Source organism: Gossypium hirsutum, chromosome D04 (genome assembly GCF_007990345.1).
Source record: "Gossypium hirsutum isolate 1008001.06 chromosome D04, Gossypium_hirsutum_v2.1, whole genome shotgun sequence".
Taxonomy (NCBI): Eukaryota; Viridiplantae; Streptophyta; class Magnoliopsida; order Malvales; family Malvaceae; genus Gossypium; species Gossypium hirsutum.
This window is the reverse complement of record NC_053440.1, coordinates 57,323,893-57,445,469: the sequence shown is the minus strand read 5'-3', so window position 1 is coordinate 57,445,469 and position 121,577 is coordinate 57,323,893. Positions and strand designations below refer to the sequence as shown.

Sequence of the window (121,577 nt, the reverse complement as noted above, 5' to 3'; positions counted from 1 at the left end):
TAGGGATACACCACAACAGAATGGAGTGGCAGAGCGTATGAATCGAACATTGCTGGAGAAAGTTCGATGTATGTTGTCCAATGCTGGGTTGGGCAAGCAATTTTGGGCTGAGGCTGTGACATACGCTGGCCATCTTGTTAATCGTTTGCCATCATCTGCATTAGAAAGAAAAACTCCTATGGAGGTATGGTCTGGAAAACCGGCTACAGATTATGATTCCTTACATGTGTTTGGAACCACTGCATATTGCCATGTGAAGGAGTCAAAGTTAGATCCGAGGGCAAAGAAAGCTCTCTTTATGGGAATCACTTCTGGAGTGAAGGGATTTCGTCTTTAGTGCTTAAGCACAAAGAAAATGATCTGTAGCAGAGATGTTACCTTTGATGAATCTGCCACATTGAAAAATGTAGCAGATAAAGATATTCAGACGAGCAATACTCCACAGCAGGTGGAGTGTACTCCAAAACAGGTGGAGTTTGAGCAGATGGGGATTTGCCCAGTTAATAAGTCTAATTCTCCAGCCACAATGGAGGAATTAGAGGTTGAAGAGGTTCTGACCCAAGAACCACTAAGTACACCAGAACCAGTTGCAGTTGCAAGGCCACGGAGAGAAATTCGTAAACCTGCTCGATTTACTGATATGGTGGCCTACGCCCTTCCCGTTGTTGATGATATTCCTATCACTTATCAAGAAGCAATGCAAAGCTTAGAAAGTGATAAATGGAAAAGCGCCATGGATGAAGAAATGCAGTCTCTCCGGAAGAACAATACTTGGGAGTTGGCGCAATTACCGAAAGGTAAAAGGGCAATCGGATGCAAGTGGGTATTCGCAAAGAAAGATGGATCTCCTAGCAAGAAGGATATTCGCTACAAGGTAAGATTGGTAGCTAAAGGCTACGCTCAGAAGGAGGGAATTGACTACAATGATGTATTTTCCCCTGTTGTGAAGCATTCCTCCATTAGAATTTTGTTGGCCTTGGTAGCACAGTTGAATATGGAGCTAGCTCAACTTGATGTTAAGACGGCTTTCTTGCATGGTGAGTTAGAAGAGGAGATCTATATGACTCAGCCAGAAGGATACACAGATGCTGGTGGTAGAAATTGGGTTTGTAAGCTTAACAAATCGCTATATGGATTGAAGCAATCCCTGAGGCAGTGGTACAAGCGATTTGATAGCTTTATGAGAAGGCAGAAGTACACAAGAAGCAAATATGACAATTGTGTATATTTGCAGAAGCTGCATGACGGATCTTTCATTTATCTACTCTTGTATGTTGATGATATGTTAATCGCTTCGAAGAGCCAAAATGAGATAGATAAGCTGAAGGCTCAGTTGAATCAAGAGTTCGAGATGAAAGATCTAGGTGAGGCCAAGAAGATTCTCGGCATGGAGATAAGTAGAGATGGACCGAGAGGCAAGCTCTGTTTAAATCAGAAGCAATATCTGAAAAAGGTATTACAATGTTTTGGTGTAAATGAAAACACAAAACATGTAAGTACCCCACTTGCTTCTCATTTGAAACTTAGTGCTCAATTATCTCCGAAGACTGAAGATGAAAGAGAATATATGGCGAAAGTCCCATATGCTAATGCAGTTGGGAGTTTGATGTATGCGATGGTGTGTACGAGGCCTGACATTTCACAAGCTGTTGGAGTTGTGAGCAGGTATATGCATGATCCTGGAAAAGGACATTGGCAAGCTGTGAAATGGATTCTACGGTATCTTCGAAAAATCGTAGATGTTGGTTTAATTTTTGAACAGGATGAAGCACTTGGTCAGTTTGTAGTTGGATATGTTGATTCCGACTTTACTGGTGATTTAGATAAACGTCGTTCAACTACGGGGTATCTGTTTACTCTTGCGAAAGCCCCAGTGAGTTGGAAGTCTACCTTACAGTCTACAGTAGCTGTGTCTACTATAGAGGCAGAATATATGGCAGTTACAGAAGCTGTTAAGGAGGCTATTTGGCTTAATGGATTGTTGAAAGACTTAGGAGTTGTTCAAAGTCACATAAGTTTATATTGTGACAGTCAGAGCGCTATTCATTTAGCAAAAAATCAAGTCTATCATTCAAGAACCAAGCATATCGACGTAAGATATCACTTTGTGCGGGAAGTCTTTGAAAAAGGAAAAATTCTACTTCAGAAGATTCCGACAGCAGATAATCCCGCAGATATGATGACCAAGGTGGTAACAACAATCAAGTTTAATCATTGTTTGAACTTGATTAACATCCTAAGAATTTGAGCACCTTCAGGTGTATGGCGCTCGAGAGTGCATTTGTAGGCACTACAAAAGATAGCTTTATCGAATTTGGGGAGTTGAAGGAAGTGTGTGAAGATGTGATTATCCTAATCAAATCTTCAAGGTGGAGATTGTTAACATTAATGGGAGACAACATTAATGGCAAACAATACAAAGTGGTGCAAGTTTAGCACCCTAAAGTTGCTTTGAAAAAGTGGCATGGGATAATTTTTTTTTGGTCCTTGAGATAATGGGCTATTTATTGTTTGGTCCTTAAACCTCAACTATAAATAGGCCTTCTCATTTCTCATTTCAATTCATCCCAACCAATCTTTCTCTCTTAGTTTTCTCTCTTCTCCCATTTGAGAATTCTTAAGGAATTCTATTTGTTTGTAATACTTTGGAGATAGTAAAGTTATCATCTGGTGTTAGTGCCCGAGGACGTAGGTATAATTTACCGAACCTCGTTAAATCTCTTGTGTTCTTTCTTGTCCTATTTTTCTTTCAATATTTGAGGGTATAATAGTAGTATTTAATTGTGCTATTAAATTACTATAGAAGGGATATTCTGTCTAAGGAAAGACTTGGTATTTAAGAGATCCATGTGATCCACCTCTCTTCCCTGGGAATTGAACTTTATGTGATTTTTTAGTACAATAATTTACACGCTTCCGACCCTATTGGAACAACAGCCTTCTGCTGCTGCCTTATAGAGCGAAGCATCCATGTGACTGATGTTCTCTTCAGGCTCCTGAGGTCCCATTTTTGTTGATCTATTTCTACCTGGATATAACACCAAACAAAATTTAATTAATTATCTTGAAACATCCCAAGCTCAAGAAAAAAAAAACTGCAAATTAAGAAATTTACCAAATGCCATACCTATTTGTTTGTTGCTTGCATATCCTCCATTCAAGTCACCTACAACTATATATATATAGTTTCATACTTGAACACTTTAGTAATAGTAATATACAGGGTTAGAGGTCAGGTCAATAAAGTAGGAGGTTTTATGGTGAAATTTGGGTTTAAGGAAACTGTAAAGAAAACACTTGGCAAAGAAGAAGAATTGAAGAAAAAGAAGGGAAGAAAATGGGGTGAACAGCTATTTGTGGTCAAGGCGATGCTGCCCTAAGTACTATTCTTGCTTTGTGCTTTATTAACTTTATAATTTTACTTTAAACAAAACGAAAATCTCTGGTTAGAGGTCAGGTCAATAAAGGAGGAGTTTTTTACGGTGAAATTTGGGTTTAAGGAAACTGTAAAGAAAATACTTGGCAAAGAAGGAGAAGAATTGAACAAAAAAGGCAGGGCAGATGAAACAATATGCAAGTCTATGAGAAGGTTTTAAAATCACATAACCACCTATGTGGAAAGCAGTCACCAAGGACATTAGACATGAACTGGGTTTAATATAAAATTATATTAATATCTCAATAATTTATTTTTGATAAAAGAGGATCCAAAATTCCAAAGTGGATGGAGAGGGCAAAAACAAAGAGAATAAAGGCCAATGCATAACAAATGCTTTAAAGGCTGCCTCGTAAATTAGAAAAGGAGTTCCCCGCTCTGACATTTTTTCACCCTTGAAATCACTTGGAACAGTTATGGTTGCTACGAATGCCACAGTGGCTATAAATGCCGCCACTACTAAATGAATATCTCCTGTCTTCTCCAAGCTTTCTGCTGAGACAGTTAATAAGGGAATGTGAAAAAATGGTAACTTGGCTACTTCTTCAAGTGCAATATCTTTCAACAATTCTTCAATTTGCTTATGGCATGCCACCCACATTAGCCGATTGTATTGTAATGTAGGTCTATTATATATATATATGTTAATAAAACCATAGCTCTTGGTCATAGAAATACACACACCTTTTCACACTGATATTTCTCGTGATGACTCATATCGAAGTGCATCATAAACTGTTGAGGTGTCATCTCTTTCCTTTGTCAAATTCCCTACTTCAACATTTTAGCATACCATAATCTCCAACAATGTTATCCTTGCTATGTGTTTTACTAATTTTATACTTCAAACAAAACAACATTAATCTTGCATCTTGTTGTAACCTCTTCAACTCAGCCTATACATTAGATCTAAATTTGAGAGATTATATCGGCCACTGAAATAGCCCAATAGCGATCAAAGTTTAAAAAATGACCAATTTAAAATATGGAAAACTTAGCTTATTTTCAGTATAACACATGAGATTGAAAATTAGTTAAATTTTCTGATTTATTTACAACTCAATACTAAACTATAATTTAGCAATGGAAAAATGATTTTCAACTTAATTTTATTAAAATCATATTTCATGCTTAATTAATTAAAAATAATATATTAAATTATATTATATGTCATACATGATAAATTAAACAAAAACCTAAGTCTCATGCCATGATTTAAATAAGATATTATAGTTCCTGAATAACGAAAAATTTTGAATAATAAATCCAAAATATTTTAATAAATAAAACCCGAGTCGAGTCCTCTGTATGCCGAGTCTGCATCCTAACTTGGTGGATTATCTGTAAAGATGGAAATAAAAGAGAAGTGAACTATGAAACTCAATGCGAGTTCAATCATAAGAAAACCACTGCATCCTAACCTGGCATCCTGCTGGGATATAGCAGTATGAAGAAAGGCTACAGAATCCTAGATCCTTCATGCAACAAAGTGCTTGTGGGCAAAGATGTAGTCTTTGATGAGAATTCAAGTTGGAATTGAGAGAAGAATGAACCAGAGGCAGACTTTAAAGATTTACTGACAGATCAGACTAAAGCTGATCAAAATGGCCTTGAAATGGACATTGATAATGAACCAGTCAGGGGCACTAGACCATTAGCTGCGATTTATGAAATAGCTCAAGTGGCAACAGTTGAACCAAGCTGCTTCGAAGAAGTTGAAGCTCAACAAGGCTGGAAATAGGCAATGGCTGATGAAATCAGAATGACTGAAAATAATCAGACTTGGCTGCTAGTTGAGAGACCAGCAAATAGAAAGGTTATTAGGGTGAAATGGGTGTTTCGAGCCAAGCACAATGCTGATGGAAGCTTGAGCAAACTAAAAGCAAGGCTGGTTGTAAAAAGGTTCAGCCAAAAGTACGGCATTGACTACTTTGAAACCTTTGCACCAGTAGCTAGGCTTGACACCATAAGGCTGCTAGTTGCCTTAGCAGCACAAATGCAGTGGAAAATTCATCAGCTTGATGTAAAATTAGCATTCCTCAATGGGTTTCTTGATGAAAAAATCTATGTTGAGCAACCTGAAGGTTTTAAAGTGGCAGGTGAAGAGGACAAGGTGTACAAACTGAAGAAAGCCTTGTATTGTTTGAAACAAGCACCAAGAGTTTGGTATAGCAGGATCGATGGCTACCTAGCTAGCCTTGGATTTGAAAGAAGCATCAGTGAACCTACCTTGTATGTGAAGAAGCAAGGTAGTGAAACTCAACTAATAGTGTTCCTATACGTTGATAACCTGCTAGTAACTGGAGGAGATCATGAAATGCTAGCTGATTTCAAAGCCAAGATGGAACACATGTTCGAGATGTCAGATTTGGGGCAAATGTCTTACTTCCTTGGTATGGAAGCGACTCAAACACAACATGGAATCTTCCTAAGTCAGAAGGCTTTTGTCTCCAAGATTCTGAACAAATTCTCCATGCAAAATTGTAAGGCATCAAACACACAAGTTGCCATTAGAGAGAAACTATCGAGCCAAGGTGACTTTGAGCAGGTTAGTGAATCTGTCTATAGGAGCTTGGTAGGTTGTTTGCGATATCTTACTGCCACTAGACCAGACATCATGTTTATTGTGAGTCTGCTATCTAGATTCATGCATTGCTGCAATGAAAATCACTTTCAACCTACCAAAAGAGTTCTCAGGTACATCAAAGGTACATTGAGCTATGGAATGCTATTTAGCAAAGCTAAAAATACGAAAGTGGTTGGTTATGCTGATAATGATTGGGTTGGATCGATAGATAACATGAAGAGTACATCAAGGTATGTTTTTACTTTTGGATAAGCCATTTTTTGCTGGAATTCGAAGAAGCAAAATGTTGTTGCTCAATCAACTACTGAAGCAGAATATGTAGCAGCTGCTATTGCTGTCAATCAAGCCATTTGGATAAGAAAAATCATGGCTGACTTGAATCTACACCAAGGGAAGCGACAGAGATCAATTGTGACAACCAATCTGCTGTTGCAATTGCAAAGAATTCAGTATTCCATGGAAGAATGAAACACTTCAAGATCAAATTTCACTTTGTTAGAGAGATGGAGCAAGCTCAAGAAGTGAAGCTAATTCATTGCAGTTCTAAAGAACAACTTGCTGATATCTTAACAAAGCCCATTAGTGCTCAAGGTTCGTGCATTTGAGAGCTAAAATGGGAGTATGCAGCATGCAAGCCAAGGAGGAGTGTTGAAGTTGGCCTGGATACCGCATTTACAGCACATAAAGTATGAACAAGCAGATCAAGCCGCACTTACAACACATGAAGTATGCATGCAGCTGCTGAAGCACATTACTGCTATTGTATTTCATTTCGTTTTGTTACCTTAAATATCGCTTTGTAATTTAGTCAGATTTGAACTAAATTGATATTGTTTTGATGTAATTAGGTACTGATAGATTGATAAATCAGTATACCTATGTGTGCAAGCAATGTTTTCATAAGTTCCAATGTTACTTAGTGATAGTAGGTAATGTTAGGTGACAATTTGTTTTGATTTGACCGGCTAAATGTCTGGTTTATGTATTGGCTTTGTGCCTTCAATCAATGTTAATGAAATCATTTTCAAAATTTCATCCAAAACTCTCTTTTCTTGTTTTTCATTTTCTTTGTTCCCAAGCCCGATTCTGTTTATTTCACCAGCAAACATACAGCATTGTTGCTCAAGCTCTGTTAACCTTCATCTATCATTCTCCAAATCCCAACAGGCAGAAACAGAGAAAATAAAGGCCAATTTACAACAAATGCTTTAAAGGCTGCCTCATGAATCAAAAAGGGATTACCTTGCTTTGACCCCTTTTCACTCTCCAAACCACCAGGAACAGTTATTACCGCTGCGAAGGTGATGGTGGCTATAAGTGCTGCCACTATTAAATGAGTATTTCTTATAGCCTCCAATCTTTTTATAGAAACATTTGGTAAGTGAAAGTGACGAACTGGTTCCTATGCCACTTGATCATTCTTGTTAAGAAATGGCTTAAAATTGGTAGTGGATTGTTGTTGTTGGTAGTGGGTTGTTGGTGGTAGTGGATTAGTGGATGGTTGTTGGTGTCCATTTTCAACCACAAATCTTTGCCAAAGTTTTGGACAATTATGTCCTTGAACTCTCTTATAAATAGAGAGGTTCATTAGCCATATTGATCATCCCAAACCAAGAGAGAGCAAAGCTTGTTCTTTGAAAGCTAGGATTTTAGCTTTCGGGTTTTCTATAGGGGTTGAGAGTTGTGAGGTTCTCGGGTTGTGTCTTGAGTGTAAAACACTTGTAATCTTCATCTTGTTATAGTGAAATTTCTTTTCGCCTCTGCCCGTGGACGTAGGCATTAAAGCCGAACCACGTAAATCCTTGTGTTCACTTTATTTTTCGTTCCGGTCAATTTACTTGTAGTCATATCGGAGTTCTCGAATCGATCCTTTCCGCAACAAATTGGTATCAGAGCGTAGTTGAAGGAGTGATAATATTTTCTGAATTGCCCTGTGACTGCAGCTTTGTCTGATCTTTCACATCAGGAAGAAAATATTATCATTCATTCAAAGGTTCCAAATTATGGCTACAAGTGTTTCATCGACTAAGTATGATGTCGAGAAATTTACCGGGAAAAATAGTTTCAGTTTATGGCGCATCAAGATGCGGGCAGTGCTGGTTCAACAAGGATTGCTAAAAGCATTGTCTGGTAAAGATAAATTACCAAGCACGCTTTCGGAAGAGCAAAAGGATGACATGCTAGAAAGAGCACATAGTGCTATTCTGCTATGTCTAGGAGATGAAGTGCTACGAGAAGTAGCGGATGAGAAAACCGCGTCCGGTTTGTGGCTCCGGTTAGAGAGCAAGTACATGACGAAGTCATTGACGAACCGGCTCTACCTCAAGCAAAGACTCTATGCCCTGAAGATGGAAGAAGGTACACCTGTTTCCCAGCACCTGGATAAATTCAATTCCATTATCATGGATTTGAATAATATCGATAACAAAATCGATGATGAGGACCAAGCAATAATTGTTTTGTGTTCTTTGCCTCCCTCGTATGAGAATTTTGTTGATACAATGATGTACGGTCGTGATGACCTGACTCTAGAGGAGGTGAAAAATGCCTTAAGTTCCAGTGAGTTGAGGAAGAAAATCACTGGTAAGGTGGTCGAAAACAATGAAGGCGAAGGCTTGGTTGCTCGAGGAAGATCCAAGGCAAAGGGTGGAAGTTCAAGTAAAAGCCATCCTAGATCGCAGTCCAAGAAGAGAATACAGTGCTACTACTGTAAGAAGTACGGGCACATGAAGGTAGATTGTCCGAAAAGGAAGGAGAAATCAGAATCACAGGAGCAACAAAATGATCGTGCGAATGTAGCTGATGCAGATTCTTCAAGTGATGCCGAGATCGTTCTTGCAGTATCCGACTCTTACGCTGGTGGGAGATGGATTCTTGATACGGGAGCTACATTTCATATAAGTACTTCGAAAGATGCATTCTCAACATACGAGAAGCATTCTGGTTCAGTACTAATGGGAAATGACCACGCATGTCAAGTCATGGGGATTGGCACAGTTCGTATAAAGATGTTTGACGGTATTGTTAGAACTCTAACTGATGTTCGGCACATTCCAGAAATGAAGAAAAATTTGATCTCTTTGAGTACGTTGGACAAGAAAGGCTTTCGGTACTCTGCTGAAGGTGGAGTTCTCAAGGTATTCTCGGGTGCTTTGACTGTGATACGTGGTAATTTGGAGCGGGGCCTTTACTTCCTCGATGGTTCCTCGGTTACAGGTGTTGCGGGAGTGTCATCATCAGATGATCTAGATTCTGACACCATGAAGTTATGGCATATGCGGCTCGGGCATATGAGCGAGAGAGGCTTATCGGTGCTAAGCAAACGAGGATTATTGTCTGGGCAGTGTACAGGAAAGTTGAATTTCTGTGAGCACTGCGTCTTCGGTAAGCAGACTCGGGTAAAGTTCAGCACTGGGATTCACAAGACAAAAGGCACAGTGGATTACTTCCATTCTGACCTTTGGGGGCCTTCTCCGACAATTTCTAAAGGTGGTTACAGATATCTGCTTACCTTTATCGATGATTACTCGAGAAAGGTTTGGGTGTATTTTCTGAAGAGCAAGTATGAGGTTCTCATCAACTTCAAGCAATTTAAAGCTTTGATCGAAAATCAAACAGGAAAGAAGATCAAGCGATTCCGGACGGATAATGGCTTGGAGTTTTGCTCAGGTGAATTCAATGAGTTCTGCAAAAATGAAGGAATAGTGAGACACCGCACTGTTCGTCGAACACCACAACAAAATGGAGTTGCAGAACGCATGAATAGAACTCTCTTGGAGCGAGCTCGTTGCATGCGATCAAATGCTGGGCTCGGTGAAGAATTTTGGGCTGAAGCTGTTAATACTGCTTGTTATTTGGTTAACAGATCTCCGTCAACAGCTATTGAGCTGAAGACTCCTGAGGAAGTATGGTCTGGTTCTCCTGCTAATTACTCTGGTTTAAGAGTGTTTGGCTGCCCTGCGTATGCTCATGTAAATGAGGGAAAACTCAAACCGAGGGCGAAGAAATGCATATTTCTTGGATACGGCCAAGGGGTGAAAGGATACAGGTTGTGGTGTCCTGATCCGGTTTCGTCCAAGTTCATCATCAGCAGAGATGTGACTTTTGATGAGTCATCCATGCTTCGATCCACCACAAATTCCCGGGAAAAGGAGGAGTCAGATAGAATGGGAGATCACGGTGTTGAGAAGCAGGTGGAGTGTCAGGTGGACGCTCCAATTCCTACGGAAGGTACTTCAGTCCAGGATGATCAAGTTGAGGTGCAAGATTCCGATGAAGATGAGTCACCTCAAGAAAAACCATATAGCATTGCCACTGGAAGAACGAAGAGACAAATCAAACCAAATCCGCGTTACGCTAATCTGGTGTCTTTCGCGCTCAGTGTGGCGGAGTCCATTGGTATAGAACCTTCCAGTTATAATGAGGCTGTCACGTGTGATGAGTCGGCACAGTGGGCAATTGCTATGAGTGAGGAGATAGAATCTCTTCACAAGAACCATACTTGGGAGTTGGTTAAGCCGCCAAGTAACCAGAAGATAGTTGGTTGCAAATGGGTCTTCAAGAAAAAGGAAGGCATCCTAGGGGTTGAAGCAACTAGATTCAAGGCACGATTGGTTGCTAAAGGCTTCACTCAGAAAGAGGGGATTGACTACAATGAAGTTTTCTCCCCAGTCGTAAAGCATTCTTCCATTCGTGTATTACTTGCCATGGTGGCCAAGTCTGATCTAGAACTTGAGCAGCTTGACGTAAAAACGGCGTTCTTGCATGGTGAGCTCGAGGAAACAATCTACATGCGTCAACCAGAGGGTTTTACAGTTCCTGGTAAAGAAGACCATGTCTGTCTATTAAAGAAGTCTTTATATGGATTGAAACAATCCCCAAGGCAGTGGTACAAGCGGTTTGATAGCTTCATGATTCAGCATGGTTACACAAGATGTGACTATGATGCTTGTGTCTATCATCGGAAGCTCTCAGATGGTTCGCACATTTATTTGTTGCTGTATGTTGATGACATGTTAATTGCTTCCAAAAACATGTCGGAAATCAACAAGTTAAAGTCGCAGTTGAGTGGTGAGTTCGAGATGAAGGATCTGGGTGCTGCCAAGAAAATTTTGGGCATGGATATTCACAGAGATCGCAAGGCGGGCAAGCTTCGTGTGTCGCAGAAGAACTACATTGAAAAGGTTCTTCAACGCTTCGGCATGGATAAAGCGAAAACTGTGAGTACTCCGTTGGCACCACATTTCAAACTCTCTGCAGAGTTGTCACCACAATCTGATGAAGAAAAGCAGCAAATGTCTCACATTCCATACTCGAGTGCAGTTGGAAGCGTGATGTATGCAATGGTTTGCACTCGTCCAGACATTTCACATGCAGTTAGTGTGGTCAGCAGATACATGAGTTGTCCTGGCAAGGAACACTGGCAGGCCGTGAAATGGATTCTCAGGTACTTGAGAGGTTCTGCAGATTTATGCTTGGTATATGATCAGAGTGACTGCACTAGCAGTGTCACGGGCTATGTGGACTCTGATTATGCTGGAGATCTGGACAAAAGAAGATCTCTGACGGGTTATGTTTTCACTTATTCTGGAGGAGCCATTAGTTGGAAAGCTGTGTTACAGTCTACCGTAGCCTTATCTACGACTGAGGCGGAATATATGGCGTTAGCAGAAGCAGTGAAAGAAGCATTGTGGATGAAAGGTCTAGTAAGCAGTTTGGGTTTACAACAGGATTTCACTGTTGTATTTTGCGATAGCCAGAGTGCCATACATCTGACTAAAAATCAGATGTTTCATGAACGGACCAAACACATTGATGTCAGATATCATTTTGTTCGGGAACATGTTACGCAAGGTGACATTGTTATCAGCAAGGTTGCTACCGAGAAGAATCCTGCAGATATGTTAACTAAGGTGATCCCTGCATATAAGTTCAAGCATTGCTTGGACTTGATAGGTATTCGGGATTGATTAGCGCCAGAGAGGCGTTTGGAAGAGGTGATCCAGTTCGAGGAATTCACTATGATGTTCAGCTTGGTAAATTTCAAGCCAAGGTGGAGATTTGTTAAGAAATGGCTTAAAATTGGTAGTGGATTGTTGTTGTTGGTAGTGGGTTGTTGGTGGTAGTGGATTAGTGGATGGTTGTTGGTGTCCATTTTCAACCACAAATCTTTGCCAAAGTTTTGGACAATTATGTCCTTGAACTCTCTTATAAATAGAGAGGTTCATTAGCCATATTGATCATCCCAAACCAAGAGAGAGCAAAGCTTGTTCTTTGAAAGCTAGGATTTTAGCTTTCGGGTTTTCTATAGGGGTTGAGAGTTGTGAGGTTCTCGGGTTGTGTCTTGAGTGTAAAACACTTGTAATCTTCATCTTGTTATAGTGAAATTTCTTTTCGCCTCTGCCCGTGGACGTAGGCATTAAAGCCGAACCACGTAAATCCTTGTGTTCACTTTATTTTTCGTTCCGGTCAATTTACTTGTAGTCATATCGGAGTTCTCGAATCGATCCTTTCCGCAACAATTCTCAATTTCTTCCAACAAATCTTTGATTTGCTTCTGTCATGCCACCCACATTAACCGATTGTATTATAGGTTTATTAAATATGTTAACTCAAAACTTAAATATTAATAAAACAGTAGCCATGGAAATGCAAAACCATTAGATTTTACAGGCACCTTCCAACTCCGTTAGATTTCTAACTGATCCATATACAATCTCAACACCACCACGCTTAAAAACAGAACTCCCTGATGGGAAGACAGTCTTTAAAAGCCGTATAATGAAGTAAATTCAAACCTTTATTGTCCACTTTTTCGCAACAATCTGGACATAAAGAGAGAATCTTTGCCCTTGTTCCACCATTACCTTCCCTGGCTGCCATAAGAAGGGGTGTCATCCCCCTCTTTTTATCACCTATATAGGCAGCTGACACATCCCTTTTTAACAGTTCTTCCACAACTGATAATCTAGAACCCAAGTGTGCAGCATAATGAAGAGGGGTGTGTCCATCTTCATCTCTTTCCTTTGTCAAATTCCCCTTCTTCTCTAATATTATCCTTATTGCCTCTAAATCCAAGCAAAAAAAAAATGTCAATAGACCTGTTCTTTATTTATTTCAAATTAAAAAAAAATGGAACTAACTCAACAACATACCTGCATCTCCAGCCATAGCTGCTGCATGCAAAGCTGTTCTACCGTGGGGGCCGCCATGAGCTGCTGATTTTGATTTATCTAATATTACACTCAGCACGCCGCCGTCTCCTCTCTTAGCTGCAATATAAAGTGGAGTCTCCTGTTTTTTATTGGCAGAATACGGAAAATCAGGGACTTCAAACTCCAACAATGCTTTCACCACTTCAACATTGCCACACCCTGCTGCTTCATGTAAAGCCGTGTTGGATTCCTGATCCGCAATCCTCAGCATCTCCCTGACTGCACTTACTTGATCCATTCCCAGCTCTAAATCTCCATCTATAGCTTTTGCGCAGGACTTGATTAGAAGTTTCACAATAGCAGAATGTCCATACCTTGCTGCAACGTGCAAAGGAGTTTGACCTTTAGCATTCGTTTGGAATAGCAGTGACGGACACTTGCTGAGAATTTGTTCGATAAAATCTGATTTTTTTTCTCTTTTTATCATAGTAACGAATAAATTCAAAAACGGATAGGCTGGTACAAATCCTACGGAGAAGATTTTGATTATTGAGAATTTGACAGTCTCCTCGGTTGCCAAGTTAACATGGAGCACGTTGTCTTGGTTTGGGGTCTTTAGCTACTCAAGTTGAAGCCCCTGTTTATTATTGAATACTTCAATGTTTCCTTCTGCTGCTGCATTATATAGCGAAGCCTCCATGTGAGTGATGTTCTGTTCAGGCTCCCGAGGTTCCTTTTTTCTGGATCTATTTCTTCCTTGATAACACTAAACAGAATTTAATTAATTAGCTTGAAGCATTCCAAGCTCAAGAAAAAAAATCCTGCAAATCAGAAATTTACCAAATTCCTTTCCAGTTAGTTACTTGCTTGCATATGCCTGCATTCAAGTCACCTACGAATGAAAACTTTATATAGTTGAACACTTTAGTAAAAGTGGCATATTGGGTTGGAAGTGAGGTCAATAAAGTAGGAGTTTTTTATGGTGAGATTTGGTTTTAAGGAAACTGCAAAGAAGGAGAAGAATTAAAGAATAGAATGGAAGAAAATGGGGTCTACAGCTCTTCGTGGTCAAGTTAATGCTGCTCTATGTTCTTTTTTTATTCTAAGACTGTGTTTGGTAGCTCAGAAAACTGTTACACACTAAATTTTGGTCATGTTAGTTAATATTGACTCATTCAGACTAAACCCTATATTTTCTTTGAAGAAAAAAAATAGTATTCATTTATTTATAAATATTTTTATATTTTTATGTATTTTATAATTTTGTATATGTATTTTATAGAAAAAAAAATTAAATATATATTTTTAGTTTTTAAGTTTTTAAAAAAAAAATTAAGAATGAAGATTAAGTTAACATAATGTGTAAATCAAATTACTGGAATTTATAGAGATTGAAAGGCTAAATTTATTAATATGCCAATAAAAAAAGGTTGCATCAGCATTCTATTAATGATTGAATGAGGAATGACAAAAATATCAATTGTCCATAACGTTAGTGACTAAATTAGACTTTTTTTAAACATGAGTGACCAAACTAATAATGTGCTAATAATTAAATGACTATTTGTATAACTTACATTAAATGTTATTATCATATGATGACTTAATTGTAACGAAAAGAAAAGCAAATGGCCCTAAAACAAAGTTGCTAAAGATGATTAAAATACTAAAAATTGTTGAAAAGTAGACGCACCAAATCCATCATTTTTAGGAGTTTTTGATGGTGAAATTTGGGTTTAAGGAAACTGCAAAGAAGAAGAATGGAAGAAAATGCGGTGTACAGCTCTTTGCGGTGAAGTCAATGCTGCCCTATGTTGTTTATTAGGCCATAATCAAATTTAAGAGCAGGTGCTTAGCAGCTATAAGCCTTTGTGTTGTGGACAAGGCAGCCTTGAATTCCTTGCAGTGCGACATATATATTTTGATTACTTCCTATGCTGCTCAACACTTGGAACCACATTCCACTTTGGCTAGATATTGTTGTAAGTAATAATAATAATAATAAGCAGAGCAGATCAAACATAAAACGATGGCAACGTCCATGGGAATTTGACAAAGTTGGAAGGGCAGATGAAATACACTTCATCTCTTTTCGTTGTCAAATTCCATTATCGACGTCAATAATGATAGTAGAATAATTGCAAATCGATAAGAAAAGAAAAAAAATATAAATTTTATGTGAAAATCTTTTTGGAAATAATCATGGGGCAGGAGAAATTCACTAATATTGAAAAATGAATAAAACAAGAAGAGTTTCGACTACATCTATTTAAAGCTTGAAAAATCCTTCGTCCCCATAGATCTCCTTATATTGACTTTGTATTTTATTTAAAGTGACGAGATTTGGGTCATACAATCTCTAACAGTATAAACATCAAAATTATCATTTTTAAATTTATATATCACTAAATTATGACACACTTATGACGGTATACTAAATTTTAATTATAAAAAATTTGTCATATATGGATTTATCTATATGTAGTTTATCAATCTAATTCAAAGGTTAGGTAAGTATGGGTCAATCTGAATTTTTAATTTTAATTTTAATAATAAAAAATAATTAAAATTAGCAAATGGGGCCAAAACAAAGTTGTTAAAGATGATTAAAATACTAAATTGTTGGCCCGCCGCCAAGGCTATCGGAAGGTTATCATTGAATCGGAAAATGTGAGGGGCGATGGATATTTTAAAGAGGCGACTAATGACCAAGCTATTGGCAGATGGATTCCAATTTATGCATAAGAGACGGGAAGCTACTAAGATTGCAGACTTTATGGCGCCGCTGGGTCCTGATTTGGGAATTACTCTGCATTTTTTTGAAGAGCCATCACCTGGTGTTTTGGACCTGCTTACTTACCATGGAAACTAGTTTAGTCTTTGATTTGGTTTGTTTTGAAGCTTTTTGCTGCTACTTTTTTACTATCAAAAGAGAAAAATAAGACTAAATTGTTAGTATAATCATAAAGAGTTAATAGTGTTGTGTGAACCGGATACAAGTGAGTAAATTATTGTCGTAAAAAATACTTGTTCAATTCTCAATAAAGATTGAAAGGGTCACATATAATCCTGCTTAAAGCCCAATATATCACTACAAATATACTCTACAAAATATTGAGAAAAAAATAATAATAAAAACACCAAAATTTTGATGAGATTCAGCAAATTATGCCTACGTCCTTGAATATTACCAAATATATTATACTGCAAAAGATAAAATAGAAAATTACAAAAAAAAACAACAAATTTCGGGATAATCTAAAAGTGGAGAAACCACCTCTATTTATAATAGTACAAGCATTCCACAACCTTATATGTTTTAGACGTGTGATTGTTTTATTTCATCAAATAGACACTTTAGCAAATTTGGTAATTAATGTCCATTAACCTAATCATAAACTAGTATGAATCTCATGCTTCGCAAAGGGTTCATTATTTATTTGTATTAAATTATGCAGTACAATTTAAAGGACAATATACTTTAAGCATACTTTTATTTTTAGAACTTTAGACCCTCTATTTTTTTTAGATTTAAAATTTTAGGTCCAATCATTACTACTACTAAAATTCTTCTATTAAATTTGTTAGTGTGATATTTTGAAAATTAAAAAAAAATTACTTGGTAGTCATATAAAAATAAAAATAACATTGAAAATGTTTATATAGATTTTTCCTTTAGAACATTCATTCGAACTCGTCATGAATATTTTTTTCTTGGAATAGGATTCCTAAAAATATTGATGCCAACATTGTGTAAGGGCTAACTAATGACATTGTAAAAGAAGAATGATCAAATTATGTAAAAAATAATGTATATAAATTAAATCCCAAATTTTCACATTGTGTAAGGGCTAAAATTAAAATTTGATCATTTTCTTATAATATAAAAAAAAGTAAGGCAAACCTAAAAGAAATAATGAGTCACGTATTCATCTCTAAAACCCTTAAAACATTCAAATTATATATAATCATGAAATTTTTTAATCAAAAAATTAATTGTATTAACAATTTTGATTAATTAATAACGTTATAAAACTGTAGAATCAAATTAGATTAGGAATTAATGAAAATAACAACAAACAAAACGGAGGCTTAAACTCTTGTCGAGCTTCCTAACTTCTGGTCTTCATTAAACAAAACAAGAAACAATAACATTAATTGGATAAAATTCTCACTTTCTTAAAGAGTCTACGAAGAGTATACGGAGAAACATGAAAATTCTTATAAATAGGAATGAGATTTTATTTGAAAATTATATTAACAAATTCTACTTTCCTTCCTCCATCTTCAAATATTATTAGATTATTCTATAAAGTATTACCGTAAATTTTTTTTTTTAAATTGAGTTTCTTGTTATATATTGCTCAGTGCTTAGCGATTTATTTTCGTCAATGCAAAACACAAATAGTCATCGGCTTCATTGTATCCTTGAGATTAATTTACTCGAAACTCTTTTGCACACTAAACATAGGTGGAGGCGAATATAACCTTAAAAATAGCGACTTGATACACACTTTGAAGCCTTGTCTTATTTCTTTATTTGCTGTTCAAGTTTCGTTCGTGTGTTCGAAATTTTCCTCATCGAAAATTTGTACTAACAAAAACAACTTCTATCAATTTGTAATTTAAATGTATAGTTCATAATCCATGAAATCATGATGTAAGCTCTTCCTGTTAATTCTGATGCTGGAAAGTTTTCTAAGCTTCAGGTTGCATTTTAACAAATTGCAGACATTTTATCAAAATTATTAATATCAACAGCATACCTGCATCTCCAGCCATAGCTGCTATATAAAGTGGAGTCCAGGGATTCAAATAACGGAACGTTTTTAGAATAACAGCCGTTATATAGCGGTAGCGCCGCCGACCGAAACCGCTATTGCTGAAAATAACGGAGGGAAGCGGATTCACACCGATAACGGTGGATAGCGGCCGCAATTTAACGGATAACGGACAATTGCGGCAATAACGGGCCGCTATTCCCGTTATTTTCCGTTTCCGTAAATTAAAAAAAAATCAAGTGCTGTAGATGGACATGGATGATGATTCTGGTGAATGAAATATTGAAGTGAATAGTGAAAAGTGAGAAGAAAGACTGAATAATTGTACTTCATAATAAAACAAAAGACAAGGAATATATTCCCTCCCAACCTGCAATCAAAACAAAGTAAAGTAAAAGACTGAATCTGAAAGTCGATTAAAAAAATCAAAACTCACTCACACAACACAATACAAGGCAGTACTCAGTAAGTCAGACTCACAAACTCACATTTCACAGAATCACAAGCAAACGAAAAGGCAAAATATATTTCTTCATTCTCCATATTTCGGCAAGGCAAAAAACACAGCCACAGGGCACAAGCAGCAAGCAAAGCAATAGATCAAGTAAGTAGAGAAAACTAACCCAGTAAAGTACTTGCATGTCTTGAATCTGCAACATAGAGTGATTTTTGATATTTTTATCCCTAGATCTATATTCTACACAAAAAAGGGGGGGTTAAAATGTTTTCGGCGATTTCCGACCACCGTGCACGGCGGCACCGTCGCCGGTGATCGGCGGCTGCCACAGTGGCCGATGGCCGGATTCTGGGCAACGGCAGAGAAGAAAAATAATTGAGAGAAAAAGGCAAAAAAATTATTTGAAGAATGGCTGAAATGAAGATTCTGAAAATTTTTTCATTTAAATAGGCCTTCAAAACGACGCCGTTTTGGGCAGGCCACTCTGGCACCAAAACGACGCCGTTTCGGCCTAACCCGCGCACTTACCCGACCCGTTTCCTAGGATCCGCGTGTTTTTAACAGAAGGGTTAATTGCGCTTTTAGCCCTTCCTATTTTTTATTATTTACAATCAAGCTTATTTCTTTTTTAATTTTGTCCTATAATTTATTTCGTATTTCAATTTGGTCCACCTTGAAGCTGTGCGTTTTGAAGGATGGGGATTATTTCCCATTTGATCCATTTTTGTTATTTGTGCATTCAATTTGGTCCTTTTTCTTTTTATTTATTTCAGATTTGCCGCAAATTTATGTTTTAAGTTCGATTTAGTCCCTTTTTGTTATTTTTGCTATTTTATTATTAAATTAATTAATTTAATATTACTATTACTATTATTATTTTCCTTTTTTATTTTATTATTTATTTACTTGTTATTATTACCATATTATTAAAATTTAATTAGTTTTGCATTATTATTTCAATTATATTTCTTTTCATATTTATTTACCTAAATATTTTAAATACATTTATTTTATTATATCATTTTATTTATCTATATAGTATATCCTTTCATATAATTTTTAATTTTAAGATTTTTATTATTGTTATTATTATTATTAATACCATCATCATCATCATCATCATCATGATTATTATTATTATTATTATTTATTACCATTATTATTATTATTATTAAATTTTTTTACACAATATTTATTTATTTCTATAATATTAGGTCTTTACTTTAGCTTTAAATTTTGTTTACTTTTTTTGGTATTATATTGTTGATAATATAACTATATAAGTAATGAGTTGCTTATATTTCTAAATATAATTTTATTTTTCTTATATAAATAAAAATAAAGCATGCCACCACGTGAAGAGTTCCCGACTAAAGGATTGGAGGGTGCACCAAGTAATGATATAGGTTGGCACTTTGGAACTCTAGTGCCAAATGCGAGAGGAAGTATCGTATGTAAACTTTGTGGTAAAGTTGTGAAAGGAGGAATAACACGATTTAAAGAGCACATTGCTCATAAAACCGGCAATGTTGCACCATGCCCTAATGTTACTGGTATGTGATACTTTATTATTATTATTAAATGTTATTGTAAATTTATCAATAAAGATTATATATAATTGATAATAATATAAAGTGTGAATTATTTTTATTTTATTAACAGGTGTCATTAGAGAAAGTATGATGAATGTACTAAAAGAAAGCAACACAAAGAAAATAGACAAAAAGAGGAGAAAAGATGAATTCTTATCTCAATTAACAGAAGAGGAGGATGAGCATGAGGGATTCATTGATGAGATTTCTGCTATAAGGCAAGCAACTCGAGAAAGTATCCAATCACAACACGAGTGGCATAGAAGGGAAGAATTCAGACGAAGTACTGGTGGTTGGGATAACATTTATGAAGAAGGGCGATCTTCTCATGGATCAGCTAGAGAACATAATAGAGAAAGAACAAGTAAATCTATTCCAGGTGAGTCTGAGTTTACCTTAAGGGGAGCTATACCTGAATTGGTTAGAAGCAAAAGTTCAAAGCAACCAAAGGTCAATGACTCTTTTTTAAAGAGTTTTCGAAGGAAGATAGGTGAAGCGGTATCTAAATTTATAATATATGAAAGACTTCCTTTTCAATTAGCAAGCTCTCCATGGTTGTATAACTTAATTCAAGTGGCAACAGAAGTTGGACAAGGTGTAAAGCTCCCAACACCTTATGAGGTTTCAGATGTGTATTTGGAGTCAGAGTATCAACGAGTTCATGATTGGGTAAATGTACTAAAGACTCATTGGAAAGAATTGGGTGCAACTCTAATGTGTGATGGTTGGACCAACAGTTTGAATCAAATGCACATCATTAATTTCCTTGTTTATTGCAGTAAAGGAACCATTTTTTGGAAATCGGTAGATGTCTCAAGTGTCCGTAGTAGAGATGCTGAATTCTACTACCGTTTGTTAGATTCAGTTGTAGAAGAAATTGGAGAAAATTACATTGTCCAAATAGTGACTGATAATGAGGCAGCAATGAAAGCTGCTGGAAAAAAGTTAATGTTGAAAAGACAACATCTATATTGGACCTCATGTGCAGCTCACTGTTTAGATTTATGCCTTGAAGATATTGGGAAAAAGCCCAGTGTAGCAAAAGTGTTAGATGAGGCAAAGAAAGTGACTTGCTTTATATACAATTACATTTGGACTGTTGATTTGATGAAGAAGTATACACAAGGGAAACAAATACTTCGACCCGCTCTTACTCGATTTGCAACTCATTTCATTCAACTTGAAGAGATAACAAGACAAAAGCAAGGTTTGAGAGAAATGTTTAATTCAAAGGTCAGTATTTTATAATTAGTTAATATAATTACTTAAATATAGTAACCTTTAGTGATTTTATTAGTTCCAAATAATTTAAATTATATTATTTTAAAATTTTTCTTATGAATATATAGGAATTTAAAGAATCAAAATGGGGAAAGCAAAAGTCAGGGCCTGCTTATGAAGCCAAAAAAATTGTTTTGGGAAAAGATTTTTGGAAAAAAGCCAATGACCTCATAAAAGTTTATGAGCCCTTAGTAAGAGTATTGAGACTTGTGGATAGCGATGAAAAACCAATGATGGGCTTTATTTATGAGGCTATTGATAGGGCTAAACGAGCAATTCAACAAAATTGTCGATATTTCACAGAGTATGAAAAGATTATTGACAATAGATGGAATTTTATGCATTCCGACTTGCATTCAGCTGGTAAGATAAAATATTTCATATAATTAAGAACTATTTTTATATTTTATTATTTTAAGCTTTAGATTATTATTATTTGATGATATTATTATAAATTATACTTAGGTTATTTTCTCAACCCTCAATTTCAATTTGGGGTGGAGCATTCTGAGAATGTATTAATAGAAACATTAGAAGGTACACGATCAGTAATTGAAAGATTAGAACCTTCTATGGATACTCAAGTCAAAATGGTTAATCAGGTTAGATTCAACTACTATTATTTGTAACTTAGTTAAATAATTTGAAATAGAATTTTTATTTTTATTTTTACTCTATCTTTTATTTATGCAGTTGTTATTATTTAGAGATAAACATGAGACATTCGGTACTCCACAAGCACAAAGAGCTTGGAAGCAAATGAATCCGGGTAAACAGTTAATTAAATTATTTAATTTAATTTATATTATTTAATTATATTGTACATTTTAAAGTTATTTTGAAATTTAAATAATATTATGCAGCTGAGTGGTGGATGATATATGGCACATGTGTTCCCGAATTACAAAAATTAGCAATTAAAGTGCTTAGTCAAACAACTTCAGCATCAAATTGCGAACGAAATTGGAGCACATTTAGTTATATTCACACCAAGGCAAGAAATAGGTTAAAGTATAAAAAACTTGAAAAACTAGTGTTTACCTATTATAATATGAGGCTTAAGATGAGGCATCAACAAAGAATGAGCACTGATGATATAAATGTTAGTTTTAATCCTATCAGCCTTGATTATATCTTTGAAGATGTTGATCCGCTATCAGAATGGCTTCATGAGAAAGAGAATCCATTGTTAGATGGTGAAAATGCCGGTGTGTTGCCTGTGGATACCTCTGATGATGAAATGGATGTTGATCAATCGCAACAACAAATTTTGTCTCATTCAAGTTCTAGTTCAACTCCAAGTCAGAGTGGCGATGGACCCGATGGTGGTGGTTTAAGTCCAATTGATGAGGATGACGGATATAGTGGTGATAGAGGTGAAATTAGGTCTTCTAGTCAGTATGGAGGAGAATATGAGGGTGGTACCACTGGTGGACATTTTCGTGACAGATCAGAGTTTGATGGAAATATGTTTCCTGAACCTAGGAGAGATAGAAGTGAACCTAGAGCTCCATCAACGGGAAAAGGCAAGAAGCATACTTCTATAGGCTCTTCATCTGGTAGTGGTAGAGATCGAGTTCTAGTAACCTTGGGTATAGTGATTCATCTACTAGCACTCAAGGTTTTTATCCACCAGAACAACCTTCACATGGTTATCCACAACCATATGGTTATTATCCACCATTTCCTAATTATGGTGTGCCATACCAGCCTCAAATGTATCCTCCTCCACCAATGTATCACCCACCTCCACCTTTCATGTATCATCCTCCTCAAATATATCCTCCATATCAATTGAATGAAAACCAAGGTGAAAATGTTGCTTTTTTTGGATATATTTTTGGACAAAGGCCAAGAGAATCAAGTCAAGAACGCTCCCAAAGTGAAGGTGAAGGATTTGATCTTCCTCGTCATTCCACTAATTGGTGAAAACTAAATCGTGCCACTATCATTATTTGTAAGGTATGTTTTTTTTAAAGAAATCCTTTGTTATTGTTCTTAATTTTGATGATATTAAAACATTTAAAATAATATATATCTTTAGATAAATGAATGAAGTATATTTTATGAAAAGATAATGAAGAATCGAAGCATGTTAAATTATATATGAAAGTAGAATGAGATGAGAATAAGTGGTAGGAAATAGGAATAATTAATGAGAATCTATTCATTAATTTATCTATTCCTTTTTTCCTTTTGCAGCGTATTTATATCTTCACTATCTTCAAAGCTGTCAAGAAATATTGAAGACATCTCTCATGTATGAATTCTCAATTCTTTTATTTATAAAAACTTTCAAACTTATTAAATATGATAAATGTTTAATATTTCTTTTTTTTTACTTTGTTATTAGTTAATATAACATTCTTAGAAAATTCGTAAATAAATATAAGAATAATTAATGATTATAAAAGTTGTGTTCTCATGTCATATTAATAAAGGTTCATAAGTGTTAGAAAACACTCTAAAAATCATTAAAAGTGACTTTTTATAATTATAATTATAATTACTATGTTTTACAGTAAGTTGTGCGAATTTGAAAAAAATTCACGACCGCGATACCCGCAGTGACCGCAATAGCGTCCGTTATGTCCGCGACCGCGACAAACGCGACGCGACCGAAAACGCGACCGCGACCGCAATTTAAATCCCTGGTGGAGTCTCCTGTTTTTTGTTGGCAGAATACGGAAAATCAGGGTCTTCAAACTCCAACAATGCTTTCACCACTTCGACAATGCCACAGTACCAGGGATTTAAATAACGGTCCGTTACCGAAATAGCGGCCGTTATATAGTGGTAGCGGCGCCGTCCGAAACCGCAATTGCTGAAAATAGCGGTGAGAAGCGGAGTCACACCGATAACGGTGGATCACGGCCGCAATTTAACGGGTAACGGCCAATTGCGGCAATAACGGGCCGCTATTCCCGTTATTTTCCGTTAACAGCAAATTAAAAAAAATCATCCCCTCTAAACAAAAATCAACAGAAACACTGAAACACAGTTCAATCAAAAAAAGGAAAAAGAACAAAGAACAAAGAAGACAACAGGAAAAAGAACAAAAAACAAAAAAGAGGAGGTATGCCTGGAAATGGAGCTCCCTGAGGGCCTGAGTATGCTGGAGAACAAAGAAGATACGATTGGCTATGTGAACTAGACTAGAAAGCACCAGGAGAGGAAGAACGGAAGGAAGAAAGCTTCAAAACAATAAGAAAATGGAACGGTTCGGAAGGAAAAGTTTTGAAAAAGGAAATGGTCAAATTGAAAATGAAATGATGGATTATGGGAAGAAGAGAGGGCAGATTTCAGCTGATTGGGCAAGGAATCGGTGCCTTTTTTTAGGATTATATCTAGATTTTTTTACTTTAAAAATATCTAGATTTTTTTACTTTTGGCCATCTGCTTTGGGCCTTTTTAGAATTATAAGTGTGCAGTTTTTATAATTTTGTTTTATTAATAAAAGCCTAATATAATGTTATTAAAAAAAAAGAAGTCCAAATAAATAGCAAAAAGCAATCAAAGTCTAAATATTTAAAACTCTAAAAATCATAAAAAATGACTTTTTATAATTATAATTATAATTCCTATATTTTATAATAAGTTGTACGAATTTTAAAAAAATTCACGACCGTGATACCCGCAGTAATCGCAATAGCGTCCGTTATGTCTGCAACCGCGACAAACGCGACGCGACCGAAAATACGACCGCGACCGCAATTTAAATCCCTGTGCCACACCGTGCTGCTTCATGTAAAGCGGTGTTGGATTCCTGATCCCTAATCCTCAGCATCTCCCTCGCTGCATTTACTCAATCCATTCCCAGCTTCTCTAAATCTCCATCTCTAGCTTTTGCGCAAGACTTATTAGAAGTTTCACAATAGCAGAATGCCCATACCTTGCTGCAAGGTGCGAAGGAGTTTGACCTTTAGCATTCGTTTGGAGTAGCAGTGACGGACACTTGCTGAGAATTTGTTCCATAAAATCTGATCTCGTTTCTCTTTTTATCATAGGAATGGAAAAACTCGTAAACGGTGAGATAACACTATTTATCCGGCACGTCAAGAAATAATTTAAAAATTATAAAAAATTTAAAAGTTGAAAAAGTTAACATGAAGTTCATGCCAACTTTCACGCGAACTACTATATTTAAAATTTTAATATTTTAGTGTAAAAACGATAATTAAATAGTTTTTAAAAGTAAATGATCAAATTTGACTCTTTTTAAAAAATTAAACGCTAAATTTAATTACGAAAAATGTCAAATTAGTAAATTTATTATTATGTATAAAATTCTTATTACTTCCTATATATTTCAACACTTCCCATGGTGCTTAACAGTTGGAATCACATGGACTTTCGGTTTAATACAGAGATATTTTTTTGGGGGGGGGGGGGAATGAAGTTGTTAATAAATATATTTGCATATGTAATTGCCTGGCATCTACAGCCATAACTGCTGCATGCAAAATTGTTCTATCATGAGGGCCTCCATGAGCTCTTCGTTTTATTGTCTCACACAATATGAGTACTTTTTAGTACAACATCTTCACGAGAGCTAGGTATTGTTGTATGTAATATAAACAAAGAAGGCAGGGCAAATGAAACATGAATCGGTACCAAGTCTATGGGAAGGTTTTAAAACCACATAACAACTTGTGCTAAAAGCAATCACCATCACAACCACTGCACAATCAAGGAGATTAGAAACATAAAAGAAGATCCAGGATCCCAAACTGGATGGAGAGGGCAGAAACAGAGAATAAAGGCCAATGCATTTGTTGAAGGCTGCCTCATCAATCAGAAAAGGATTGCCCTGCTCTGATCCTTTTTCACTATTCAAACCACCAGGTAGAGTTATTGCTGCTGTAAATCCAAAGTCACCTTTCAACTTCATTAGATTTCTTATTGATCCATATGCAGCCATAGTACCACCAGTCATGAAAAGAGAATGACTTAATTGTAGGAACGGTCTCTAAAAGCCAAATAATGAAGTAAATTCAAACCTCTTTTTTCCAATTTTTCACAACAATCTGGACATCTTTCATATATTTATTTTTAATTTATCAAAATTTTGGATTTTAATTAAATACCGAGATATAAATTTTAATTGACGAATATATTTAACAAACTATCAATTTTAGGCATGGGTGCTAAAACCTTCTTTTCACGTAATCAACTCTTGAACTTAAATATTTATTTTCTGAATTTCTATCGTACCCAAAATTAATTTTTTTTTAAATCAAAATTTTCTTTTTAAAGAGTGATTTTATAGGTGTTTGATCACACCTAGCCAACAAAAATTGGTGGTGAACTTAAAAATCTCATATTTTTCAATGATTCCTCAAACTAATTTTTAATTATAACGGAAAATTAGTTACAACATATTTATTATTTTTTTATATTTAATAAATTTTACTTTACATAAATTATGAATTTTTTTAATTTTTTTTTGAAAATGTGTATTTATCAACTAATAACATTGATTTCAATTAAATGGAGATTGTTAATACTGATGAGTTAGATATATCTAAAAAAAACTTAAAAGTAATATTTCTTCAAAGAGAACATTGACACTAGGAATTGGAAGAATAGTAATCCGTGATAAAGTAATATTCTCATATTTATATGTTACATATATGATGTAAGATTCAAAATTAGCAACATAAAGACAAAAAAGGCAGGGTAGATGAGATATGAAACAATGGCAAGTCCGTGGGAAGGTTTTAAGACCACATAACAGCCTGTGCTGAAAGCAATCAACATTGCAAACGTTGCATAGAAAAAGGATCCCAGAAACAGACAGAGTTCGATATAAAACTGTCCGATGCCCAAACTTAAATCCTGATAACATATTACCCAGAACCCCGGAGTGGATGAAGATGGCAGAAACAGAGAGAATAAAGGCCAATGCATTTGTTACAACAAATGCTTTAAAGGCTGCCGCCTCATCAATCAAAAGGGGAGCGCCTTGCTCTGACCCTTTTTCGCTATTCAAACCACCGGGATTACCGCTGCAAATGCGATGGTGGCTATAAGTGCTGCCACTACTAAATGAGCATCTCTTGTCTTCTCCAAGCTTTCTGCAGAGATAGTTGGCAAGAGATTGAGTTGAACTGGGTCCTCCGCCACTTGATCAGTCTCAATTTCTTCCAACAAATCATTGATTTGTTTCTGCCATGCCACCCACATTAGCTGATTGCATTGAAGATTTATTAAATATGTTAATTCAAAACTTAAATATTAATAAAACCATAGCCATGGAAATACAATATATACACACACTTGTTTCTGATCTTGTTTCTTAGATCGAAGTGCATAATAAACTTCTTGAGTGTCATTTCAAAGGAGAAACTCTTAATGGAGAGAAAGCGCCTCTAAAAACCAGGTAATGAAGTAAATTCAAACCTTTGTTGTCCACTTTTTCACAACAATCTGGACATAAAGAGAGAATCTTTGAAACTGTTCCAAGATAGCTTTACCTGGCTGCCATAAGCAGGGGTGTCATCCCCCTCTTTTTATCACTTATATAGGCAGCTGATACATCCCTTTTTAACACTTCTTCCACAACTGATAATCTATAACCCAAGTGTGCAGCATTGCTTTCACCACTTCAACATTGTAAAGTGGAGTCTCCTGTTTTTTGTTGGCGGAATACGGAAAATCAGGGTCTTCAAACTCCAACATAATGCTTTCACCACTTCAACATTGTAACGCCGTGCTGCTTCGTGTAAAGCCGTGTTGGATTCCTGATCTGTAATCCTCAGCATCTCCCCCACTGCATTTACTTGATCCATTCCCAGCTTCTCTAAATCTCCATCTCTAGCTTTTGCACAAGACTTGATTAGAAGTTTCACAATAGTAGAATTTCCATACCTTGCTGCAACGTGCAAAGGAGTTTGACCTTTAGCATTCGTCTGGAGTAGCAGTGATGGACATTTGCTGAGAATTTGTTGAAATTGGCCAACCATGCTGCTGATACATGTTTTGGTTGAAGTGCATGCAGCTTGATGACATGCTGCAGCACATATACTTGCTGTAACAGCAAGTTTTCTTTTTAGTTTCTTTGTTGATTAAACTACTTGGAAATGAACAAGCTGATGATAGCTTGATATGTTTAGGTGTTGAATGACTAGTTTAGGTGGCTTGTTTGTGTACAAGCAATGTTTTTAAAGTTACTAGGCTACTTAGTGGTATTAGGTAGTAATAACTGATGTAGTTGGCTATAAATGTATTATTTTTCTTATTGAAAAATCAAGCATATCAGTTGTGAAACTCAGATTGCTTCCTTGTTGCACGTTTGTGAGCAAGTAAATTATTTTTGTTTCTTCCTCCTTTGTTCTCTGTCTTGTTCTTTTTCTTTTTGCTGCTGCCATTGTTCCAACAAATGGTATCAGAGCCTAAGTCTTAAGGGACCATTGATTTTGCTTCCCCTGCTCAACATCGGCTCAAACTTATAAGACCCCCAAACAAGCTTGAATAAGCTGGAGGAGGAGTTTCAAGGAAAGGTGTGAGCTTTCCAAATGTGCAAGCTTAGCAAAGTGCGAGCCTGTTGAAGACACCTGTTGAAGACAATATGCAAAGATGTGAGTCTGTCAAAGGTGTGAGCTCAGCAACATGTGGAAGCTCAATGCGTGTTGTATAGTTGCAAGCCTGTTGAAGACAGTTTGTGCAAGCAAACTATACTCACGAACTGTTTGTGCAAGAAGAAACAGGATTGTTATGAACAAAGAAACAAGGCAAGATGTGTTGTCAACCAAGGCTGTGAAGGAGGAGAAGACTCCATTTGGTGAACAAATCTTTGGCACAAAAGACTGGGATAGTCAAGTGTGTAAGTCAGATTTGTTTGTGAATGAGGCCAAGGTTGAAAATGAATTGGTCAGCTTGAAACAAAGCATCTAAGGGCTGCCAAGTTCAAAAAACTTGATGAATGATTGGTATTTGCAGCATGGAGTCCAAGGAGGAGTGTTGAAATTGGCCAACCATGCTGCTGATACATGTTTTGGTTGAAGTGCATGCAGCTTGATGACATGCTGCAGCACATATACTTGCTGTAACAACAAGTTTTTCTTTTTAGTTTCTTTGTTGATTAAACTACTTGGAAATGAACAAGTTGATGACAGCTTGATATGTTTAGGTGTTGAATGACTAATTTAGGTGGCTTGTTTGTGTACAAGCAATGTTTTTAAAGTTACTAGGCTACTTAGTGGTATTAGGTAATAATAACTGATGTAGTTGGCTATAAATGTTTTGTTTTTCTTATTGAAAAATCAAGCATATCAGTTGTGAAACTCAGATTGCTTCCTTGTTGCACGTTTGTGAGCAAGTAAATTGTTTTTGTTTCTTCCTCCTTTGTTCTCTGTCTTGTTCTTTTCTTTTTGCTGCTGCCATTGTCCCAACAGAATTTGTCTGATAAAATCAGATATTTTGTCTCTTCTTATCACAGTTACGAAAATATTGAAACCCGGATCGTGTGATACAAAATCTATCAGGGAGAATACATATTGTGCGGGGACGATTTGAATATTGAGTGAACGCTGTTAAAAAGCCAGACAGCATTCTCCTGGGTTGCCAAGCTAACATGGAGCAGGTTGTCATGGTTTGGGGTCTTTAGCGGCTCAAGTTGAAGCCGCTGGTTATTATTGAATACTTCAATGTTGCCTTCTGCTGCTGCCTTATAAAGCCAAGCATCCATGTGAGTGATGTTCTCTTCAGGCTCCTCAGCTACCATTTTTGTTGATCTATTTCTTCCTGGATAACACCATACAAAATTGAATTAATTAGCTTGAAGAAAAAAATACTGCAAATCCAGAAATTTACCAAATGCCTTCCCTGTTTGTTAGATCTAAAAAAAATATATGTAAATGTTTATAAAAAGAAATAAATAATGTTCTGATAACAAGAATAAGATCGTTGAAGTCATAGTAACTTAAGTTCAAATCCTATTATGCTTATATAGTTTATAAATTTTTTATAAAATATCAAAATATTAATATTTATTACTTCCAAGGACCTCATTATTTTTCTAGCATTTTCTACCCTTAAGTCCCATATCCGAATCCCCCCCCATATATTATTTTTTTTTTCCTAATGAATATTTCTTCAAGCTTTTTTTTCTTAATTTTTAATTAATAAGCATGCTATTTTCAAGTCTTCAATTAACTTTTTATTTTTATTTTAATTAATCACTTCTTTATTTATACACACAAAATAATAAATATGTAATTATATAATGAAAATAATTTATATATAATTATGTTAATATATTTTATTTTTTAAAAACATCAACTAATTTTTTGATATATTTTTCTTTATATATTTTTTATGTCAAATATTTTTTTACGTACATTGTGGGTATCGTAAATTCTAACATATAAAATTAATTATTTCAAATCTCTTTATTTTTTCACTTACATTATTGATATGATGAATATATATTCATATGTATCATTATGTTAAAATTATATGTATTTTTAAAAACATCAACTAATTTTTTGATATATTTTTCTTTATAAATAATTCTTTATATAAAAAAAATGTTTTTACGTACATTGTGGGTAACATAAATTTTAATATTATAAAAATAATTATTTCAAATATCATTATTTTTTTTCACTTGCATTGTGGATATAGTGAAAATATATTCATAAGTATCATTGTGTTATTTATTTTTTATTTTTTAAAAAACATCAACTAATTTTTTTATATTTTTCTATATATATAATTTTTATACATCAAATATTTTTTTATATGCATTGTAAGTACGATAAATTCTACTATAAAAAAATCAATTAACCATTTCAAATATCATTATTTTTAGTAAATAGTAAATATAATTTTTTATATGTGAAATATTTTTTTTCACCTACATTGTGGATATTGTAGATTCTAATATTATAAAATCAAATAATTATTTCAAATATCACTATTGATTTTATATGTAAATTATTTCAAAAAATTATTTCAAATATATGTGAAATATTTCAAATAACTATTACAAATATCAATATATTTTCACCTATATTGCAAGTATGGTAAATTCTAATATTATAAAAATAATTATTTCAAATATCATTGTTTTTATATGTAAAATATTTCAAATAATTATCTAAAATACACATAAAAAATATATAATACTAAAATTTGTCAGACCCATTATATGGATGGAAAAAAATAAATATTTCACATATAAAATTTATTTTTACTAAAAATAATTATATTTAAAATAATTAATTGATTTGATTTGTGTATAAGTGTGTGATTGTGGATTTATTGATTGGTTCTAAATGTTAGAATTGGACTAAATTGAAAATATATATTTATATGTGTAAGAGATGCTCATGTGAACTTAGTAAATGTTAGGATAAAATTGGCATGTAAATAAGGTCTTGTGCGCACTTGTATGAGATTGATTACAAATGTTACTGAGATCCAACATTTGTTGTGAATTCTCAAATATAATGATTTGATATACTGAGATGATAGAGATACTTAAGATTTAAACCATTTAAAATTTAAATAGCCTACCCATTTCATTGCCCACTAGTAAACCCCTTTGAGCCTAATCCCTTTTTGTTTGTTTATCACCCCCTCCATTTTAACCCTTAAACCCCAATAATTTCGTGAATTACCTTTTTTATTGCTTCCCTTAAATTGAGATTAGATTTTTGGTAAATTTCCTAGATATGTTCGATCATTCTAAAAATTCTTTAGGCTATCTTGTTCAATTGAGAGGTCAATATTCATGTTATAAGCATCATTATCTTTTTTTTTTTGAGCTTAAATCATCATCATCACCATATATAAAAGCTCACTTCAATTCTTTGTTTCACTTTAATGTTAAATTTTTGCAATTCAGCATCTTATTCTTTTAGTTTGGTAACTTATCATTTCAACTCTCAACTATATTCACCTTTTATACCTTCTATACTCTTAACCTAATCCCCGTTACAACCCTTGTAAAAACCTCTTGATCTTTGTGTCATCTCATATTTGTAGTGGTGGAGATTTGATTCTTAAGCAAGCTTATGGTAATAACATTCCTTGTTTGACTATTGAGTGCATATTAATTAACCTTTAAACACTTTGAGTGTTTTGAGTGAAACTTAGTAAGGATGTTAAATCTGGTTGGGTTTGAATTTCAAGTCATTATAAGGTAGGGGAGAATCCTATGTTTTGAAATTAAAATTTTTTCTTGGATTACTCATGCTCTTTATTGTCATTTTAGTTTAATTTTCGAATTATATATAGACTATCCTAAGCCATGACTAGTGAAAATAATGGGTGAAGGAAAGTTAATTTGAATGTGAGCCGAGACCTATGCTTGAGGACAAATAAATGCTTAAGTATAGGGATATTTGATAAGTGTCAAAAGTAACATATTCTAGCCTCATTCTTAGTGCATTTTTGGGTAATAAAGTGGTGTTAATTGTGAATTATATACTTATAATCCTTTAAATTCATGTTTTGAAGCTTAATAGAGAACTTGGGAACAAATAGAGCGAAAAACAAGTGAAAATCATAACATTGAAGCAGTCTGGAAGCTGTACACGAGTAACAGATTTTCACACAGCCAGACCACAAAGCTATGTGAACCACAAGGGTGTGTGGCAAGGGTGTGTAACTTTTGGGAACCGTGTACAATGATAGTCGGAAGTTTAAATTTTTAAGTTTTTGGTACTTTAAGAAGGCATATATAAGGAAATAAAAAAGGGAAAACAACATCCGTCTTGGTTTAGCACGAAAATTACCCAAAAGAACACCATTGAAGTTGATTTCAAAGCAGTTCTCCATCAAAATTAAAGATTCCAAATTGATTTCTGAGGAAGTTATCATAGGTTTCTTTTATTTTAATGGTTATATTGTATTATCGGTGTTTATTCTTGCAAGTATGAACTAATTTTCTAAATCCCTAGAGGAGACGAGCCTTACGATGGATGATATTATTTGATTTATAGTTTTATGCAATAAAATCTTAGCTTCTTTATTTTCAATTATGAATTCTAAATTTTTTCTTGGGTTAATATTTCTAGGGTCTTAATCCATGTTTGATGGGCATGAGTTTGAGGTTGAATAGACCCTTCTTGTAATTAGATTTTGCATAGTCGAATGGAGTTGCATATAATCCTAGAAATAGGTCGATACAAATCTACCAAATTAGAATCAAATCTAATAAGAGAATCCATAGAGTGAATTAATGAGATAATAAGGGTTTTAATTAGAAGGAAATTTCAATTAATCAACCTAGAGTTAGTTGCTTTTATGCTCGAAAGAGATATTAGCATAAGTTAGGGATTTCTATGGATCAAGGAAACTAAGGAAATAAATTGCATAAATTAAATTGAGAATTTTAGATGAATTCTAAGTGGATTCGTACGTGGGTATCGTTTAGTAAATCGGATGATGTTAGATTATTTTCGTGTTTTGCTATTTGACACATTCGTTAGTTATTTTAGTTAGTCAATTTTAGTTTTAAGCAATCCTTTGAATTATTAGGTTAAGTAACCGAAAGGCGATAATGTAACATCCCTAACTCGTATCTGTCGTTGGAACAGGGTTTAACCATATCGTCCCTTTTATAGGCCTTCGTGGCCCAAATCATACATTAGAAATGAGTCGAGACTGAATCGGGAACTTAGAGAATTTTTACAAAATTTCAAAATTTTTCCTAGGTTCAGGGGTCACACGCTTGTGTGGTCAAGCAATGTGGCTCACACGGCCAAGTGACATGCCCATGTCTTAGGCCGTGTGGTATATGAGGTAGGGCACACGCCCGTGTCTCTAACCCGTGTAACTCTCTGACTTGCAACTTAATTAAGTGCAGGGGTCACACGGCCAAGTCACATGCCCGTGTGCCAGACCGTGTGATCAATTTCAAGTGCTCTATTTTAAAATTTTAAAATGCAAGGGACACATGGCTAGAACACATGCCCATGTGCTAGGCCGTGTGTCACACACGACTAAGACACACACTCGTGCCTCTGCCCGTGTGGACAAAATAATGTCATTTCCAAGCCTTATTTCTCACCCATTTGATCACTCACCTATACAAACATTTTAACACATCCAAAAGTCAATCTAAAACATTTAAAAACATGCAAAACTCAAGTCTCATACTTACCATATCACTTCATAATCCATGTTTGTGAATTTATATATTTGACCACATTTACTTAATATCATACTAATATTCATAAACCAAATTAAGCACTTATACCAAACATGAAATTAACTCATATGTTAATATGCCAAAACACATTCATCACAAGCCATTCCAATGGCTATTTACAACCAAAATATTTGTATGCCAACTTTGGCTAACCAAACCTACACATGCCATTATATCCAAAAATAGTGTCATAAATATACCAAAGTGAGCCAATGGATAGTGTGAGTGATCTCCGCCAAGCTTCCAACCCAACGAGCTTCCGAGTACTATAAAACAGAGTAAGCACTTAGTGCTTAGTAAGTTCGTATAACGGGAAGTAAACTTACCATTCATTTGTACACTAAGTAAACATACTCATGCATTCCAAACAACTTGGCCATAGCCTAAGTACATAATCTCATCAAATATGTTAGTTATTCATTTCATGTAAATATCAACACCAAAGATGAGCTCATCAAATACCAAGTTCCATGCATTTCATGTATTTTTCATATATTGATTTCATTTTAATTTTCACTTGTCTTCATGTCGAATTTCACCTGTTGAATCATTTGAAATCTCAATGGATACGAGGGTAGTACATATTGTAACACCCCTAACCCGTATCCGTCATCGAATTAGGGTTACAAGGCATTACCGAACAAGACACAGTTCAGCACAGTCATTTACCTCCTTTCATACACCAAAGAATAACGATTCATTTATAACATTATCAAACTTGAATATCCTCATTTTACTTATTTTAAATTCAAATATGTATAAAATGATAATTACAATTCAAATCAATCATACCTTACTAAGCATGTATCACAAATAAACACATTTCAAAATTTAAACTAATTCAATTTAAACATACATCAAAGCTCAATGAACATATTCTATAATTAACAAATTTGAACCAAACTTGTATACATCAGAGTCATGTTAAATTAAAATACTTTCAATATTCGATTTCCCTAAATCCATCGTATTAATGACATTTTCATAATTAAATCATATTCAAGCATATATCTTCACTTTTCATATATAGAAAATACTTCCGTACATAATTTTACTATCTAAATATCAAACATTGCATTTCATAACTTCTGTATATGTACATAATGAAACCAATATGTATACAACTTAATGTCCAATCACATATACAACATTAGTAACATTATATTATGGTCGTGCATACCTTTTATGCCATTATATTATACACATATGACCATTTCAGTGAAATCATTCAATCATAAATTATATACGCTCAATACAAATCAACTTATCCTTTAATTGACTAATCCAATAAATTTATAAAAGCTAAATTCAAACTTGTTTTACTCACTTAACTATCATTACCCGAATTTGTTTGTATCTTATTCATAAATTTTAAACCTACCTTAAAATCATTTATATATATATCATTCAAAAGACCAAAACATTCATATTTATCTATTACAAGTTTGCGCATATGAATACACCATTTTAGCCATATCCAAAAATCTATACAATTCATATCATTTTACAAATATAAAATCGAATATTAAGTCCACTTGCATGAGCAAATCGTACCTTTATTAAATACTCGACATTCCTAATTTATTTCATAACAAATTGGCATCCATAAATAACCTCATAAATTGTACAAGATTTAGTCATTAAATCATAAGTCAAAATATGCCATTTACTAATCAAACCATATCGATTCAAATAGTAAAATCATACATATCAATTCACATTTTCCAAACCTATATCCATACACCAATTTATAGCATAAAACACACTTCCAAAACAGGTCTAGATCATGACCAAATATACACATATTCTTCCATACCTTATAATCGTACATACCTATGCACATTACTAGTTTCTTTCAAATCAATTTATTAATGCAAATATACTCTTACAAACCAAATTTAACTGTCATTTCATCTATGATTTACTTAGCATTTCACCTATATGCCATAACCGAGTTCACTTAATTACTAAATTACATAACAATACCTTAACAAAGCATATCAAACAAGATTCACATATATTTACTTATAAATAAACCATAGCCGAAACACCAAGACCACAACCAAACATATCACACATATCATATATATATATAACACATAACCAAGATTAATTAAGCTTGAATATCATTTACCTCATTACCGAAGCACATGACTAAAACACCATAATATATATACCATGGCCGATTCAGAGATTAACATATTATACGAAACTCACTTCAATTATATGCTTTAACTAAGCTCACCTATGCCGAATTATTTACCACCTTATTAACAAAATATATCAAACATAATTCACATAAATAAATATGCCATAGCCGAAATACCAAAATCAACATATCTATCACTTGATCGAAAGCATAAAAACCATGCTTAACAAAATAAATAAGCCATTTTCGCATGGCTCATATTTACATCCCCAAAAATCAAACATATTAACTAGACTATACATGCCATAAGTTTAAATTCAAACTTAGTAAAATACCGAAAATAGTCGATAGTGTGATAGACTTCTCTGACGATCCCCGCTCTTAACCAACTTCCAAATCTATAAAGTTGAAAGCAATTACACACAGTAAGCTATTAAAGCTTAGTATTCATAAGCAAATAAACATTTAATCATTTACATAAATTGAGCTAGACAATTAGTAATAAACCATTATAATTTCACATATAGTTCAATTTATCAACTTATATATCAAAACTTATATAATTTGTAATAACTTCCCTCTTTACTGAATAATCCATTGAACATTAATATAACCAATCATCACTTTCCTCAACGCACATATACATCAAGGTCGAATACATATATATTCAAATATGCAATAACATAATCCATATTTCACATAACTTCATATCATCAATTCAAGTATACAACTTGCCTTATTTTCAAATAGGTAATTAACTATCACATACCTGGTCACTTAGCCCGATTTATACATTCGTACACAACTTATCTTTTCCCGTTGAACCATTCGGAATTAAAAAGGATACTCGGATAGTCGGAAGACTCGTACAATGCCAACGTCCCAGACGTGGTCTTACATGTAATCACATATCGATGCCATTGTCCCAGACAGGGTCTTACACGTAAACACAAGTCGATGCCAACGTCCCAGACGTGGTCTTACACGATAACACATATCGAAAATCCTATGCCATGACATATGTATCCTATCTATTCCTAGGGTTCGTACGGGACTTTCGGATAACGTATCTCGATCGAATCGAACTCGAATATAGCTCATTTGCTCAATATACATTCGGCCATACACAAATATATTCACAAAAATTCCATCCAACATGTAACATATATATTATCAAATTTAACGACATTTATATGCCTATAGACTTACCTCGGATGTCGTCGACTGTTAAATCGGCTACTCCACCACTTTTGTCTTTCCTCGATCCAAATTCGATTTCTTTAATTCTTAATCTAAGCATATTCAAATTAAGCTTAGTTAAACACCATTCTATTCAATTTAGCCTAAAAACACATAAATGGGAAATTACAATTTTGCCCCTAACATTTCACACTTTTTATAATTTAGTCCTTTTTGCTCAAAACACAAAATACACAAAATTTGACTACACTCCTTAAGGGCCAAATATTCCTAGTGTCCATACAAGACCACACATTTCATTTATTTCACATTTTAGTCCCTCAAAAATTTATTTTTACAATTTAACCCTAATTACTCAAATTCATAAAAAATTCAAAGACAAACATGTTAATCTTTCACATATCTTTCATATTTCATCATCAACTATCACAAAGCTCAAGCATTCATCAATGGCATTTCTCAAAATCATCAACAATTCACAAAATTAAGACATGGGTTTTGAAGTATTCAAAGCAACGATCTCAAAAACGTAAAAATTATCAAAAACCGAACAAAAACCAACCTTGAATTAAGCTTCAAAATGGCCGAATGTTTCAAGCTTTCAAACCTTGTTTTTCTTTTCTCCATTCGGTGAAGAAAGATGAACATAAAAAAATAGTGGCTTTTAATGTTTTGTTTTATTATAACATATATTATTATATTAATATTATTTTAACTTTTATTTTATATATATATAAATCACATATCATCATTATGCCATCCACTACCTATTATTATTGGCTAAATTACAACATAAGGCCTCCAACTTATAAAGACAACAACAATTAGGCACTTTCTTAATTAGCCATCAAATTTTCATTTTACGCGATTAAGCCTCTTTTTTTCAAATTAAGCACACAAACAATAAAATTAATTTACGAAACTTTCACACATGTAAATTCACACATAATTAACACAGAAAATAATATTAAAATATTTTTTTAGACTCGAATTTGTAGTCCCAAAACTACTGTTCCGATTAGGGTCAAGATCGGGCTGTTACACACATAAAGTGTATAAATCAGAAATCTGTCAATTCATGTCGAGTACTCATTAGAGCACTTAAACAGAAAGCTCTCTCTCAAGCACTATAACGGAAAGCTTTTCTGGGCTTAACAACAGGAAGCTCACAAAGAGCCTATATCGGGTAGCTCCAAATAGCACTTTAACAGAGAGCACCGGATAGTCATATAACGGGAAGTTCAAGCGAGCACTAACGGGAAGCTCCGAAGAGCACTTTAACAGGAGGTTCACAAAGAACCTATAAACAGAACACCCATAAGAGCGTGGGTGTGTCTACAACATATGCAGAACACAACCAGTCGAGATACTCAGAAGAGCATTTAACGGGAAGTTCGCAAGAACACTATAACGGGAAGCTTGAGAGGGCTTGTAACGGGACGCTCTTTCGAGATACGGATGTTTGCAACATATGCAGGAACATTACCATTTTGGGAAACAGAACCCTGTATCCAATCGAGTTTCATTCATTTTATGGGACTTATTCATTTATCAGGAATTATCGGGTATGAGGTAAATTATATACACATACATGACATTTATACAATTTACATATTCAATATTCAAATTTAAGCATATAAATATACACAATTTAGTTACACGAACTTACCTCGACAAGTGTTTGTGAATTGATATCTACTAATCCGTCACTTTTTCTTTACCTCGATCTAGCTTCGTATTTGATCTATCCGGATCTATATGAGTAAATTTAACATCAACTTAATAAAATTTACATTCAATTCTATCCAAGTCACATCTTAGGCAAAATTATTATTTTGCCCCTATACTTTTACTAAATGACGATTTCATCCCTAGGCTCGAAAATTGAAATTTAAGTAATTTATTCCTTATTCCAAGCCTAAATACTTTCACATATATCAATAGCATCCCATAAATTCGATGAAATTTTAGAATTTCACATAAATTCAACAACTTTACTAATTAATCCCTAAAACATGATTTCATCCAAAATTCCTTAATAAAATACCTTTAAACACCCATCAACATCTCAATTTCATCATCAAGCTTATGTTTGTATTGCCAGTCATGGGACACAACCTCTATCTCGTTGACAGCTGGTTGTGATCTCTTCATGTTGTATGTAACAAGAACATCAGCTTTAGAGTATGAGGACTTTAATTCAGCTAAGTCTCGCCTGATCGAACGTGCAGAGAAGTTTGGGGAAATATCTTGTAAGGTATTTCAGATAAATTGTGGCTTTTCTAGTAAATTACTTCTCTACTGTTTCATTTCATTTTAATTATACTTGAAGCATTCCTGTTGTTGAAAGACATTATTGCCAAACATTGTAGGCTCGCAGGATTATTGCAATGCTAAGTCAAGATTTTATTTTTGATGGTTGTACCATTTTGGTACATGGTTTCTCTAGAGTTGTTCTCGAAGTATTGAAGACAGCAGCTGAAAACAAGAAACACTTTTAGAGTTCTCTGCACAGGTTTTACTTTCTGTGTACCTTGTCATGTGCATGCAACTAATTCTTAACAGGATTAAACCAAATGTGCTGTCACCAAAAAAGAAGTCTAGTCATTTTATCTTCTTTTTTTTTGCATATGTTCTACTAAGTCATATCAGATGGCGGTGTTTATGAAAGAGTTCACATTGTTTTAAAACAGAAGGAAGGCCAGATAGAACTGGATTACGATTTTCTAATGAGCTGGCCAACCTTGATGTTCCCGTAAAGCTTTTAATAGACTCTGCTGTGGCATACACTATGGATGAGGTGGACATGGTACTCTTTGGAGCTGATGGAGTGGTTGAAAGTGAAGGTATCATTAACATGATGGCGCCATTCCGGATTGCATTTGTGGCACATAGCATGAACAAGCCTGTTTATGTGGCTGCAGAATGCTACAAGGTAACTAAAAAGCTTCATTTCTTGCTCTTAAGTATTTGAATCCGAGCAAAGAAATAGGCTACATACAACGAACCTAGAAAGAAGGGTTCAGACTACCGGCTAGCATAACTCAGTTGTGAATTTCTTCTCCCTTGTAGTTTGCTCGACATTATCCTTAGGACCAAAAAGATATGAGTCCTGCGCGACACCCCATTGATTTTGGGGTACTAATCCCATCCAAGGTTGAGGTAGAAAGATCGGCTCGAGATTACACTCCTCCTCAATATCTTACTCTACTCTATACAGACTTGGGTGTGCTGACTCCTTCCGTGATTAGTGATGAGCTCATTCAACTATATTTATAGTGACGCTTCAATGTAACTTCTTATTCTCAATGTGAATGTTTGTATTCAATGCTTTAGAATTCATTTTGGGGCTTTCATTTTTTAAGTATTTGTCGATTGTATTTTGAGCAAAACAGTAAAAATTTTGTTTAATCCTTATAATGTTGACAATTTTATTTTGGTTTTCTATGAAAATTAGTTTTGTACGTGTTAAGTGAAAAAAAAAAAAAGAGTCTAGGTTCATCTCAGTGGTTTTTAATATCTTTTATAAGTTTTTAATAATTTTAATAACTTATAATTATTAAAAAGTTTCTTTTATATTCTTTTTTTTAATTTTTAGTAATTATCAAAGGAATCAAGTTCAAGATGAGTCTGGATAAATAGTTATCTAGATTCAAATGAATGTGGATAGTTGTTTATTTAGGTTTATTCTAGATATATTATTTTAAATAATTATTTTTAAAAAAATGTATCTATTTGTTAACGATTTTTTAAATATTTGCTTAATGCGTAAAAAAATGCCATGTCAATATGCAGTCCATATGATATGTTATGTATTATTACTATTTTAGTCAAGTCAATAAAAATGTCACGATCAATGTTAGTTTAAGGTTTCGTTGATTAATTTTTTCAGCTACAAGAGTTGAATTGAAAGTTTAATTGATATTTTTATTTCTTATTGATGGGTTTCTTTCTTTCTTTCTTTTTTACGATTACCCCATAAACTATCTTTGAGGGGTGATTAGACCAGAAGAAATAGTAAAGGTGGTATATATTTTAAAATGATGCTCTAAAGCTGCCGGGATTGATAGCATGTTCTGGGATATTGTAGGTCCTCTCATAACTCAAGCATGTTTTGGTTTTTTATTGAAAGAATTTAAGACCATAGATCACTCGTATCTTGAGGATAAAGGTAATGTCCAATTAGCCTGTATAATGTGGTTTATAAAATTTGAACAAAAGTTTCTGTGAGTAGATTGAAGGGGCTAGTCAAGATTGATTACACCATAAGGGAGACGTATTATTGATAATATTTTCTTAGGGGTTGAACTTATGCATGCAATTAGGAATACATGTTAACATTAATGGGAGACAACATTAATGGCAAACAATACAAAGTGGTGCAAGTTTAGCACCCTAAAGTTGACTTTGAAAAAGTGGCATGGGATAATTTTTTTTTGGTCCTTGAGATAATGGGCTATTTATTGTTTGGTCCTTGAACCTCAACTATAAATAGGCCTTCTCATTTCTCATTTCAATCATCCCAACCAATCTTTCTCTCTTAGTTTTCTCTCTTCTCCCATTTGAGAATTCTTAAGGAATTCTATTTGTTTGTAATACTTTAGAGATAGTAAAGTTATCATCTGGTGTTAGTGCCCGAGGACGTAGGTATAATTTACCGAACCTCGTTAAATCTCTTGTGTTCTTTCTTGTCCTATTTTTCTTTCAATATTTGAGGGTATAATAGTAGTATTTAATTGTGCTATTAAATTACTATAGAAGGGATATTATGTCTAAGGAAAGACTTGGTATTTAAGAGATCCATGTGATCCACCTCTCTTCCCTGGGAATTGAACTTTGTGTGATTTTTTAGTACAATAATTTACACGCTTCCGACCCTATTGGAACAACAAGTGGTATCAGAGCCGAAGGTTAATCGTAGTATGCTCTGTGGTTGCAGTTTGAACTGATCTTCCACATCAGAAAAGATTTCCTTAGGTATATTGAAAGATTATGGAGAAAACGGTCGGTGTAGGAGCTTCAACATCGTCCATGTGGACAAGACCGACAATTGCAAATGCAAGATTGGCCGTGGAGATCTTTGATGGCACGGGCCATTTTGGTATGTGGCAAAGTGAGGTTCTAGATGCCCTTTTTCAGCAGGGTCTAGACATTGCCATTGATGAAGAGAAACCAGATGATGTACAGGAGAAAGATTGGAAGGCGATCAATTGGTTGGCATGTGGCACAATTCGATCATGCCTTTCTCGAGAGCAGAGGTATGCTTTTTCAAAGGAGACTTCTGCAAATAAGTTGTGGGTGGCACTTGAAGAAAATTTTTTGAAGAAAAACAGTCAAAATAAGCTCCACTTGAAGAAACGACTGTTTCGCTTCACATACGTCCCAAGTACCACAATGAATGATCACATCACCAAATTTAATCAGTTAGTCACTGATTTGCTGAATATGGATGAGACATTCAAAGATGAAGATTTGGCTTTGATGCTATTGGGGTCACTTCCTGAGGAGTTTGAGTTCCTAGAAACTACTCTACTTCATGGCAGGAGTGATATATCTCTGAGCGAAGTCTGTGCGGCCTTATACAGTTATGAACAGAGAAAGAAGGACAAACAGAAAAACTCAATCAGAGATACAGAAGCTTTAGTAGTCCGAGGTCGTTCATACACTCGGAAGAAAACTCAAAAGGGGAGATCAAAGTCAAAGTCTAGACTTGGGAAAGATGAATGTGCTTTTTGTCATGAGAAAGGCCACTGGAAGAAAAATTGTCCAAAGCTGAAGAATAAGGGAAAAGCTGCTGTAGATGCTTGTGTTGCTAAGCATGATACTAGTGACTCTGAACTATCACTAGTTGCATCATCATCGTCGTTCCATTCAGATGAGTGGATATTGGATTCAGGTTGTACCTATCATATGTCCCCTAACCGGGAGTGGTTCTCTGATTTAGTAGAACTAAATGGAGGAGTTGTTTATATGGGCAATGACAATGCCTGTAAAACTATTGGGATAGGTTCAATCCAATTAAAGAATAAAGATGGATCAACCAGAGTTCTGACTGATGTTCGGTACGTGCCCAGTTTGAAGAAAAATCTCATCTCATTGGGAGCCTTGGAATCCAATGGTTCAGTTGTTACTATGAGAGATAGGGTTTTGAAAGTGACATCTGGCGCACTTGTGATATTGAAGGGCATCAGGAAAAATAACTTGTATTACTACCAAGGTAGTACAGTTATTGGAGCAGTCGCTGCAGCTTCCGGTAACAAAGACTTGGACTCAATGCAGTTGTGGCATATGAAGTTGGGACATGCCAGCGAAAAATCCTTGCAAATTCTGGCAAAGCAAGGATTGTTGAAAGGTGCAAAGGCTTGCAAATTAAAATTTTGTGAGCACTGTGTTCTGGGAAAGCAAAAGAGAGTGAAATTCGGCACTGCTATCCATAATACAAAAGGTATTTTGGAATATATTCACTCAGATGTGTGGGGGCCTTCCAAAACACCTTCGTTGGGAGGAAAACACTACTTTGTTACTTTTGTTGATGACTTTTCCAGAAGAGTTTGGGTGTATACCATGAAAACTAAAGATGAAGTGCTTGGAGTTTTTCTTAAATGGAAAACTATGATCGAAAACCAGACTGGCAAGAAAATCAAGCGGCTTAGGACGGACAATGGAGGGGAATATAAAAGTGATCCGTTCTTCGATGTGTGCCAAGAGTATGGTATTGTTCGACACTTCACAGTTAGGGATACACCACAACAGAATGGAGTGGCAGAGCGTATGAATCGAACATTGCTGGAGAAAGTTCGATGTATGTTGTCCAATGCTGGGTTGGGCAAGCAATTTTGGGCTGAGGCTGTGACATACGCTGGCCATCTTGTTAATCGTTTGCCATCATCTGCATTAGAAAGAAAAACTCCTATGGAGGTATGGTCTGGAAAACCGACTACAGATTATGATTCCTTACATGTGTTTGGAACCACTGCATATTACCATATGAAGGAGTCAAAGTTAGATCCGAGGGCAAATAAAGCTCTCTTTATGGGAATCACTTCTGGAGTGAAAGGATTTCGTCTTTGGTGCTTAAGCACAAAGAAAATGATCTGTAGCAGAGATGTTACCTTTGATGAATCTGCCACATTGAAAAATGTAGCAGATAAAGATATTCAGACGAGCAATACTCCACAGCAGGTGGAGTGTACTCCAAAACAGGTGGAGTTTGAGCAGATGGGGATTTGCCCAGTTAATAAGTCTAATTCTCCAGCCACAATGGAGGAATTAGAGGTTGAAGAGGTTCTGACCCAAGAACCACTAAGTACACCAGAACCAGTTGCAGTTGCAAGGCCACGGAGAGAAATTCGTAAACCTGCTCGATTTACTGATATGGTGGCCTACGCCCTTCCCGTTGTTGATGATATTCCTATCACTTATCAAGAAGTAGAAAGTGATAAATGGAAAAGCGCCATGGATGAAGAAATGCAGTCCCTCCGGAAGAACAATACTTGGGAGTTGGCGCAATTACCGAAAGGTAAAAGGGCAATCGGATGCAAGTGGGTATTCGCAAAGAAAGATGGATCTCCTAGCAAGAAGGATATTCGCTACAAGGCAAGATTGGTAGCTAAAGGCTACGCTCAGAAGGAGGGAATTGACTACAATGATGTATTTTCCCCTGTTGTGAAGCATTCCTCCATTAGAATTTTGTTGGCCTTGGTAGCACAGTTGAATTTGGAGCTAGCTCAAATTGATGTTAAGACGGCTTTCTTACATGGTGAGTTAGAAGAGGAGATCTATATGACTCAGCCAGAAGGATACACAGATGCTGGTGGTAGAAATTGGGTTTGTAAGCTTAACAAATCGCTATATGGATTGAAGCAATCCCCGAGGCAGTGGTACAAGCGATTTGATAACTTTATGAGAAGGCAGAAGTACACAAGAAGCAAATATGACAATTGTGTATATTTGCAGAAGCTGCATGACGGATCTTTCATTTATCTACTCTTGTATGTTGATGATATATTAATCGCTTCGAAGAGCCAAAATGAGATAGATAAGCTGAAGGCTCAGTTGAATCAAGAGTTCGAGATGAAAGATCTAGGTGAGGCCAAGAAGATTCTCGGCATGGAGATAAGTAGAGATAGACCGAGAGGCAAGCTCTGTTTAAATCAGAAGCAATATCTGAGAAAGGTATTACAATGTTTTGGTGTAAATGAAAACACAAAACATGTAAGTACCCCACTTGCTTCTCATTTGAAACTTAGTGCTCAATTATCTCCGAAGACTGAAGATGAAAGAGAATATATGGCGAAAGTCCCATATGCTAATGCAGTTGGGAGTTTGATGTATGCGATGGTGTGTACGAGGCCTGACATTTCACAAGCTGTTGGAGTTGTGAGCAGGTATATGCATGATCCTGGAAAAGGACATTGGCAAGCTGTGAAATGGATTCTACGGTATCTTCGAAAAACCGTAGATGTTGGTTTAATTTTTGAACAGGATGAAGCACTTGGTCAGTTTGTAGTTGGATATGTTGATTCCGACTTTGCTGGTGATTTAGATAAACGTCGTTCAACTAGGGGGTATCTGTTTACTCTTGCGAAAGCCCCAGTAAGTTGGAAGTCTACCTTACAGTCTACAGTAGCTGTGTCTACTATAGAGGCAGAATATATGGCAGTTACAGAAGCTGTTAAGGAGGCTATTTGGCTTAATAGATTGTTGAAAGACTTAGGAGTTGTTCAAAGTCACATAAGTTTATATTGTGACAGTCAGAGCGCTATTCATTTAGCGAAAAATCAAGTCTATCATTCAAGAACCAAGCATATCGACGTAAGATATCACTTTGTGCGGGACGTCTTTGAAAAAGGAAAAATTCTACTTCAGAAGATTCCGACAGCAGATAATCCCGCAGATATGATGACCAAGGTGGTAACAACAATCAAGTTTAATCATTGTTTGAACTTGATTAACATCTTGAGAATTTGAGCACCTTCAGGTGTATGGCGCTCGAGAGTGCATTTGTAGGCACTACAAAAGATAACTTTATCGAATTTGGGGAGTTGAAGGAAGTGTGTGAAGATGTGATTATCCTAATCAAATCTTCAATGTGGAGATTGTTAACATTAATGGGAGACAACATTAATGGCAAACAATACAAAGTGGTGCAAGTTTAGCACCCTAAAGTTGACTTTGAAAAAGTGGCATGGGATAATTTTTTTTGGTCCTTGAGATAATGGGCTATTTATTGTTTGGTCCTTGAACCTCAACTATAAATAGGCCTTCTCATTTCTCATTTCAATCATCCCAACCAATCTTTCTCTCTTAGTTTTCTCTCTTCTCCCATTTGAGAATTCTTAAGGAATTCTATTTGTTTGTAATACTTTGGAGATAGTAAAGTTATCATCTGGTGTTAGTGCCCGAGGACGTAGGTATAATTTACTGAACCTCGTTAAATCTCTTGTGTTCTTTCTTGTCCTATTTTTCTTTCAATATTTGAGGGTATAATAGTAGTATTTAATTGTGCTATTAAATTACTATAGAAGGGATATTCTGTCTAAGGAAAGACTTGGTATTTAAGAGATCCATGTGATCCACCTCTCTTCCCTGGGAATTGAACTTTGTGTGATTTTTTAGTACAATAATTTACACGCTTCCGACCCTATTGGAACAACAATACAAAATAAGGGAAGGGAATTTTGGAGGAATATCAAGTTTGTCCATCAATTATAGAAAATCTTTATTTATATCTTAGTCTATCAAGTAGGAGTCAATAAAAGTGGTGGTTTTCGAATATGTAGGAATCAAACGAGTAGAGCGACCCCAAAACTCTTGGAATCTAGTTGGGTTACCTTTGTAACAAGAAAGTTTTTCCAACCCCTATTGATATATTGCAAAAATAAATGAGCACATTGGAAGCCTTTATGTTTAAGGCAATGGTTGTAAGACCTTGCACACGACCCGGTCGTTCGGTCCGAAACATGAAATGTCACATTTGTGGTAGAAGCAATTATGATTTTGTTTTAATACCTACTCGACGATTCATACAAGCAAATAGGTTTCCAAAACTTAATTAAAATACATTAATTAAAACTCTTTTCAAATTAATGGTTAAATAACCATTTGGTCCTTTGACTAATTGTTAATTTGGTCTTCAAGCATTTTCAATTTAAAATTCAATAGCGATTGCAATTTAACACCTGAGCTTTAATTAATGAGTTTCTCGGTTAAATTACTTAACCGATCTTTAATATATTTTCTATAAACTCCATAAATATTCTTATTTTGTCTTTTTGGACTCAGTTTACGGAAATAGAGTTTTGAAACCGTATTTTCTGACTTTGACTAATGTCAGGTTGTTACAATGGTATACTCCCAATTTGCATCTCTACATTTGTATTGATTGTCTTATGTTAAAGTCCCAAAGTGTATCAATCAAAGTGCTTAGAATGGTTAGGGTAAGGAACTAAGTACTCTCCTAGTGAAGGGAAAGATGAATTCATTTGAACGCATTCATTGATATTCCTTATGAATTCATATGAAGTCAGCGTATACAAGCTTAGACAACTTCCTTAAACCCTAAATTCCTTATGAATTCATATGAAGGCATAGAAACTATACTTAACTTTGATTGGAAGTGGTTGTGGAATCGTGATATTCCTTATGAATTCATATGAAGGCATAGAAACTACACTTCACTTTGATTGGAAGTGGTTGTGGAATCGTGATATTCCTTATGAAATTGTGATTTTTCTTTAGCACCTCTTACAAAATGTAAAACTTATTTGTCAACTATGTAAGCAGGACGAGGATGTGAATCACTTATTCATTAAAGGTTTGTTCGCACGCTGTATAGTTTGGACTGGGTTTAGGCATTAGAATGGGAAGTATAAACGTAGGCAATGTAAAGAATTGGATGTTAAGCTGAAAACAATGGAAAGGGGTAGACGATGCAACTTGTATATATAGTATCGGTGCGAAGACTATGTGGTTGATATGGAAATGCGGAATGAGTGATATTTAAAGGTGCGAAACTTGATCTTTATAAACAAGGAATGAGGTTCAAAAATTGTCTACAACAACTATAGAGGTATTTCAAAATAGAAGTAGTAGAAAAAAGAAGGTAGTTTGGTTATAAAAAGATAATCTAGTCATAGCAACTCCAGTATAGATTGGCCAGGAATGAGTAGTAGTGATATTTGTTTGGTTGGCAAGAATAAGATGGTACTACGGTAGGGATATATAGTAATTGCTCTTAGAGATTTTTTGGATCATGTAATAGTTTGTCGATCTTTTACTAGTATAAATCCAATTCATAGTCCCCTACTTGTTTTTTGAGAGCTATTAATTAATAATCGAAAACTTAACGTTGAAGGCCGTGTTTGTTATGATTTTCACAATTGATGGAGGAGGGTTTTATTGGGCAAGTGTCAAGGTACATTGGAAGTTAGAGCGGATTAGCTTGGATGTTTGCCGACTTAGTCAACAATTAAGGTTTGTGATATAATAAAGACAACATCCATTATCGGAGTCTATGTACGGTTTAAACTCTTTCACAATCGATAAAAAATATGTTTTTTAATCCACCTACGTAATAGAGTGCTATATATTACTATCTATTGCATGCTTCTGTCTTTTTTATAAAAAGAAAATCAAAATTATAACTAATTGTGGAATTTAAATGTTAGATCAAGGAATTCCATCTCCCTGATGCCATTGAAATATGGAACATTTGACCTTTTTAGTTGTTAATTAAGTTGGAAAATGGTGAATTATAAATGAATCCTGTTATTCCGTTAATAGTGAGGAATAGGCGACAATAATTGAAGGATAGATTACTATATGACAGCTTTTGTCTCTTCAATGTTCAGACAATCTAAAAATAGCACTTGTCATTTCAAAAGGTGTAGCTCTAGGGATAAGGCCATGACCATGCAAATAATACAAATTTAAAAGCAAGATTTGTCTTAATCATAAGCTTATGAAATGCTTTTAGGTTGCTTTAATTTAGATTCATAACAAAACCCCTTTTTGACTTTAGGCCCATAGCCCACATTCGTCCCCCTTTTTTATACTAATATGTTGAAGTTAATAATAATAATTGCATTTGCATGTGACGTTTACCAAACCCCACTTCTCTCAACCTTGTTTCAAATTGTTTTTAGCATTCCATTGGGGCCTCAATGTCTCTCATTTATCCCTTGTTTATGGCAATTAAGATGCACGTAGCCGACATGCTTTATCCAAAATCAATAACACTACTCAGCTCATGGTCTGGGTAAACACCCACATCCTTAGTAATTAAAAGACTAAACCTAAGGTGTTATATAGAGTAAGTGAACACGTGGAACGCCACTTTAGGGAAAGAGAGAGGGCATATAAAAATAGAAAAAGTGGTGATTATAAGAGTGAGGCAACATTATTTAAACAGCAAACTAAATGAAAATGATTAGCAGACAGCAATTCAATTTTCCCATCGGATTTCGTATTGTAACATGGAAACCAACCGTAATGTGGTATTAACTGGGACAATTTCAACATTTTACTATTTAGTTTCCACATCCCAATAAGCTGAACTCCACATCCCAAGTTCATACACATTAGCTTGTGGACATTTTAATTGTAAAAAAGCTGATGCCATTAAAATGCTTTGCTTCTTTGATTACCATGACATTAAAATTCTCCAAAACATAGTGAGTTAGCATATAACATGTATCTAACACAAATTCAATGGCATACAATAACTCATAACTACAAGTATTGGCAACAGATGTGTGCAAAGCTTCCTCATAGATAACTAAAATCATATGAACTTATCAATGATATCTTCCAAAACTTTCAACAAAATCAAAAACTAATGAAATAGTAAGTTAGACCTAGTTGTAAAAGTCCAAAAACATAAAAATTTTAAGGAAAAAGTAAGAATTAAACTTACATTAAGCTAAAATATGAAAAATCAGCTTATGGCTGTTTTTGAGCTGAAAATGATGATGAATTTGTCAAGATTTTTCAATTTCGCATTTATTTCTCTTTAATTTGGTGAAATTTACAATTTTGCCCTTATTTCACATAAAATCCTTGATTTTTTTCATGCCATTCATATGGGTCTATTTGCCCTTTTAGTCTTCCTTTATTTATTATTTAGACTATTTAATCACTTGAGCAAATTTTGCACCTTTTTCAATTTAGTTCTTTTTAATTAATTGACTACCAAAACGTTAAAATTTTCTAATGAAACTTTAATACTACCTTATTGACACTCCGTAAATATTTATAAAAATATTTACGGCTCAATTTATAATACCGAGGTCTCGATACCTCTTTTTCTAAATTAATTAATCTAATAAATCCTTATAACCACAAACTTATTAATTCAAAAATCTTTTAAATACCTCATTTGGCTCGTAAATATTAAATAATAAAATTTTTGAGCTCATTTGCCAGATTTGGACTGTTTCCGACATCACTGACAATCGGGCTATTACAGATAATTATTACTAATTGTAATCCTCGAGGGAACGATATGTGTGGTCGCCATAACTATACTATTAATTGATAGGTGCATTTAACTTAGTCAATTTATTAATTAATTTAGTGGACATCACATATATACATGCATAGATTTAGCCTAACCATGAACACCTCTACTAATGATGCATTTACTTCAATTGAACAACTTTGTATCTTTATTTCCATTTTCTTGGCCAAAGGGTGGAATTAATCAAACCATAAATGGAGGCTAGGTTTTCTTGAAATTCATGTCGATTAACGATGGTTACATTCTTGTTTTACTCAAGGCTTTCACTTAATAACACCAAACCAAATTTTGTTAATTAGCTGACATTTAATCATTTTCATGAACTTCACAATAAAAGCGATTTTATAAGTGTCTGATCACACCTAATTAAAAAGATTGGTGACAAATTTCCATTTTTTAATAGAACCTTAAGTTTTTCCTTAAACTTAAAATTCTCATATTTTTCAATGATTCGTCAAATTGGATTTTAATCATAACGGAAAATTAGTTACAACATATTTATTACTCTTTGATATTTAATAATTCTTACTTTAAACAAATTGTGATTTTTCTTTTACCTTTTCTGAAATTGTATGTTTATCAATTAATAGCTTTATATTAATTTCAATTAAATAGAGATGATTAACATGGATAAGTTAGACATATCTCAAAAAAAATATTTGAAGTAATCTTTCTTCAAAGAGATAATATTGATACTAAAAATTGGAAGAAGATTACAATAGATGATAAAGTAATATTATTGTATGTATATAGTAAATATGAAAACAAAGAAAAAAACAGCAGGGCTAATGAGAAAAAGAACATCGGGAAGTCCGTAGGTTGGTTTTAAGATCACAAAACTGCCTGTAATGAAAGCAACCACCATCGCCAATGTTGCATAGCCAAGGATCAAAGAAACAAACTCAGTTCGAATAAATCCTGTTTGATGCCAAAAACTAAATCCTGAAAATAAAATATCCAGAATCCCGAAGTGGATGGTGAGGGTAAAAACAGAGAGAATAAAGGCCGATAAATTTGTTCCAAAAAATACTTTAAAGGCAGCCTTATCAATCAAAAGGGGAGTGCCTTGCTCTGACCCTTTTTCACTATTCAAACCACCAGGAACAGTTATTGCTGCTGCGAATGCGACGGTATATATAAGTGCTGCCACTATTAAATGAGCATTTATTGTCATCTCCGAGCTTTCTGTAGAAACATTTCGTGAAAGAAAGCGATGAACTGGTTCCTCCGCCACTTGATCATTCTCAATTACTTCCAACAATTTTTTGATTTGCTTCTGCAATGCCACCCACATTAGCAGGTCTTATTGTAAGTTTATTAAATATGTTAATTCAAAACTTAAATATTAATAAAACCATAGCCATGGAAATGCAATATATATGGGCAAACACATGACCTGTTTATGATGATGTTTCTCATCTTGAAGTGCATTATAAACTTCTTGAGGTGTCATCCCAAAGTCACCTTCCAACTCCATCAGATTTCTGAGTGATCCATATGCAATCTTAATACCACCAAGCTTGAAAAAAGAACGCCCAAATAGAGTGGAAGAGCCTCTAAATGCCAGATAAAGAAGTAAATTCAAACATTTATTGTCCACTTCTTCACAACAATCTGGACATAAAGAGAGAATCTTCGAAATTATTCCAGCATTACCTTGCCTGGCTGCCATAAGAAGGGGTGTCATCCCCCTCTTTTTATCACCTATATAGGCAGCTGATACATCCCTTTTTAACAGTTCTTCCACAACTGATAATCTAGAACCAAAGTGTGCAGCATAATGAAGAGGGGTGCGTCCATCTTCATCTCTTTCCTTTGTCAAATTCCCCTTCTTCTTTAATATTACCTTTACTGCCTCTAAATCCAAGCAAAAAAAAAATGTCAATAGACCTGCTGTTTATTTATTTCAAAATTAAAAAAAAAAAAAAGGAACTAACTCAACAACATACCTGCATCTCCAGCCATAGCTGCTGCATGCAAAGCTGTTCTACCCTGGGGGCCGCCATGAGCTGCTGCTGATCTGAATTTATCTAATAATAGAGTCAACAAGCGCCCAGATCCTCGCCTCCTAGCTGCTATGTAAAGTGGAGTCTCCTGTTTTTTGTTGGCAGAATACGGAAAATCAGGGTCTTCAAACTCCAACAATGCTTTCACCACTTTGACATTGCCACACCCTGCTGCTTCATGTAAAGCCGTGTTGGATTCCTGATCCGTAATCCTCAGCATCTCCCTCACTGCATTTACCTGATCCGTTCCCAGCTTCTCTAAATCTCCATCTCTGGCTTTTGCACAAGACTTGATTAGAAGTTTCACAATAGCAGAATGTCCATACCTTGCTGCAACGTGCAAAGGAGTTTGACCTTTAGCATTCGTTTGTTGTAGCAGTGACGGACACTTGCTGAGAATTTGTCCGATAAAATCTGATCTCTTTTCTCTTTTTATCATAGTTGTTAAGAAATGGCTTAAAATTGGTAGTGGATTGTTGTTGTTGGTAGTGGGTTGTTGGTGGTAGTGGATTAGTGGATGGTTGTTGGTGTCCATTTTCAACCACAAATCTTTGCCAAAGTTTTGGACAATTATGTCCTTGAACTCTCTTATAAATAGAGAGGTTCATTAGCCATATTCATCATCCCAAACCAAGAGAGAGCAAAGCTTGTTCTTTGAAAGCTAGGATTTTAGCTTTCGGGTTTTCTATAGGGGTTGAGAGTTGTGATGTTCTCGGGTTGTGTCTTGAGTGTAAAACACTTGTAATCTTCATCTTGTTATAGTGAAATTTCTTTTCGCCTCTGCCCGTGGACGTAGGCATTAAAGCCGAACCACGTAAATCCTTGTGTTCACTTTATTTTTCGTTCCGGTCAATTTACTTGTAGTCATATCGGAGTTCTCGAATCGATCCTTTCCGCAACAAATTGGTACCAGAGCGTAGTTGAAGGAGTGATAATATTTTCTGAATTGCCCTGTGACTGCAGCTTTGTCTGATCTTTCACATCAGGAAGAAAATATTATCATTCATTCAAAGGTTCCAAATTATGGCTACAAGTGTTTCATCGACTAAGTATGATGTCGAGAAATTTACCGGGAAAAATAGTTTCAGTTTATGGCGCATCAAGATGCGGGCAGTGCTGGTTCAACAAGGATTGCTAAAAGCATTGTCTGGTAAAGATAAATTACCAAGCACGCTTTCGGAAGAGCAAAAGGATGACATGCTAGAAAGAGCACATAGTGCTATTCTGCTATGTCTAGGAGATGAAGTGCTACGAGAAGTAGCGGATGAGAAAATCGCGTCCGGTTTGTGGCTCCGGTTAGAGAGCAAGTACATGACGAAGTCATTGACGAACCGGCTCTACCTCAAGCAAAGACTCTATGCCCTGAAGATGGAGGAAGGTACACCTGTTTCCCAGCACCTGGATAAATTCAATTCCATTATCATGGATTTGAATAATATCGATAACAAAATCGATGATGAGGACCAAGCAATAATTGTTTTGTGTTCTTTGCCTCCCTCGTATGAGAATTTTGTTGATACAATGATGTACGGTCGTGATGACCTGACTCTAGAGGAGGTGAAAAATGCCTTAAGTTCCAGTGAGTTGAGGAAGAAAATCACTGGTAAGGTGGTCGAAAACAATGAAGGCGAAGGCTTGGTTGCTCGAGGAAGATCCAAGGCAAAGGGTGGAAGTTCAAGTAAAAGCCATCCTAGATCGCAGTCCAAGAAGAGAATACAGTGCTACTACTGTAAGAAGTACGGGCACATGAAGGTAGATTGTCCGAAAAGGAAGGAGAAATCAGAATCACAGGAGCAACAAAATGATCGTGCGAATGTAGCTGATGCAGATTCTTCAAGTGATGCCGAGATCGTTCTTGCAGTATCCGACTCTTACGCTGGTGGGAGATGGATTCTTGATACGGGAGCTACATTTCATATAAGTACTTCGAAAGATGCATTCTCAACATACGAGAAGCATTCTGGTTCAGTACTAATGGGAAATGACCACGCATGTCAAGTCATGGGGATTGGCACAGTTCGTATAAAGATGTTTGACGGTATTGTTAGAACTCTAACTGATGTTCGGCACATTCCAGAAATGAAGAAAAATTTGATCTCTTTGAGTACGTTGGACAAGAAAGGCTTTCGGTACTCTGCTGAAGGTGGAGTTCTCAAGGTATTCTCGGGTGCTTTGACTGTGATACGTGGTAATTTGGAGCGGGGCCTTTACTTCCTCGATGGTTCCTCGGTTACAGGTGTTGCGGGAGTGTCATCATCAGATGATCTAGATTCTGACACCACGAAGTTATGGCATATGCGGCTCGGGCATATGAGCGAGAGAGGCTTATCGGTGCTAAGCAAACGAGGATTATTGTCTGGGCAGTGTACAGGAAAGTTGAATTTCTGTGAGCACTGCGTCTTCGGTAAGCAGACTCGGGTAAAGTTCAGCACTGGGATTCACAAGACAAAAGGCACAGTGGATTACTTCCATTCTGACCTTTGGGGGCCTTCTCCGACAATTTCTAAAGGTGGTTACAGATATCTGCTTACCTTTATCGATGATTACTCGAGAAAGGTTTGGGTGTATTTTCTGAAGAGCAAGTATGAGGTTCTCATCAACTTCAAGCAATTTAAAGCTTTGATCGAAAATCAAACAGGAAAGAAGATCAAGCGATTCCGGACGGATAATGGCTTGGAGTTTTGCTCAGGTGAATTCAATGAGTTCTGCAAAAATGAAGGAATAGTGAGACACCGCACTGTTCGTCGAACACCACAACAAAATGGAGTTGCAGAACGCATGAATAGAACTCTCTTGGAGCGAGCTCGTTGCATGCGATCAAATGCTGGGCTCGGTGAAGAATTTTGGGCTGAAGCTGTTAATACTGCTTGTTATTTGGTTAACAGATCTCCGTCAACAGCTATTGAGCTGAAGACTCCTGAGGAAGTATGGTCTGGTTCTCCTGCTGATTACTCTGGTTTAAGAGTGTTTGGCTGCCCTGCGTATGCTCATGTAAATGAGGGAAAACTCAAACCGAGGGCGAAGAAATGCATATTTCTTGGATACGGCCAAGGGGTGAAAGGATACAGGTTGTGGTGTCCTGATCCGGTTTCGTCCAAGTTCATCATCAGCAGAGATGTGACTTTTGATGAGTCATCCATGCTTCGATCCACCACAAATTCCCGGGAAAAGGAGGAGTCAGATAGAATGGGAGATCACGGTGTTGAGAAGCAGGTGGAGTGTCAGGTGGACGCTCCAATTCCTACGGAAGGTACTTCAGTCCAGGATGATCAAGTTGAGGTGCAAGATTCCGATGAAGATGAGTCACCTCAAGAAAAACCATATAGCATTGCCACTGGAAGAACGAAGAGACAAATCAAACCAAATCCGCGTTACGCTAATCTGGTGTCTTTCGCGCTCAGTGTGGCGGAGTCCATTGGTATAGAACCTTCCAGTTATAATGAGGCTGTCACGTGTGATGAGTCGGCACAGTGGGCAATTGCTATGAGTGAGGAGATAGAATCTCTTCACAAGAACCATACTTGGGAGTTGGTTAAGCCGCCAAGTAACCAGAAGATAGTTGGTTGCAAATGGGTCTTCAAGAAAAAGGAAGGCATCCTAGGGGTTGAAGCAACTAGATTCAAGGCACGATTGGTTGCTAAAGGCTTCACTCAGAAAGAGGGGATTGACTACAATGAAGTTTTCTCCCCAGTCGTAAAGCATTCTTCCATTCGTGTATTACTTGCCATGGTGGCCAAGTCTGATCTAGAACTTGAGCAGCTTGACGTAAAAACGGCGTTCTTGCATGGTGAGCTCGAGGAAACAATCTACATGCGTCAACCAGAGGGTTTTACAGTTCCTGGTAAAGAAGACCATGTCTGTCTATTAAAGAAGTCTTTATATGGATTGAAACAATCCCCAAGGCAGTGGTACAAGCGGTTTGATAGCTTCATGATTCAGCATGGTTACACAAGATGTGACTATGATGCTTGTGTCTATCATCGGAAGCTCTCAGATGGTTCGCACATTTATTTGTTGCTGTATGTTGATGACATGTTAATTGCTTCCAAAAACATGTCGGAAATCAACAAGTTAAAGTCGCAGTTGAGTGGTGAGTTCGAGATGAAGGATCTGGGTGCTGCCAAGAAAATTTTGGGCATGGATATTCACAGAGATCGCAAGGCGGGCAAGCTTCGTGTGTCGCAGAAGAACTACATTGAAAAGGTTCTTCAACGCTTCGGCATGGATAAAGCGAAAACTGTGAGTACTCCGTTGGCACCACATTTCAAACTCTCTGCAGAGTTGTCACCACAATCTGATGAAGAAAAGCAGCAAATGTCTCACATTCCATACTCGAGTGCAGTTGGAAGCGTGATGTATGCAATGGTTTGCACTCGTCCAGACATTTCACATGCAGTTAGTGTGGTCAGCAGATACATGAGTTGTCCTGGCAAGGAACACTGGCAGGCCGTGAAATGGATTCTCAGGTACTTGAGAGGTTCTGCAGATTTATGCTTGGTATATGATCAGAGTGACTGCACTAGCAGTGTCACGGGCTATGTGGACTCTGATTATGCTGGAGATCTGGACAAAAGAAGATCTCTGACGGGTTATGTTTTCACTTATTCTGGAGGAGCCATTAGTTGGAAAGCTGTGTTACAGTCTACCGTAGCCTTATCTACGACTGAGGCGGAATATATGGCGTTAGCAGAAGCAGTGAAAGAAGCATTGTGGATGAAAGGTCTAGTAAGCAGTTTGGGTTTACAACAGGATTTCACTGTTGTATTTTGCGATAGCCAGAGTGCCATACATCTGACTAAAAATCAGATGTTTCATGAACGGACCAAACACATTGATGTCAGATATCATTTTGTTCGGGAACATGTTACGCAAGGTGACATTGTTATCAGCAAGGTTGCTACCGAGAAGAATCCTGCAGATATGTTAACTAAGGTGATCCCTGCATATAAGTTCAAGCATTGCTTGGACTTGATAGGTATTCGGGATTGATTAGCGCCAGAGAGGCGTTTGGAAGAGGTGATCCAGTTCGAGGAATTCACTATGATGTTCAGCTTGGTAAATTTCAAGCCAAGGTGGAGATTTGTTAAGAAATGGCTTAAAATTGGTAGTGGATTGTTGTTGTTGGTAGTGGGTTGTTGGTGGTAGTGGATTAGTGGATGGTTGTTGGTGTCCATTTTCAACCACAAATCTTTGCCAAAGTTTTGGACAATTATGTCCTTGAACTCTCTTATAAATAGAGAGGTTCATTAGCCATATTCATCATCCCAAACCAAGAGAGAGCAAAGCTTGTTCTTTGAAAGCTAGGATTTTAGCTTTCGGGTTTTCTATAGGGGTTGAGAGTTGTGATGTTCTCGGGTTGTGTCTTGAGTGTAAAACACTTGTAATCTTCATCTTGTTATAGTGAAATTTCTTTTCGCCTCTGCCCGTGGACGTAGGCATTAAAGCCGAACCACGTAAATCCTTGTGTTCACTTTATTTTTCGTTCCGGTCAATTTACTTGTAGTCATATCGGAGTTCTCGAATCGATCCTTTCCGCAACAATAGTAATGAAAATACTCAAACACCGATGGAATAATACATATTCTGCGGGGAATTCTTCGAATATTGTGTGAAATCTGTTAAAAAGCCAGAGAACATTCTCCTTGGTTGCCAAGTTAAGATGGAGCACGTTGTCATGGTTTGGGGTCTTTAGCAACTCAAGTTGAAGCTCCTGGTTATTATTGAATACTTCAACGTTGCCTTCTGCTGCTGCCTTATACAGCCAAGCATCCATGTGAGTGATGTTCTCTTCAGGCTCTTCGGGTCCCATTTTTGTTGATCTATTTCTTCCTGGATAACACCAAACAAAGTTGAATTAATTAGCTTGAAACATTCGAAGCTCAGGAAAAAAGTACTGCAAAATCAGAAATTTACCAGATGCCATACCAGTTAGTTGCTTGCAAATCCTGCATTCAAGTCAACTACAAATGACAACTATATATAGTTGAACACTTTAGTAATAGTAATATATAGCGTTAGAAGTGAGGCAATAAAGTAGGAATTTTTTATGGTGAGATTTGGTTTTAAGGAAACTGCAAAGAAGGAGAAGAATTAAAGAAAAGAATGGAAGAAAATGGGGTCTACAGTGTCTGGTAGCTGAGAAAATTGTTACACACTAGATTTTGATGATGTTAGTTACTATTGAGTGATTTAGACTAAACCCTACATTTTCTTTTCACCCTTACAACAATGAAAATCCCTAAGATTTACCACATTTTCAACAAAACAAATGATAAATTAGATCTAAGTTTTTATTTGTGTTTTTCTTTAAAGAGAAATTGAGTATTCACCTTTAAAAAAAATTTATATTTTTTTGTGCATTTTATAATTTTGTATGTATTTTTATTGATAAAAATTTTTAAATAATTTTTTTAAAGTTTTATTTTAAATTTGTAAGAATCAAGACTAAATTGACATAACGGATAAAGTTAAGAGCTAAATTTATTTTTTAGAATTAGGACCAGATTAATAGAATTTGTAGATATTAAATGGTTAAATTTATTATTATGTTAATAAAGAAAGGTTGCGTCAACATTCTGCTAATGATTTAATGAAAGAGTGAACAAAATATCAAATGTCGATAATATTAATAACTAAAAAAAATTAAACCCAAATCACCAAAACAATGATAACTATTTGTGTATCTTACCATAAATATTATTATACAATGACTTAATTGTAACAAAAAGGAAATCAAATGGCCCTAAAACAAAGTTGCTAGTGATGGTTAAAATACTAAATTGTTGAAAAGTAGAGACATCAAATCCGTCATTTTTTAACTTGCTTTATAGATAATGCGTACGCATGCATCCACTAAATTAATTTTGGTTATTAACCTTTCAAAAAAAGTTAAATAATTTTTTTAATTAAAAAAATTGACTATAACATAAAAAAATTTAACGATTTTGGCATAACAATCCATTTGTAGTTCATGTTGATATAGCATTATTATCTTATATGTCATGTCAATAATTAATTTAAAAATTCAAAAAATAAAAAAAATTCAAAATTCAAAAAACAATTATAATAGGTTCATAAAAATTCAACAAATTAACATAAAGTACAAGCGAATTACCATGCAGGCTGTATGTTTAAAATTTTAAAATTTTAATTAGTATTTTAATTAGAAAAATAACAATTCAATTTTTTAAAAATTGAGGCCAAATTTAATTTTAAAAAAAAATAGGGAAATTGATTATTTTTACTATGTTTATTCATTCTAATTTCAATTTAATTGAAATCCTCGAACAAAGTGCAATTTGGCTATTAAATTTAATGAAAACCATATATGATTCCATAATTGATGAAAGCACCATAATTTTACTATGCTATTCTTGCTATATACGATTAGCGATGGTTACTTATTTTTTTCATAATTTGAATTAAAATTGTCTACTTAAATTTTCTCTCAAACTAAGCATAATTAATCAACGTTTAAATCCTTCGATTTACTGATTTCAATTTTTATTTTCATTCAATCATTTTTAATAAAATTTCATCAACTTCACAACAAAAATTTGAGTTTTCTTGTTAAATTATTTTAATAAATATGTGTTTGTTTTAGTGGTTATGTGTTTTGTGTGTATTAGTTTTTTTTCCTGAAATTCTATGATTTGTTTTCTTAAAATTTCCCTCCTGCGTTATTTTTCTGTTCTTCTTCAGTTACCGTTTCTTTTGACAATTGGCCTCGTATTATTTTTGTTGCTGATTAAATCAATTAATGCTGATTTGAATTCTTCTGTGGTCGATTTTGTTGCTAACGATAAGAGTTCGTGTTTTTAATTTGTTCGTTGTGATGGTTTTGTTGTTTGGGGTTTTTCTTTTGAATTTCATTTCGTTGAGTTAATTCGTTTTGTCATTTCAGGTACTTCGATGAATTGTAGGAGAAGACCCGGAAGATGCCTAACGCTTCTCACCTTACTTAGGAACTAAACGTGTACTGGGAATTCGCGGTAAGTAGGCTTCCATCCATTTTGTGTAGTGAGTCGACGGTTTTGATGAACATTGATTGTTGTTACTTGCATATTTTGCAAATGCTTTATTGAATTGGGCGTTTGGGACTTATTTTAGGACTGGAAATTGCATTTGGATGCTTCTACAGCGTCGTGTAACAGGTGGGTATAGAAATCCCTTTCTTTTCTGCATTTTTCTTTGCCAGAAACGGGACTATCGACGACACACAGGCGTGTGTGCAGGCCGTGTGTGCCACATGACCGTGTAGTGGACTGTGTAACTCACTGACTTCGGATTGGAGACATATAGGCGAGCCACACAGGCGTGGGGTAAACCGTGTGTGAGAAATTAAGGTGCAGTGGTCACACAGGGGGCACAGTAGCATGTGTCCAGATCGTGTAATTCACTATTTATATATTAGGGACTCACATGCAAGGGACAGCGGCGTATGCCAAACCGTGTGAGGTACACAGGCAGCACACGAGTGTGTGCTTAGATCGTGTAACTCACTAATTTGATTAATAGGGGCACACGGGTAGCCACGCGACCATGTGTCAGACTGTGTGGAGCCACATGGGCACCCACACGGGTGTGTGAGCCTGAATTACAAAATTTCTATTAACGCCATAGTTGTTGTACGAGATGAGTGTAAGCCGTCCGTAGGATATGTATGAACTAAACTGAACTATATATGATCTGTTTTATCATGATTATAAACTTTTTCTACATACCCGTATGAGATAATTATTAAGAATTTCAACCCTCTATTATACTGGACTATGTGATTATATTTGCATAAGAAACATATATATTTGTCATTTGCTCTCTACATTTGCATTGGGCGGGGATCATGAAATGGAGGAAGCTTTCTGTACTGATTTGGTGGTTAAACCATCCACAATTGAATCTATACTGGCAGCGTGACTGTAAGCACTGCAACGTGTCATATCGACACTATGGGGTGTATAAGGTTGGACGGGTATTATATACCTACTGGTGTATTGGGTTGGTCGGAGATGGTGTATAGAGGATGGGGGTTAGGATAAATACATCTGTATCTATATTTACATTTGTATCCGTATTTACATCTGTACATGTTTCTGTATCAGATTTGTTGCGTGCCAGAACTGTTTTGTTTCCGAAACTGTAATAAATTATTAATTTGACCGATCAAGATTGAGTATGCTGACTGAACTTCCAATTATATCTGAGTTATTATAAACATGTCAAATTTTTTATGTGTATATTAAGTTGCAACACACTAACTGGATTGAATGGATATCAGGAAACTCTTAGAACTGAGTGGCCGGCGGACGAGGGACTCGGTCATCTATTGGACTTACTTTAAATATATGCGTGTGTGTTTAAATCATTTATTTGGTTTCAGACTTTAAGTTTTAAGAGTGAATTATGCTTTGAATGATTGGTCTTTTTTAAAGACTTGACTATATGTATTGATTAAGCCAGCTCTAAGTATAACCGTGTTCTGGTAAGCTCATGAGACATCCCAAACTTAGTCTTTCTGTCTAGGCCGGATTTAGGTTGTTAAATTTTAATAATTTTTAATAAAAATTATGAGACACTTAATATTTTTTTTTATATATTTAAACATTTACTCTCTTAATAGGTTTAGAAAATGCGGAAAATAAATCACTATGCTTGCTTTAGTGGATACCTTAAGAAAAAAAATTCTCACATATTTATCATGTAACAAAAAAATTTATGTAAATATTTATTTTAGAAAATAGTGTTATGGTTGAAATTACAAAATTAGCATTATTAAAGTCATAGTAGCTTAGATTTGATTTGATTTTATATTTTCTAATTTTTAAAAAATATATAAAAGACAAAAATATTAAAATAGTAATAATTCAAAAATTTCTTATACTTTGATAAATTTCTTAGCTTCTAACATATGATCTTCATTAAACAAAATAAAAAATAGCTTGTCTTGATTACCGGGGTAGGATTGACTATCAAGTAGAGATATAGATGTGTTAATTTGGACTAATAACATATTAGATGGAACCGAAAATGAAATATAATCTTAAATCCGTTACAAAATTAATTCAAAAAATAAGAGTGCTTGATGATCCTAGATCGAATTTGATATTCAAATTAAAGAAATTAAAATAGTTTCTAAAATGGGAACGCGAATTTGGTATATATTCAGTATTCAAATAGTTTCTTCAATATTTCAAGAGAACACAATTAAGTACCCCTAATTTGATACTGGAGCCATTGATAATGAGTGACCAGCCAAAGTCAAGTTGTGTGCATAACAGTAATTTTGACAATAGTAATGGAACATGATGGATGCCACACCGTGCTGCTTCATGTAAACCCATATTGGATTCCTGATCCCTAATCCTTAGCATCTCCCTCACTGCATTTACCTGATCCATTCCCAGTTTCTCTAAATCTCCATCTCTAGCTTTTGCACAAGACTTGGTTAGAAGTTTTACAATAGCAGAATGTCCATACCTTACTGCAACGTGCAAAGGAGTTTGACCTTTAGCATTCGTTTGGATTAGCAGTGACGGACACTTGCTGAGAATTTGTACGATAAAATCTGATCTCTTTTCTCCTCTTATCATAGTAATGAAAATAATCAAAGACCGATAGATGGTACATTTTCTACGGTGATGAATACATATTTTACGGGGAGGAAGTTGAGTATTGAGAGAAATCTGTTTAAAAGCCAGGCAGCAGTCTCCTCGGTTGCCAAGTTAGCATGGAGCACGTTGTCATGGTTTGGGGTCATTATAAAATCTTATCTTTTTTCACTTTTTTTGTTAATAATGAAAATCCACTGAAACAAATAGACGAAAACAATATAATTTGGGGAAGTATCTGGTTATTGAGAGAATTTCATTAGAAAACCAGGTAGCAAGCTCGTGGGTTGCCAAGTTAACATGGAGCACGTTGTCAGTGCTTGGGGTCGTTTGCGATTCAAGTGCAAGCTCTGGGTACCTATTGAATACCTCAATGTTGCCTTCTGCAGCTGCCTAGTACAACGAAGCATCCATGTAAGTGATGTTCTCTTCAGGTTCCTCAGGTTTTCCGGAGGATATAAACATGATGTTTATCGATGTTCCCATGATCTATTGCACAACTTTCTTCCTAGAAATATAACACAAAACAAAATTTAATTAATTAGCTTTGAAATTCCAAACTCAAGAAAAAAATACTGCAAATTAGGAAATTTACCAAATGCAATACCTGTTTGTTGCTTGCATATCCTCCAGTTAAGTCACCTACAAACGACAACTATATATAATTTCATACTTGAACACTATTGCTTAGTAATAGTAATATATAGGGTTAGAGGTCAGGTCAATGATGTAGGAGCTTTTTATGGTGAAATTTGCTTTTAAGGAAACTGCTAAGAAGGAGAAGAATTGAAAAAAAGAATGGAAGAAAATGAGGTCTACAGCTCTTTGTGTTATGGTAAAATTGAACTCTATTATGAAAGATGAAGAGTCAAATTTAATTTAAAAAATAATAAAAATAACTAAATTGATAAAAGATGTAAATTCCATAGCTAAATTCAAAAAAAAGAAAAGAAAATAGCATCAAGTGTATGGGGATTTTCAAATTTAAACATTTAATTGACTGGTTGAAATTTGGGTTTAAGGAAACTGCAAAGGAGGAGAAGAATTGAAGACAAAGAATGGAAGAAAATGGGGTCTACAGCTCTTTGTAGTGAAGTCAATGCTGCCCTATGTTGTTTATTAGGCCATAATCAAATTTAAGAGCAGGTGCTTAGCAGTTATAAGCCTTTGTGGACAAGGCAGCCTTGAATTCCTTGCAGTGCAACATATATTTTGATTACTTCCTATGCCGCTCAACACTTGGAACCACATCCATTTTGGCTTCAAATAGAGATTTAATTCCCTTTCACATATATTTCGGGAAATAAATGAAGTTGTTGATAACATATTTGCATATCTAATTGCCTGCCATCTACAGCCAGTACTGCTGCATGCAAAGTTGTTCTACCATGGGCCTCCATGAGCTCTTCTTTTTATTGTCTTTCACACAATATGAGTACCTTTTAGTAAAAATTGATTATCTCTACTTACAAAACTCGGAATTAATAACTTCTATTCATCTCATTACAAAAAATTCAAATGCTTTTGTTTGAGCTTTATAAATGCCTAATTTTGTTCGGAATAATTATATGTTGTGACTATTATATAATTACTCAAGAAGAAAGAGAATTGCTAATGACAAATAGATTAGGTCACCATTATACATTTATAGAAACAATATTTAAACCGTCACAACTATTATCATAATAATGACTATTGTGGTATAATTAGTGCGACATATAAAATTTGTCACAGATAATATAATATTTGTGATGAAATTCGTTATTATCACTCCAACAACCACTTCACGAAAGATAGGGATTGTTGTACGTAATAACAAACAAAAAAGCCAGGGCAGATGAAACATGAAGCGATGGCAAGTCCATGAGAAGGTTTTAAAATCACATAACTGCCGGTGCTAAAAGCAATCACCATCGCAAACATTGCACGGCCAAGGAGATTAGAAACGGACTGAGTTCGATATAATATTAGATTAATACCCCAAAATTTTAGTTTTGGTAAAAGAGGATCCAGAATCCCAAAGTGGATGGAGAGGGCCGAAACAGAGAGAATAAAGGCTAATGCATTTGTTACGACAAATGCTTTAAAGGCTGCCTCATCAATCAGAAAAGGAGTGCCCTGCTCTGACCCTTTTTCAGTATTCAAACCACCAGGTACGGTTATTGCTGCTGCAAATGTGACGGTGGCTATAAGTGCTGCCACTACTAAATGAGCATCTCTTGTCTTCTCCAAGCTTTCTGCAGGGACAGTTGGTAAGGGAATGTGGGAAACTTGTAACCCTGCTACTTCTTCACTTGCAATTTCTTTCAACAATTCTTCGACTTGCTTCTGCCATACCACCACATGTTAATTCAAAACCCAATTATTAATAAAACCATACCCATAGTCATAGAAATACACACCTTTTCATCCAGATATTTCTCGTTATGACCCTCATATCGAAGTAATGCATAAACTTGTTCAGGGGTGAATCCAAAGGCACCTTTCAACTTCCTTAGATTTCTGATTGATCCATATTCAGTCTTAGTACCACCAGGCATGAAAAGAGAATGACTTAATTTATAGGAACGGTCTCTAAACGCCAAATAATGAAGTAAATTCAAACCTCTTTTGTCCACTTTTTCACAACAATCAGGACACTTAGAGAGAATCTTTTTTACTGTTCCAACATTACCTTCCCTGGCTGCCACAAGAAGGGGTGTCATCCCCAACTTTTTATCACCTATATAGGCAGCTGATACATCCTTTTCTAACAATACTTCCACAACAGAATTGTAACCTATGTGTGCAGCATAATGAAGAGGGGTGTGCCCATCTTTATCTTTTTTCTTTCTCAAATTCTCTTGCTTCTCTAATATTTTACTTGTTGCCTCTAAATCCAAGCAAAAAAACTGTCAATAAATCTATTCTTTATTTATTACAAAAAAAATATATGGAACTAACTCAACATACCTTTATCTTCGGCCATAGTTGTTGCATGCAAAGTTGTTCTACCATGAGGGCCACCATGATCAGCTGATTTCCATTTATTTAATATTACATTCAGCAAAGGCTCTTCTCCTCTCATAGCTGCTAAGTAAAGTGGAGTCTCCTGGTTTTTGTTGGCAGAATACGGAGAATAAGGATTTTCAAGCTCCAACAATCTTTCCACGGGGTGTTCAAGCTTCAACAATTCTTCCACCATTTCAACATCGCCATACTGTGCTGCTTCATGTAAAGCCGTGTTGGATTCCTGATCCATAATCCTCAGCATCTGCCTCACTGCAACTACTTGATCCATTCCCAGATTCTCTAAATCTCCAACTCTAGCTTTTGCGCAAGAGCTGATTAGAAGTTTCACAATAGCAGAATGTCCATTCCTTGCTGCAACGTGCAAAGGAGTCTGACCTTTAGCATTCGTCTGGAGTAGTAGTGACGGACATTTGGTAAGAATTTGTCCGATAAAATATAATCTTTTTTCACTTGTTTTCTTAATAATGAAATTCCACAAAAACAAATAGACAAATAAATATAAATTGGGGAAGGATCTAGTTCTTGAGAGAATTCCATTAGAAAACCAGGCAGCAAGCTCGTGGGTTGCCAAGTTAACATGGAGCACGTTGTCATGGTTTGGGGTCTTTAGCGACTCAAGTTGATGCCCCTGCTTATTATTGAATACTTCAATGTTGCCTTCTGCAGCTGCCTTGTACAACGAAGCATCCATGTAAGTGATGTTCTCTTCAGGTTCCTCAGGTTTTCCGGAGGACATAGGCATGACGTTTATCGATAGTTCCATTTTTGTTGATCTATTGCAGAGCTTTCTTCCTAGATAACACAAAACAAATATTAATTAGTTAGCTTGGAATATTCTAAGCTGAAGAAAAAAAGAAGCTAGAAATTCAGAAAATTACCAAATGTCTTTCCTGTTTGTTACTTGCCTGTAATTAGTCTCTTGCAGAGTGATCAATACAAATATTTTATAACCAAATAGATTCATCAAACTATCAGTTCTCCTGTAATGCCTAAGTCAACTTGTCAACTGGAAACCATTAATTCTTCAACCAAGTTTCTGTAAAGTTTTTGAAAATTCACATCAAACATTTAACATATTTTTTTGAAAATTCAGCAAATTTTGAAAGGGATGTGATCTCAATCTACAAATTTTTCAAGGTTAAAACAATAGAATTAACAATTGGACCTAAATTTTAAGATCTTAAAAATAGAGGGACTAAATTTTTAAAAATAAAAATATAAGAACGAAATTTCAAATTTTTGAAGAGCACAATGGCCTAAACCACTCAAATCAGTATTTTCACAAATCTATTCCCATTACAACTAATGATCCCTTACATCATTTGAACAACTTTTTTTTTTCTCTCCCCGACCTTAAATAAGGTAGAAGATAATACGTTTCAGCACACTCGAACCCACGTCCTCTTACACCGGTAATAATGTCAATAACAATTGAGCTAAGACTCAATCAAGAATTGAACAACTTTTTGTCATTATTTTCATTTTGTGGGCCAAAAGGTAGAATTAATGAAACCATAAATCAAGGCTAGGATTTCTTCGTTCTTGACTCTTTTTATTTGTTTATCTCATTGTCTTTGGTTTTGCAGCCAAGAATGGGTGGAAGAAATTAATTCATGACTAAGAATAGTTTACTACTCTATATTAATTACAAATATTATAAGATTGATTTATATTTAAATTTAAATACAAAATTAAGTTGTTATTGAATTATATATAAATTTAAATAAAAAATTAAGTTGTTATAAATAGATTTATCTAAATGTAGTTTATCAATCTAATTCAAAGGTTAGGTGAATTTGGATTAATTTGAATACATAAATTTTTAATTTTAATTATAAAATATTAATTAAAATTATATAATACGGAAAACAAGGTTGTTAAAGATCATTAATTACTAAATTGTTAGCATTAAAGAAATTACTCAACGAGCTTGAATGATTAGTGGGACACATCATGTATTCAGATAGGGTAATTGAGTAGCCGATGGACTGGTAATAATGGATTTTCAGGGCCTCTGGACATATATAGCTATATGCAACTCCAGATGAAATCCTTCAAAAGATATATAATGATTGCTTTGAAATGACTTGGCCCCATCTAGTCTAGTTATGATTTGATCATTCTTCATGTACCCAAAAAACAAATTTATCACTTTTAAATTTATATATGACTAAATTATGACACATTAATTGTAAGTGAAAATTTTATGTAAATGTTTTTTAAAAGAATTAAATAATGCTCTAACTGAAATGATAAAATTAAGACACACTTAGTATATTTTATATATTTTATATATACTTTAGCACTTACCTCTTAATGGACTTACAGAATACGAAAGATTAATCATTAGACTTGTTTCAATGAATATTTTGAAAAAACCAAAATAAAAATATTACCATGTTAATGTTTATAAAAAAACAAATAATGTTATGATTGAAATGATAAATTTAAGAACGTTGAAATCATGTTGACTAAAATTCAAATTGCTTATATATTTTATTTTTTATAAAAATATAAAAAAACAATAATATCAAAATTTTAATACTTCCAAGGACGAGTTGTTGGATTTTATTTTGGCTACGTTTATTTAAAATATTAATATTTATTACATCCAAGGACTAGTTGTTGGACATAAATATATTATTTTGGCTACATTTATTTTAAATATTAATATTTATTACTTCCAACCACAAGTTGTTGGACCTCATTATATTATTTTGGCTATATCTATTTAAAATATTAATATTTATTACTTCTAAGGACGAGTTGTTGGAACTCTGATTACTCGCCTCGACATGTAAATATCGGGGCTGGAAATACTGTAAATAAAATATATGAAATAATAGTTATGTTCGCAAATATACAAGTCAGGTTATAACATAAAAGTTACAATGGAACAACTAAGTATTCAAAAAATTGTACCAAAAGAGGCTAGATTAAACTAGAGATTAGTTTCTACACTAACAGGTTTAAACAATAATAATTTAAAATTATAGTACGAAAAATCTAAATAAAATTAAGTAGTGACACTACCGTAAATTAAAGAAAACTAAACTAACAATTGAAATTCACTCGGTAAAAGACAGAAGATTAACTCATGTCAGTGTTCATAATTAACTTCAGAATTCAGGTTTTGATGAATTAGTTAATAATTAACCTAGTTATTACCTTTCGGCCTGTAACTCGATCAATTAATCTGCAGAAACTACTTATATTTTGACATCGCAGTTTAAATCGAATTAAATTAGGAAATACTCGATAAACTATTCTTTTGACCTCATTTACCTAAATAACTTCTTAGAGTTGTCAACCTTAAGATTTAATTACACATAATTTAAGTCAACTAATTCTAAGGAAAACTCTAATTTCTCAGTTAATTAATTCCACCTTCGATCTTTAATCTTGTTGCGGAAAGGATCGATTCGAGAACTCCGATATGACTACAAGTAAATTGACCGGAACGAAAAATAAAGTGAACACAAGGATTTACGTGGTTCGGCTTTAATGCCTACGTCCACGGGCAGAGGCGAAAAGAAATTTCACTATAACAAGATGAAGATTACAAGTGTTTTACACTCAAGACACAACCCGAGAACCTCACAACTCTCAACCCCTATAGAAAACCCGAAAGCTAAAATCCTAGCTTTCAAAGAACAAGCTTTGCTCTCTCTTGGTTTGGGATGATAAATATGGCTAATGAACCTCTCTATTTATAAGAGAGTTCAAGGACATAATTGTCCAAAACTTTGGCAAAGATTTGTGGTTGAAAATGGACACCAACAACCATCCACTAATCCACTACCACCAACAACCCACTACCAACAACAACAATCCACTACCAATTTTAAGCCATTTCTTAACAAATCTCCACCTTGGCTTGAAATTTACCAAGCTGAACATCATAGTGAATTCCTCGAACTGGATCACCTCTTCCAAACGCCTCTCTGGCGCTAATCAATCCCGAATACCTATCAAGTCCAAGCAATGCTTGAACTTATATGCAGGGATCACCTTAGTTAACATATCTGCAGGATTCTTCTCGGTAGCAACCTTGCTGATAACAATGTCACCTTGCGTAACATGTTCCCGAACAAAATGATATCTGACATCAATGTGTTTGGTCCGTTCATGAAACATCTGATTTTTAGTCAGATGTATGGCACTCTGGCTATCGCAAAATACAACAGTGAAATCCTGTTGTAAACCCAAACTGCTTACTAGACCTTTCATCCACAATGCTTCTTTCACTGCTTCTGCTAACGCCATATATTCCGCCTCAGTCGTAGATAAGGCTACGGTAGACTGTAACACAGCTTTCCAACTAATGGCTCCTCCAGAATAAGTGAAAACATAACCCGTCAGAGATCTTCTTTTGTCCAGATCTCCAGCATAATCAGAGTCCACATAGCCCGTGACACTGCTAGTGCAGTCACTCTGATCATATACCAAGCATAAATCTGCAGAACCTCTCAAGTACCTGAGAATCCATTTCACGGCCTGCCAGTGTTCCTTGCCAGGACAACTCATGTATCTGCTGACCACACTAACTGCATGTGAAATGTCTGGACGAGTGCAAACCATTGCATACATCACGCTTCCAACTACACTCGAGTATGGAATGTGAGACATTTGCTGCTTTTCTTCATCAGATTGTGGTGACAACTCTGCAGAGAGTTTGAAATGTGGTGCCAACGGAGTACTCACAGTTTTCGCTTTATCCATGCCGAAGCGTTGAAGAACCTTTTCAATGTAGTTCTTCTGCGACACACGAAGCTTGCCCGCCTTGCGATCTCTGTGAATATCCATGCCCAAAATTTTCTTGGCAGCACCCAGATCCTTCATCTCGAACTCACCACTCAACTGCGACTTTAACTTGTTGATTTCCGACATGTTTTTGGAAGCAATTAACATGTCATCAACATACAGCAACAAATAAATGTGCGAACCATCTGAGAGCTTCCGATGATAGACACAAGCATCATAGTCACATCTTGTGTAACCATGCTGAATCATGAAGCTATCAAACCGCTTGTACCACTGCCTTGGGGATTGTTTCAATCCATATAAAGACTTCTTTAATAGACAGACATGGTCTTCTTTACCAGGAACTGTAAAACCCTCTGGTTGACGCATGTAGATTGTTTCCTCGAGCTCACCATGCAAGAACGCCGTTTTTACGTCAAGCTGCTCAAGTTCTAGATCAGACTTGGCCACCATGGCAAGTAATACACGAATGGAAGAATGCTTTACGACTGGGGAGAAAACTTCATTGTAGTCAATCCCCTCTTTCTGAGTGAAGCCTTTAGCAACCAATCGTGCCTTGAATCTAGTTGCTTCAACCCCTAGGATGCCTTCCTTTTTCTTGAAGACCCATTTGCAACCAACTATCTTCTGGTTACTTGGCGGCTTAACCAACTCCCAAGTATGGTTCTTGTGAAGAGATTCTATCTCCTCACTCATAGCAATTGCCCACTGTGCCGACTCATCACACGTGACAGCCTCATTATAACTGGAAGGTTCTATACCAATGGACTCCGCCACACTGAGCGCGAAAGACACCAGATTAGCGTAACGCGGATTTGGTTTGATTTGTCTCTTCGTTCTTCCAGTGGCAATGCTATATGGTTTTTCTTGAGGTGACTCATCTTCATCGGAATCTTGCACCTCAACTTGATCATCCTGGACTGAAGTACCTTCCGTAGGAATTGGAGCGTCCACCTGACACTCCACCTGCTTCTCAACACCGTGATCTCCCATTCTATCTGACTCCTCCTTTTCCCGGGAATTTGTGGTGGATCGAAGCATGGATGACTCATCAAAAGTCACATCTCTGCTGATGATGAACTTGGACGAAACCGGATCAGGACACCACAACCTGTATCCTTTCACCCCTTGGCCGTATCCAAGAAATATGCATTTCTTCGCCCTCGGTTTGAGTTTTCCCTCATTTACATGAGCATACGCAGGGCAGCCAAACACTCTTAAACCAGAGTAATCAGCAGGAGAACCAGACCATACTTCCTCAGGAGTCTTCAGCTCAATAGCTGTTGACGGAGATCTGTTAACCAAATAACAAGCAGTATTAACAGCTTCAGCCCAAAATTCTTCACCGAGCCCAGCATTTGATCGCATGCAACGAGCTCGCTCCAAGAGAGTTCTATTCATGCGTTCTGCAACTCCATTTTGTTGTGGTGTTCGACGAACAGTGCGGTGTCTCACTATTCCTTCATTTTTGCAGAACTCATTGAATTCACCTGAGCAAAACTCCAAGCCATTATCCGTCCGGAATCGCTTGATCTTCTTTCCTGTTTGATTTTCGATCAAAGCTTTAAATTGCTTGAAGTTGATGAGAACCTCATACTTGCTCTTCAGAAAATACACCCAAACCTTTCTCGAGTAATCATCGATAAAGGTAAGCAGATATCTGTAACCACCTTTAGAAATTGTCGGAGAAGGCCCCCAAAGGTCAGAATGGAAGTAATCCACTGTGCCTTTTGTCTTGTGAATCCCAGTGCTGAACTTTACCCGAGTCTGCTTACCGAAGACGCAGTGCTCACAGAAATTCAACTTTCCTGTACACTGCCCAGACAATAATCCTCGTTTGCTTAGCACCGATAAGCCTCTCTCGCTCATATGCCCGAGCCGCATATGCCATAACTTCGTGGTGTCAGAATCTAGATCATCTGATGATGACACTCCCGCAACACCTGTAACCGAGGAACCATCGAGGAAGTAAAGGCCCCGCTCCAAATTACCACGTATCACAGTCAAAGCACCCGAGAATACCTTGAGAACTCCACCTTCAGCAGAGTACCGAAAGCCTTTCTTGTCCAACGTACTCAAAGAGATCAAATTTTTCTTCATTTCTGGAATGTGCCGAACATCAGTTAGAGTTCTAACAATACCGTCAAACATCTTTATACGAACTGTGCCAATCCCCATGACTTGACATGCGTGGTCATTTCCCATTAGTACTGAACCAGAATGCTTCTCGTATGTTGAGAATGCATCTTTCGAAGTACTTATATGAAATGTAGCTCCCGTATCAAGAATCCATCTCCCACCAGCGTAAGAGTCGGATACTGCAAGAACGATCTCGGCATCACTTGAAGAATCTGCATCAACTACATTCGCACGATCATTTTGTTGCTCCTGTGATTCTGATTTCTCCTTCCTTTTCGGACAATCTACCTTCATGTGCCCGTACTTCTTACAGTAGTAGCACTGTATTCTCTTCTTGGACTGCGATCTAGGATGGCTTTTACTTGAACTTCCACCCTTTGCCTTGGATCTTCCTCGAGCAACCAAGCCTTCGCCTTCATTGTTTTCGACCACCTTACCAGTGATTTTCTTCCTCAACTCACTGGAACTTAAGGCATTTTTCACCTCCTCTAGAGTCAGGTCATCACGACCGTACATCATTGTATCAACAAAATTCTCATACGAGGGAGGCAAAGAACACAAAACAATTATTGCTTGGTCCTCATCATCGATTTTGTTATCGATATTATTCAAATCCATGATAATGGAATTGAATTTATCCAGGTGCTGGGAAACAGGTGTACCTTCCTCCATCTTCAGGGCATAGAGTCTTTGCTTGAGGTAGAGCCGGTTCGTCAATGACTTCGTCATGTACTTGCTCTCTAACCGGAGCCACAAACCGGACGCGGTTTTCTCATCCGCTACTTCTCGTAGCACTTCATCTCCTAGACATAGCAGAATAGCACTATGTGCTCTTTCTAGCATGTCATCCTTTTGCTCTTCCGAAAGCGTGCTTGGTAATTTATCTTTACCAGACAATGCTTTTAGCAATCCTTGTTGAACCAGCACTGCCCGCATCTTGATGCGCCATAAACTGAAACTATTTTTCCCGGTAAATTTCTCGACATCATACTTAGTCGATGAAACACTTGTAGCCATAATTTGGAACCTTTGAATGAATGATAATATTTTCTTCCTGATGTGAAAGATCAGACAAAGCTGCAGTCACAGGGCAATTCAGAAAATATTATCACTCCTTCAACTACGCTCTGATACCAATTTGTTGCGGAAAGGATCGATTCGAGAACTCCGATATGACTACAAGTAAATTGACCGGAACGAAAAATAAAGTGAACACAAGGATTTACGTGGTTCGGCTTTAATGCCTACGTCCACGGGCAGAGGCGAAAAGAAATTTCACTATAACAAGATGAAGATTACAAGTGTTTTACACTCAAGACACAACCCGAGAACCTCACAACTCTCAACCCCTATAGAAAACCCGAAAGCTAAAATCCTAGCTTTCAAAGAACAAGCTTTGCTCTCTCTTGGTTTGGGATGATAAATATGGCTAATGAACCTCTCTATTTATAAGAGAGTTCAAGGACATAATTGTCCAAAACTTTGGCAAAGATTTGTGGTTGAAAATGGACACCAACAACCATCCACTAATCCACTACCACCAACAACCCACTACCAACAACAACAATCCACTACCAATTTTAAGCCATTTCTTAACAAATCTTCCTACTGGTTTAGCTCCTCATAAGTCTAAATACAATTTTCCTTAAATTCAATCCAGACATTAAAACAAATAGCAAACTAGAAAGAGGGGAAAATATAATTTTGATTCGTTGATATGCCGATTGTGCTTGGAAGACAAAAACCCCTTAATAATCGTTGAGGAAACAGCGATTGAAAGCCAATGCAAAAGAAAAACTAAAGATTGATGAAGAAATTAAAACTCGAATTAAAATTGAATCTAAAATAGAAGTTCCCAATCTAACAAAACCTAAAGCTAGAAAATTAAGGGAATAAAACCCCAATTAAACCTTAAACTATTCTATTTATAATTCTGGTATTTTATGATCTTATTAGATCAAATGCAAGTGATTAACGGGTTAGGATGAGTTGTGCATATGAAAACACCCTCCTCAGTTGTATTTTGCCCTCGTTGAATCAGTGTCAATAGGACTGATGTCAAGACATCGGACATCGAATGAGACTTTTTTGGCCTCGAAGTTGGGTGTCACGACATCATCGATTTTACTCTCCTAGCTTGCATGCAAAGTTCATTTTTGCGACACTGTCGTCTTTGCATCCCCATTCTAACTTTCGAAGTTGGTTGTTACAACACTATTAATGGATGTTGCGACATTGGGGTCGTTCTTCAAATTTCTTGGCCCGAAATGATGTCCTACACACTCAATTAATCCATTAGTTGTTTCTTAGGCTTTGATTGGCCTAACGGGCCATTAAAACACCTAACTATGTAAAAATGTTTATTTTATTGAAATCGAACATAAAATGCTAAAATGGGAAATTAATAGAAATGTAATCAAATTATTCAAAAATAAGCTTATTAATTACAGAAAAGAACTTAATTTGTCGTAACGAATTGTAGCAGATAAAACTCATTATATTATTTTGACTATATTTTTATTTTAATTACCATTTAATTAACAATAATTATATTTTTACTCATTTATTTAAGGTTTTCTTTCTCGATTTAAAGTTTATGTTTTATAATTTAGGGTTTAACTATAACATGCTTCATTCAAATCACCTACAAGTTATCAAAACAAACGAAAACCATATATAATTCCATAATTAATGAAAGCACCGATTCCCTACTTCAACATTTTAGCATCCTTGCTATGTGTTTTACTAATTTTATACTTTTACTTCAAACAAAACAACATTAATCTATTATCTCATTCTTGCTGTGTTTTTATATTCAACTTTTGACTCAAATAATTTATTAGTTGATTTTTAATCATTAATTTAATTAAAATTGTGCACTTAATATTATTTATAAATTTATCATTAATCCTTATACTTATAAAACATAAATCAGCATTTAATAACTCAAAATTTTTTTTATTGGTGAATTATAAGAGGAGGACAAAGCCTTAATAGCAACGTGACTAGCGCTACTCCAATTTAAGCGACACCAAGGACAATAAACACCCTAACTATTAGGCCAATACGTGGAATTCTAATAACTCAATTTTAATGAAGGACTATTTCCCTCTTTCATCTTTAATGTACAATCACCACCAAATAATGGAAAACAATGCCATGGATTAGCAAACGAAGGAAAGCCCGTACGAAGGCTTTAACACCACATAAATGGTTGTACAGAAAGCAATCACCATCGCATACGTTGCATAACCAAGAAACGTAGTGGCACCGACGTGAGACAGAAAAGTAGGGCGCTGAATTGAGGAAAAAGGAGGCAGCATTCCAAAATGGAAAAGGAGGGCACAAAGGGAGAAAAGAAAGGCCAATGCATCGGTTACAATAAATGCTTTAAAAGTTGCATCATGAATGAGAAAAGGAATGCCCTGCTCTGACCCTTTTTCCTTTTTCAAACCACCTGGAACGGTTATGGCTGCTGCGAAAGTCACGGTGGCTATAAGTGCTGCCACTACTAAATGAACCTCTCTTTCCTTCTCCAACCTATCTGCAGAGATAGTTATCGAAGGTATGGGACGAACTGGTTTCTCGGCTACTTCCTCATTTGTAATATCTTTCAACAATTCCATAATTTGCTCCTGCCACTTTAGTCGATTGTATTGTAGTATAGGTCTTTGTATTTTATATACATGCATGTAAAACCATAGCCATAGGCCATAGAAATTTTACCATTTTCTCTGTACGCGGATCAGTGATATGGAAACGACTACGACATGTGTCATAGACTTCTTGAGGTGTGATTCCGAGGGCATTTTTCCACTGCCTTAGATTTTTTACTAGCCCATATATAGTGCTACAACCATTATCACGTTGAAGAATTGTAAATAAAGAAGGATCTCTGTGTTGAAATATGTGAATGGCATATATTTTGGGATATATTTTAAAGTTATTTAGGTAGATAAATCTTATTTAGGTAGATAAATTTTAGAATAAATTATTTGAGATATTCTAAGAATATTTTATTTTATCTTTTAGTAGTTTATTAAAATAAGGAAATTATTTTTCCAATTAGATTAATACTCTTTTTTTTATTTAAATTCAGTTGTTTAGTTAATAAAATATAGAACAGTTCTATTAAATGCTGTCTTGAAAACTTTCACTCCACAAAATGAAAAAGTTATCCAACCCCTTTTGTCCACTTTTTCACAGCAACCCGGACAAGAAGAGAGAATCTTTGTTACTATTTGTCCATGGCCTTTCCGGGCTGCCATAAGAAGGGGTGTCATTTCCCACTCTTTATCACCTACGTAGGCAGCAAGTAAATCCCATTTTAACAGCTCTTCCACAACTGAATCGTGACCTAAGTGCGCAGCATAGTGAAGAGGGGTGTGTCCATTTTCATCTGTTTCCTTTGTCATATCCCCTTTATTCTCTACTATTATCTTTGTTGCCTCTGAATCCAAGCAAAACAAAACAAAAAAGTCAATAAATTGATTCTTTATTTATTTCAAACAAGAATGATTTGGAACTAACTTAACGTACCGACATCTCCAGCCATGGCTGCTGCATGCAAAGCTGTCCAATTTATCTATTAGTATAATCAGTGAGAGCTTATCTACTCTCCTAGCTGCTATGTGAAGTGGAGTCTCCTGATTTCTGTTGACAAAATATGGGAAATCAGGGTTTTCAAACTCCAGCAATTCTTGCACCACTTCGACGTGACCATACCTTGCTGCAACATGTAAAGCCGTGTTGGATTCCTGATCCGTATTCCTCAGCATCTCCCTGACTGCATTCAATTGATCCATTCCCAGCTTCTTTAAATCTTCATCAGTAGCTTTGGCACGAGACTTGATTAGGAGTTTCACAATAGCAGAATGCCCATTCCTTTGTTGGATAAATGGCAGCAGCAAAGAAAGCAAAAAACGATTGAAAGAAAAACAAAAGAAAAGAACTCAGCAAGAAAATTTGTAACTGAGAAGTCATCATAATTTCATTCAAACTTTGAATATATGATGGTTACAAGAGTATTTGACAGCTACCTACTAATTTAACTGCTCTTACTTACCAAAAAAAAATATAGCAACTTGTATACAAAAGAAAGCTAGCATACCAGCTATTACATCAGTCAATCTTTCCTACTAACTTAGCTAACTCATTACAAAGATTTAGGCTAAGTTCCATAGGAACAAATATTCAAAAAAGTAATTTTATAACTGAACCAACTCCATTTCTTTGCTACAAAACAGTATAGCAGCTAAAATTGTACAATTTGCTGCTGTTGGTCCTTTGTTGCGATGCAGGCCACGGCTTCAACACTCCTCCTTGGTCTGTATGCAACAAACACCAATCCTTTCCTTCAAAGCATTAAATCGGTTGGCTTCCAATGGCTTAGTTAAAATGTCAGCTAGCTGAATTTCTGAGCTGCAATGAATTAAGCTAACCTCCCTAGATTGCTCAGCTTCTCTAACAAAATGAAATTTGATTTTGAAGTGTTTAGTCTTACCATGGAAGACTGGATTCTTGGCTATGGCCACAGCTGATTGATTATCCACTCTAATCTCAGTAGGCTGAACTTGACTTTCATTCAAATCATCTAAGATCTTCCTAAGCCAAATGGCTTGGTTCACAGCTGCTGCAGCTGAGATATATTCAGCCTCTGCTGTAGATTGTGCAACAGTTTGTTGCTTCTTCGAACTCCAGCTGAAAACACTCGAGCCTAAGGTGAAAAAATAACCTGAAGTGCTCCTCATGTCATCAACTGACCCTGCCCAATCGCTATCAGAATAGCCTACGAGTTTCAGCTCCTTTGCCCTCCAAAACTTCACACCAGTATCGATGGTTCCTTTGACATACCTTAATACTCTTTTTGCTGCCTTCAGATGTGCCACATTACTGCAGTGCATAAACCTTGAAAGTAAGCTAACAGCATAGACAATGTCTGGTCTAGTTGCTGTTAAATAAAGCAAACAACCAATTAAGCTTCTATATGCCTTCTCATCTACTCGATCATGTTCACTGGCACTTGATAATTTTTCTCCCAATGCAACTGGTGTAGTGACTGGTTTGCATTTCAACATGCAAAATTTTTCGAGCACCTTGGAAGCAAATGTTTGCTGACTTATGAAAATGCCATCACTTCCTTGTTTTATCTCCATGCCAAGAAAGTAGGTCATCAGACCAAGGTCAGTCATCTCAAAGACATGTTGCATCTGTTTCTTGAAGTCTTCAATAAGTTGATCTTTGCAGCCAATAACCAACAGATCATCAACATACAAGGAGACAATTAACAAGGTCTCCTCCTGATCCTTCTTAACATAGAGTGTAGGCTCACTGATACTCTTTATGAACCCGAGCCTTGCTAAGTAGCCATCAATCCTCTCATACCAGGCCCTTGGAGCCTGTTTTAGACCATACAAAGCCTTTTTCAGCTTGTAGACCTTCTGTTCTTCACCAGTGACCTTAAAACCCTCAGGTTGCTCAATGAATATTTCTTCATTAAGAAAGCCATTTAGAAAGGCTGACTTAACATCCAGATGATGCACTTTCAAATGCTTTTGAGCTGCCAAAGCTAGCAGCAATCTGATAGTATCCAACCTTGCAACAGGTGCAAAGGTTTCAGAAAAATCAACCCCTTGCTGTTGACTATAACCTTTAACAACCAGTCTGGCCTTATGTCTATTAAGGGAGCCATCTGCATTGTTCTTAATTCTATAAACCCACTTTACACCTATAATTTTTCTGTTTTCAGGTCTGTTACAAGCTCCCATGTATCATTTTTCTGAATCATTTTAAATTCAGCTTCCATAGCATCCTGCCAGCATTTTTCTTTTTCAGCTTCTTCAAAACATGAAGGCTCTAATATAGTTACTGCACATCTCTCATAGATGTCAGTTAATGTCCTGGTGCCTCGAACAGGTTGATCATCATAGCCATTTTCAGTTACTTCTTCATTTTCAGCTTGCTGCAGATCAACATCAATCTCTTCTCCATCAGACAAATTTGCTTCAATTCCATCCCATTTCCAGCTACTTGCTTCATTGAATTTTACATCTCTGCTCACTACAATCTTCTTGGTCAGTGGATCAAAGACTCTGTATCCTTTCTTCACGTTGCTGTAGCCAACAAACACCCCTGGCATGGACCTCCTGTCCAACTTAGTTCTTCTCTCCTCAGGTACCAACACATAACATAGACAGCCAAATACCTTCAAATGAGAGACAGATGGTTTCTGTGCAAACCAGGCTTCAAAGGGAGTTTTTCCTTTGACTGCATTAGTTGGTAACCTATTCAACAGGTAAGTAGCTGTATTCACAGCTTCAGCCCAAAAAACATTAGGCATTTTAGCCTCAAATAACAAACACCTAGCCATATCTAGGACTGTTCTGTTTTTCCTTTCACAAACACCATTTTGCTGTGGTGTGTACACAGTAGTCAATTGGTGTTGAATTCCAGCATCATCACACAATTTTTGAAACTTCTGAGATACGTACTCAGAACCATTGTCAGACCTCAAACATTTTAGTTTGCAATTTGCTTGGTTTTCAACCAAGGCTTTAAATTTGCAGAAGGAGTCATAAACATCTGACTTATGCTTCAAAAAATTTACCCAACAGAACCTTGAATAATCATCAATGAAGAGTACAAAGTACCTGCTGCCATTTAAGGAGGTAGTCTTCATTGGTCCACAGATGTCTGTATGAATAAGCTGAAGCTTCCCTTGTGCTCTCCATGCCTTGTTGACTGGAAAGGGTAATCTGGTTTGTTTGCCTAGCTGACAGACCTCACATACAGCATCCTTTGGCTCAATTTTGGACATATCACTGACCAAATCCATTTTGTGCAGCATGTTTAGTGAATTGTAGTTCACATGCCCCATCCTCCTGTGCCACAAGTCTGTCTCATCAGACTGAGATGCATATGCCTTGGCTTGCAGTTGATTCACATCCACAATGAAGGTTCTATCTTGCATAGCCACTGTAGTCAACACTTCACCAGCAGCATTTTTGATCAAACAGTTTTTGCCTTCAAAAATCAGAGAGTAACCCTTCTCCAATAGCTGGCCAACACTTAGCAAATTTTGGTCAATGTCAGGTACATAGAGAACCTCTGAAATGGTTTTAATACCTGACTTGGTGCTTATTAAGGCCTTGCCTTTCCCTTTTGCCTCCAGCAGCTCACCATTGCCAATTTTAACTTTGGACTTGAAAGTGGTGTCAAGCTCCTTAAATATACTCTTCTCAGAAGCCATATGGTGGGTACATCCACTGTCAATCAACCATATTTTACTAACTTTGCTCGAGCTTGCAAAGCATGATGCTGAAAAGACATGCTCTTCAGGTGATTCAACCTCTTCTGCAGCTTGAGCTTGGTTTTGAAATTGTGGTTGTGGTTTTGGCTTGCTCTTACAGACCTTTTCGATGTGGCCAAATTGCTTGCAGGCTCTACATTGAATGTCTAGTCTGTACCAGCAGTATTTCTCGAGATGAGTAGTCTTCTTGCAATGGACACAAGGTGGGAACTTCCTTTTGACAGGTTCTTTCTTCTTCTTCTCAGTCCAGGGCTTCTTGCCTTTGGCATTTAAGTTTGCACTTGAGCTTTCTCTGCTTCTAGCCTGAAAAGCTCCTTCATAGTAGTCCTCCTGCCTATTTGCCCTTCTCTGCTCTTGAGCATAAAGAGCATTTATAAGCTCTGTCAAAGGGATTGTTGACAAGTCCCTTGAATCTTCCAGAGAAGAAATTTTTGCTTCATACTTCTCTGGCAAGGTTGTTATGACCTTCTCAACCACTCTTTGGTCACTGAATTCCTCCCCAAGCAGCCTTATATTGTTGACAGTAGTCATGATTCTGTCAGCATACTGCTTGATGGTTTCTGAGTCCTTCATTTTGAGATTTTCAAAATCTCTTCTCATGTTGATCAGTTGCTGTTGTCTGGTCTTGTCAGACCCCTGAAACTCCTCCTTGAGTTTGTCCCAGGCCTGCTTTGGAGTGTCACAAGCCATTATTCTTGTGAAAATAACATCAGAAACTCCACTTTGAAGGCACGACATAGCCTTATACTTCTTGGCACAGTCTTCATTGTGCTGCTTAATCTGGGCTATGGTCGGGTTGGCTATTAATGGTGGTGGCTCAGTGTCATTGAGAACAACATTCCACAGGTCGTGTGCTTGCAGGTATGTTCTCATTTTCACTGCCCAGATGTTGTAATTTTCTCCAGCAAAGACAGGTGGAGGAGGTGGTGTAAAACTCATTTTTCAGCAAGCAAAACAACCTCTTCTTCTTTTGTTTCAAACACAATTTGCTTAGTGACAGTGTACAACCAAGGCCCTCAAAGACTGAAAGCTCTTGATACCATTTGTTGGATAAATGGAAGCAGCAAAGAAAGCAAAAAACGATTGAAAGAAAAACAAAAAAAAAGAACTCAGCAAGAAAATTTGTAACTGAGAAGTCATCATAATTTCATTCAAACTTTGAATATATGATGGTTACAAGAGTATTTGACAGCTACCTACTAATTTAACTGCTCTTACTTACCAAAAAAAAATATAGCAACTTGTATACAAAAGAAAGCTGGCATACCAGCTATTACATCAGTCAATCTTTCCTACTAACTTAGCTAACTCATTACAAAGATTTAGGCTAAGTTCCATAGGAACAAATATTCAAAAAAGTAATTTTATAACTGAACCAACTCCATTTCTTTGCTACAAAACAGTATAGCAGCTAAAATTGTACAATTTGCTGCTGTTGGTCCTTTGTTGCGATGCAGGCCACGGCTTCAACATCCTTGCTGCAACATGCAAGGGAGTTTGACCTTTCGCATTTGTTTGGCGTAACAGTGATGGACACTTGAAAAGGATTTGTTCGATAAAATCTGATCTGCTACGTTGCCCGATACACTCAGAGGTTGATAAGTTAACATGGAGCACGTTGTCATGGTTTGGGGTCTTCAGCGACTCAAGTTCAGGCCTCCGGTAATTATTGAATTCTTCAATTTTGCCTACTGCTGCAGCTTTATACAACGACACGTCCATGTAAGTAATGTTGTTTGCAGGCTTCTTAGGTTCACCAAAGGAAATAATAATGTGGTTGAACGATGGTTCCATATTTGTCGATCTATTGCACAGCTTTCTTCCTTGATAACACCAATTAATTGATTAGCTTGGAACATTCAAAGATAAAAGAAAAAAAATATTACAAATTAAGAAAAATTACAAAATGCCTTACTTATTCCAAGACACCTAGTGGCTTATCAAGACAAGTGACACATATAATATATATAATTTATTGCTTGAACACTTCAACATAGCATAACAAAAGTGTAGGATGCATAATTCCTTTATTGAACACTTTAGCATAGCATAACAAAAAGCGTCATAGCATGCATATTTCATTCCTTGAACACTTTAACTTATACTTTATTTTATTTAAACAAAATAAAATTCTACTTACTTTATTCTTGTTGTGTTTTCATTAGTAAAATTTCTTAATGTAGGAACAAGTGATAGGATTTGGGTCATACAACTTTAACATAATCAAGAAAAATTTTGTAGAAATAGCATATGATACCACGACAAGAAATGACCTATAATGTCACAGTGATATGAGAAACACCGTCATCTCGATGAGGCCAAAACAATAAGTGGTGCTGCAATATCGTGATGTGGCAAACTATTTGCAACGTCACAACGAGAAAGTAACGATGTCACAACGTCAACCTTGTAATTTAATTTATTTACAATTCAGTTAACATGGAGCACGTTGCCAGATACGCTCAGGGGTTGACAAGTTAACATGGAGCACGTTGTCATGGTTTGGGGTCTTCAGCGACGGTAATTATTGAATTCTTCAATTTTGCCTATTGCTGCAGCTTTATACAATGAAGCATCCATGTAAGTGATGTTCTCTGCAGGCTTCTCAGGTTCACCGGAGAAAATAACAATGTCGTTTAACGATGGTCCCATATTTGTTGATCTATTGCACAGCTTTCTTCCTTGAAAACACCAATTAATCAATTACCTTGGAACATTCAAAGAGAAGAGAAAAAAACATTACAAATTAAGAAAATTACAAAATGCCTTACTTATTCCAAGACACCTTGTGGCATATCAAGACAAGTGACACACATATATATATAGCTTGAAGTCTTTGAGATTGCCCATGAAGGCATGGAGATTGTAACGCCCTAACTAATTTAACTTTGTTTCTGTGAGTTTTATCATAAATGGGTATTTGTTTCAATGGTTAAGTGTTCTGATTGTGTATTTGAGGTCTTAGGTTTAAGTTTTTTTTTTGGAAAATCCTGTTATTTTGTACCCTAGCTTTATCCTTGGCAGTTTAGCTTATATTCTATTGTTAGTCAAGTCATAATAGAATGAGTTTGTTGGTTTGACTAGTAAAGTGTTAACTTGCCTTGTGGTTTTGTGTTTGAGTCCCCGTGTGAGCGTGAATATTAATTTTTGCTTCAGTTGTATGATAAAGTTCGGTGGTAGTGAAATTCTGAGTAGTAAGGGAAGTTAAGATATGTGTTAAATTTTGATTTATTTTGATTTTATTTTATTTTTCCCAAAAATTCTCCTTTTTCTAACTTTCTTCTGCTCTCCCTCTGTCAAAAACTCTCTTTCTTTTCTTTTAGTTTTTGTCATGATTTTCCATTCAAATTGTGATGCTTCGAAATTTGAATCTCTTCGTGCGACTAGGTAAGTAGAGGTAGTGAGATTTTACACGGGTTACTGGCGATTGTTAAAGTTGATCTAAGTCGATGTTGTCTTTCGTTAGTATTAATTTGTGGATTATTGGTAGCAGTGAATCGTGAGGAACGAAACTCTCCTCCTACAGAAACATAATCGGGATTGTTCGGGAAGTTGGGTAAGTGGCGAATACTTGAGTTTCACTGTAGTTTTTTTTTTGGTTTAATTGAGGATTAAGGACTGATTTTAGGGCTTGTATTGTCAATTTTTAGGTTTTGGTGGTCTCGAGATTGTTTTACATAAAAACTGAACCAGGTGTGTAATGAAATCACGAGAAATCAAGGTTCGATGAAAGTTGAAAAAGTGGCCTGTTGATGCCACACAACCGTGTGACGAGAGTATGTGTGGCAGTGTGACCGGCTGTTTCGGGCGTGTGGGCCCAAATTTCTAAAATTTTCCTTAGGGTCGCACACGTCGTCCCGATCAACTGTGGGCCTTTCATAGGGTCAGTAAGGGCAAAACAAACCCTAATGCATGATATCTGCTATTTTGATAGACTAATTTGAGTAATTAGAAGTTGATATGTATGATTTGACTATTTCATAATAACATGTATGATATTTGTATATGAGGATGCGGGACATGTTAGTTCTGTTATATTTGTTATCTGTTATCTATATCTGTGTATGGGGTGGGATTTGTATATGTGGAGGAAGTGTTCTGTGAGGCAACATGTTGCTGATATACTAGCAGCTTGACTGCAAACTGTTCTTGATAAGTGTTATAAAGACATTATGTGGTGTGTAGGGATGTGTGGGTGTTTTATACCCCACATGGTGTGTTAGGATGGTCAGAGATGGTGTGTAGAGGATAGGGGTAGGACTTTGCATATCTGTATGTTTCTGATAATCCGGTTATGATATTATATGATTCTATTAAGGACTTATGCCTGTATCTGATCTATTATATGAGAAATCTGAGTTTATGTGTAAGCATGTCTCTGTTAAGTTACACATTGAGTTTTTGAAAACTCACATCTGTTTGTCTACTTTATTCAAGTAATCTTCAGACATAGGTGGGTCGGTGCGACGGAGGCTCAGCGATGACCACTAGTATGGAAACTATCCTTTAATTATTGGTTTTATTTTAATTTTTGGTTTTTGTTGAGAGTTTTGTAATTTTGGGACTCTCCGTCCTTTTTTATTTCTTTTGGTTTTTGATGTTGTTTTTGGTTTGATTATGTTTTCTGCAATGTACAACAGACGCTTTTTTTTTAAATAACGGTTTTACACAAACAAACATTTTGGGAAACACAAACTTGGTTTTCGACATATAATGACACTTAAGATTTCTGCAGCGAATTAAGTTTTTCTTAAAGAACAAAATATCAATGGTTTTAGTAAAGAAAATGTTAAATGGATATATTTTATAAAATAAGGACTCTTTTCTAGTAACATACTGTACGAGTTGTTTTTTTCATGTAAAGATCGGTTTCAAAACTCTTCTTCGTAACATTTCAGATTCGGCCATAACGTTCAGGCGGGGTTTAGGGGTGTTATAGAGATTGTGAAGCAATCTAAATTACAACTGCTCATAACAAGGTTTAAAACTCTAAAAATGGAGGATAATGAAACAATTGACAAGTTCTATTCCAAATTGTGTGATTTGATCTTTTCTAAAGAAATTCAACATCAAAGTCACAATCATTGGAGAAGCCAAATATATTGATAATATGTGAATTGATGGGTTAATTGGATTTCTACAAACCTATGAGATCAATCTAGATGAAATAAAAAGAAAATTGAAGCGGAGGAAAAAAGGGTGTTTCCTTACAAGTGACAGAAGTAATGTCCACTAATCATAACACTACTATAGAAGAGTTGCAAGAGTAGATAACCCTTTTATCTCAAAACTTAAAAAAAGTTTTTAAATACAGATCAAAATGAAGCCAAAGGTTTGTTGGGTATGGGTCCCACTATGTGGGAAAAACTCATATTTTCTGCCACAATGTTTTGCCTTCTTTTTGGTTTTGTCAAAAGCCAATTTTTTTGGCCTTTTAACGTGGGAGTGGGCAGCATTCTTAATTGAGAGCAAAAATTCTCAATTACATCCAGAGAGAAACAGAGAGTGAGATTGAAGTAGAAAAATCAGTTTTTCAAGCTTGGTGCAGCAGTGATCAACTCCTCGATCGAAGGTCCATCCGTGGTTCGATTGAGCTGATTTTTGGACAGCAGCTAGGTGATAAGGTGTTCTTGACTTTGTACGGTCGGATTTTTCATCCGAGACTTGTAGCGTCAGAAATACCCATTTTTCAGCAGCTATGTTTTTGGTGATGTTTTCTCATTTTTCTCTCTTTTGCTAAAGATTACATATTGTTAGCCTTGTCGGAGTTGAATGCTTGTTGTAGGCTTGATATTGTGATCTTGTAGTCGAACATTTGATGATAGTAGAGCTCTTTATCGGACTCTAAAGTCCCGTGGTTTTTACCCTTAATTTAGAGGGATTTTCCACGTAAAAATATCGGTGTCTCTATTTATTTTTGTTGTGGTTGCATTAGTTGATTTGTGGTTGATTAAGGTTGCTAGAGAACATATCTTGTGCTATTGTGCTTGCCATAATTTTTGACAGGAGTTATAAGGAGAGAAAGAACACCGGTTGTGCTTTCGCTTTGTTTCGGTTGTTCGGTTTCTTCCTAACAAACTGGTACCAGAGCTTGGTTATTGTGTCAGATAATTATGGAAATTAATACGAGCAAGATGATTATGTTGAATGGCACAAATTATCAACTTTGGCGGAATAAAATGAAGGACTTGTTGTTTGTGAAGGCTTTGCATCTTCCGGTCTTTACTACTCAAAAACCCGATTTGAAAAGTGATGAAGAATGGGAATTTGAGCATCAACAAGTGTGTGGCTTTATTCGGCAATTTGTTGAAGAAAATGTTTACAACCACATTGATCAGGAGACACATACTCGAACATTGTGGGAGAAGCTTGAAAGCTTGTATGCTTCGAGGTCGGGCAATAACAAGTTATTTTTGCTGAAGAAAATGATGGCGCTGAAATATAAAGAAGGAATGTCTATAGCTGACCATGTTAGTGAATTTCAGAGTATGATGAATCAGTTGCTTGGTATGGGTGTCAAATTTGATGACGAGATTTTAGGACTTTGGTTGCTTGCTACTCTACCAGACTCTTGGGAGACCTTTCGAGTCTCACTCATTAATTCTGCCCCACAGGGTATTATTACTTTGGATTTGGCTAAGAGTGGTGTGTTGAATGAAGAGGTTAGAAGAAGATCTCAGGGTTCTACATCATAGTCCGAGGTGTTGGTTATCGAGAACAGGGGGAGAAACAGAGACAAAGATGGAAAGGGTAGAGATAAAAGCCGAAGCAAGTCAAGATCGAGATACAAGAATCTTGAGTGTCATCATTGTGGTAAGAAAGGTCATATCAAGAAATATTGCTTCAAGTGGAAGAAAGAGAACAAAGGTGGTGGTGATAAACATGATCGGAATGACGATGAAAAATCCGAGCGTGTTGCTACTGTTACTCGTGAAAATCTATTAGTTATTTGTGATGAGAATTTGGTCAACCTAGCATGCGACGAGACTAGTTGGGTGATTGATACTGGTGCATCACTTCATGTCACGTCGAGGAAGGAATTCTTCACATCTTATACTCCTGGTGATTTTGGGGTATTGAAGATGGGTAATGATGGTTTGGTTTCGGTTATTGGTATGGGAGATGTTAGCTTGGTGAGTAACAATGGAACAAAGTTAACTCTCAAGGATGTCAGACATGCACCGGATGTCCGTTTGAATTTGATTTCTGCAGGAAAGCTTGATGATGAGGGATTCTGTAACACCTTCAGTGAAGGGCAGTGGAAGTTGACTAAAGGCTCATTGGTTGTGGCTCGAGGAAAGAAGAGCTCAAATTTGTACTTGATGCAAGCTTTGACTTCTCGAGAGACGGTGAATGTGACACTGAATGACAACTCAACTGAGTTGTGGCATAAACGACTCAGTCACATGAGTGAGAAGGGGCTTAGCTGTTTAGCGAAGAAGAATCAACTTTCGGGTTTAAAGAATGCTACACTGAAGAATTGTGCTCATTGTCTAGCAGGAAAGCAGAAAAGAGTTTCATTTAGAAGCCATCCTCCTCATAGGAAATCAGAGTTGCTAGAGTTGGTCCATTCAGATGTTTGTGGTCCGATAAAAGTAAGATCACATGGTGGTGCACTTTACTTTGTGACTTTCACTGATGATTGTTCAAGAAAGCTATGGGTTTACACTTTGAAGTCTAAAAATCAAGTCTTTGAGGTGTTTAAACAGTTTCAAGCATCAGTTGAAAGGGAAACTGGGAAAAATTTGAAGTGCATTCGTACTGATAATGGTGGCGAGTACACAGGGTCGTTTCATGAGTATTGTCTGCGACAGGGAATCAGACATCAGAGAACACCACCAAAGACTCCACAGTTAAATGGGTTAGCTGAAAGAATGAACCGAACATTGATTGAGAGAGTCAGATGTTTGTTGTCAGATGCAAAGTTACCAAGATCGTTTTGGGCTGAAGCTTTGAATACAGTGACACATGTGATAAATCTGTCTCCTAGTGTTCCTTTGAAAGGTGATGTGCCAAATAGAGTTTGGTTTGGTAAAGACGTGTCATATGATCACCTACGTGTGTTCGGTTGTAAAGCATTTGTTCATGTTCCAAAGGATGAAAGATCCAAGTTGGATGCCAAGGCTCGACAATGCATTTTTATTGGTTATGGTCTAGATGGTGAGTTTGGTTATAGACTCTATGATCCAGTTCAGAAGAAACTCGTGAGAAGCAGAGATGTTGTCTTCATTGAGGATCAGACCATTGATGACATTGATAAGACAGAGAAAGTGGATTCACAAGGTAGTGGTGACTTGATCGATGTGAATCCGGTTCCCCTAGACTCTTCACCAGATCCTATCCTGGATGATGTGCATGGTGATGTTAGTGGTGACCATCAGACTATAGGTGACTTTGATACTCCCATGGATGATGTTGTGAATGATCAACAACAAGCACCTATAGCTCCACCAGCAGTTCCACTTCGAAGGTCTTCCAGAGATCGACGATCTTCTGTCAGCTATTCTCCTGATGAATATGTTCTTTTGACTGACGGGGGAGAACCTGAATGTTATGAAGAGGTTATGGAGAGTGAATGCAAATATCAGTGGGTTGAAGCGATGAAAGACGAACTTCAATCCTTGCATGAGAACCATACTTTTGAATTGGTGAAACTGCCTAAGGGCAAAAGAGCTTTGAAGAATCGGTGGGTTTACAGGTTGAAGCAAGAAGAGAAGTCTTCATCTCCACGATACAAAGCTAGATTGGTCGTCAAGGGTTATACTCAGAAAAAGGGGGTTGATTTTGAAGAAATATTTTCTCCGGTTGTGAAGATGTCCTCTATCAGAACTATACTGAGTTTGGCAGCTTGTTATGACCTAGAGGTTGAACAAATGGATGTGAAAACTGCTTTTCTTCATGGTAACTTGGAAAAAGAGCTTTACATGGAGCAGCCAGAGGGTTTTGTTGCACAAGGGAAAGTGGACTATGTGTGCAGATTGAAGAAGAGTTTGTATGGTTTGAAGCAAGCTCCAAGGCAATGGTACAAGAAGTTTGAGTCTGTTATGGGGGAGCAAGGCTACAAGAAGACTACTTCTGATCATTGTGTGTTTGTTAAGAGATTCTCTGGTGATGATTTTATTATTCTTTTGCTCTATGTTGATGATATGCTTATTGTTGGTCAGAATGCTTCTAGAATTGAGAAGTTGAAACAAGAATTGAGTAAATCCTTTACAATGAAGGATTTGGGGCCAGCAAAGCAAATTCTTGGCATAAGACTGACACGTGATAGAAAGGCCAAGAAATTATGGTTATCACAAGAGAGGTACATTGAGAAAGTACTTCAAAGGTTTAGTATGGACAAAGCTAAAGCGGTGAATACTCCCTTTGCTATGCACTTTAGATTGAGTGTTAAGCATAGTCCTTCCACAGAAAAGGAGAAGGAAGAGATGCAGAAAATTCCTTACTCTTCAGCCGTGGGTAGTTTGATGTACGCAATGGTTTGCACGAGACCAGACTTGGCTTATGCCGTTGGTACAGTTAGTCGGTTTCTTTCTAATCCAGGTAGAGAGCATTGGAATGCAGTGAAGTGGATTATGAGATATCTTCGTGGCACTTCCAACATGAAACTTTGTTTCGGCAATGAGAAACCTGTTCTTGTTGGGTATACAGATTCAGACATGGCCGGAGACATTGACTCGAGGAGATCTACTTCAGGTTACTTAATCACTTATGCAGGGGGAGCTGTGGCATGGCAATCGAGACTGCAAAAGTGTGTTGCATTGTCCACCACCGAATCAGAGTTCATTGCAGCAACCGAAGCGTGTAAGGAGATGCTTTGGATGAAGAAGTTTGTGCATGAGCTTGGTTTTACTCAGGAGAAGTATGTCCTGTACTGTGATAGCCAGAGTGCTATTCATCTTGGTAAGAACTCAACTTTTCATGCTAGATCTAAGCATATTGATGTGAAGTACCATTGGATACGAGATGTTCTTGAAGCTAAGCTGTTAGAGCTTGAGAAGATACACACTAATGATAATGGTGCTGATATGTTGACGAAGGCCTTACAAAGAGGAAAGTTTGAAGCATGTTGTTTGACCTCCAGCATGGAGGCATTCTCCACATAGTTGGAGGGGGAGATTTGTTGGGTATGGGTCCCACTATGTGGGAAAAACCCATATTTTCTGCCACAATGTTTTGCCTTCTTTTTGGTTTTGTCAAAAGCCAATTTTTTTGGCCTTTTAACGTGGGAGTGGGCAGCATTCTTAATTGAGAGCAAAAATTCTCAATTACATCCAGAGAGAAACAGAGAGTGAGATTGAAGTAGAAAAATCAGTTTTTCAAGCTTGGTGCAGCAGTGATCAACTCCTCGATCGAAGGTCCATCCGTGGTTCGATTGAGCTGATTTTTGGACAGCAGCTAGGTGATAAGGTGTTCTTGACTTTGTACGGTCGGATTTTTCATCCGAGACTTGTAGCGTCGGAAATACCCATTTTTCAGCAGCTACGTTTTTGGTGATGTTCTCTCATTTTTCTCTCTTTTGCTAAAGATTACATATTGTTAGCCTTGTCGGAGTTGAATGCTTGTTGTAGGCTTGATATTGTGATCTTGTAGTCGAACATTTGATGATAGTAGAGCTCTTTATCGGACTCTAAAGTCCTGTGGTTTTTACCCTTAATTTAGAGGGATTTTCCACGTAAAAATATCGGTGTCTCTATTTATTTTTGTTGTGGTTGCATTAGTTGATTTGTGGTTGATTAAGGTTGCTAGAGAACATATCTTGTGCTATTGTGCTTGCCATAATTTTTGACAGGAGTTATAAGGAGAGAAAGAACACCGGTTGTGCTTTCGCTTTGTTTCGGTTGTTCGGTTTCTTCCTAACAAGGTTTAAGAAGTTCAAAAATGCTCAACAAGGAAGATCCAAGAGAGTCGTTAGACTATGGAGACCTATAAAAATGAAATTAATTTAAACATATAAACTAATAGAAAACAACAAGCAAAATTATACCCACATATATAGATATTAGTGATAATTATATTCCTTAAGTAAGAACCATTAAGGTAAATAAAAAAAGGGTTTTATAAAATAAAAAACTAAATTCAAATTAAAAACTGAACCAAAGAAAGTAATTTTACCCAAAGGTAAAATCTACAATTGATTTTTAAGTTCGATCATCGATGTAATGATATCTTCAATGTGTTTAATAAATTAGTTCTAGTTGATGACTCAATACTAGCAAACCTGAGCAATTGTAATTATAACAGAAGATGCATGAATACCAAAGAACAAAGAAGAATTAAAGTGCAAATCATGTCTCACAAATTTATTGAATCAAACTTTGATTGACCTTAAACTAGAAAAAAAAATTAAAAAATCATAAAGAAAATAAAACGCAAAAACAAAATAAAGCTAAGGTGACTAGGTCTAGGTCTCTCCTCAATTTTAACCTAATAATGTATGTTGATAAGGCAAAGATAATATAATACAGAAAATGCAAAAATTTACCTATTTACATAAAGCAGATTGTTTCAAGATTTCTTAGCAACTTTCACGTCAAACTTTCAGGCTATTTTTGGATGCATTCTTGAGGTTTTGGTGCTTGATTTGTGAAGTAGTTTTAGTTAGATATTTTAATTCCCTATGATCACTATATTATGGGCTCAAAATAGAGATTTGTAGTTTAAGTTATGGTCGAAATGCTAAAATTACAATGTTGAAAGTCCAATTCGTAAAAACTTTGAATTTTTTTTAATCTCATTGTCTTTATTATAATGTAACTAATTTTTAATTATAACCGAGAGTTAATTGCAACATCTTTATTATTCTTTGATATTTAATAAATTTTACTTTATTTGAAATTGTATGTGTATCAACTAATAAATTTATATTGATTTCAATTAAATGGAGATTATTAATATTAAAGTAATATTTCTTCAAAGAGGTAACATTGACATTAGGAATTGGAAACATATTGTAATCAACGATAAAATAATATCCTCTTAATATAGTAATCAAAAATAGTCCAATGCAGAATGAAAAAGAAGGCAGGGCATATGAGATATGAAACAATGACAAGTCCGTGGGAAGGTTTTAAGACCACATAACTGTTGTTCCAATAGGGTCGGAAGCGTGTAAATTATTGTACTAAAAAATCACACAAAGTTTAATTTCCAGGGAAGAGAGGTGGATCACAAGGATCTCTTAAATACCAAGTCTTTCCTTAGTCAGAATATTCCTTCTAACGTAATTTAATAGCACAATTAAATACTACTATTATACCCTCAAATATTGAAAGAAAAATAGGACAAAAAGAACATAAGAGTTTTAACGAGGTTCAGTAAATTATACCTACGTCCTCGGGCACTAACACCAGATGATAACTTTACTATCTCCAAAATATTACAAACAAATAGAATTCTTTAAGAATTCTCAAATGGGAGAAGAGAGAAAACTAAGAGAGAAAGATTGGTTGGGATGATGTAAATGAGAAATGGTTAGGCCTATTTATAGTTGAGGTTCAGGGACTAACTTGCAAATGGCCTAAAAATTAGGGACCAAAATTGCAATTATCCCATTCAACTTTAACTTGCCTACCATTTTTTTCTTTCGGTGCCACTTGCACCTCTCATTTTTTTGACTTTTCAACACCCTTTTAATTTGTCTTTTCAACAATCTCCACCTTGAAGATTTGATTAGGATAATCACATCTTCAATAACTGCCTGTGCTGAAAGCAATCATCATCGCGACTGTTGCATAGCCAAGAAGCCCAGAAACAACTTTAGTTCGATGTAAAATTGTTTCACGCCAAAAATTAAATCTTGATAATAGATTATCCAGAACCCGAAAGTAGATGCAGAGGGCAGAAACAGAATAAATAAAGGCCAATGCGTTTGTTACAACAAATACTTTAAAGGCTGCCTCATGAATCAAAAAGGGAGTGCCTTGCTTTGACCCTTTTTCACTCTCCAAACCACCAGGAACAGTTATTGCCGCTGCGAAGGTGACGGTGGCTATAAGTGCTGCCACTATTAAATGAGTATTTCTTATAGCCGCCAATCTTTTTGTAGAAACATTTGGTAAGCGAAACTTACAAACGGGTTCCTCTGCCACTTGATCGTTCTCCAATTCTTCCAACAATTCTTTGATTTGCTTCTGTCATGCCACCCACATTAACCGATTGTATTGTAGGTTTATTAAATATGTTAATTCAAAACTTAAATATTAATAAAACCATAGCCATGGAAATGCAATATATACACACACACCTGTTTATGATGTTGTTTCATAGATCGAAGTGTATTATAAACTTCTTGAGGTGTGACTCCAAAGGCACCTTCCAACTCCATTAGATTTCTAACTGATCCATATACAATCTCAGCACCACCACGCTTAAAAACAGAACTCCCAAATCGAAAGACAGAGTCTCTAAAAGCCGCATAATGAAGTAAATTCAAACCATAGTTGTCCACTTTTTCGCAACAATCTGGACATAAAGAGAGAATCTTTGAACATGTTCCAAGATAGCCTTGCCTGGCTGCCATAAGAAGGGGTGTCATCCCCCTCTTTTTATCACCTATATAGGCAGCTGATATATCCCATTTTAACAGTTCTTCCACAACTGAGAATCTAGAACCCAAGTGTGCAGCATAATGAAGAGGCGTGTGCCCATCTTCATCTCTTTCCTTTGTCAAATTCCCCTTCTTCTCTAATATTATCCTTATTGCCTCTAAGTCCAAGCAAAAAAAATGTCAATAGACCTGTTCTTTATTTATTTCAAATTAAAAGAAAAATGGAACTAACTCAACGACATACCTGCATCTCTAGCCATAGCTGCTGCATGCAAAACTGTTCTACCGTGGGGGCCACCAAGAGCTGCTGATTTCAATTTATCTAATAGTATACTCAGCATGCCTCCGTCTCCTCTCCTAGCAGCTATGTAAAGTGGAGTCTCCTGTTTTTTATTGGCAGAATACGGAAAATCAGGGTCTTCAAACTCCAACAATGCTTTTACCACTTCAACATTGCCACATCGTGCTGCTTCATGTAAAGCCGTGTTGGATTCCTGATCCGTAATCCTCAGCATCCACCTCACTGCATTTACTTGATCCATTCCCAGCTTCTCTAAATCTCCATCTCTAGCTTTTGCACAAGACTTGATTAGAAGTTTCACAATAGCAGAATGTCCATACCTTGCTGCAACGTGCAAAGGAGTTTGGCCTTTAGCATTCGTTTGGAGTAGCATTGACGGACACTTGCTGAGAATTTGTTCGATAAAATCCGATCTTCTTTCTCCTCTTATAATAGTAATTAAATCACGCATAGGCGGAGAGAAGCATCCATATAGTAAGGGGAAGAATTTGATTATTGAGAGAAATATGTTAAAAAGCAAGGTAGCATTCTCCTGGGTTGCCAAGTTAAGATGGAGCACGTTGTCATGGTTTGGGGTCTTTAGCGACTCAAGCTGAAGCCCGTGCTTATTATTGAATTCTTCAATGTTGCCTTCTACTGCTGCCTTATACAACGAAGCATCCATGTGAGTGATGTTCTGTTCAGGTCTTCAGGTCCCATTTTTGTTGATCTATTTCTTCCTGGATAACACCAAACAAAATTGAATTAATTAGCTTGAAACATTCGAAGCTCAAGAAAAAAGTACTGCAAAATCAGAAATTTACCAAATGCCATACCAGCTAGTTGCAAATCCTGCATTCAAGTCAACTACAAATGACAACTATATATAGTTGAACACTTTAGTAATAGTAATAGTAATAGTCATATAGGGTTAGAAGTGAGGTCAATAAAGCAGGAGTTTTTTATGGTGAAATTTGGGTTTAAGGAAACTGCAAAGAAGGAGAAGAATGGAAGAAAATGAGCTCTCCAGCTCTTTTTGGTGAAGTCAATACTTTTTCTCGAAAATGGAAAGAAATAAATATCAAAATCATGTATTAATTTTAATTTAATTTGTAATATGGACATAAATTTTAATTTGTTTAATTATATAAACGAATTTTAATTTTAATTAAATTTCGTAAACCATTAATAATGTAACTATTATGACATAATTTAAAATTCACCTTTTTTATACAAACAATTTATTTATCAAACATGTAAATAATTAGATTTATATATTTTTAAATATTTACAAGGGAAACAAAACCAAAATGTGCTACTAGAATATAAAATAATTGTATGGACGAGAAACCCAAGAAAAGTCAAGAAATTGTGTGGAAGCCGCCTTTCTCTTTGGCTTTGGTCGTTGCTGCATGGCTGCCGCACTCCTCTTCTTTTCCTCTGTTAAATTAATTCGAAGTTGCATCACAAATTTAGTTTTGTATGCAAAATACAACTTTCATTAGTCGGTAATCTAAATACATGACTTATAATCTATAGAATTACGAAGAGAGAGAATTTTATATAAAAATTATTATGTTGTCTAAAATCTAATAAGAAGAGATAATTTATCTTAATTGCCGGAATAGGATTAACTTTCAAGTAAAGAGAGAGATGTGTTAATATGAACTAATAATACAGTAGACTTGACACAAAATGAATTAGGCTTAAATCCCTTTAAAAATTAATTTACTTTTGGAATTCACTATGTCCTTATTCTACCTCAATCCTAAGCATACTAGCTTAAAAATAGTGGAAATGATTATTTGGTCGAGAGTTAGAATCGTTGAGACATCAAATATAATAGATTGGAAAGCTTGAAAGGACTTTCAAAGTTGGATGAAAACGTATGGGTTTAGGGGTGCAGCCAAGGGATGATAGGTCTCTCTTTTTAACCTATCTATAATTTATAAAATTTTAAATTAATAATGATAAAATTGCATTTTGACCTTCTAAAAATTATAAATATTTAATTTAATCTTTTAAATGTTATAAAAATTTAAACTATTAAAATGATGGAATTATATCTTTTTACCATCATAAAAGTATACAACTTAATTTCAACTTAATTTCCACCCTCTCAAAAAATAAATTTCGACGCCCTGTATGTAGAGGTGATCATGGGTTGAGTGGTCCATCCCGGCCCGACGGCCCGCTCGAAAAATGGGAGGGTTTGGGTAAAAAATATAGGCCTAAAATATGAGTTTGGGCAAAAAAATAAGGCCCGTTTAGAAAACGGGCTGGGCTCGTGTAAAACTTTTTTTGACCCGAGCTCGGCCCGTCCCGAATTATATATTAAATATATATATTTTTATTTTTAATCAAATATACTTTTTAATCAAATATATATATTAAATATATACTTTTTTGGTGTTGTAAAATTTAATATGGGCCGGGCTCAGGCTTAACAATTTTCTTATAGGTAAGGCTTAGACAAATTTTTAGGCCCATTTTTAGACAAATTTGGAGAAAGTAGAGCCATTGATAATGAGTGACAAATCAAAGTACAGAATTTTTCAACGAAAAAAATATGAAAAATGATAAGTAAATAATAGACTATTGATAGATTTTCTTTTGTATTTTATTTCTTTTAACATTAAATTTTAAATACTTTACTTTTAAAATTTAAGAATTACATTTATCAAACAATCTAACAATGTAAATAAAAAACTATCTAATAATGTTCTGTATTTTAAGAAATATATCAAATAGATTTTATAAGTACTTAAATTGAGTTCTTAATTTTCATTAGGCATAATAACAAAATTAGCCCTTAGTAGGCATAATAAAAAAAATTAGCCCTTAGTATTTATGTATAATTTCTTTTTATCAATTTAGCCCTTATTCTTTTTTTTTTGAGTTAAATTTAACCCTTATTCTTTTCTTGAGCTAAATTTGGTCCTAAATCTTTTCAAAAAAGAGTCGAATTTAGTTCATAAACCTTTCAAAAGGAATCAAATTAATTTTTTTTAAACGAAAACATTGACTAAAACATTAAATTCTTGAAAATAGCAGCTTACATGATAATATCAAATTTTATTTTGTTGATATCGAATCCAATTTTTGTTAATATTTATTAGTTTTTGAAATGTTATTGCTTTCTATTAAATGTAATTTCACAATTTTAAAATTCGAATGTTTCTGAACTTTGAGCTAATATTTGATTTGGGCACAAATGTTTAATAAATATTGGGCTACTGACTTCAAAATTTATAACTTTTCTCTTTTAAACATGATGAAAAATAAATGGAAAATCTCAAAAAAGGCCCCTGAATTTTGAAAATGCTACATTTAAAAAATTGATTCACTCATTTAATATTTATTTTTAATTTATCAAAAAATTGGATCATAATCAAAAACCAAGATATGAGTTTTAATTTACGAATGTAGACAACACATATTTAATAAGGTGTCACGAGGGTGCTAAAATCTTCCTTTCGTGTAACGAATTCTCTAACCTAAACATTTTTCTTTGGATTCATATTGTAAACTCAATTTTATCTTTTTTTAAAAAATTCTTTTTAAAAGATGATTTTAAATGTATCTAATCACAACTAACTAAAAAAGTTGAGGACAACTTCCCACTTTTAAATAAAACTGTGTTTTTCTTAAACTTAAAATTCTCATATTTTTTAATGATTTGTTAAACTAATTTTTAATTATAACTGAAAATTAAAGTAATGCTTATTCAAAGAGGTAACATTCGTTTTTCTTTTCTTTTTTTTTTCTTCATTCGAGCTGTACTGTTGTCAAAGACGAACAGAACAACAACAAAAAATTCAGTATCACAGCAATGAAAACTAAAACGCATTCCAACTCTAATAAACCTATGAATGCAACAAAACAAAAACTCATCACCAAACTTTAAACATTTTCACCGAATTAAAACCTGCAAATCGCCGAGGAAGATGCCATCTCGTTACCTTTCTTATCCGCCAATGAGAATGCAACATTTCCAGCCTTTAACATGTCATTTTCAATACCTGCAAAAATTGCTTGAAGAGACCATGGTCTCATTACCTTGTTAGCACACCAATGAACCAAGTTCAATAAATAAAAAATCATTAATCTTCCAGTTCATAGCTAAAATACTTACGGAGAAATCTTCACCGCACCAATCTCAGCCACATCGGCATCATTTGCTGCTACTGAACCAGAAAATAATGCTCTTGCGACACCCTCCTTATCTCTCAAGACACCTCCACAACCTGCTCTATCTTCTTTAGCAATCCCACACACATTAAACTTTAACCATCCATGTGGAGGAGGCAACCAAAATGAAGTGCGGATGAGATATAAAAAATCATTGATTATAAACCTGTTTATGATGATGTTTCTCATATTGAAGTGCATTATAAACTTCTTGAGGTGTCATTCCAAAGGAACCTTCCAACTCCATTAAATTTCTGACCGATCCATATGCAATCCCAATACCACCAAGCTTGAAAAGATGACACTCTAAAAGCCTGATAATGAAGTAAATTCAAACCTTTGCTGTCGACTTTTTCACAACAATCTGGACATAAAGAGAGAATCTTTGAAACTGTTAAAAGATAACCTTGCTTGGCTGCCATAAGAAGGGGTGTCATCCCCCTCTTTTTGTCACTTATATAGGCAGCTGATACATCCCTTTTTAACAGTTCTTCCACGACAAAATTGCAACCTTTGTGTGCAGCATAATCTCAATATGTTATGATCTGTATAAGTTATGTGTTGTGTTATGATTTGTACAATATCTATTTATGTATGCATGCCATACAATCTATGTGATACGTACGAATGTTAACGTGATTTTGCATATGCATTAAGGTGGGTTATGATATAATAGAAGAAGTGTTATATGACAGTTTTTACTGCAAATATATGGCGACTAGATCGCAAATTTCTATATGGAAGCTCAGCTACATATTTATGAGTGGCATACTGCCACATATTGGTGTGATTGGATGGATGAACTCTTGTAGTCTTATTTGGTGTAATTGGCTTATCGGAGTTGGTGTGTTGCGGATAGAGGTAGGATTTGTGTTTGTGTTTGTATTTGTATTTGAATCTGAACGCACATATGATATGTGAAATTTTGAAATTATGTGTTTGAAATTATGAAATTTTGTTCCGATATATGTTTCTAAAATTATGACATTCAAATATGATATGTGATAATTTCTGAAACATTACATGACATGATGCTTTAATATGTAATACGATACGAAATTTCGATGTGATTATTATTTATGCAAAACTTATAAGAAAACTCTGTTTGTGGGTCAGGTCACACACTAGACTTCTAATTCACTTGTTTGCTTAATATGTTTTAGGTAAGCTTTAGACTTAGAACCGGACAACATGCGGGAGCTTGGATTGGTTATCAGTCGTTAAATGAAATATGTTGGTTTATGTTTTAGTTATTTTTGGGAATGTAATCAATTTTTAGGTTGTGTTTTGGTTTTCGTTTCGTTCGTTGCTTTTTTTGATATTTTTTATCGTAAAACTGCAAAATCACATGGGTTAACAAATTGGATTAGGGTTTTCAAAGCTAAAATTATTCTAAAAAAATTTCCACTACAAATTAAGTTACTCTTAAGTGTTTTTCTGTAAATAAATAAATAGTTTTTAACAAATTTTGGCATTAACCGGAAAAGATTTATCCAAAATTGGCACTTTTGAAACAAATGAAATTGAACTAAATTTCTAAGTTTGAAATAAGTGTTTTTAGACTTAAGTTTTTCTAAACGCTTGTGAGAGTTCCACCAAATTTTTTGTTTTTGAAACGCACAGCTAAGTTTGATTAAATCAAGAGTTTTAAAACAAACTAATGTAAGTCCTCCATATTCGGTCATAACATCTAGACCAGGTTTAGAGTATTACATCATTATTTTTATACTAATCGTAAATAAACGCATCACCCATCCAAAGAGATCATTGGTACAAAAGAAAGCACCACGGCATGTATAATTCCTTACTTAAACAATTTAGTAAAGCAGAATCTTTAGCAATGCTATTTCTTATGTGTGATTTTTTAACTTTATATTGTAGGTGTGAAATTTTGATTTTGATTTTGATTTTTATGTAATTATTTTAAATAAAAATTTGTGAACTTTAAAACAACACACCACTTAAATCTTATTTAATCTTTAATAAAAATAGATTTTTATAAACACAGAATCTATTTATATGAAAATTTTAAGTTGTAAATGTAAAACAAATAACCTTAGCTTTTTTTCAAGGTGAGGATTTAACAGAAAAAAAAAGAGTTAATATATTATTTGATACTTGAATTTCACTTTAAAATTAAATTTAATATTAAAAGATTATTTTTTATAATTTTGTATATGAATTTGGTTTGAATGTTTAATTTTGTACTTAATTTTTTTTCACGTTGATACTTGAGTTTCTTTTTGTCATAGTTAAGTATCCGAGTTTAACTTTAAAAAAGTTCAATTTAATACTTGAACTTTTTTTTTGTCTCATTTAGAATACCCACGTCTGTTTTTAGAGTAGATCTGTCAAATATTTATTAGACCTTATGAAACCATTTGGTTTAGATATCAAATTAACTATTGAAGCCGAACTTAAGAATCAAATTGAACATTGAAACTAACTTAAATACCAAATGGTATATTAACCAAAAAAAAAAAGTTAAGCTTCGTTAGGTTTCTGAAAATATTTTTTATTTTCTATTTTTTGAAAATTTAAAATCAAGTTTTCAATATTAATCCAACTTGATTTTAAATTTTGTTCTCATGAAATATATATATATTTTGCATTATATATTTAATATTTGAAAAACTATTAAAAGGAAATAAAATAATTTTGAATTTATAATAATTGAAACAACATTGTAATAAACCATAAAGTAATATTATCATATTTATATTTTAAATATGTATTGAACGATTCAAAATTACAAACAAAGCTACCCACATACAAAGTCAAAAGGCAGGGCATATGAGATATGAAACAATGGCAAGTTGGTGGGAAGGTTTTAAGACCACATAACTACCCGTGCTGAAAGCAATCACCATCGCAAGCGTTGCAGAGCTAAGGAGCGTAGAAACAGACCAAGTTCGATTTAAAATTATTGCTTCACGCCAAAAAATAAATCGTGTCAAAAGACGATCCAGAACCCCAAAGTAGGTGGTGAGGGCAGTAACAGAGAAAATAAAGGCCATTGCATTTGTTACAACAAATGCTTTAAAGGCTGCGTCTTGAATCAAAATGGGAGTGCCTCGATTTGACCCTTTTTCACTCTCCAAACCACCAGGAACAGTTATTGCTGCTGCAAATGCGACAGTGGCTATAAGTGCTGCAGCTACTAAATGAACATTTCCTGTCTTATCCAAACTTTCTATGATTATTTCGTACGGTAAAGTGATGAACTGATTTCTCCGCCACTTGATCATTCTCAACTTCTTCCAACAATTCTTTGATTTGCTTCTGCCATGCCACCCACTTTAGCCGATTGTATTGTAGGTTTATTAAATATGTTAATTCAAAATTTTAAATATTAATAAAACCATAGCTATAGAAATGTAATATGTACACACAACTACCTGTTTATGATGATGTTTCTGAGATCGAACTGCATTATCAACATCTTGAGGTGTCATTCCAAAGGCACCTTCCAACTCCATTAGAGTTTTGACTGATCCGTATACAATCTCAATATGATCACTCTTGAAACCAGAATTCCCAAATGGAGAGGAAGAGCCTCTAAAAGCCAGATAATGAAGTAAATTCAAACTTTTGTTGTCCACTTTTTCACAACAATCTGGACATAAAGAGAGAATCTTTGAAACTGTTAAAAGATGACCTTGCCTGGCTGCCATAAGAAGGGGTGTCATCCCCCTCTTTTTATCACCTATATAGGCAGCTGTTACATCCCTTTTTAACAGTTCTTTCACAACTGACAATCTATTACCAAAGTGTGCAGCATAATGGAGAGGGGTGTGTCCATCTTCATCTCTTTCCTTTGTCAAATTCCCCTTCTTATTTAATATTACCTTTATTGCCTCTAAATCCAAGCAAAAAAAATTCAATAGACCTGTTCTCTATTTATTTCAAAATTAAAAAAAAATGGAACTAACTCAACAACATACCTGCATCACCAGCCATAGCTGCTGCATGCAAAGCTGTTCTACCGTGGGGGCCGCCATGAGCAGTTGATTTGAATTTGTCTAATAATAGAGTCAACAAGCGCCCAGATCCTCTCCTCCTAGCTGTTATGTAAAGTGGAGTCTCCTGTTTTTTGTTGGCAGAATACGGAAATTCAGGGTCTTCAAACTCCAACAATGCTTTCGCCACTTCAACATTGCCACAACGTGCTGCTTCGTGTAAAGCCATGTTGGATTCCTGATCCGTAATCCTCAGCATCTCCCTCACTGCATTTACTTGATCCATTCCCAGCTTCTCTAAATCTCCATCTCTAGCTTTTGCGCAAAACTTGATTAGAAGTTTCACAATAGCAGAATGTCCATTCCTTGCTGCAACGTGTAAAGGAGTTTGACCTTTAGCATTCGTTTGGAGTAGCAGTGACGGACACTTTCTGAGAATTTGTTCGATAAAATCTGATCTTTTTTCTCTTTTTATCATAGTAATGAAAAAACTCATAACCGGATCGCATGAGTGAAATCTGTTTAAAAGCCAGGCGGCAGTCTCCTGGGTTGCCAAGTTAACATGGAGGACGTTGTCATGGTTTGGGGTCTTTAGCGACTCAAGTTGAAGTCCCTGCTTATTATTGAATACTTCAATGTTGCCTTCTGCTGCTGCCTTATAGAGCGAAGCATCCATGTGACTGATGTTCTCTTCAGGCTCCTGAGGTCCCATTTTTGTTGATCTATTTCTACCTGGATAACACCAAACAAAATTTAATTAATTATCTTGAAACATCCCAAGCTCAAGAAAAAAAAACTGCAAATTAAGAAATTTACCAAATGCCATACCTATTTGTTTGTTGCTTGCATATCCTCCATTCAAGTCACCTACAACTATATATATATATATAATTTCATACTTGAACACTTTAGTAATAGTAATATATAGGGTTAGAGGTCAGGTCAATAAAGTAGGAGGTTTTATGGTGAAATTTGGGTTTAAGGAAACTGTAAAGAAAACACTTGGCAAAGAAGGAGAAGAATTGAAGAAAAAGAAGGGAAGAAAATGGGGTGTACAGCTCTTCGTGGTCAAGGCAATGCTGCCCTAAGTACTATTCTTGCTTTGTGCTTTATTAACTTTATAATTTTACTTTAAACAAAACGACAATCTCTGGTTAGAGGTCAGGTCAATAAAGGAGGAGTTTTTTACGGTGAAATTTGGGTTTAAGGAAACTGTAAAGAAAATACTTGGCAAAGAAGGAGAAGAATTGAACAAAAAAGGCAGGGCAGATGAAACAATATGCAAGTCTATGAGAAGGTTTTAAAATCACATAACCACCTGTATCGAAAGCAATCACCAAGGACATTAGACATGAACTGGGTTTAATATAAAATTATATTAATATCTCAATAATTTATTTTTGATAAAAGAGGATCCAGAATTCCAAAGTGGATGGAGAGGGCAAAAACAAAGAGAATAAAGGCCAATGCATAACAAATGCTTTAAAGGCTGCCTCGTAAATTAGAAAAGGAGTTCCCTGCTCTGACCTTTTTTTCACCCTTGAAATCACTTGGAACAGTTATGGTTGCTACGAATGCCACAGTGACTATAAGTGCCGCCACTACTAAATGAATATCTCTTGTCTTCTCCAAGCTTTCTGCTGAGACCATAAGGGAATGTGAAAAAATGGTAACTTGGCTACTTCTTCAAGTGCAATATCTTTCAACAATTCTTCAATTTGCTTATGGCGTGCCACCCACATTAGCCGATTGTATTGTAATGTAGGTCTATTGTATATATATATATATATGTTAATTCAAAACCCAATTATTAATAAAACCATAGCCCTTGCTCATAGAAATACACACACCTTTTCACACTGATAGTTCTCGTGATGACTCATATCGAAGTGCATCATAAACTTGTTGAGGTGTCATCCCCCTCCATCCCTTTAACACTTCTTCATCTCTTTCCTTTGTCAAATTCCCTACTTCAACATTTTAGCACACCATAATCTCCAACAATTAATGTTATCCTTGCTATGTGTTTTACTAATTTTATACTTCAAACAAAACAACATTATTCTTGCATCTTGTTGTAACCTCTTCAACTCGGCCTATACATTAGATCCAAATTTGAGAGATTACATCGGCCACCGAAATAGTCTAGTAGCGATCAAAGTTTAAAAAATGACCAATTTAAAATATAGAAAACTTAGCTTATTTTCAGTATAACACATGAGATTGAAAATTAGTTAAAAATTTTTCGATTTATTTACAACTCAATACTAAATTATAATTTAGCAATGGAAAAATGATTTTCAAATTAATTTTATTAAAATCATATTTCATGCTTAATTAATTAAAAATAATATATTAAATTAGGTTAAATGTCATACATGCTAAATTAAACAAAAACCTAAGTCTCATGCCATGATTTAAATAAGATATTATAGTTCTTGAATAACGAAAAATTTTGAATAATAAATCCAAAATATTTTAATAAATAAAACCCAAGTCGAGTACCCTGTATGCCGAGTTTGCATCTTAACCTGGTGGATTATCTATAAAGATGGAAATAAAATAGAAGTGAACTATGAAACTTAATGTGCGTTCAATCATAAGAAAACCACTGCATCCTAACTTGGCATCCTGTGGTTTATAGCAGTATAAAGAAAGGCTACAGAATCCTGGATCCTTCATGCAACAAAGTGCTTGTGAGCAGAGATGTAATCTTTGATGAGAATTCAAGTTGGAATTGGGAAAAGAATGAACCAGAGGCAGTCTCTGAAGATTTATTGATAGATCAGACTGAAGTTTATCAGAATGGTCTTGAAATAGACATTAATGATGAACCAGTCAGGGGCACTAGACCATTGGCTGAGATTTATGAAAGAGCTCAAGTGGCTGCAGTTGAACCAAGTTGCTTCGAAGAAGTTGAAGCTCAAAAAGGCTGGAAACAGGCAATGGCTGATGAAATCAGAATGGTTGAAAATAATCAGACCTGGCAGCTAGTTGAGAGACCAGCAAATAGAAAGGTTATTGGGGTGAAATGCGTGTTTCGAGCCAAGAAAAATACTGATGGAAGCTTGAACAAATTGAAAACAAGGCTGGTTGTAAAAGGGTTCAGCCAAAAGTACGGCATTGACTACTTTGAGACCTTTGCACCAGTAGCTAGGCTTGACACCATAAGACTGCTAGTTGTCTTAGGAGCACAAATGCAGTGGAAATTTTATCTGCTTGATGTAAAATCAGCACTCCTAAATGGTTTTCTTGATGAAGAAATCTATGTTGAGAAATCTGAAGGTTTTAAAGTGGCAGGTGAAGAGGGCAAGGTGTACAAACTGAAGAAAGCCTTGTATGGTTTGAAACAAGCACCAAGAGCCTGGTATAGCAGGATCGATGGCTACCTAGCTAGCCTTGGATTTTAAAGAAGCATCAGTGAACCTACCTTGTATGTGAAGAAGCAAGGTAGTAAAACTCAACTAATAGTGTCCCTATATGTTGATGACCTGCTAGTAACTGGAGGAGATCATGAAATGCTAGCTGATTTCAAAGTCAAGATGGAACAGATGTTCGAGATGTCAGATTTAGGGCAAATGTCTTGCTTTTTTTGGTATGAAAGCGACTCAAACACAGCATGGAATCTTCCTAAGTCAAATCTCCAAGATTCTGAACAAATTCTCCATGCAAAATTGCAAGGCAACAAACACACTAGTTGCCATTGGAGAGAAACTATCGAGCCAAAGTGACTTTGAGCAGGTTAGTGAATCTGTCTATAGGAGCTTGGTAGGTTGTTTGCTATATCTTACTGCCACTAGACCAGACATCATGTTTGCTGTGAGTATACTATCTAGATTCATGCATTTCTGCAATGAAAAGCACTTTCAAGCTGCCAAAAGAGTTCTTAGGTACATCAAAGGTACATTGAGCTATGGAATGCTATTTAGCAAAGCTAAAAGTATGAAATTGGTTGGTTATGCTTATAGTGATTGGACTGGATTGATAGATGACATGAAGAGTACCTTAGGGTATGTTTTTACTCTTGGATCAGCCATTTTTTGTTGGAATTCGAAGAAGCAAAATGTTGTTGCTCAATCAACTGCTAAAGCAGAATATGTAGCACCTGCTAATGCTGTCAATCAAGCCATTTGGCTAAGAAAAATCATGGCTGATTTGAATCTACACCAAATGGAAGCAGCAGAGATCAATTATAACAACCAATTTACTGTTACAATTGCAAAGAATCTAGTGTTCCATGAGAGAATGAAACACTTCAAGATCAAATTTCATTTTGTTAGAGAGATGGAGCAAGCTCAAGAAGTGAAGCTGATTAATTGCAATTCCAAGGAACAATTTGCTGATATCTTAACAAAGCCCCTTAGTGTGTCAAGGTTCGTGCATTTGAGAGCCAAAATGGGAGTATGCAGCATGCAAGCTAATGAGGAGTGTTGAAGTTGGCCCGCATACCGCATTTACAGCACATGAAGTATGAAGAAGCAAATCAAGCTGCACTTACAGCACATGAAGTATGCCTGCAGCTGCTAAAGCACATTACTGCTATTGTATTTCATTCCATTTTGTTACCTTAAATATTGTTTTGTAATTTAGTCAGATTTGAACTAAGTTGATATTGTTTTGATGTAATTAGATATTGATGAATTAATAAATTAGTATACCTATGTGTGCAAGCAATGTTTTGTAAGTTCCAATGTTACTTAGTGATAGTAGGTAATGTTAGGTGACAATTTGTTTTGATTTGACCAGCTAAATGTCTGGTATATGTATTGGCTTTGTACCTTCATTCAATGTTAATGAAATCATTTTGAAAATTTCATCCAAAACTCTTTGTTTTCTTGTTTTCATTTTCTTTGCTCCCAAGCCCGATTCTGTTTGTTTTCACCAACAGACATATAGCATTGTTGCTCAAGCTTCTGTTAACCTTTATCTATCATTATCTAAATCCCAACAGGCAGAAACAGAGAAAATAAAGGCAGAAACAAATGCTTTAAAGGTTGCCTCATGAATCAAAAAGGGATTGCCTTGCTTTATCCCTTTTTCACTCTCCAAACCACCAGGAACAGTTATTGCCGCTGCGAAGGTGACGGTGGCTGTAAGTGCTGCCACTATTAAATGAGTATTTCTTATAGCCTCCAATCTTTCTATAGAAACATTTGGTAAGTGAAAGTGACGAACTGGTTCCTGTGCCACTTGATCATTCTCAATTTCTTCCAACAAATCTTTGATTTGCTTCTGTCATGCCACCCATATTAACCGATTGTATTGTAGGTTTATTAAAAATGTTAACTCAAAACTTAAATATTAATAAAACCATAGCCATGGAAATACAAAACCATTAGATTTTACAGGCACCTTCCAAGTCCATTAGATTTCTAACTGAACCATATACAATCTCAACACCACCACGCTTAAAAACAGAACTCCTTGATGGAAAGACAGAGTCTTTAAAAGCCGTAAAATGAAGTAAATTCAAACCTTTGTTGTCCACTTTTTTGCAACAATCTGGACATAAAAAGAGTATCTTTGCACTTGTTCCACCATTACCTTCGCTGGCTGCCATAAGAAGGGGTGTCATCCCCCCTCTTTTTATCACCTATATAGGCAACTGACACATCACTTTTTAACAGTTCTTCCACAACTGATAATCTATAACCCAAGTGTGTAGCATAATGAAAAGGGGTGTGTCCATCTTCATCTCTTTCCTTTTGTCAAATTCCCCTTCTTCTCTAATATTATCCTTATTGCCTCTAAATCAAAGAAAAAAAAATTTATCAATAGACCTGTTCTTTATTTATTTCAAATTAAAAAAAATGGAACTAACTCGAGAGGATTGTGCCCTAACTCATTGGACTTCAATTCTTTTGGATGAATTTAAATAGCCAAGTACTTATTTTGCAATAAAATCATACAAATTTTAAATAAATTTTTTTTCGGGATTTCAAAATGTTGAATCCTAACTCACTGGATCCGACATTTTGCTACCTAGAATTAAGATTTTTTGAAATAAAAGCAATATATGGTGTTTAGGAATTTCGAGAAACTGAACCCCAACTTACTGGGTTCTGATTTTTCCTTTGACCCAAATAACCAAATATCCTTCTCAAAATGCATGGGTTTTTCAAAAGACAAACTTAATTTTGAAGATTAAAAATATTGCGCCCTAACTCACTGGGTATGACATTTTATTTCTTTGAAATAAGAGTGTCCTATTATTCAATTCAATTTATTCAAGTCAAAAGGATTGTATTTTAAAATCTTTTCAAATTTTCGACACTAAGACATTAAACAATCGATTTGGTACCAATTTTTGGGCGTTACAAGGGTGCTAAACCTTTCTCGTGCGTAACCGACTCCCGAACCTATTTTCTCAAAATTCGTAGACCTAAAATCATTTTCAAAGTGATCCGATCACACCTTAATAAAATATCGGTGGCGACTCTAACTTTCATTTTTAAGTCGACTACTAATTTTTGTTTTCAAAAAATGGTTTCGACAGTATATATATCAAATTCATCATTTTTTAATAACACCAAACAAAATTTAATTAATTAGCTTCAAAGCATTCAAAAATGGAGAAATTTTTTTATTACAAATTCAAATGCTTTACTTGTTTGTCAATTAGCTGGCAACATGCTTCATTGAAATTACCTACAAGTTGATCAAAACAAACGAAAGCTATATCATTCCATAATTGTTGAAAGCTCCGTCACATATTTTAATTCCCTTTTGGCGTTCACAACAAAGTTTATTTTGTTGAAAGTTAAGATTCTTGAGACATCAAATATAATAGAGTGCAATGTTCAAAATGATTGAAATATAAGAGTTTAGGGGCGAAGCTACCGTTGGCGGGGTTCTAGCCCCCATAAAATTGAGAATTTTTCTTCTAGCCCCTTTATAATTTATAAAACTTTAAATTAGTATTAGTAAAATTACATTTTGGCCTCCTAAAAAGGATAAAAATTTAACTTAATCCTTTAAAACTTATAAAGACATAGGTTATCAAATGGTGGAATTGTAATTTTTTTTACTATAGTAAAAGTATATAACTTAATTTTTGCGCAACCAACTCTCAAGCTGAAACATTTTTCTATGGATTTCTATTATAGACTCATAAAATTTTTTAAAAGATGATTTATTGGTGTTCAATCACACCTAATAAAGAAGATTGGCAGCAACTTCTCATTTTTAAATAAAACCTTGTGTTTTCTTAAACCTAAATTCTCATATTTTCAATGATTCGTCAAACTATTTTAATTATAATGCAGATTTAGTTACAACATCTTTATTATTCTTTGAATTTAATAAATCTTAATTTTACACAAATTGTGATTTTTTTAATCTTTTTGAAATTGTATGTGTATCAACTAATAACTTTATCTTGATTTCAATTAAATGGAGATTATTAATATTAAAGTAATATTTCTCCAAATTTTGTTTTTCAAACCCACTCTAGTAAGTTGTAATGTAAAACTAAATAGCAAAAAAGTTAAAATAAAGTAAAATCAACACAAACAATACAACCATAAATTCTAGAAACATTAAAATAAGGCACAAACAAAAGCAATTTCAGTCTAAAAACCTAGTTTAAACCAATGAAAATGGTATAAAAATATTCCCAAAGGATGCCGAGATCCACACAAGAATAACATCCATTGGCGGGTAAGTAAAGAAGTGAAAATAAACAAAGGTCCGACCAAACATGAAGCTATGGCAAGTGCGTGAGAAGGTTTTAACACAACATAGTAGGCTGTGCTGAAAGCAATCAACATTGCAATCAACGCACCATTGAGGAGATTCTTAGCGGTCAACCGTGTATGAAAAATTTACGTTGCTGCCTTGAGTTTGAGGAAAAGAAATTCATCTTCCTAAGGTAAACGGAGAGGGTGGAAAGAGAGAGAATAACGACCAATGCATTCGATATGATAAATACTTTAAAGGCTGCCTCACGAATCAGAAAAGGAGTACCCTCTTCAGATCCTTTTCACTCTTGAAACCACCTGGGACGGTTATCGCTGCCGTGAATGTGACCGTGACTATAAGTCCTGCCACTATTAAATGACCTTCTCTTTCTTCTCCAACCTTGCTGTAGGAATAGTTGGCAAGCGAATGGGGCAAACTGGCTCATCCGCAACTTGGTAATTCTCAATTTCTTCCAATAATTCATTGATTGCTCCTGCCATGCCAGCAACATTAGCCAATTGTATTGTAGGTTAATTAAAGATGTTAATTCAAAGCTTGAATATTATAAACCATAGCCATGGAAATGCAATACATATGCACGCACACACACCTGTTTATGACGATGTTTCTCATATTGAACTCCATTATAAACTTCTTGAGGTGTCATTCCAAAAGCACCTTCCAACTTCATTAGATTTCTGAGTGATCCATATACAATCTCAATACCACCACGCTTGAAAAGAGAAAGCTCTAATGCATAGTAAGAGCCTCTAAAAGCCAGATAATGAAGTAAAGTCAAACCTTCGTTGTCCACTTTTCACAACTATCTGGACATAAAGAGAGAATCTTTGAAACTGTTCCAAGATAACCTTGTCTGGCTGCCATAAGAAGGTGTTGAGTTTAGTTCCCATGCAAAGGTGGCCATGCAAGACATGTAAAGGTGGCCATGGAGAAAAAATGGCAGCAGGTAATCGAGCCATGGTGTGCAGTAGCTGAAGCTTCAAGTTACCGAACTACTTGTTGTTTTAGTTGTATTTTAATTATTTTGTAATCTAGTTCATATTGAACTAAGTAGGTGAATGTTTTGGTGTAATTTGATGTTGATTGACTCAAAAATCAGCAATGCAATATGTACAAGCTAATCTTGTAAGTTTCAATGCATATTAGTGGCGTTAGGTAATTGATTAGGTGATTACTTGTTCATTTGACAAGTTGACTGATATATGTAATGGCTTAATGCCTTGTTCAATGGTAAATGAAGAATTTCAGCTTGTTTTTCATTCAATTCTCTCTTTTTTCTTTTTTCCACTTGCAAGCTTCTTTTCTGTTTTCTTTTGAGATTGTTTCTTCTGCAAGGCTCGAGGCTTGCTGTATAAGGAAGCATAAAATCAATTTGCTGTAGCCCTTTGCACCAATAATTGGTATCTAGAGCTTTTGTCTTAGTGGACCTGTTGTATTAAACCAAGAAATCAGAATGGCTTCTTCAAGTTTCACCAGCAGCCCCACCACTCTTCAATGGAGAAGGCTTCCACATATGACTGGTAAAGATGAAGACTTACCTACAGGCCTTTGATCTGTGGGAAGTTGTCAACACAGATGCTGAGCCAGCACCACTGAGGGCTAATCCCACAGTAGCTCAGATCAGACAACATGCTGATGAGAGACCAAAAGGCACAAAGGCATGTCCTGCATCTAGAACTGTGTGTCAGATTCATCTTCACCAGAATTATGGCCTGTGAGACTCCAAAACAGGCTTGGGATAAGCTCAATGAGGAGTTCAAGGCACAAAGAGGACAAAGCAACAACAACTGCTAAACTGAGAAGAATTTGAGAATCTGAAGATGAAGGAAAAGAAACAGTGAAGCAGTATGCAGATAGAATAATGGCAGTGGTTAACAGCATAAGGCTCCTAGGTGAGCACTTTGATGAGGCAAGAATTGTGGAGAAAGTCTTCCACTTGCCTGAGAGATATGAGGCAAGATATCCTCTTAGAGGACTCAAAAGACCTAGCTAGCATCTCCTAACTGAGTTGATTAACACTTCTATGCTCAGGAAAAAAGGAGAGCTAACAGAGCTGAAGATCACCAAGAAGGTGCATTTCAAGCCAAGGCCAAAGAAACCTCAAGCACCAATGCTCATAGAGGCAAAAGGCACTGGAAAAATAGGCCTAAGCCTGATGCTGCAAGGAGCAATGATCAGCCCTGCAGATATTGCAAGAGGTCAGGACATCCAGAAGATAGATGCTGTGTGTCAACACTGCAAGAAGAAAGGCCATGTTGAAAGGGTCTGTAAAAACAGAAACAAGCCAAGGTAGAACCAATTTCAGCAGCCAAAGGTTGAAGCTCGTGTGGCTGAAGATAGCAGTGATCAGGAAGAGCAGGTGTTGTTGTTTCTTGCTTAGCTACTGAGAAAAATGTTCTAAAGGCTGGTTGTTGGACAGTGGTTGCACAAACCACATGTCACCAGATGCTTCCTTATTCAAAACCTTGGATCGAAACTGCAAAACCAAGGTCAATGTTGGAAATGGTCAGTTTATAAAGGCTGAAGGAAAAGAGGATGTGCTGGTATGCACTCCTACAGGTAACAAAGTCATTCCAAATGTGCTATTGGTGCCTGAGATTGATAGAAACCTTCTCAGCATAGCTCAACTGCTCGAGAAAGGCTATTCAGTTGTGTTTAAAGACAAGCAGTGTCAAATTGCTGATCCAAGTGGATCAAGCCTTATGACAGTCACAATGACTGACAAATGCTTTGAGGTTCATTAGTCGGATGACTCAAAGTCAGCATACACTGCCTCTGTTGATGATTCCTAGCTCTGGCATCAAAGGCTTGGACATGCCAACTTTAGGTCGATAACTCAAATGGTCAGTGAAGGCTTGGCTGAGAATTTCACTAACTCAATGAAGCATGATGAAGTCTGTGAAGTGTGTCAGATGGAAAGTAGGCAATATGCCATTCCCTACAAACACCGCATGGAGAGCCACAGAAAGACTGCAACTGGTGCACACTGATGTGTGTGGCCCAATGAGGACTGAATCACTCAGCAAAAACAGGTACTTTGTCATTTTCATTGATGATTTTACAAGATATTGCTAGATTTTCTTCATGAAACACAAGTCTGAAGTAGCTCAAGTGTTTATGAAGTTCAAGACTGCAGCTAAAATTGAAACAGGTTGCAAGTTGAAGTAAATAAGATCAGACAATGGAACTGAGTATACTTCAGCTCAATTCAAGCCATCTGCAATGATGCTGGTATCAAACACCAGCTAACAAATGTGTACACACCTCAGCAGAATGGAGTCTCTGAAAGGAAGAACAGAAGCCTGATGGATATGGCACGGTGCTTGCTATTTGAGAAAGATCTGCCCAAAGCTATATGGGCTGAAGCAGTTAACACAACAGTCTATCTTCAAAATAGGCTCCAACTAAGGCTCTTGCTCACAAGACACCGTTGAAGCTTGGTTTGGATTCAAGCCCTCTTTGGCACATCTAAAGGTGTTTGATTGTCTGTGCTATGCACAAATACCAGCTGTAAAGAGGATAAGCTGTCAAAGAGAGCTCAGCCTAACATTCTAGTAGGCTATAGCTCAGTCAAGAAAAGTTACAGGATCCTGGACCCCTTGACAAGCAAATTCAAGTAAGCAAGGATGTAATTTCAATGAAAAGGCATGTTGGAATTGGGAGAAGAATGCACTAGAAGTTGATTCAGAAGAAATGGTGCCTAACCAAGCTAAACTCGAGAAAATTGGTCCTGAAATGGACATTGATGATGTGCCTGTAAAAGGCACAAGGCCCTTGGATGAAATTTATGAAAAAGCACAGATTGCTATAGCAGAACCTACCAGTTTGAAGAGGCTGAGTCAGATGAAGGCTGGAAGCAGGCTATGGTTGATGAAATCAACATGATCAGAAGAATCAAACATGAGAGCTAGTTGATAAGCTGCTGGAAAGAAGGTCATTGGAGTGAAATGGGTCTATCGAGCAAAACAAAATGCAGATGCAGTCTTAACAAGCTGAAAGCCAGGCTTGTGTTAAAGGTTTCAGCCAAAGATATGGCCTGGACTACTTGGAGACCTTTGCACCAGTAGCCAGGCTTGACACAGTCAGAATGACAGTTGCCTTGGCTGCTCAAAATTAATGGACCATTCATCATCTGGATGTAAAGTCAGCATTCCTCAATGGCTATCTAGAAGAAGAGATCTATATCGAGCAGCCTCAAGGATTTGCAGTCTCTAGCAAAGAACATATGGTGTACACATTAAAAAATGCCTTATATGGTCTAAAACAGGCCCCTCGAGCCTGGTATGCTCGAATTGACTCTTATATGATCAGTTTGGAATTTGAGAGAAGTGCCAGTGAACCAACATTGTATGTCAAGAAAGATCAAGCTGAAACTCAGCTCATTTTGTCACTCTATGTTGATGATTTATTGGTGATTGGAGGAGATAGAAGAATGCTGCAAGACTTCAAAAGAAATATGATGGAAATGTTTGAAATGTCTGATCTAGGCAGAATGAACTACTCCTTGGAATGAGGTGAAGCAAACAGCAAAAGGAATCTTTCTCAATCAGAGTTCCTTTACTATGAAGATTCTGGACAAGTTCTCTATGAAGAACTGCAAGCCAACAAGCATACCAATGGCTATTGGAGTGAAGCTATCGAGACAAGGGAGTGGTGAACCAGTTATGAGACTATGTACAAGATCTCATTGGTAGTCTGTTGTATTTGACTGCAACAAGGCCCGATATCATGTTTGCTGTTAGTTGTATCCAGATCATGATTGCTGCAATGATCAGCACTTTCAGGCAGCTAAAAGAGTGCTGAGATACATCAAAGCACCATTGATCATGGTGTGTTGTTCAAAAGGGCTGAAAACATGAAGCTGATAGGCTATGTTGATATGACTGGGCAGATCAGTGATGACATGAGGAGCCATCTGGATAGCATTAGCATGGCCAGGCATGTTTGCTAGAGTTCTAAGAAGCAGAATCAGTTGCACAATCAACAGTAGAAGCTGAATATTTTGCTACCACCTTTTTAATGGCGAATGTTTTCAGAGAAGACCCGATATGACACCTTATCCATTTTCCAAAAATGACTGTGGAACCACGCAAGTAATAACTCTGCACATCCAATGAATCTGCCTTCACTCGCTCATCGACATGTATTCAAAGATCTGAATGTCTCTGTAAAATTGCTGGAACCAGAGTAACTCCCTTATCAAGACGGTCGAATAAATCAGTGACCGCCTCATCAACGTGCCCCAAAGCTTGGGGAAGATAACTAAGCTGTATATGCTCAAAGTGAAGACATCTACCTCTTTCAGGATACACTAGAACCATATCTTTCAAATTCCTCCAAGAAATGCACTTGTTATCCCTTTTTTGTCAGATTCGGGCTATAACCCACTGCTCACTCATACCTGTTATGTTCATCAACTTTTTCAGAAAGGTTGGTGGATTACAGCTCTCGAGTAAACTTTGTCGACTTGCATCTTTGCACACCGAAGTAAAGCCATATATTCTTCTACAGTAGTACTAAGTCGACTCTCCGAATGTAAAACAACTGTAGGCGGAGTTCCAAAATTGTGCTAGAGCCTGGAACAGGTGCTTGTCTACCTCATATCTAGCAAGTACGGCAAATCCCATAATTGGAATAGAAAAGCTGTCTGACCTCCTCATTCCATTGGTCCCAAATCTCCTTCAACTCTCGCAAATCGTTCTGTGTTACACTAATACGGGTGAAGTCCCATAACTCTGATATATATCCTTCAACCAAACTATCTATTTTCTCTTGCTGCGCCGTTTCTGACCAAATTCGGACCGCCGCATTATCTTCCACCTTATCAAGAAACCCCTTCTATGATAAGCTTTCTTTCTAGAAACGAATATGAACCAACGCCTTTTATAATGAAATGCATGCAGTTGAAATGTCATGCATCCAAAGTAAAACAGTAAAGATCAGTATCAGACATAAACATATAATCCAAATAATTCAGAAAGAAAAAAAAGCACATATCAGGGTATCTACTAGGGTTTGGTGTAGTTCTACCTAGGGTGAGTTCCTAAGGTCACTACATGTGGTTTGGCTCTAAAGTAAGGGTACCCAAACCAGCAAATTCCTCGATCTTCACCTATGGTAGCTCGTATAGACCGAGTTCGGTTCAGGGGAATACATTTCCCTATGGATGCACGGAGATGAAAATCTCACGAAGACATAGGTACGGATGTATCCCGAAAGCGATCCACTATCCTGCACGGAGGTGAAAACCTCACGAAGGAGTAACTTCCCACTCCCACTTAAAGGGTGTGACCAACGGTCATGCAATGCGATATGCAAAAAGATACCAAAATTTAAATTAACACAACAGTCACAACAAAGAAAATTGCAATAAAATGAATGTATACAAGAAGGATCGTATACTTAATCAAGATTCAATTTCGTCAAAAAGACAAAAGGTAATCAACTCTGGCTCGATCATTCATTTAAAAAAATATTCCCCAGTGGAGTCGCCAAGTTGTTGACACCATTTTTGATGAAAACGGGGTCTACTTGGGTTTTGAAAATGAAAGCAAAAATGGGAGTCGCCACCAATCCGTTTTGATAAGGTGTAATTGGATCACCTCGAAAAGTGATTGTTTTTAATAAACGGTTTGATTTTATTAAAACAACAAGTTTGGTCCACGAAATCAGAAAACGGGTTTGGGAGTCGGTTACGCACGAGGAAGGATTAGCACCCTCGATACACCCAAAATGGTTCCTAGTTGATTACTTAATGTCTAATGTGAAAATTGAGAACTTTGAAGAAATTTAAAATACGATCCTTATTTTGAAAGAAATTTATAAAAATCGAACTGCACGTTTAAACCTTTATTTCAGAAAGAGAAAATTCACACCCAATACGTTAGGGTACGATATCTTACCCTTCAGAATGAGCAAGTCTCAACTCGCATAAAAAAGTTTAAAAAGTGTTTGATTGTTTAAATCATAAAAGATTGTAACCCAATACGTTAGGGTACAATTTCTTCAAACATTAAGATTGAATTGTATTATTTGAAAATTCTCGTCTCGAAGAATCAACGTATCATGTCAATGCATTAGGACACGACATATTGAATTCTCGATAATGAGTTTATTATGTCCCTTTTAAAAAAAAGTAACCTCGATATTTAGATTCAACGAAGAAATCAAAACCAATACATAGGCTCGATTCTTCGAGGATCAAATACCGATGTTATTTTATTTGGAATTTTTCGTTTTTTTTTTTGATAAATCCAAGTAGAAGTAGGTGTAAATAACAATAATAATGCAACATAAATAAAATAATACAATGAAATAAGAAAAATAAATAAAAAAATAAAAAAAAACAATAAAAGAATCAATAAAATAAAAGATAAAAAAAAAAAAAATGAATTAAGTATTACAAGTAAATGCAATATTATAAGAAAGGTGCACATAAATATACAAACATAGGAATAATGTATGTAGATGAAAAATAATACATATGTGGATATAAAATAAAATAAAAATAATACATATTAATATAAAAATATATATATAGATATAAATAAAATATATAATAAATATTAAATAAAATATATATGTAGAAGTATATAAAATTAGTGTTTATTATTAAAATATTAAAAATATATATATGTAATAAAACAATATAATAAAAATAGAAAAACATATTAAAATTTACATAAGTGAATATAAATAAAAACATAACAATAAAACATATTTAAAAAATACAAAGTAAAGATATAATATAATAAATAATAAAGAAATATAATATATATAAAAATAATGAACAAAAAGGAAAAGCTAGAAGGGAGGCTAATCAAAGTAAGAACATACTGGCGATTGAAATAAAAAGAACAAGAGGGACTAAATGTAACGCGCAAGAAAGAAGGGGATCACAATGGTAAAATAAACCCAAAGTTCCTAAACGCAGAACCTCAATGGACTAAAATGAAACAAAGTAAAACTTAGGCTAAATCAAATAAAGAACAACAAAATAGGAATCAAATGTAATGCGCTGAAAACCAGAGGACTGTGCGCGTAATACTTTTAAGAAGCACGCGGATCTCCCTCTGGGTCGGTTCACCGCGCAGGTGAGGGCCAAAACGACGTCGTTTTGGCACCTAACCTAAGGGTAAAACGGGCCGTTTGGATTGGGTATTTAAACCCATTTTCTTCCAAAAAATTTTAACGTTTCCTAAAAAACTCCACATTTTCTCCACAGCCAAGCGTTCAGGGTTCCAAACCCACGCGCGATCATCGGCCCACCGTACCGGTGGCGCCTGGCACTGCCGCGGTGGCCCGGAAAATTCAAAAATGTAATTTTTTTGGTATTTCCGCAAATAAACTGCTTTTAATATATATATAATGTATGTATGTATATATACAAAAATAAACGAGTATGAGAAAGAGATGCGAAACGAGAAAAAAAATCACCTTTTTGATTTTATTTTTTTATGAATATTACATAAAAAGGAAGAAGAACAGAGAATCCAAAAATCGAACCCCTTCAAGTGGGATCTTGTTTTTAAGTCTTACATATTATGATCCCCTTGTTGCTATGTCTGCTTTGCAGTACGGGCGGGGTAGGCGGGATGGACGGATGGGACGTCCGACAGTGCGGCGACGGCATCAAAGGTCATCAATGCGGGCTAGGTTTCAACTCTGAACCTAGTTTGCTGTAGTTGCGGCTAAACAATGGCCCGATTGTCTGTCGTAATGGGTTGGTTAGTGGTTAGACAGTTGGGCCCGGGTATATTAATGTTGGTTTGGAATTGGGTCTATTTTTGTTTTGTGGTTTGGGTAGTGGGTTTAAAATTGGGCTTGTTTTTTTAGGAGGGTTTGCTGGGCTTTGGGCAAAATTGGGCTTTGTACACCAATGAAAATGGTAAAAAAACAAGTCTAAAACAAGAAATTTTCCCAAAGTAAAACCGTTTCCACAGAAGAATTAACATGCATTTGCGGGTAAGTAAAGAAGTGAAAATAAAGGCAGGGCCGACCAAACATGAAGCTATGGCAAGTGCGTGAGAAGGTTTTAACACAACATAGCTGGCTGTGCTGAAAGCAATCACCATTGCAATCCGTGCACCACTAAGGAGTTGCCTACCGATCATCCGTATTATTAAAGTTTCGCGTTGCTGATTTGAGTTTGAGGAAAAGAAATACATCGTCCTAAGGTAAACGGAGAGGGTGGAAAGAGAGAAAAAAAGGCAAATGCATTCGATATGATAAATACTTTAAAGGCTGCATCATGAATCAGAAAAGGAGTACCCTCTTCGGATCCTTCACTCTTGAAACCACCTGGGACGGTTATCGCTGCCGCGAATGACCGTGGCTATAAATCCTGCCACTATAAAATTACCTTCTCTTTTCTTCTCCAAGCTTGCTCTAAAAGATAGTTGGCAAGCGAAAGGGATTAACCGGTTCGTCCGCCACTTGATCATTCTCAATTTCTTCCAACAATTCATTGATTTGCTCCTGCCATGCCAGCAACATTAGCCAATTGTATTGTAGGTTTATTAAAGATTAATTCAAAACTTGAATATTAATAAAACCATAGCCATGGAAATGCAATACATATGCAAGCACTCACACCTGTTTATGTGTTTCTCATAATGAACTGCATTATAAACTTCTTGAGTGTCATTCCAAAAGCACCTTCCAACTTCATTAGATTTCTGAGTGATCCATATACAATGTCAATACCACCACGCTGGAAAAGAGAAACTCTATTGGATAGGAAG

General features: G+C 35.7%; 7 protein-coding genes, 2 long non-coding RNA genes and 1 pseudogene across 11 annotated transcripts; 4 read left to right on the top strand and 6 right to left on the bottom strand.

Annotated features, from left to right (window-relative positions):
* Positions 1-7,155: 7,155 nt before the first annotated feature.
* Positions 7,156-13,664, bottom strand: LOC107911535 (ankyrin-2). Its single transcript, XM_041091468.1, has 4 exons — positions 13,178-13,664; positions 12,890-13,090; positions 12,700-12,771; positions 7,156-7,349 (listed from the first exon to the last, which is right to left on the bottom strand). Exons 1-4 carry the CDS (start codon positions 13,662-13,664, stop codon positions 7,156-7,158), a joined length of 954 nt encoding a protein of 317 aa, XP_040947402.1.
* Positions 13,665-18,538: 4,874 nt separating this feature from the next.
* Positions 18,539-20,205, top strand: LOC121215993 (uncharacterized). Its single transcript, XR_005911973.1, has 3 exons — positions 18,539-18,562; positions 19,760-19,968; positions 20,078-20,205. It is a non-coding gene; the product is annotated as an uncharacterized lncRNA (long non-coding RNA).
* Positions 20,206-20,212: 7 nt separating this feature from the next.
* On the top strand, positions 20,213-22,835 carry LOC121216149 (uncharacterized). The gene is made up of 4 exons (XM_041091467.1): positions 20,213-21,240; positions 21,357-21,651; positions 22,431-22,709; positions 22,774-22,835. The coding sequence occupies exons 1-4, from the start codon at positions 20,722-20,724 to the stop codon at positions 22,833-22,835; spliced, it is 1,155 nt and encodes a 384-aa protein (XP_040947401.1). The 5' UTR covers positions 20,213-20,721.
* Positions 22,836-22,862: 27 nt separating this feature from the next.
* Positions 22,863-23,619, top strand: LOC107896153 (uncharacterized). Its single transcript, XR_001683618.2, has 2 exons — positions 22,863-23,250; positions 23,491-23,619. It is a non-coding gene; the product is annotated as an uncharacterized lncRNA (long non-coding RNA).
* Positions 23,620-34,539: 10,920 nt separating this feature from the next.
* Positions 34,540-41,141, top strand: LOC107911215 (translation initiation factor eIF-2B subunit alpha-like; annotated as a pseudogene).
* Positions 41,142-52,037: 10,896 nt separating this feature from the next.
* Positions 52,038-53,763, bottom strand: LOC107910813 (ankyrin repeat-containing protein At5g02620). The gene is made up of 3 exons (XM_041091466.1): positions 53,268-53,763; positions 52,674-53,175; positions 52,038-52,610 (listed from the first exon to the last, which is right to left on the bottom strand). The coding sequence occupies exons 1-3, from the start codon at positions 53,761-53,763 to the stop codon at positions 52,055-52,057; spliced, it is 1,554 nt and encodes a 517-aa protein (XP_040947400.1). The 3' UTR covers positions 52,038-52,054.
* An 11,780-nt stretch (positions 53,764-65,543) lies between these two features.
* Positions 65,544-68,213, bottom strand: LOC107911532 (protein ACCELERATED CELL DEATH 6). Of its 2 annotated transcripts, none has more exons than XM_041091059.1 (4): positions 67,849-68,213; positions 66,884-67,735; positions 66,334-66,803; positions 65,544-66,259 (listed from the first exon to the last, which is right to left on the bottom strand). In XM_041091059.1, exons 2-4 carry the CDS (start codon positions 67,704-67,706, stop codon positions 65,699-65,701), a joined length of 1,854 nt encoding a protein of 617 aa, XP_040946993.1. In that variant the 5' UTR covers positions 67,707-67,735; positions 67,849-68,213; the 3' UTR covers positions 65,544-65,698. The 2 variants fall into 2 exon arrangements, with proteins under 2 accessions (XP_040946993.1, XP_016694854.1); XM_016839365.2 differs by having other exon boundaries at positions 67,822-68,208.
* An 8,588-nt stretch (positions 68,214-76,801) lies between these two features.
* On the bottom strand, positions 76,802-77,801 carry LOC121215992 (ankyrin repeat-containing protein NPR4). The gene has a single exon (XM_041091058.1). The coding sequence runs from the start codon at positions 77,536-77,538 to the stop codon at positions 77,011-77,013; it is 528 nt and encodes a 175-aa protein (XP_040946992.1). The 5' UTR covers positions 77,539-77,801; the 3' UTR covers positions 76,802-77,010.
* A 16,927-nt stretch (positions 77,802-94,728) lies between these two features.
* Positions 94,729-96,797, bottom strand: LOC107911531 (protein ACCELERATED CELL DEATH 6). The gene is made up of 3 exons (XM_016839364.2): positions 95,948-96,797; positions 95,401-95,861; positions 94,729-95,287 (listed from the first exon to the last, which is right to left on the bottom strand). Exons 1-3 carry the CDS (start codon positions 96,666-96,668, stop codon positions 94,844-94,846), a joined length of 1,626 nt encoding a protein of 541 aa, XP_016694853.2. The 5' UTR covers positions 96,669-96,797; the 3' UTR covers positions 94,729-94,843.
* A 6,084-nt stretch (positions 96,798-102,881) lies between these two features.
* LOC107911530 (ankyrin-3) lies at positions 102,882-105,537 on the bottom strand. Of its 2 annotated transcripts, none has more exons than XM_016839362.2 (4): positions 104,962-105,537; positions 104,119-104,865; positions 103,573-104,033; positions 102,882-103,471 (listed from the first exon to the last, which is right to left on the bottom strand). In XM_016839362.2, exons 2-4 carry the CDS (start codon positions 104,843-104,845, stop codon positions 103,355-103,357), a joined length of 1,305 nt encoding a protein of 434 aa, XP_016694851.1. In that variant the 5' UTR covers positions 104,846-104,865; positions 104,962-105,537; the 3' UTR covers positions 102,882-103,354. The 2 variants fall into 2 exon arrangements, with proteins under 2 accessions (XP_016694851.1, XP_016694852.1); XM_016839363.2 differs by having other exon boundaries at positions 102,882-103,456; positions 104,962-105,535.
* Positions 105,538-121,577: the final 16,040 nt, after the last annotated feature.

What these genes read in the sequence shown, in the direction of transcription:
- LOC107911535 (XM_041091468.1), bottom strand. Translation starts at nt 13,664, where the DNA reads ATGATAAAAAGAGAAAAAAAATCAGATTTTATCGAACAAATTCTCAGC. An exon ending in AGCTATGGCTGGAGATGCAG is followed by an intron (nt 13,091 to 13,177) that starts GTATGTTGTTGA and finishes GCTTGGATTTAG; the next exon opens with AGGCAATAAGGATAATATTA. An exon ending in TCTTATGGCAGCCAGGGAAG is followed by an intron (nt 12,772 to 12,889) that starts GTAATGGTGGAA and finishes TCTTCCCATCAG; the next exon opens with GGAGTTCTGTTTTTAAGCGT.
- LOC121216149 (XM_041091467.1), top strand. Translation starts at nt 20,722, where the DNA reads ATGTGTGATGGTTGGACCAACAGTTTGAATCAAATGCACATCATTAAT. An exon ending in GAGAAATGTTTAATTCAAAG is followed by an intron (nt 21,241 to 21,356) that starts GTCAGTATTTTA and finishes ATGAATATATAG; the next exon opens with GAATTTAAAGAATCAAAATG. An exon ending in TGGAGGAGAATATGAGGGTG is followed by an intron (nt 22,710 to 22,773) that starts GTACCACTGGTG and finishes TCCTGAACCTAG; the next exon opens with GAGAGATAGAAGTGAACCTA.
- LOC107910813 (XM_041091466.1), bottom strand. Translation starts at nt 53,763, where the DNA reads ATGATAAAAAGAGAAAAGAGATCAGATTTTATCGGACAAATTCTCAGC. An exon ending in AGCTATGGCTGGAGATGCAG is followed by an intron (nt 53,176 to 53,267) that starts GTATGTTGTTGA and finishes GCTTGGATTTAG; the next exon opens with AGGCAGTAAAGGTAATATTA. An exon ending in ATTGCATTTCCATGGCTATG is followed by an intron (nt 52,611 to 52,673) that starts GTTTTATTAATA and finishes AGACCTGCTAAT; the next exon opens with GTGGGTGGCATTGCAGAAGC.
- LOC107911532 (XM_041091059.1), bottom strand. Translation starts at nt 67,706, where the DNA reads ATGGAACTATCGATAAACGTCATGCCTATGTCCTCCGGAAAACCTGAG. An exon ending in AACTATGGCCGAAGATAAAG is followed by an intron (nt 66,804 to 66,883) that starts GTATGTTGAGTT and finishes GCTTGGATTTAG; the next exon opens with AGGCAACAAGTAAAATATTA. An exon ending in AGAAATATCTGGATGAAAAG is followed by an intron (nt 66,260 to 66,333) that starts GTGTGTATTTCT and finishes GTGGTATGGCAG; the next exon opens with AAGCAAGTCGAAGAATTGTT.
- LOC121215992 (XM_041091058.1), bottom strand. Translation starts at nt 77,538, where the DNA reads ATGCATGTATATAAAATACAAAGACCTATACTACAATACAATCGACTA.
- LOC107911531 (XM_016839364.2), bottom strand. Translation starts at nt 96,668, where the DNA reads ATGGATGCTTCGTTGTATAAGGCAGCAGTAGAAGGCAACATTGAAGAA. An exon ending in AGCTATGGCTAGAGATGCAG is followed by an intron (nt 95,862 to 95,947) that starts GTATGTCGTTGA and finishes GCTTGGACTTAG; the next exon opens with AGGCAATAAGGATAATATTA. An exon ending in TGAAACAACATCATAAACAG is followed by an intron (nt 95,288 to 95,400) that starts GTGTGTGTGTAT and finishes GTGGCATGACAG; the next exon opens with AAGCAAATCAAAGAATTGTT.
- LOC107911530 (XM_016839362.2), bottom strand. Translation starts at nt 104,845, where the DNA reads ATGGGACCTCAGGAGCCTGAAGAGAACATCAGTCACATGGATGCTTCG. An exon ending in AGCTATGGCTGGTGATGCAG is followed by an intron (nt 104,034 to 104,118) that starts GTATGTTGTTGA and finishes GCTTGGATTTAG; the next exon opens with AGGCAATAAAGGTAATATTA. An exon ending in AGAAACATCATCATAAACAG is followed by an intron (nt 103,472 to 103,572) that starts GTAGTTGTGTGT and finishes AATCGGCTAAAG; the next exon opens with TGGGTGGCATGGCAGAAGCA.